This window comes from Apteryx mantelli, chromosome 10, assembly GCF_036417845.1.
Source record: "Apteryx mantelli isolate bAptMan1 chromosome 10, bAptMan1.hap1, whole genome shotgun sequence".
NCBI lineage: Eukaryota > Metazoa > Chordata > Aves > Apterygiformes > Apterygidae > Apteryx > Apteryx mantelli.
Genome location: NC_089987.1, coordinates 20,406,276 through 20,536,964, shown reverse-complemented (window position 1 = coordinate 20,536,964; position 130,689 = coordinate 20,406,276). Strand labels below are relative to the sequence as shown.

General features: G+C 39.7%; 1 protein-coding gene across 2 annotated transcripts; it reads right to left on the bottom strand.

The window, feature by feature from the left end:
• Positions 1-32,043: 32,043 nt before the first annotated feature.
• SLC6A2 (solute carrier family 6 member 2) lies at positions 32,044-106,679 on the bottom strand. 2 transcript variants are annotated; one of them, XM_067302912.1, is made up of 15 exons: positions 106,598-106,679; positions 104,253-104,553; positions 82,084-82,215; positions 78,024-78,261; positions 64,613-64,751; positions 63,617-63,751; positions 59,023-59,126; positions 56,768-56,892; positions 55,837-55,949; positions 52,525-52,653; positions 49,651-49,750; positions 41,515-41,615; positions 37,137-37,304; positions 34,477-34,548; positions 32,044-32,837 (listed from the first exon to the last, which is right to left on the bottom strand). In XM_067302912.1, the coding sequence occupies exons 1-15, from the start codon at positions 106,625-106,627 to the stop codon at positions 32,814-32,816; spliced, it is 1,911 nt and encodes a 636-aa protein (XP_067159013.1). In that variant the 5' UTR covers positions 106,628-106,679; the 3' UTR covers positions 32,044-32,813. The 2 variants fall into 2 exon arrangements, with proteins under 2 accessions (XP_067159013.1, XP_067159012.1); XM_067302911.1 differs by lacking the exon at positions 106,598-106,679 and having other exon boundaries at positions 104,253-104,706.
• Positions 106,680-130,689: the final 24,010 nt, after the last annotated feature.

Below are 130,689 nucleotides of genomic sequence, written 5' to 3'. Positions count from 1 at the left end.
CTGGAAGGCAGGGAAGAAGCAGCTTTTTCTTTGGAAGGCACCCTTGGTGTACTAATAAAATCCTTCTGCGGTTTTCTTTTCCCCCCTCTTGTCTCCTTTGGAGAGAGTGGTTTTAGTGATGCCTGAATGGCTCCCTTAAGAAGAAGAACTCTGAAAATTAAGTATCTATTTTCGGGTGCCGTATGTATTGACCTCCAAAACAAATCCATAGACTCCTGTTGTGTTTCCTTAGAGAATCTGTGGGAAGGAGAGAGTTGGAAGAACTAGTCACAAATCTTACCATGTTTTAAACTGTCCTAGAATGGCTTTCTCTGGGAGAACTATTTACAGTCTGTGGTTTAACAAATGACCCTATAAATGGCTTTCTTTCCAGAAAGTGAAGCTGCCGGTTGTTACAGCTCTAGCTGCAAAGTATGTAGCAGATTCTGCTTGTGAAGACTCAAAAATGAGGCAAGTTTGAACATGATTGGGACTGAATGTTGAAAAATCTTTCTTATTTCAGAACATACTTCTGTCTTGTTTAAACACATATCTTTTTGCAATTTTCAATCTTCCAGCTTTTTTGTTTCAACAAAATCTGTCTGAAGTATCAAGGTTTTTAGTTTTGCACAAATTTTTATAGCTGCCATATTGCATTGCTTTGGTAGCAACCTTAGTGCTATTTTCTTATTAAAATCAGGTTATAAAAACAAATAGGGCTTTCTTTGTTTAAAATATTACAGAAGATTTGAAGGATGTGGATTGTCCATTTTTAAATGTCATAAATGTCTTTGCAAATCTTATGGCATCACTTGATTATATTTTGTCATACTTTATGGACATAGCTGTTAAAAGCTATTTTCAGAACTAAAGCATCTTCATGACTTGCTGTGGCAGCTTTTGCTGGGTCGCAGCAAAGTGTGAGCAATTCTGATACATAAATTACTTAGTTGTGAATCTTCTAGCTTCAGATAAATTTCAACATCAGAATTCTGAGGGGGAAAAAACCCTGTAGCAGTGTCTCTGAAATCTGAAAATCTTTTCTTGCTCACTGATGTCCTGTCACAGCTATTTCCTGAAAAGTGTACTGATGGTTGCCTGATATTTGTCTGAACACCAGTTGCCCTGATAATGAATAGATGTACAGAAGAGGGCTTAGTTACAGTGACTTAGTTACAATCTGGTCTTTGAGTCTACACTAATTGTACTGAACTGGAAGCTTCCCTACTAGAGCAGGCTCTTGGCTTGCATGTCAGAGGATGCCTTACTTAAACAAGAGGACTGTAGCTGGTCTGAATCGAACCTTTAAACTTTTGAGCAGCTGGGTAACATAGTTTTCTGGTGCCTTTGGCTTTTGTTTCTCACTTGCATTATTGGAGGGATTGAGTTTTGCTTTGACTGGAATGTTACTGGTCTAGTCTGGCTTTCCTGAAGACGCTGTTTCCAGCCTAATGAGGATGTCAGAAATGCTGGGCAGGAGAAGGTTTCTGAACAATCCACCAGAAGGAAGGAACTGGTAAGATATGAAAATACTCTTACCTGTACACAGATATGTAGGTGATTGGCAGAGTTGGGAAAGAGAGGACAGAGCAAGGAATTGAAAGTTGGAAGGAGTTAAAGCTAATAACAGACCGTATATATATTATAAAAGTTGATTTGCAAGGGGCATTTAAAATCAAATTTAATATAAAATTCATTTGAGTTCTGACAATTGTAAATTTTTTTTCCAGCAGCTCTGTCCTGAGGAGCCTCACTTAGGCCGTAAGAGTTGTTACAGCCTAAGTTAGGAGATAGCTGTTATTGACCCAGTCCTTCTGTTCAGCTCCACATTGGCAGATAAGCTTTATCAGGAATTGGGAGCATCACTACAGCTCAGAGGGGCAAATTCATCCCCGAGGTAACTCCATTGAAGTCAGTGAGTTACAATAGCCCATAGGAATATTCAGTACCAAATTCATTCCTAATGTTACTAATAATTTTTATTGAAGAGCTAGATTAATCGGACTTAGTTTTTACGTCTATAAGTCTATTATCTTCTTGTCTTCTCAGCCCTGTTTTCTTCAACAGGAGCTGCCATTCTGGTCAATAGTAAGTAGTGTGTCTCTAAGGCAATTTTCAATAAAAGAATGATTTATTTGTGTGTACACACATGCACACACCCCTTGTAGCTCATTTATAACTTAAGGGATATGTCTGAATCACTGAAACCAAGACTTATAGATTTATCTTTGAAACGAACCAAATTCTACACTGTTGCAGGCCCACCAAGGAAAAATAGTGACTTAAGTGATTGAGACTTGTGCACAGAAGAGAAGACAGTGATGTGCTGTAGGAGTGTTAGATCTGGATGGGGTGGTATATACTAATCCTTTACTGAAAGTCTCTAAGTTCAGCGACTTCAGACTATATGTTTTGTTCTTTTTGAATCTTTGGAATTTGAGAAGTGATTCTCAAGCTGAACCAATAACAGATGGAATTTCTGAAACCCCAATGGCTTTCTGAAAGTATTAGTTGTTAGTCATAATTATTATTTTTCATTGCTGCTGAAATCTGTGGTTATCCAACTGAATTATATATATATTTTTATATATATATATATATATATGTATAAAATACCCACTTTATTCAACCATCATAACACCATAGTTAGGTTAAAACTATTTCCTAATATATTCCTTAGCTTCTGAGTGATCCTAATCTTAGTATAAGTTCATTAGGCCTGATTCTGCTTTTGGTTTTATTTGTGCCATTCTTTAGCTAGCTAGCATTTTCCCTGGTTGAGCTGAGTGTAGAATTAAGCTCAATAACTTGAGTAGTCTTCCATTAGGGGAAAAATTAGCTTAACAAATTATTGTAACCTAAGGTATTTCAATTGTATGGAGCAGACTAATATTTGTCGTCACCTGTGATTGTTTGCATAAGGTAGAAGAGCAATATTACCGGAGTGAAAAAGTGAATTCTTCATTAGGTACCACAATGCTTGCTTTCCCTGTAGAAGGCTGCAGCTGAAATGAATCAAGAATGCCACTGTATACAGCATATACAGATATATCAGCATGTATCAGAAAAGTTGAATAATTGTATTAAACTCAGTTTTTCCTTTGGAGGCTTCATAGAACTTGTATGAATAAGCTTAATTTCTGTGAGGGAATTAAATAACAGCATTCATTTTATAGGGAAAGAATAAGGCATAGTAGGGTTACCTAAATCTATGCCATGTGTCTGAGTGTAGCTTCAGGCAACATTATGTAGCTTGGTGAAGTATACTCAATATAGGCTGTGTATTTAAAATTCCATATTATCTATTTCACATGCAAAAAAATCTTTGCAGTGTTAGGTACTTTGAAGCATCTTTTCTAACCCCAAATTTTCTTGGGGTGGGATATGGTAAGAAGTGAACTACTACATGCTTCCTGAGGCTAAAAAACAATTATTTGGCATTCCTGAAGAGCACATTCTGCCTCAAGATATTGTTGTTGAAGTACTTTTTGTAATAAAGCTCAGCAAGCCATGTAATGCTTGTTTATTATCATTACTCTTAAACGTTTTTGGTGTTATTTTTATGAAAGCCAGGCAGTGTCATGAAAAAGCTCAGAGCACTATGCTGCTATGAAACCCTGAAGATGAGTCAGCCTTAAATAAGTTGTAGCAGACAACAATTGCTCTGTTTTCCAAATATGTGAAAACTATTAGCAGTTGCTAGGCAAGTTAATTTGACATCTTTTAATTGCATGGTACTTGTCAGTGAGCCAGAAAATATATAGAGTGAGCTTTGTTTGTTGTCATGTTAAGCACCAAAAGCATGTGTGTATTAGCTTACCTCTAGGTTAAGTACTAACTTCTCCAGCAATGATTTTTTTCAGTTGGGAACCTCACTCTGTGGTGGAATTGAAACTTCTAAAAGCTTTGCTGCATGTAACAACACATGACCTGGTTTGTTTATGGTTAGCAAGACACAGGAAAAGGATGTAGGAGTTGAGGTTTTAAAATTATATAGCATGTGCCATTTTTGCCCTGAAGGCATGTTTCTTAGGTGTATGTGGCTCCACTGTGTTATTTAGCCAGAACTTGCAAAGCTTGTGTATCTTGCATATCAGTATAAGGCAATTCACATACAAATTGTGAAACTGTACTTCTAGTAACAGACCTTCTGAAGTTACTGCTTCTCATCCTGATCTAGCCCAGGTCAGAGGCTTCAGTTAATACCCCTCAAGAGTCTGTGATGGTGACTTTGAAAACAGAATTACTGCCAATGCTCCTTTTTGCGAGAGTGAAACTTTTCTTGCTACTTACTAACCCTGTGGAGCACAGTGCAGCCCTTGCTAACTAGATTGTCTTCATGTCTGCATACAATTTTTATTTATTCAAAAGAGTGGTCATTTTGTTTTACAGGTTGTAGAGTTTTTTGTGCTTCAGGCATTTGCCTGCCATGTCACAGAGGCTTGACATTCTTTGCCCATGTATAGCAGGACTACAGTTTCTTTCCATGCTTCTAAACCATTTAAACATTTTAATCTAGTGACTTGGGAACAATTAATAATGTTTTAGTAATGTATTTTGATAGATATTTGACAAGAAGCTTGCTAAATATAGGGATTGTATTGCACAGTCCACAGTAAATGTTGTTTATAAATGGCTGAGGGTTTTTTCCTAGTAGAGAATGCAGTCTAATAGTACTAAGATGGGGAAAGGAAAGCTTCCTTTTAGAATTCTAATAAGGCTGTTCCACATTAAAAGATAAAAATCCAGCAACAACTGGTGAAAAACCCCTCATTTTCATCTTTCTTCTTGGTACTGAAATCATATACCAACAACCTGATGCTTGTGTAGTCCCAGAAAACATTTTTCTGGGAGTCTATATTCATGATTTTCTTTGTTTCAAGAGAGATCCCAAGAGAGGAGTCCTTATTTTCTGTTGGAGTAAGGGCAATGTCATATCTCCTTTGGAAAAAGTAAGACAGGATGTATGGTTCTTAAAGTGTTTGGAAAACTTTTTCACTTACTCATTTTACAAGGCCTGTACTGCACTGGACTGAAGAATGGAGTAAACCACAGATACTGTTCCACTACCTCAATTGACAAGCTAACTATATACTTATATTTTTGCTATTTTAAAATATTACAGAATGCCAAAATAGGCACATGTAGCCTGAATCGATAGGAATAATTACAGTCTGGATTAAATGTTCATTTGCTATATCCTTGAATTTATGGCTCTTTGTATTTGTGTAAAATACATATTTTGTAACTCCAATTTAAATAACCTAAACAACCAAACTAAACAGAACAAACTTTAAAACTCTTCATAGTTAGTAGAAAGGTAGCATCTTTATGAACTGTTGGAAGCTCTACTGACTTGCTTCATATATTAGGCTGCAAAACACAGCTCTCAAGCTGTTGGTGACTCACAAAACAACCCTCCACCCCCACTGTTATTCCTGGTATGAAACTTCCGTTGAACAGATCATAAAATCCTTTAATGCATTTATTGTTTGAAATTCTTTCCCATTGTTTTTCAGCAAGTTTGCTTTTGTGAATCCTTTGCAAATGGTTAATTCAAATGTGTACTTTGTTACCCATTTCACTCAATAGTGTTTGTATTCCCAGGCTGCCCATCTCTGAAATAACATCTGGAAACAGAGTCTGCCTACACATCCAGCTTTTCTCTTCACTAAAGATTGTGCCTTGATGTTGATGATGGAGAAAGTGTGGTGGATCAGTTAGGATGCCGTTTCATTTAAACTGTGAAGCCACCACACCTTAACTTAATTAAAGCATCTAGTCTCTGTAGGCTTCCTCTTGATGAAGAGCAAAGACAAAGCTTTCGGAAAGCAATTGAGCCCATTAAGGGTGTGCATTGCTGTCTTGTGATGTCTTTTTCCACGGACTATAGAGGGAATCTAAGTGTATATCTATATTAGTATTTTAGTTCAGATCAGGACTGTGTTTTTTAAAACATATTTCCTATTTGTCTTATGCGTTTTGGCTTGCATGGAGCAATCTCAGAGCAGGCGTCAGTGCACTTTACCTTCTGTGGTGGTGTCTGCACAAGGTTGGGATCACTCTGATTCTCCGTATTGTATTTGGTATTTGTCTTTTCCTATGGCCTTAAAGTGTGACACAAAAAATGAAGGCAATGTTATCTAAGCTTGCTAACAAAGTGCATGTTTGCACAGCTTTGTGGTCCTAAATTATCCTGTAGCAGTTCAACGTGTGCTATTGGTAGAATGAAGTTAGCCATTCAGGAGCTGCTTTGAGTTTTTTGAGCAAAACCTCCCTCATGTTTGCAAAGACTTGTCTGTTTGAAACTTCACTATGAATTCCAGTGAATGCTCATGTTGGAAGTTCCCCTCGATTTCCTCTGCCCTACATTTTTATCTCCGTATATGTGCTTATGAACATTTCAAAGGAGGTTGACTGTTAGGGGAATTACTATGCCTGAGAACTTTCTGCAGATCTGAATGCCTTTCACTGGACAGATATGGGCATGTTCACACGGCTGAATCTGAGTATATTTCTGGGTTGATATGGAAGTATTGCAGCTGTAGAAATCTTAGAAAATAATGAAAACCCTTCTCTCTAGGGATTATGCCTATTATGTCTATTATAGCCAGGTCTAATATAAGAATTTTCTCTAGCAATAAACATGCGTCAATCTAGTTGCCAGTGGTTAGGCACACAAAGTACATAAACAAGAAATAAGAGAGAATCTCTAACCCTGCAAACTTGAATCATAATAGGGGCAAAATTGGAATAAACTGTTGTGAGATTTGGAGAAAGCTGGAACAGTAGTCGAAAGCTTTTACAAAGTTCCCGTTTTTTGAAAGCTTTCTGGTGAAGAGTTTAATAGCTTTCTATAAATTGGCCTATTGCATTGCTTGACATCAGACTATTCTGTTTTATTTCATATGTATATGCATGTTTTACATATAAAACATATTACAGGAACTTTAGCTTCAGGATTACTTTATATTCCAGGAGATTTCTTTGCTACCTTAAATTTTAGATGGTATGTAAACTTTAATATTTATATATCAGGGAGAAGACACTTTATGGAAGCTTGTGCAAGACTTGGAATATCAGTATGCCTGCACGCACTTTTTCCAGCTAGATGATGTGTTTCGAGATTTTTTTTTTTTTAATATAGTTTGAATATATTCAAATAAGATGAGATGCAAGTTTTTGAGAAAGACAGCTTTTAGATCAGGAACCAGACAGATTAATGTTTTGCGAATTAGATTAGGGTTGAAATTGTCTGAATGAGTTTGATACCAGACAGTTAACCAAAATTTTTTCCTCTTGAATTGGATTAAGCTGTTGTAGTCACAGCAATTATACTGTGGTTTGTGGCCAGGTTGCTGCCTTTTATTATTTAAATAAATTTTAAGGAATTTTGAGTGTGACCTTTAGTAACATCAGATAGCAGCAGGAGGTTGGAAGGAAACCAACTAGCTAAAGAAATGTTGAAATGCCGGATTTTCTCAAGCATATAATAATCCATTATTGAAGAGGGATTATACTACAACTGTAAAAGATCTTTGAAATCTCTCAAAAAATTCAAAGGGATGTTTTCCTCATTTTTGGTGTTTAGTTCATATCAGTTTTTGTTTATTGCTCTGTTGGAAATGAAGCCATGCAAATTAAGAAATACTGGGGAATAATTATTGTTGCAAATACTTTAATACTCTCCTGATGTTTTGTTCTAACCAGTAATATCTGCTTATGCTGCTTGCATATGAAGACTGTTAAATAACATCATCTGGAAGCAGAAAGAAAAGATCTATGGGAATGTCTCCCAGTCTGTCTCTGGGATTCTTATTTATCATTTTGACTTATAAAGGAAATATGCCAGATAGATTTAAATAATGATGATGCAAACCTGAATTGTGAGTACAAAGCTGGTTCAAATCCTATACAAGTAGAAGAGAAATCACTAAAGTGTAATAGCAATAGCTTCCTACTGATTTTTTTGTGAACAGGATCAAAACCTTTATGGAACAGTTTTGTGTGTGCAGTTAAATATAAGTCCTTGTAGGTCATAATTTTGGTTTTGGCCCAGAAATGGGACTGCGGCATGAGTTAAGGGACCTCAGGACCCAGTCAATAAAACCATTTAATTTACTCTATCAGCTGTACTTTCCATAACATTTCCCTCTTATGTACACGAGCACAAGTTATCTATTAAATATACATAAAAGGACTTTTTTTGAAATTGAAACAAAATTTTATGTGGAACAGGTCAGTAAATACTTTCCCCTGCTTTGGAAAGAAAAAAAGATGATAAAATTTCTTTTCTTTCTTATAAAGACAATTTCTGAAATAATGTTTTGGGAGAGCTTAGTCTTTTAGACAAGCTTTAACTTCTTGCTTAAAACTACTGTCTTTATTTGACAAAATATTTAGCCCATAAGCTATTTTTTGTTAAATTATGAGGCCCTTATTTGGCCAGTTCTGATTTTAATTTTATGGAGTTAAATTTTAAAAGAAGAAAATAATCCAAAATGTGTATTCTGGTGTAGCTACAGGACATGTACCTGGGTTGAAGATATTCCTGGAAGTAGAGCCGATATCACTGATGGGTAGAAGCAATGAAAGTTATTGATAATTAATTTTAAAAAGCAGGGAAAACTGATTTGTAATGAGCTCTATCTCAGAAGCAGAGAAAAATTAAATATGTCTCTAATATAGGAAACTGAAATAACTCTAAAGTCTGTGGGATGGGTCCTAGATGGTGCCTAAAAAAAGATATTTCAGGGGATATTGCCTAAAGCAAAACCCCTGCAAAGGGTGGTAGGTTTTTTTGAGGTCTTGTCGTATGTGGGACTACTGTCTCTGAAAGCAAACAAAATAGAACCTGAGCTGAACTCTTTGTGCCCTGAACTTGCCTGCTGTGCTAACTTGTATTGTGAGGAATGTCAGAGCAGATACATCTCTAGTAGGGCTCTGCATGGAAAGGGTGAATGGGAGCGAAATTGGTTGATCACAATTCCTTTTTTACTTTTTAGTTGCTTAATTGTATTTTAGCTTTGTATTCAGTGACTTTTCTGTGCTACCTCTTTCTTGATGACAGTAGCCTCATGTACTTAAAGGGTAATGTCATTTGAGCTTCAGAAAGCATTGAAAAGTCAGTGGAAAATGTGAACTATTGAACTGACCTATTGCAAGGACAAAAACATCAAATCAGATGAGTAGAAAACAGCTCATTCTGTTCTTAGATAACAAAGAATATTTTATTCTACATGCCTAGGAGGGATATTAATATTTCAGGTTTAGTTTTTAAATAAATAGATTTAAAAATAAAGAACAAAACAGTTCAAGGGATACAGGGTCAGTGCAGTAGGTACATTCAGTTATTTGCTCTATAACATGCTTAGCAAAAAGGGAAAGAGCAAAACAGACCAAGAGGGTAACTTAATGATTTAAAGATATGGTTGGCAACTCCTAGGTTTCTTTTAAATATATTTTAAGCCACTGCAATGTTGATGCAGGCTTTTGGCCTGTCTAGGTAGGTGCATTTGCACCCAGTAGGCACGTAAGCTTCTCTTGCCAATCTCTCGGATGAGACAACTAGAAACTGAAAAACAGTCTGTTCTTCTCCAAAAATGGAAAATCAAGAAAGTTCTTATAAAGTCAATTCTTAGCCTAACTTACCATCCCATTAAGAATGGGCCTGTGCCAACTGAATCCTGAAGTCAAATTTGGTATTCGCATAATTTATAAAATCAACCCAGCTCTTTTTAAGGCTCAAACTTGCAACTTGCAAATGTGGATCCTTATCTGAGTTTTCCTAGATTGTAGAATGTTTTATGGAAAGTTTTAAGCTTTGTTCTGAATCTTACTGCATTCATGCTGTCTTTCCTTACGTCATGTTTGGTGATTGGGGGGTGGGAAGCAATATACAGAGCTTGCAGATTCCTTCTGTTTAATGTATGTGTTTGTCAGGTATCAGTACAGTGATAATGTTTGTAAGAAAAGTGAGTAGGTGTTTGCACTAGCAAGTGAGAGTGTTTGGCCAGACACTGTTTTGTGTGTATATCAAGTAAAATGTCTGAAAATTTGCTCATTCTTTTAGAATTACTTCTAGAATTTAAAACATGCTTTTAACTTTTTTCTTTACAACCAGCAGTGCTCACTTTTGAATTCCCACTTATTTGAGGGTCGTATTCATCATATTTGATACTTGTCCTTACTTGTTCTTATTCTCCTTTGTTCTTTTGGAAACTTTAAACTGTTGAGTACTGCCTTATCAATAGACTTTTTTCCCTTTGCACAATGTGGTTGTTGCTGCTCTCTGCTCCTTCAGCATTTCCTTCTTTGTGGGAGTCCTTCACAACTCTGTTTCTTTTCCCATCTACTGCTTGTCACTAGATGATGTGATATTCAACTGTCATGTCTCAGCTGATGGCTTTTGAATCCGCTTCTCTGTGCGTTAGTCTCATCTCTTACCTCTTGTCTTGTGTTAAGGTAAGTCTTGAGCCTCAGCATAGCTGAACCAACTCTGTTTAACTGGGCACATCCAACCCATTGCTCAAAAGACTAAAAGGATTGTTTCTCACTCTGCCTGCTACTTTCCATCTTCCATCCAGGCTGTGACTTAGTGATTAATAAACCGCTTTAACCTAATTTGTATGAATTTTCCTTCATGGACTGCCCCTAAAGCCCTCTCTAGGATCTTCTCCTCCCCTACCTTTAAGCACTTAGTTTTGGTAAAACTGCTGTACGAGTTTGGCTGGAGCCTGGAATTAGTCTACAATCACTATTTCAGATACTGTGTTCCTCAAGCTTCTGAAGTATTTTCAAGGAGATTCATAGCCTAAAACCATTTTGCTGCCTTTCTGCTTAATTATCATGTTCTTTGAATGCTGTAATCATCTGCTTTAATATTAATCTTACCTGTAGAAGTACTTTTTTGAAAAACTTTCTCTTACTTTATCCGTACTAGTCCACGTGTCCTCTTCCAGTGACAACTTTCTTCTGGTCTTTTTCCCTCCTGTGGCAGGTTACCTTTCTCTCATGGGACTGCTCCCTTACTTATCCTAGACAAAATGAACTACAAATGGTTTAAATGGTGTACGCGATTTGAATAATTTTGAGTAAAGTAGCCTGGGAAGCTCATACACAGGTTGCAGAGCTGGCGGTCTGAGAAGGTGGGCAGGGCAGTACCTGTAGCAAGATGCAGTGCAGCCAAGGACAGTCTTAGCGCTAGCTGACAGAGCTGACACCAGACAGCATGCACTGTGGCCTAACATGGTTCCTGCTGCACGTTCGTGAAGATGGCTCCCCTTTTGCTATGTGAAATGCTTTGAAATCCATGTTTCTCACCATGGAGCTCTTGTGAACACCTTTGTCCCCTTCCAAAATTTCATCTCTAATGGTGAAAGCATGGTTACAGCAGAATTAAAACTTGGCATTAAAGTTAAATCCGGAGTACTTGTTACTATCAGGTTTAATACTTGAGAGCTGGAGCTTAGGGCAAGCTGTCAGTGACCTCTTAGCAGAACATGGAAGGCTTAATGTTGTTCAGCTCTCGGGGCCACAGCTCTAATGAAGACAGTGAGTGGCCAAAAAATCAATCCATTCTAGGAATTAAAAATGGGACAAGATCCATTATCTTGCAGTGTCTGTTTCACCTCAGGCTGAGAAATTCTCATCTGTGGTTCTTTCAATGCATAGTTTGGAAGTAAGTCAGGAAACTGTTTTGCTACATGTCTATTTGGGTGCCAGCAAAGCACCCATACTTATTATAGGCTTTGATTCAAGATAAGCTTCCCTTTAATTATCTGTTGAGCAGCTTTTCCTATTTCCTTATACTGCACTTTGGGAAAGATGAACTTTCTGTATAACTGGGCCACACACATGCAAAATATCCTTTGAGCCAGGTGTTCCTAGACATCTACCAAAATGCTACCTCTCTATTTGGTCATTCTTGCGCCATAAGCAGAATAGGTGTTTTGTAGGGAATCTTTCAGGTTAGTCTCCCAGAACTGAGTGATGTGAAGAGGTCAATAGTCATTAAAAGTGAGATCTTTTGATCTATTAGTATTCTATTTTAGTGCTTCTTTTTTTCCCCTTATAAATATAGGAATGAAACAACATTATTGTGTGGTATTATTTTAAACTTTAATATTTTAAAGTGAATTTCTTCACTCAAATTTGTCACTTGATGCAACACTGGGTGTCCTGGCAGGTTTGTGGCAATTACTATCTGCCTGTGAGATGGCAATAACATTGGAGATGAAGGCTTGCTCTGTTATGGACTGGTTTTGTCAAACTTTCTTCAGGAGGAAGCTGATGTTCTCAGATGGTTGCTGTATTCCAGTTCATAGGCTCTATTTCTTATAACATGTCAGAACTGTAGTCTTATTTCCATGTCAGTGGTCTGCTTTTGGGGCTAAATCCAATATAAGCTTTTAGTTGAGCTCCTTAGTTAACAGTTGAATTGGAAGTTGTTAATGGTCATAATGACACATAGGGATCTTTTGATCTTAGAGATTTTCTGACTTTCTGTTCTTTCCATGCACCTTTGTGTAATGTGTGTATGTGTTTATTTGCATTGATCAGTGGGTGGAATTTTCTCTGGGTCATAAACTTTATCCTGACAAATTGAAACATCTTTTGCAAGATGTATGTTCTGTCAGTCTTCAAAAGGAAGAAAAATTATTTAGGGAATAAAAACATTGATTTTAGAAAAGGAGAAAATTATCCTTAAACTCTACTATCTTATACCTAGGCATTCGCTATCAGTACTGTCGTTTGTGGCAGAAGATCAGAAGTAAAATACTCAAAGAATTTACAGTCCAGATGTAGAAAAATGTGTAGGATAACTAGGTTTAAAATAATTTTATTGATTTAAAGATTAAATAGATGTCTTCACGTTTTTAAGGTGGCCTACATTGTTCATAAGCAACAGTTGCTCAGCTGCAAGCACAGAGAAAGGAAAGATGCTTGGCAATGAAATAAAAAGCAGTTGGCACATAGATCAATCTCTGCAAATTAGGAGCTTCAGCTGTTCTAGCAGTGAGGTTTTATAAGCAGATAAACACTGAGTAATGGGTAATGTGTGTTATGTGTATGGTCAGCAGTACAGAGCCCCGTTGCCTGTGGAGGTAAGCTGCTTTAGGCCTTTTAAAAGGTAGTGCCAACATGTGTGGTGTTCTCCATTATTGAAACTTGTTTGACTTTCCTGTTCTTTGGTGAATAGGCTTCCTATGTATAATAATAGTAGTACGTGCAGTACTACTGATCATGTGCAGTACTACTGACTAAGATTGTTTTAATGGCAAGTAATGCCTTGTGGCTGGTGCTATTTCACAAAATTTTCTCTTCTGGTAACGATGTTAAAAGTACTGTTTAGTGGAGCATCTAGTATCCTTCTGTCAGAAGGGAAAGGAGAATTTTGGCAGTCCCAGTACAAGAGCGTGTGGCTCCTGCTATTCTTGTGTGTTCATTAATGTTCAAAAGAATAATAGTACATGATTTGCTTTGAGACAAAGTTCTTGTTGTAGGGAATACTACATGTAAGTGATTTCTCTATGTAATTTCTGTTAACAGTGTTATTCAGACCATAGGATATTGAAGTAAAGTTCCCTTAAATAGATGTTCTTTTCATGTCCCACTGATTTGCTCAATTTTAAGTTAAGGTAATTCAAAAACATCAGTGAGAAATATCTTACTAACTTTGTGTCTAGGTGATGGTTCTATTCTTGAAGTCTTTCTTACTGTACTGCCTTAATGTTGCTTTCCGAAGTAGTTGCTACAAGGTTAGTGTGGTTTTGGTCCACATATAATCCTGTAATCTCCTGATCTACTCTTCAAGGGTCAAAATAGTATCTTTTGAGTCAAATAACCACTGCGAATAGATCTCTGAAACAAAAAGCATTTTTAAGATATAAATGCTTGAATTGTTACTTTAAGTCTATATATGTATCTGTATATGAACAGTCTTTCATTTCAGTGTGTAATTTTGCACTTCCACCTAGAGATTACTTTTAAGAGTTCTCTAATTGTAGATACATGAGCAAATGTTCATCTAACTGTGGATGCATGAACAAGTTTTCCTAGTTTTGCTGGTTTTCATCCTCTTGATGTTAACATCCTGTGAATTGTCATTTTCAGATTTTATCTTTTTTGTGTTGTGTATAGCTGTTTTGTTGTTGTTTGGGCTATATCCAAGTGCTTTTTTTCCACCAATGGACCAATGTTATCCTCTCTATTGCATGTTTATGGTGATCTGTGTGTATGTCAGAGAGAGATCCCATTTCAGCTGATCACCAGGTGCCACTCAGAGAATAAAATACGGGTGGTTCTGGGACATACGTTTATGACTGGCAATGCTTCTCAAACATAGCTTGAGCAAGCCATTCCTTTGGAAATCAAATTCATGCAACAGCAAGGAATCTGGAATACCATGTTGGATCAATTCCCTGGCACCTAGAAATGTGGCGTTACTGTTACGTTGAGCTTCCAGCTCCACAGTATCATGGAATTTGGACTGCAGAATTCAGTTTCTATGTGCATGAGGGAAAAACAAACTGATTTTTCCCCATCCTGTTCCCTTTGGGCCAAGCTGAGGTCTCAGTAAGAATAACATTCACTTTTTTTTTTCCCTCTCCCCTGAGTCAGGGTCAGGCAAAGCATAGATTTGAGTTGCCTGTTTGTTTCTTTTCAGTGTCCAGAATTAAGGATCCCATATACAGCATATGAGAAAAGATAGGTGACTTGTATTCCGAAATAGCCAGCATACCACACAGCTTGTCACCAAGGTAGAAATGCTTAGCACAGCAATGTGTCCAAAATCATAGGCCTTTCAACTCAAATCTGCAAACGCATATTGCAGTCCAGCGCAGCTCTGCAATCTGTCGTCTTTCCAGGAGAGAACTGAATAGGACTTACAATTCTGGCAAACAGTGCCTGGGAAGGACTGCTTGTACTATAGCATGTAATGGTTGGAGTAGTCAGCTGGGATGAGAGACTTGATCTCTAGACTCTCTGCATCTGAAGATTTTGCTTTTAAAATGATTTATGTACTTTCCAGGAAATACTTACTGGATGATAACCCCAAAATATTAGCATTGGGTATTCTTATATTTTTACAGGGAAACAAAACTGTCAGTCAAACTTAATTAGTGATTTGGGAAATAGTATTGTGGGTTTTTTTAGGTTTTGTTGTTCTTTCCTCAGGCATCTGCTGCAACGCAATATAACCACTAGCCTTAGAAGCAATCTGTTGCTGTCAGGTTATTGTGCATGGCTCATATCTACTGGGATCTTAAAACTGGTTATTACGTCTTCAGAGGATAGCTTAACGAAAAGCTACTTGTTGCTGGTATGTCCAAGATGAACTATTATGCATAGCTAAGAAAAATGCCCAGAGTAGGGTTTATTTATTTAACAATAGTATAGTCAGTCATTGTAGTGAATATGCAGATGTCACATGCATCTTTTAATAAGGAAATAATTTGTGTAGGTCACAAGTCTGTGAATAATCGTCCTTTGAAAGCAGCACAGAGTATGCTGTTATGAACCCTTCTTTAGAAATATTCCTTTCTTTTTGTCCAGTTTATACAATAAACAATTCATGGTTTGGATTCATTATTTAAAGGACAAGTAGCCAGCCAAGTTCTTTTGCAAGCTTAGTTCTGTATGAAAATCCTTTTTAAAGAACAAATTACAAAAACAAATACTTGCACAAACTGGATTGGAACTGCTAAATTGAAGCACTCAGATTATGAATATTTCTTCCTTCTCACAGATCTTTTTTTCTTTTTGCTGAAATAATTACACTGAACTAAAAAGACAACAACCTGTTTGAACATGTTATCACTCTGTTCTTGATCTTTCAAGTCAAACTAGGAGCCAATAGGTCAAATGTGGCCTTAATTCTTCCTGACTTATGTTCACTGAAGCCAAACAATCTAGAAAAAAAAGAGGTGTAATCAGTCTAAGGCCTCTTTAATGAGGAATTCCCACATGAACTAGGCTAATATGCTGTAGGTGGTGAAGGGTCAGCTACAACAGGCCTGGGGAGAATTAAAGAAGAAATGGTCCTATGTCAGTAATGCTAGTTGCTAGGAAAATCCTAATCAGCTTGTTTGTAATTCACACAATTAAGACTCCACATGAAGGTACTCTGACTTCTTCCCTGGCCCTGATGAGTTGCTCAACTGCCCAGAAGCAGGGAATTGCAAAAGTGGCTTTACAGCAAAAGTGGTGCAGCAGTGCGTACTCAGTGTGGAAGGAGCAAGTCACCTGAATATACCCAAGTCATTTAATCATAAAAGGTGTTCTATATGTTAGAATGAAGTAGCCTGTTACGAAACTTGATGCAATGTTCAGTGATTTTTTGGAAGTGTAAGTGCAGATGTTTGCAATGTGGAAGTTCTCAAGGGAAAAAGACTCCTCTATAGCCGTGGAGATGTGAACATGAGCAGTGCAGTTGGGTATGAGGGCCAAAAATCAAACTGCAAAACTGAGTAGCCTAGCTGTGTGAATTGTGAGGGTACAGCTGAGCAAATACTTCCTAAAGTTGTTCATGAATTACCACTTGGACCACAGTGTCAGTTTTAGTTGTGCTCTGTTTGCAAGCCTTCATGTTCACGTTTGTTAGTATTATAGCAAATAGTCGCTTGCAGAAATATCTTCAGAAACAATAATTTTCATGTTAGTATTTGTGGAAAACAAATGCTTTTTGGATAAAGCTGAAAACCTAATTCTGAACATTAATCTCATGAATTTATCAGACATAGTATTGTGTGTCAATTGGTAAGATACCTTGAACTTCAAGTGTTGATTTACAAGCCAGTCTGTGGACAATTTATGATCAGGAATTAAATTATTGATCGTAGTATTCCCTGCTTGATTTATTTTTTGGTTTAGCAGGAAGGAAATCACAAAAAATGGATTTTTCATTTTGAAATGTTTCACTATTAATGTAGGTATCTTAATTTGTGTTCTGTTTTTCTCAAAACCTCAGTGACTGCAACTAATAAAACACAAAAATTGATGCCTTCTGAAAGAAAAATCTTTTCAGTGTCATATTTTTGGTTAAAATTGATTTCTCTTTGTGTATTCAGAGAATTAAATCTTTACTGAAATGGAAATCAATGGCTTCACCATACATTTTTGCATGAAATGTCTTGTTAAAAGCAAATTAGAAAATTCTCTATCATTTAAGAGATGAATTTATAGGCCTTGTGTGTGTAAGGAGAAATTAAGGGAAGTAGGTATTGGTGCTCTTTAGCCTTCCAGTTTGTGTCTTGAGTAACATGGAACAAATTTTCAGAGGATACGTACATTTATTCAAAAGCAGAGTAGAAAAAAATATATTACTCATTTGTAAAATAGCAGCATCTGTCTATGACCAGTATTTGCATCAAAGACTTATATGTATGTAGTAATTAAATTGACTCTAATTTTTAATATCAAACAGAGCAGCAGGGTTTAGTTTGCCCTTAACCTTAAATCATTTGTTTGACTTAGGACTGCAGTAAATGCCAATTTAATGTAAATTAAATATAAAACCAAGAAGGCAATTCTGGTGTAAAAACTTCTGTGCTTGTCTTGACATCAAAATGTTCCTTTTTGATAGCCTCTACATTTCAGGGATGTGTTTCAGATTTGATTTTGATTTGCGACAAAGATTCATGTCTTCCATCAGGAAATGTGGAACAGTCCAAACAATTTCCATTTGAGAGAAGAAATATGCAAATGCTCTCTGAACTCTAGTTCCCAGACAAACCCCACAAGCTGTAATTGTGTTTGTGATTGTGTTGTACTGCATTGTTTTAGACATCAGCGTATTAAGTTCTCCTTTTCGAAGGATACTTTTATGTGTAATTCTCTTGTCTTAATTATTACTTCCTTGGGAAATAACTGTACATCAAAATGTGCAAACATGTCCACAGACACTGTGTAGGCATCTACATGATATTTTATTTCTTTATTGCCTTCTTTTGGTTCTTTATTGCAAACCATGAGAAGGGGAGAATTAATGTTGGGTCTCCTGCATCTTGCACCAGTGCTACTGACTCCTAAGCGCTTTATAAAGGGGCTGGGGGCACCTTTTCTTCCAGTAGCTTTCTATGTCTGCATCAAATCAAACCCCAACACCCACATCTCTTCAGTGGCTCAAGTTGTATTCTTAAATGCAATCTTGAGGAAATGTTTTACTTATTACATAAACAAAAAGCTTCCTTGTTTTCTGGGGTAGTTCTGACTTTGCAGTCAGTGTGATACCTCATTTGGCTTTGGTGTAAGTTGCTTTTGTTGTCCCTTCCGGGTGATGTTGTTATGAAACCTGAAGGAAAGGATGAAAAGTGGTAGGTGGGAATTAGAAGAGTAAATCCTGCAGCACACGTTGTTCAGAGTTTCCTTTCATGTTTCATAGTGGAGATATCAGAAGTGTAACAAAGAGCACCAAATGGCAGTGCTTGCTTGTGTGAGTAGCCCAGGTCCTCGCAAGGAGGTCACATAGATTTAAACTGACCTTTGTGGTTTGAGCACTGGAGGAACAAGCTACTTTTCTTTAGGATAAGATTGCATCAGACTAGGAAATGGGCTCAGAATACATCAGAAAAATGTTTTGGAGTGAATGAAGGAAACATTTTGAGCTGACAGCATCATTGGATGTAAACACAACAGTGATGTTTCTGCAGCATGACAAACTAGAAAAGCAAAATCAACACGGCAACAAACTAGAGCAGATCAAAAGCAGAATAGTGATGCCTATGTGAATTAAAATTCTTCTGCGCTGTAGTTAGATGATGTCAGAAATGAAGCTCATACAGAAATTTGATTTTTATAAGAAAAAAGTTTGCTTGCAGTCTTAGTATATCTGGTCAGAGAGTTGGACTGTTCTCTGTGCTAGCGAAAAGAGCTGTGAACAATAGATTCCACTCCTTCCCTTAAAAAATCTGACAGTTTTTCCTTTTTGATCTTGAGACTCCAGATGCTTGAAATTTGAAGCTCTGAGCTGTTCTGTATATGAATGGGAAATGCATTCACATGTTTGTAAAGATCATCTAACTTCAAATACAGTAACAAACATACTGCTTTAATAAATATTTCAAGTATTTAAGTAATTGGTTACTCCTCCCTTTCTGCCATAACAGCATAAACAACAAAAAAAAAAGAAAAAGAACAGTTTATCTGCAAAGATTTTCAAATATAGGCGACGTTCCCCAACCAAGAGAAAAAATAGAAATTCTTGAAGACTAAAGAGGCATTTGTTTTACCTGTCTTCCTCTTGCCAATATTTGTTTTTCCCTGTTGCTTGCTAGCCTAGTTGTGAATGTCAAGTGGGCTGTGGATCTGTATGGCTGAATTTCTATCCAGGACAATGTGAATTGTCATTGTGTAAGATCTAATGATCTGAAAAAGAACAATCAGCACTATTAAAATCTAAGCAGATGTAGTAATGATACTATTTAACTTCTACACATCCACTGTTTTTAAGATACTTTGAGAGGTCCATTACTGTGATTAGCCATTCTGTTGAAACATGAATCAATCAAGTGTACCTGTAAAGAATTATTTTGCTACTTGTCCCTCCTTGTCTTATTCTGGTGTCTCTTACCCTTTTAATTCTTTCAGTGTTTGCAAATACATATCCTATTAGTGTTTGCAAGATGTGTCAAGATTCTGAATTGCTGAAATCTCTGAATAAGGAGCTGTCCTTACTTAACCCTTCATGTTTTCATCACTTTCAAAAATACTTTGGGATTACAAGGCAATTTAGGAGGCTTTAAGCTATAGAATTAAACCTGTTTGAAAATTGAGCTATCTGTAGTTATTTCAGTTCTGCAAGAACTTCTGCATTCCTCTGCAGCTTATATCTTTGCTGTTCAGTAGTTCAAATTCTCTCTACAAAAGTCACAGCTCCCTTATGCTATGACACATGACAAATCTTCAGGTTCAACCCAACATATAAAACATAGATGGAGAAAGGCAAGTAAGAACTCTTCTGCATTGAGAGACATCCCAAGAGTACCTGCTTTCCCCACATGGTGGGAACTGCTGTCACTCAGAAGTGACATATTCTAGATAGAACCTCTAGAATATTTCACTTGTAACCTATTGTTTTGATTTCAAAAAAGCTGCTCTTTGCGATTATTTCATTCCCATAAATGGAGAAGGCAGAGCAGCTTAGGTCTTGAGCTCTGTAAAAGCCGAAACAGTTGCTTTCATAACAGCACTATTGACTGATCTAAACTTGAATTGTGATGGGTAGACGTCAAAACTATTTTATTTTTGTCTTTCAGCTATTTTTAATCTGACTTTAATGGTAGAAGAAATAAAAGGAAAACCCTTTTAGTTCTCAAATGCTGGATATTTTGGTTTAGTTCTTTTCTGGCTTGTTGCTTTTCCCTCTCTGCTTGGCCTTGTTGATGCAAGGCAATCAAGCTGGACATTTCCTGGCTTAATTTTTTTTAATGTTTGTTTTCAATTGAAATGTTTGTTTTGAATTTTGGCTTTCTATACATATTCCGCTTAGTGTTCAGTGGTATGAACACGCAATTCTGTCCCTGAGGTTGGAACATTTCTTGCTTATTTCCTGCCTTTAGGTAGGTAATGCCTAGATAGGACACTGTCTCTCTCTGTATTTTTAAAGCATGTAAAACTTAATATTTAAGTCGGAAGAAAATGAATTTTCTATGAAAGAGGCAGATTACCCTGCAAATGTGATTCTGAAAATAATCAATCTAGCACAATAATTTATTCAGTCATGGTGCCAGCTGTGTATATTTCTGTTACATCTCATCACATTCTGTTTGTACATCTGCCTGCAGCTGGTGTTTTCCAATTTGAAATAGAAGCAGCCATGCAGATTCTACTTGGATTTGGCATAAAGGTTTTTTGGGGTAGATATCAACTTTATGCAACTCTAGAATGCATTAGTTGGTTTTGAATCTGCAAGTGGAAGATATGATGATTGTTCTCTTCAGGAACTTTTTTGTGCATGTTTATGTAAATGGTATTGCTCCTTTAATGAGATCCATGCTGACTCTGTTTTCATTGTTGGCTGAGCTTGCTGAGTTTGCTAGTTAAATCTAATGAGCTTTTTATAAGACTAGAAGGCTGATTCCTTGCCTGTGCTTCAGGATTCCAGTGGACAACATAGTCTGATATATTTCAGAATACTTTTCAGTGAAAAGCATTCAATATTTGGATGCAGTTGCTGCCTGGACCTAAAAACTTATGATGTGGTGTTATTCAAGTGTTCTGAAGGAACATAGTGGGCACTGACCAAAGTGCCCACCAAAGAATCTAGTAGCAAGAGTATAAAGATGAGTTTATGGGAAACGGTTAGGCAATAGACTGAGATAACATAGGAAAAATCATATTGATTTAAGAAAACCATAGTAGTCGCTCTTAAAATATTATCCTCTTTTCCTGAATTCAAACTTAATCTTTTGAATTGCCAACACTTTAAATATATGGATGCGTACTTGATTCAGTTCTGCATGCAGTTATACATTAGCTGAAGAGTTGTTACTAGCCATTCTTTTCTTGGTCTGTATTACACAGGGATATTGTGAGTTTGGCACTTGGGCTTGAGAGATCAATTATCGCTTTTTGCAACTTTGGTCAAATAATTGAGGGCAAGATCCGTGAAGGGATTTAGTGTCCCAAGGCACCTAGTTCCAAGAACCTACAACACTGAGTTAGGCGGTAAGCATTCTGTATAATGCGTGGTGGGGGGAAAACCTTCTCAGAAAGGAAGGTCTCTTAGAGGAGATGCTGGACTTTTGAGATTGTCATTGTGGGCTGACAAACATCCAAGGTACTTAGGTCTTCTTGCAGATCTGGAACTTTATCTGCCTAAGTCTTGTCTGGAAATGGCATGATAACACATTCTTATTAGGAAGTATTATGAAGATGTTATGAAGATAAAGATAAAAAGAAGCTACTCTGTGACTTTAGACCTCAGAAGAGGACTAAAAAACACCTAAGATTTGTAGGCGACTTTGGAAATAGTGCTGAAGAAAATAACAGTAAGAAAGCAGGCATATGACTAAAATGGAATAAGAGGAAGTAGGTATCAGCAGATGGTTTACTTGGAAAAGATTGCCAAAGTTGCTTGCAGAAGCACATAAAATGCAGATCTTTCAGAGCTAAAGAGCTTTTGCCGCCTTAATGATTTCAAACCCTTAACTGAATATAACATTCTTCACCAAAGATGTAAAAAAAGAAGGTTAAAGTGAATTTCTTTCCAGAATTTAGGAGAGATTTCAGTTGAGTTTAGTGGTCATTGTAAATCCTATGACAGGACTGCACATTTCTAGGTATCTGATCATTGCATGGAATGACCTTTCATTATTCCTTTGGACTAATGCTGAGAGAGCAGACAAACATATCAAGCAGCGTCTCACTTAGAAAGTTGGTGAAAATCTAAACACTCTACATCTCTAATGCAATGAAGTCTTATTGCATCACTAAGTCTAATCGCTTCCATATGGTAGCTGGCAAAGATACTATGAGACAGCAGTCTTTTTTTCCCTAAAGAATGTGAGAGTTATCTTAAAGAATTTTTATTTTTAGCCCACTTTTTGCCCAGAATGAGTCTTCCTGCGATTGTGCGCTTGGGGCTTCCTTTGGGAAAATATGCCCTCTGGTTGTTTTGAAATGATAGAAGCATTTGAAAGTTATATCACTGTTTCATATCACTTTTCTTTATATTTAAATGAGAATTTGAACACTTCCATGCTTTTTTTAATCACAGAATCAACAATAATTGCTTGGAAATATTTCCTTCCAAGCACAACTAAAATTATGTTTAATGACTGGGAGTCCAGATAAATTAGTGGGGCTTATGTTCTGATAATATGAAGACTATATAATGTATAAGGATAATAAGCTGAAGGTATATGATTCATCGTAAATCAAAGTATGAAACATACTCATAAGAGAGTTTTTTCAGTGTTCAACTTTTTTAATTCAGGAACCTGTCATCCAAACCAATTTGACTTTTTAGAAACATAAGAAGTATTTAATCGTGCCATGTAGTCAAAGGGAATAAATTGAACAGTCATTTTTTTCCACTGACACAATTTAGTGACATTGAAATCACCTTTCAGATCTCTTTAATGGCTTTGTGTGTTTACGTGCTCCTTAACTGCTTTAATGGAGACAAAATGTTACCCAGTTATTTTACTGTTGTCAGGATGAGTAACATGCTGTGCCTCTCCTTCCAGTGTGTCAAAAAGCTTAATGTTGTAAAAAGCAGATGAAAAACTCAAGTACAGTAGTCTGTGGTTTTTGTGTGTTAGTCAGCTTTATATATGCATGAAGGGTTCTAATATTTGGTTGGCGTATTCCATTGCTCTGCTCTGTTTAAGGTCTCACAAAACTTTACATAGATATGCTGGTGTTATCATTGTTTACAGCTGGGGAAACAGAGGGCCTTTCCATTCTTTAGCAATTACTACACTGATTTATTGCTGGAATTATGGGGTGGTTTGGATTATGCAAGTGTGTATTTCTTTTTTTTTGCCAATTCTAGCGGTATGCTTGTAGCTTGGGGGTAGGGGGTCGGCAGGGGGCAAACTGGTCTCCGAACTTTTTTGAAGCAAGCAGTGTTTGCTACTGGTAGTTACTATTTTAAACACTTCATCTGTTTTTCTCTCTCCGTCCTCTTTGGATTTACATGAGTGTAATGCCCTAACTTTTTAGCAGCATTGTTGATTTGTGTTATGAAGAGAAAAGAACCAGACGTATTTTGACATTGGCCTTCAGTTTTCTCTCCTCAAGGTATTAAGGTTTTGCAGTGCTTTTGCATTTTAAATTTACTTAGGTTGTAAGTATTAGCTCTGGTAAAAAAGGGCAAATTGAAATTTCATGTTTATTTGCAAGAATCAGAGGTAAAGTGTAGCGTCACTGTTCCTGGCATTTCTCTTTTCCACTAAAACAAGTGTCATCAGTACCTAATATGCCTCTTCTTTTTGGGGAGTTGAAAAAGGCCATAACTTAAAAGTGCCTCCCTCTTTTAGAGCAAGTTAGAAGAATAACAGAAGTGACAATATGGTTAGCCAACAGCAAACAAGGTACTTGATTTCTGTAATACTTTCAGGAGGACAACATTCCTCTGTTTTAAGTAAGCTCTGTCTAATTTCACTTTCCTAATAGTATGCTAATGCTGAGTTGAGGAACTTACTAACTGACTGAAGCTGATGCAGAAGTCATGGTAAATGGGAGGGTAAAACAGGAGGATGAAGAGAAGTGAAAATTGAGAATCTTGTAAAGAGGCTTTTGTTAAATAGCAAAATAGGTTAAAAGAAACTCTCATGAAACACTTGAAGTATTCTAAAATGATTCAGCTTTGATTTTAACACTAATCTGTAGTTTTAAACGTTTTTCATTATTAAACATTGACATACAATTTCATTAATCAAACTTTCAGAATTATATTAAAAACTTAAATCATGTTTATATTCTTCTACTAACCTTCGTGGAAGTAAGAGAAACAATGGCATAGCTTAAAAATAACACTGAGATGTGTTCTTAAAAAAAGAAAAAAAAGCTGAAGGAAGCAGTTTAGTCTCTGTGTCTGACAAATATGAAATTTTGTATTTGGTAGACAATCAAGATTCCCTAGTAAAATGTACCCTTGTGTGATAATAGTGCTTCCCATAATTTTGAGATGTTCTGCGTGGAACAATGATAAGAAAATGGTTTAAGCTGTAGTAAAAAATCCTTTCTATCTACTTGTCCTCTTTAGACTTCCTGGCTGATCTATAAATTAAGAATAATGCTATTATGGCTATTATTAATTATGGTGTTTTTAACAAGAATATAGACAACAGGAGTTGCTTACCAAAAGGGTAACAGTTTAGCCTTGGGGAATTGCAGCTTCTGTTCCGTGCATTCAGACAGATTCATGTTTCTAAAAGGTTTTGATTGTTTTCTTTCAATGTGTGGTTGGAGAGCTTCATTGCATTACTGCAATTACATTCTGGAAAGGAACGGAAATGTAGAAATTAACTTATTCCTTGCACTAACTGGACACTAAAGATGTGAACTGTCTCCTGTAGGTTGAGTGGTATGTTGAGTGCCTGCTTTGGGGATGTTGTTTTTAAGTGACTTCCAGTTTTTAGAGTGAGATCAAGACGGGCTTTTGGAGGCCTCTCCACATTCCTGTTAAGCAGTCCTGCTTCAGAAACGTGCTGTCCCTGAGCAAGTGTCCCACCCCTGGGGAGATGTCTGCAGAACCAAGGGCCAGCCATCACTGTAAAGCTTTAGGTGGTATACCCCCGTTGGCAATAATATTGACAACGGAGCAGAATTTTCGTTGCAGCTTTTAATTGAGACTGCCATAACTACATTCTTGCTACATAAGACTCTTTATTCTTTATACTCTTGTGTGCATATTTGTCAGATTTTATTTATTAATTTAAATAATTTTATACACAATATTGGAATAATCTGTTACATTAAAGCACAGCTTAAAACAGTTCTTATTTACACTGATCACACAAAGACAGAGGAATGAGGACAATACTTTACATTCACCATCTCTATCAGCATTGTAATTATAGTTGACCAGCACACATCACACACATCCATATTTATAAGAAATGTAGTGGTTTCTAATTACACACACAAGCATTTGGGTATCTCCCTTTCAAAAAATAAAATTGAAATGCCATTTCCCCCAGATAACCAAAGACATACAAAAAGGGAAAAAAAATAGGCAAAGGGACCTGCAGATTGCACAATTAATGGAATTAGGCATGAAAATGTGGTGGCTGTGTTTGGACACTTTTGGTCACTGGGGCACTCTGGAGAACATTCTTTACTAGTGGCAAGTTTTGAACTCCTGTGAAAATTTGTTCCTGAAAACTGCAATGCGGTCTCTTGCTTTGGAAGTGAACCTGTTGAATGCTAACTTATTTGGTTTAATATTAAGTCCTCTAACAACACAAAATTGCAGTCAAAGGATGCTCTGTTTTTTTGGCTTTTTTAGAATATAAATTAAAAACATATGACTTCCTTTTATGAGATTAAGGCAGCAATGGAGAATATTGTGCTACATTGTGTATTAGCTGTCGATAAAGTTTTATTCTCCTTTATCACATGCTTACATTTATAATCAAAGGCCAATGTATTATAGAACTAGACTGGCTGACTACAAAATCGTATAATGGAGAAATAGGTCCTGTGTGATAACCTTGTTACATCAAAGTTGAATTTTTCGCCTTACAATATACATTTATATTCTATGAAAAATTAAAAAAACTGGTAAAAATATTAAAATATTTCCTATACAGAGGTACCATTATCTAAGGTAAAGTCTAGTCACTGCTATAAAAAGGCATTAAAAATTAAGTAAAACACTGGTGTAAACCAAGTAAATGCTTACTATAAAGCTCTTATTTGTAAGGCAAATCTTGATCAGACCTATTATAAGTTATTTTTAAAAGGTAGTATTTGGAGATCCTCCCTTTAATTATAACTGATATTACCCATAGCGCACACAAGCAGTCTTGCAGATAGGGTCATAAAGAGTGCAACATAATAAATCACAAATGCAGGTCACCTGCCTCTTGGCAGTGACTAAGAAACAAGACAGCTTTAAGAGCCCACTTAAGGCTTAGTAACTTCCTTAGTTCATTGAATTTATTCTGTTACCTCACTAAAGAAATCCAGGAGCCTTTGTTTAGCATTACAGCTAAAGAGGCACCTTTAGAAAGGAGAAAGGCAAAACACACCGGTGGCCCAATCTTGCAGTCAGTGCTTAAGCAAAAGGCCCACTGTTCTCAACATCAAAAGGGATGGCGGTAATGGTTGGTTGACGTAAAGGCTGCACCGTTGGACTGAGATCTGAGCCTTACCTGCCTGATCTGGTGTTCCCCGGCCCAAAAAAGGCTAGCGCTTGCATCTGGATATCTCACACATTCTCCTAAGTTGGTTGGTTTCATTGAAACAGTCACGGCTTCTGTGTTACTTCTAGTCTTCTGGCCATCTTTTATTTCTCGGTGTGCTTTTGTTTGCTCAAACAGTGATAGAAGTTTGTCTAAATATATTCTTTTTAAATGGCAAGAGGAAAACTGATCAAATTCTGTTATTAAAAGCATCTGTATTACCCAATTAACATTCTTCTGGCTGAAACATTTTTGTCTGCCACCTAGTTCTCTATAGTACTCTATCTGAGGCATGTAGATGCATCTAAATTTTGTCTCAGGTGATGAACAGTACTGCCTGGCAAATCAACGACCAGATGATCTTGGTCCTATGTTGATATTTTTAGTAGTAGTAATGTACAAAATATTTGAAATATTTCTGCCTTGGAAAAGTTTCTCTGTACATGGTGTACAAGTTTTGTCTGCTTAAGCTTACTTAGGGGGTGACAAAAACACCGTAATTGCACTTTTTATCACAGCTAAAGAACATGTGTGTGCTTACTCGGTCATTGTGAGTGGTGGTGTCCGATTGTCAGCAAAAACTGCCCTTCAGGAATATGGATTATAGAGGGAAAAATGCTCAGTGAAATGTCTCCATTGAAGTCTGATTTAGAGGAGAGTGAAATAGCTGAACGGAAAAGATCATTTCCACAACACAAACACTCAAAATTAATTCTTGAGGTATAGCTATTCCATGCATGTGATCCTCTGTGAAGATGAGTGATGTAGAGTCAGAGAAGTAATGGGGCTTCGCTGAAGGCTTACCTTTTGTAAATTAAGTTCTAAACAGTTCTCTGTTTTGCAATGTGCTGTACTGGCATGATCTTTACCTAAGGAAGCCAGCATGTGGCTTCTACATGCTACTATAAAAAGCATCTTCTGGCATAGAGCACATACAAATAATTTTATGCCATTCTCAGGTACCAGCTAATATTGCTTTAATAAATGAAGATCTCTAACAATTTGGGTGTCCAAGGAGCTCACTGATTCAGTCCTGCATGGTGGTTTCTGGCTAGCATTGCTCAAAATAATCCATGTGCTGCTTAGCTGGTGTATAGATACGAACCTGGTAAGGCTGCATCAAGGACCTGTTTCTGACTTTTGTGATGTAATCTGAACAGTTTTGCTTCAAGTTTTAACAGCTTGACTTATAACTGATTAGCTAGCTTAGGCTACAGGCACCAATAGCAGCATGGGCAGGAATCGGAGGAAGGGAGACTGAGAAAGTCTTTTCCTTCAGAGGAAAGTTTCCAGAGGTGTTTCCAGAAGACCCCTCTCTCCCTGTAATGTAATCAACACTCTAAACTTTGTTTTTCAAGGGTTTTCAGTCTGAAACATCATGTTGGCCTCTAATTTAGGGAGACTGAGTTCTTGCATATCAGCTGACCTGTGGACCATAAAAATTCTTAGCCCTGAGAAAATAGTGTGATAGAATAAACATTCTACTGCCATGAGAGGCTCAGGACATGCACGTGATTACTGCAGGTAGATTATGTGCTTTCATTTGTTGAGTTGTGATAACTGTCTTATGTGAGAGTCCCTCAGGCCCATTTTAAAATGTTTTAAATTGAGCAATGCAAATAAGACATTGTAAGTCTCTAATCTCTTGAAATTCCTGATCTGTGGTTTATATTTGGCTCTTAGGAAAGAGATTGTTTGCCAATGCCTCGTGAAATGTAGCAAATCAGTCCGGGATACTGGATGAAAGCTACCTACTCCCCCAAAAGCAAGTATTGGTTAGCGACTACTCTGAATCAGAAGAAATGTAAAATGAACATTTAAAAACAAAATAGCTTTCTACGTGCCCCCTTCCTACAACCTAACAGGGCAAAATAAACTTAATTCATGTCAAAACAATAGAGTAAGAAGTGGATGTATATACAAAATGTTTGGGCTTTACTTTTTTAATAATACCATTGAAAGGATATTTTATCTTGCTGAGAAGAAATGGCCAGTTACAGGGAACTTCCTCTGGGAAAATTACATACAACATACATTGCACGTGCAGTTAGGGAATGTGTATAATAGTAACAGCCAAGTATTTCTCCTCCTACATTCTATATTTAAAATACCATGTTTGATCCTGGATTTCCTGCAAAGTCCTTCACTGTGGTAAGATATCTTTCAAGTGTTGCCAGTGTGTATGCCTCAGGACATGACAGAACACAAGAAAGACACTTCATGGTTCAAACAGAGGCCAAACGCTAAATAGCACTAGTGCTTTTTGGACTGCTGCACATAGAAACACACTGGGTCCTTTCCTAAAAATCTAAATCTCTGGAGTTTTAGTAATGTAGCTATAGAACATGACAAATATTTGAAAAATTATCCTGCTGAATGGCAGCAGAAGGCATACAGAAAAAGGTAGATCTCTCTCCTTGGTGCTAATTAACTTTCTGTTGCTTGATGAAACAGTAAGGATTACAGGTAGGTCCATATTTCAGTGACAGAGAAGAAGGTAGGGCTGGTCAGGAGAGAGAGGCTAATGTACGATCGCCCCTTCCTTTATCAGATTTTAAAAAAGATTTTCAAGACAATATTTTCTAGAGCTGTCAAATGAGCTATTTAATTGCTTCCCTCAGTTCTTCCTACTGGTTTGCCACCAAAACTGCCAACTAGCAAGCAGATGATACTTCATCTTAAATAGGCTTGTTATCAAAGTTTTCCACGTTTGGAAGTGGGCATCTCCTCCATCAGCATATACTTATCTCAGGATTTCAGGAGAGGCTGAAAATCCAAAGTTGGAGCTCAAAGTCATTCTTTCCCAAAAGAAATCTAATGTAGAAGCAGGAAGTATTTTTGGCAGAGTGGCTAAAAGCTCACAGAGACGATAGAGCATGGGAAAGGTGGTGGTAGTGGCAAAGGAAGGGACTTTAAGCTCTGCTAATCCTGAGGTTTCTCCCTCACTGAGCTTGTGACTGAGACAAATGGCACCCGTCTATGTGTTATTTTGGGAGAGCACCAGTCCCTGGAGCCAGTCTGCTCCCCCAAACAGGTATATCTGAGAGAAACAGTTGCTGCTTGGCTGGAAATTCAAGAGAGACTTAAAGGAAGATTTGCAGTTAAGAAATGATGTGGGTGATGAGCCTGACTGAGTGATCTCTTTAACTACAGTGATTGAAGAAAAGGAAGGTATCTTTGTGACATTTCATCCTTTCCATATTGAAAATACATTAGGAAGCTCATAGCAGGTGCCTATAAGGAGCTGAGTGCCAGAGCTGTGACTTTACTGGGCTATTTGTCTGTACCGTATCACTGAGTTGAGGAAAGGAGTATAATCTGGTCTTCACAAAGCTATTTTTCTTGAATAGACATTAGTCTGTGTCTAATGGCATCACTTATCATCCAGGAGGCATGAGGTAGTTGAGCATCTTATTCCATGGAGAATTAAGGACATTGTTCTCCATCTGTGGGACAGAGGAATGTCACTGTGTTATTTGAGAGACTTCCTCTGGGCAACACCTTTGCACTTAAAGCCCAGCTGTGCAATCCCTCAGTATGAAGTATTTCTTTTTCATTAGGACTATTCATGGTAATAAGATTCCCGCTATCCCTCAGATTTGCCTATTGTCTTCTGTATCAATTATAATTCTTTGCCTATAAAATCTCAGAACAAGATGGCAATAGTGCAGCAGAGTCCTGAGCTATAAATACTAAACTTAAGTTATACAGTAATAGAAATAAAAATAATGTAGTGGGTAACTGCTTTAGGAGTTGGCATTACAAATAGTCAACCCCCAACATGCTGGGTAAAGCTGATTTCACTCCCAACTTCACCCTGGTTTTAGAGCAGAGTGGTGATGAAATTTAACTTTCCATATGTGGGTTTTGCTACAGATGGGTGGGTTTTCACAAATGAACACTGATGCAGGTTGTTAGCATTTATGATCACATGCAAATCAAACAATGTAAAATGTGACAGGCCATTAAAACTCCTCGTTAAAGAGCCCCCAAGACTTTCAAAAGTTAATTATATCTATGCTAAGAAACTTTTGAGCCATGCCAAGGCATGACTGAAACAGCTGTGTTATTGAAAAGTAAGGTTTATAACAATGAAAAGGTGATCCCTATGGCGTTTAGCAAACAATAAAAATGGAATTAAGTATGGAGTTGGGGGGATGGTTCTTTCTTTGAAGCACTCAACATTTTCACTGTTTGGACTCTCATGTCATTATAAAACTAACAGCAACATTTGAAACTCCCTTAATATTAAAATATATTTAGTAATGTTATTGGCCATCAGCTGGGCCAGAAAATATGACTTGCTTTACGATTAGAAGACAGCGTCCTTTGGACTTAAAGCCCTGTTTAAATAAAACCACTGCCTTGTCTGCTTTGTCGCACAGTCTCTTAAGCAAGAGACAATACTTGATTCATTCTAAAGTATTTTATTCTGTTTGGAGGGAAAGTATGAATAAAGAAAGAAGAGTTTTCCCTTCCATTATTTTGGACAGAAATCAGTGTTAAATGGGAAGGAACAAAATCACTTGAAACTTTTAAGTTGGGCTATTATAAAATATTTTTTTCTTGTATATTTAAAAAAAAAACCCATCATTTTAAATGGTCCTTTAAAAAAGGAAGCACTACATATATTTAGAAGGTAAGAAACTGAATTGAATGTGTAGAGGCAAAAATATTCAGAGGTAAGGTCCAGAGGTAAACTCCAGGCTGGATTCAACTGAGAAGCTGCTGCCTCTAAAAATTAGTATAGATCTAGTGGTAAGTATAAGAAGTAATTCAAAGCTACTGAGTCTAGTGGTCAGTGGAAGGATACTACAGTGATAAGTAATGATAGAGAACAAGAACAGCCCCCAAATGTAGAGTTTGTTCTGTGTCTTCTAGCTTGCATAATGCTACTGGAGAGAGAGAAGAGCAGGAGTAGGTTTAGAGCTGAGTATGCCTAAAATATCCTTCTAAGGTACTCAACACAGTCTTATGATGTTTTGGTAGATGAATCCAGATGATATTATAATAGCGTGCTCACAACAGCAGAATAAAGCCAAAGTTTGGTATTTTGGTGCCTCTGGGAAGATCAGCTTATTCTAAAAATCATTATCTCTATTCCTATGTATTTTATATACTGTACATTCTTTATCTGGCACAAAAAATAACAAAACTATTGTATATAAGTTGGCACTTAACTAAATAAGTCTGTAGAGTATGGATCTTATGATAAAGCCATTTTAATTGTTGACATAAGGGAATACGTTTCAAGTACAGTGTGGTATTGAAGTGTATTCTGTACTCAGTAGCCACAACAGAAATTCCATTCCTGTTACTCTTCAGCTTGTATAACTAAACTGCACAGAAAATGGCATGGACATATACAGCAAAGACAACCTTCTTCACCAAGAGAAGAGACTAATAACAAACCACTGAAAATGAAGAACCGAGTCTTCAGTTCAGAAGGATGCAAACTCATATCCCAAAGGATAGTATGGCAAGAAAGCTAATGACATTAATACATAGCTAAAGTCGCTCTTTTCTTACAATTGAGATGTGCTCTTTCCTTAAAGGTCTAAGAGCCTTCAGGTATTGTTGTTTTAAAACAGATCGTGGCATGAATATCTGAAGTATTATTACTGTCAGAAAAGTTTAATACACTTCTCCAGGATAAAAGAGCCTTTAACTTATGACTTTTCTCTGCTCCCCCCTCCTCCACTTCTACCAATAGCAAAGCTCACAAGTTTTGGTCATGTAGGGATCTCATGGCACCAAAAGATATAAGAAAAATTAAACTCAGTCTTTAAAGATCATTTGAAGCCAAGTAATAGAAGGAAGGCATTGAGAACAGAGAGCAGATATCTTTCCTCAAAGAGTCAGTAGATAAGCTCTGAGCCAGCCTGGTCCAAGCATAATCGAGGGAGCTTTGAACTTGACTTTTCTGTATTCCCAGTTTAGCTTAACGTATTGGCTTTTTCCTCAACCTGTCAGCTGTCATATTGTTAGCCAGTGCTGAAGCTGTAAGGAAACAGAAGTGATTGTTTAACATTATTGATTCAAACAATAGTAATGGGAGTTTTCAAGACATTGGTTGACAAATGCAGAGTTACAAGGAGGTCTCAAAATAACTGATAGATTTTAACTAAATTCCTGTGAATTCCAGTTGGAGGTGAGAAATGTTCAATATAAAGATTATTTAGTCATCTCTTGGTTCAATTTTAAAACTCAGAACTGCTGAATAATATATATATATATATATATATATATAAGACTTCTATGCTAATTTAGTTAGGGTAGTTGGTTACAAAGTTAAGATTAACAAAGCATTAACTATGCTTTAGTAATATTAGCAATAACAAAGCTATTCCTAGCTGTTCTTTGAAGGCAGCAACAAATTGATATAAGATGCCTTAGTGTTAGACATGTGGTTTTGAGGGATCATTAGGCATTTGCTTCAAAGTACAGTCTCTTCTACTCTAAGTGAAATTCATTTGCTTCTGTTTCTGCCATTGCATGTTTGGGTTTAAACGACCAGACCTGTGTAGGAACAGTGGTGTGTATCCCATTAGCACAGGAACATCTGCCTCTGAAAATGAAGTTATTACTTACAGCTGGAGCATTAAAAGTCTCTAGATAGCTGAGGGCAGGGAGGGGGGAATGAGGAGGCAGGAAGGGGTGCTGTGCTACTGCGTAACCTCACATAAATTGTGGTCATGAAACAGGAAGCCATTTCTTCCTTCTTCCCTTCTGCATCCCATAAATCTACATTTGGATTATTTCCTTTAAAATACAAAAAATATTATACTTCAAACAGTATTCTTTCCCATTATAGTTCTTAAGTTTATTTCAAAGTGAACAAAAGGCACATTTTTTGATTTGTTTTTTCCATACAAACATACAAACCACCACTATAAAATCTGGGTCATGTTTTGAGGTAGTGTGCATAATTCTAGCTTCTTTCAACTCTGAAGGCAGAAAGTGGTCCAGCATTAATAACTGTACATGCCTCATATTTGCATCCTTTTTATCCTCTACAAAAAGGAGTTGTATCAGTAAGCTCATTCTATTTGCTAAAAGGAAAGTGCTATCTGGAAACCTATAGCATATTTTTCTTTGCTGCTTAAGGAGTCTCCAGCAGTGTTTTCAGTCAACTACAGGCCTGTGGGGAAAGCAGATCCATCTTAGTAGCATACCATTTCATCAGGGCCATTTTGTTGAAGCTCTAACACTGATATTTAACTATTTAGCATGCCTTGATACATACTTGGAGTTTAGAAAACGTGACTTCAGATTGCTGCGTAATGACTGAGGGAGAGGATATGACGTGTTCAAACATGCCTGATGATCTGGAAATAAATTCATCCCTTGATGAGATTTCACTGTATTCAGATATGACCTAAAATACTGGATACAAGCAATCTGTAACCTTGTGGGTTCTGCTTAGTCATTTTTTAGTGGTGGAAGGAAGGTGCCCAAAGCCTTCCAACAGTTGATGCATGTGATACTGAGCCTCCTGCACCGCATCATGCTGGCAAAAATAAAGAACCACCGACCTGTGAAAGGATCCGCGCTGAGGAGATTGGTGCAAAGCTGCAGTGGTTGCCAAAGACGGGAAAGGGTTGGTAGCAAGAAGAAGCATGGTGAAAGTAGTACAAACCTTAAACTGCCTGACACTTCCTTGAGCCACAAGATGGTGTTCATTTTCAGGTGTGATGCAGTAAGCTAGCCTCTAAACCAGAGGGGAAGAAGAAGAAAGAAAAAATCAGCCATATGAAGTGGGATTATATCTGTAATTATGGGGAAGTAGTGTGAACTTTATTTAAAACAGTAACTTAAACCTTTAATATCACCGAGTCATGAATCTAACTCAGTCACTGAGAGAACAAGCTTATTATAAGCCCCTTGGTATTAGTCTTTAATATAAGGAGCAACAGTAGAAAGCTTATGCAAATACTGAGTACAAATATTTAGCAAGTGCATATGGAGGAGAATGCCAGGAACAAGCTGGTATCACAAGCCTTACATCCCCCAAATTCACACTTTTCTTGAGCCTTGTGTCAAAATGGGATTAGTTAGTTCCAATGGCAAAGGAAAAGGGGCAGTGACTATCCCCAGCTCACCCCCCTTGTCCCTCTGGCTGTCCCTTTGGTTCTGTTTGGTATCACATTCAGATTTTTGGTTTATCTTGGACTTTCAGTTAACTTGGGGAGTTCCCGTTAGACTAAGTGCATACCTTGCCCCCTACTTTGGGTTTAATAGCCACAATTTACTCCATCTTAGCTTATGATAGCTGTATGGGTGTAACATACAAGGCTTCTGCTGTATTTGTCATGAGGAGACTGAAGACCTGCTGTCCATGTGAATTGCAAAAAAACTTGTTAACACTGATTAATGAGAGAATGTAAATTTGACCAAAAGCTTGTGTATCCCAGTATCAGTAAACCTCTGCAAGCTGGCAAAAGCCTGTTGGGCCAGTACAATCTCTTCTTGGACATTTAGCTGCCACTGGAAAAAGGAGTTTGTAAACCCATGGGAATGGAACAAAATAAAGGGCTTAAAATTGCTGGAAGTGAAAACCAGAAATTGTGCACAGTGTAAGTGAGATGGTAGAGCTGATGAGAACAGGATGGGGGAAGAGTGGTTCCCACTTCAATGCTTATGTCAGAAGGGCACCTAAATGATGTAGCTGTCACGTTTCAGAAAGAAAGCATCTTATCCCTTTGCATCTGCCAGGTTTCTGTAAGGGGGATGTGTCCTATCTAGGCAGAGGTGAGATCCTTTTTCTGTGTAATTCTGTGTGGTGGTGACTTGCCAAAGAGTCTCAACGTCTTGCTACAGCCTTGTATAGCCCTAGATGTAGTAAAGGAGAGCAGTGGAACTAGATACAAGTTAGAAGGCCGATTAGTTTAAAAAATGACTATCACTATGAAGGGACAAAAGTTGATGCTGTACAGGAGTGAAGAGTTTTACTTTCTAAACACCATTAGAGGCTTTAAGAGCACAGACAAGAGTTTATAGTGACAGTGATGGTAAAATCAGTATGATCAGTGAGCCTTAATCTTGTGCCATTCTGAAATGTTAATTTGAGTAAATTGTGAGGAAAAATAGATGCAGTTTTTCCACTTAGAAACCAGGTTCTTTTTAAATAGAACAAAAATATATTAATATTACACATGCACATATAAGTGATGTTAAAAGAAGACTATAAAAGTTGCAAAGTCAAACTTCTTACAGTTAGAAATTATCAGAATTAAGGTTTCTCTAATTTGGTGCCTTTTTATTGTATTAATGCCTTTAATGACATGGTCACAAACCGTTTCTCCTTCAGAGTTTCTGCTTTATTCAGTGCACAGACTGGGTGTACTCTGTGGGTGAAGTGGGTTTGTGTGGTGAAAGATGCTGCTCTCTAGTATCCTGGTTCTCTCACCGCAGTAGGTGAAAAGCAAGAGGCTAGATGATGAATCCATAAGCTGTGCCTATACCATAGGATTTAGGAGCGCTTCTGGATTTCCAAATCTGTTTCAGCACTTTGGTCCTATCTTGACTATAAATAGTTTCTTCAAGCACTTTGATATCGTAGCAATGATCACAATGGAAAGATCTGCAAGGAAATTAATTCTGTCCTTGGCAGAGAGTTGAAATAATTTCAGTAAATAGGGAATAGGGACACAAATTTAACGGGGGGGGGGAATACTGTGTGGCTGCTTTTAAAGACAGAGTACTGGGCTAAATAGGATCTATTACTCTGACCCAGTAAGGCATTCCTTATGTTCTCAGTGGATACTCATTAAATGAATGCAGCCCATCCTGCACACAGTGCTCCTTTGGGGACCCTTCCCAGCATGTAGTTATGTGGTTAGACTATTATAATGCTAAGGCAGGAGAGATCTGAATTAACTTTAGAGTCTTGTGAACTGTTATATGTACAGCGTAGAGTGATAAAACATACCTAGGACCTAACTGTGTTCAGGTAGAGCAGCTGCATGAAGACCATACCTCAGAGCTGAATATGAAGATAATATATTTTGTATATATTTTTTTGTTAACAAGGAAAAAAATCTCACCAGTTAGATTAATTATATGCATCATAAATTAGTACAATTTTTAAAATTATGGTGCTTTCTGGAAAGCTAATTTCTGTCTAGAAACTGGAAGAGGATGCACTAATCCTACCTTGAAACACCAATCCATCAGAGAGCTGGATCCAAAAGGTCACTCATAAGTAATATGTTTGGGGAGCAAGAGAAACAAACTGCCAACTTACATCCAGTCATTTCATTACAACACTTCAAGATATTTTGCTAGCGTTCCACTTACTTCTTTAAAGGTCCCACGTGCATTCATAAATTTATAGATAATATAGGCAGGCACAAGTATCATTGAAGATAATGCTATTCCCCAGCCAATACGATTTGCCCAGAGAGGAAAGGTGTAGTCATCGTACGTCAGAGGTTTGAAATTTATTATGCTGACTATCACGACAAACTAAAGAAGAAAGAATAAAAAGAACCATGGTTTTGAGATAGGAAGAAACTGAGTGGAATGGAGAAGAGATTTCATCTGTTTGATTAGGCAGCCACCCTGAGGGATATTTCAACCCAACTTCAGTATTTACCTTCATCCTGTCTACTTTGCCCTTTGCCGCTTAAACTGTGGAAACTCTTGATCCATTTACTTGTACTAACAACCAGTTAATTCTAGGTGCTCTGGACAGAGATTATTGGTGGGAAGATCAGGTGACTGTTATTGCCTCATTTAAACTAGTAGTGTTAGGGAGGTAAAACAAAGATTCTGTAATCAAAAAAAAGCCTCTTCAGGAACTGTTTTTCTCCTTGTTTCCCAGAGGCCTAAGGTTTCATTTTCTTAGAGAAGTTTTGTACCCATTTTCCAGTGAGAAGCATGATGCAAACTCCAGCATGATACATTTACTGGGGAAAGGTCATGTGGTCTTAAGGCCCGGAAAACAGAAATGTTACGTATACCAGGGGCGCAAGAAGCAAAGTGTGGGGTACTACCCCATTTCCTTCCTGTTAAATCTGTGCAGGTTATGTGCAATATGCAGAGCTCCTTGATTTGCTTCTCTGGACCTCTATATTCTGTTCCTTCTAGCAATTGCAAATTATAGCTTGAGATTGGACTTTCAAAGGCTACACAAGGTGAGTAAAGGTACAGGTTAAAGGAAACCAATAGTATGAAATCCCGTTAATCAAATATTGATTTAATTTAGAGATTTTTTTGGACGGTGTTATACAGCTGTAGAAAGTTTTGAGAAAACACTCTGAGGAGATGTTTCCTAATACCAGATATCTGGATAGCCTCAATTTCCCTTCCCCTTGTGGAGAATTGTGTTTTGCATTAGGGAAGCTCCTAACGATAATTATTTCCAAATTATCCTAAACTACATATATCAAGTAATTACAACTGAATTTTTTTTGGCATTTATGTTTATGGTGCTTATAGCCTCAATCTCTTTTGGTGAGGCACTCCATATGCTTCATACAGTTGTTGTGAAATGCTACTGCTTAAATGAAGTGATCAATTTGCTTGAATTTTGCATTTTTAAATTCTAATGAGTAATAGAAGACTGCCTTTTTTCATCCTAATGACTATTTTTATAGCTTTCACTTATTAATTAAGTTAATTTTGGTCAATTTAATTTGCTTTATTTTTCTAATGTGTTCAATGCAGAAACCAAAAGATAGGCTATAAAAAGGTATATTTAAATTTACTTTTCCCCTACAAATCAAGATTGTAATGTCCTTTAGAAACTTGAGAATACCTACAGTCATAACAAAACTGCATACAAAAGGTAACAAAAATACCCTGGAGTCAGGATCATGAAGATCCCATTTCCACAGGTTTTAAAATATATCAATACCCAATAATTAAGTTGATGTGTCCCAGTTCTAATGCTTTCAAATGGAAAGAAAATGTGTGTTATGGTGGTGGAAAGATGCATCACTTACACTTTCACTAGGACGCTTATGCTGTATCCTGTAACTTATAAGCTTCTGTAAGAAGGCGTTGGGGCTGCTTTCCCCAAAATTTTATGCGTCCTGAAAGCTTAGACTGAGAATCACATCGGTTTTTGCTAGCTAGTTTGCTAGAGCTTTGCTCGAATTTAAAAACTTAAACTTCTAACAGTCTCCTAGTACACAAAAACTAAGGATGTTCGGTGCAGCCTTTTCCCTTTCTAAAACTTGTCAGCCTCAGTTTGAAGTGCTGCAGGCTATAGCTCCATATTAAGCTTCTTTACAGAACAGTGTTGAGAAGGCTAATACCTGCTTGCTAGATGTTTAATTAACCGATTAATTGGGGCCATAAAAAAAAAAAAATTGACAATAAATTTGGGCCTGAAGGCTGTGTCATCAAAGCCTGTCCGAGCTATCTTTAGATATTGGGTACATCAATACTGCTTTAAGAAGCACAGCTTTAATGCAACTAATATCCTAAAATCAGTGAGGTCAAATTTCCCTATATTTACCCTGACCTTTTGATTTACAGATAAGCCTAGGAGACAATCCCAATGTAAAATTGTAGTTTTGTTCTGAACTGAATCTTTGCACAAAACAACCAAATGTTCACGTTTTAGGAATTTTTTTCCAAATATAATGAAGCATTTGTGTGTTTTTCACATCAGGCAGCTTACAAGGTATATTTAATACATCTCTTCAGCGCTTCAAACAGCTAACCACTGGGAGTAATTGCATACAACTTATTCCAAGGTGTCACTCCACAATTGGGATCTTGGTGTCCGCTAATGAAATATGAATTACCATTGAAAGATGTGTTCTAATACACATATTACAAATGGAATGATTTTTAGTCAAGTAGTGTTCCTGAGTATACTGTTGCAATTTTTGTGTTCAGAGACAAAGCACACGTAAAAGGTTATGTCTCAAGAGGTGGTATACATAATACAGGCTTTGAGAGAAAGGGACAAGTTAAATCTAGTGGTAAATAACTCCTAAAATGTTTTCATCTTACTGAACTGATAGGTATAATCAATAATACATGGTTTGGAGCTACTGAAAAGACACCTGGAGGAGCAGATGACTTGCAATAGCCAAAGATCAAGTTGATATGAAAACAGCGTATGTGTTTGTCCCTCTCTATCACTCCAGTGATACAACCAACACTTTGGACTTTTTTTTTAGTCTGGTAATAAAACATCAATACAAAAATATAAAGGATACTGACTTTTTTCAGTTACTTTTCACATTTTATATTAAGCACTTACCTTGTCACATGCTAAGTTCAATTACAATCAACTTATTATAAAATAATATCAGAAAATCTGGTGATAGTCTGAACTTAATACTTTGTACAAAGATAAAAGTACCCATGTTTCAGAACATACAACATCCATTACCAAGCACATTAGGAAAAATATCCTTCCTGGGTAACTCATCGCATGACTATTTGAGTTATTACATCATCCGCTGAAACATCTGCTGTTGATTGCTGTTAAATTTAGAATAGCCTGCCATCCTAATACACCTTGACTCAGTGCAGGAGGGCAAAGTCTGTTAGTTGTCTTTAAGAAAGTGTTCTGCAATCTGGAACAACCTGAGTGTCTGGAAACATACTTACTACCCAACACACCTCTGTGTAAAGGAAGAGATGGTTGGTTTGTTTACAATTTGATTTGACATCTGCTGGCCATTAATAAAAGCAGAATGAGCAAATCTTGAAGTAGAAGGTCAAGTGCATGGTAATGAGCAGCAGATCCAGATTACAGAAAAGTGGATCAAATGTAGTTTCCATCTAGCCACAGAACCTCTGTGAGAGAGTCTGCAAAGCATCTAATTACTGGAAATAGGAAAGGTTAACCTGGGATTTGATTGCTTTAATTAAAAGTGTAATTTTTTTTCTGTGTGCTTATGTAAGGCTGGTATGTAAGCATTGTTTAGTTATTACTTAAGGAATTTGAAATTCTTTGAGAAGTGTGACCTGATGCATTCTAAGTAATGGGTCTGATTTGATTTGGTATAAAGTGGTGACATTTATTTCATTAAATTTCTCTCTGTTTTTTTTACTAACCATTTTGTATAATTTTTAGGCCCTACAAAATTTCTCTTTTTTGGAATTACTCTGTTATTCTTGCTTCCAAGATGAGGCTAGCCACAGGAGGTTGTGGTTTTAAACTGAAATCCGTAGCAGTTGAAATGAGAATGAGGAGGGGTGGTGAACCTGAGTTATGACACTCATGCCCTTGTTTACTATCAAGGGAGAGTAAAATTATGCAATGATTTAGTGGTATGGGAATTTCAAGATTAATGACTTTAAATCACAGGTGGCCTCAGAGCCTTTTTCCTCAGCACAAACTCTTATCCCTGCATGGTTTTATTTTCTAGCAGAAAGATTTGTTTTTAATAACTATGGATGCTGGGGGATGCACTGTCTGAATCTAATTTTTAGTGTTTCCTGAGAAAAGCTACTTCCTTCAAAGCCTGCTAAAGTGAAGGAACAGATGACCACACCCACAATTAGCTCTTCCTTCACAACTGAAGTATTTTGTATAAAATACCATCAGTGCCATGGAGGAGAAAAAAGAATTAAATTGTTGTTGTCTTCTATTTGTCCTGACAATATCAGGGATAACAATGAGCATCTTGCTCTTGATACCTACTCTATATTGTAGGAAGCAATGTACTAGTATTTCTTCCATGATGAAATAGTTATCAACACTTACCAATAAAAAAGCAGGGCTAACAAATTTCCAGCACAATCTCCAGTAGAGGCCTGGCTTGAAGCCCATCATCTGTTGGATATCTTCACTGAATCTGTCCACACCTATGAGGTAAATGGAAACAGAAGGGATGTGAACATCAGATTGGCATAAATCTGAGCTGGTCATGTTGGTGGCATACCCAAATATTAGCTGCTGCTCTTTTCAAAAGTGGGAATGAATGACTTCCAAATCAGAAGAAATACAGGGCGACAACATTGGTCTCCTTTCAATGAATAGATCCGTCTTTGACTTCAGTATATCTAAGACTTAAATGTTCACAAGCATTAAAGATCTGTTGCAAACAGCATTACCATTGAAAAGGGGGATTTCACAAATATCTAGCAGTTAAGTTATGAAATAGAGACACCTTTCCTCGTTATGGTTGTGAACTGTTGTAACCTAAGCACTCAGCGCTCCTTTATGAGTACACTGAAGGAAAACCCAGACCTGTACACAAACTGGTTTCTAATAAAGAAGTAGATTGACATAATTCCTAATTATCCAAAGGAAGCTTTATTGGCTCTCTTTAATGGCATACCTCACCTTTTTTTCAGTGTTTCACTAAATACCCCAGAATATGCATTATGTCTATAACAAATGTCACTTCATCTTTTATCACCTCTTCAAGGAACTGGGTAGGCGCTTCTGTTACGCGTAAGCATGTACAAAACTATAGCAATGAGATGCAGGTGGCCTCTTTTAGAGTATCCAGTGTGCTTTTATATCAAATAAATTTCTAAAATTGTCACTGCTGTCACATCTTAATATCTACTAATTTAATGTAGCTGTTGTGGTAGATAATGGCCAGAGAGGAAAAGAGAGTTGCAAATGCCCTCTCAAATTAATCAAGTTCTCCCAAAGTCTTTAATGTTCCTTGAGTATCTGGTCTGAGATTTTTCACATTTCAGTATCTTCATGTTGATAGTGTGTGTGTTTGTACGTCTGCATAATTTAGTGCTTCTGAAAGTTGAAGTATTAATAGGTATAAAAATGAAAAGGAAAATGGAAATGCTCTTTTTGAGCAAATAGTGTAAACAGCTGTAGTGGAAATCTCTTCCCACAGCTAAAACAAAGGAAGATCCTTTGCAGACTCCTATTTAAAAACATTATCTAGACAGTGACTTCAAAATCAGTGAATAGTTCAGGCTATCTCAGGCCAGTGTGCAAATCAAAAGTCTGCTATCCTGGGCTCCTCAGGACATACTGAGTTCTATAGCAGTGAATGAGAGAGAGGAGGCATTTCAGGTGGGTGTCTCTTCCTTCCTTATGGCTTCACAGATTTAAATCAGCATTATGAATTGCATCTCTGAGTACCATAGGAAGCCCAGCACAAGTATAATGTGTGTCCTGCGAGTGGCTCTAGTCTGGTCTGGCTACAAATTTTGAGTAGTCTACAAGTGCATTTCCATGCTTTGCAGCAAAAAACAGTCTCAAGCTGTCTGTATGTAAGAGGAATGTATCTTTTTACTCTAGTAATATTAGTTCATGATAATTCACATTCTTTGGACTTGATTCTTTTCTGGAAATACTGTAGTCTCCAGTGGGACATTTTCCATCTTTAATATTTTTTAATTTAATATTTTAATTTGATATCTTTTGGAATACATATTTCTGCATTAACTGACAATTGGCTATAATTAACTATATAAAGCAAATATGCCTTTTACAGTGGTAGGACCACATCCATTTGAATGGTAGTTTCTTCCTTGTTTTTCTAATTAATTTTATTCTGGTTGGATTTCCTGATATGAGATATTATCTTGCAAAAGTTTCATCTAAGCCCAGACTATTTTCCCATTGTTTTTTTATAATTGGATGATTACTGCTACTATCAGAATGTGGAAGAAATGTCCCACTCAGAGTTGTCTTTAAAAAGAAAAAAATCTCTGACTGTAAGTCTGGAAGGTATTGGCTCAGAGGTAGGTATTTGTCTGATCAGTGTAACGTGTCATGTCAAACTACTGGTTTGTAATATGTCATTATACTAGAGAAATGTTTTCAACAAGTTTGCCTTTAATTGTGAACCCTACCAGGCAACCAGCAGAAATGCTGCTTTTTGACATCAATACTTGTTTGTTAGGGATACGGTAAATAGTTTACCACATCAGTTGCTTCTCTTCCTGGGGATCAGATCAGTAGCATTTATTTAATTTAACATATTTAATTAAATAGACAGGACAACTTGATTGACCCTTTACATTCAGTCAGAAATGTATTTACCAGCTTTGGACATTTGAGTGCAAACTTCTTTATTTTTTTTTTCTACCCAGTATTATGAACAGGTGAAGCAAGGTATCAAAATCTAAGAAACAATCTGCAAATGCTCTTTGAGTTTAATCGGATTCTATTTACAGTGCCTTCTGTGAACTTTAGAGTGACTGAATTTCAAGTGCAGTGAATCCTGAGAGTGAAATTCATCACTGTGCAGAAGGTCAAAGACAAGGACTAGATAACCTATGAATAAAATTTTTGGAAGTCCTGGACAGACATACCCAGAGCTCAGATAGTGCTTTATGGTCTATTTCTACTGAGAACAAGAAACAAATAGTCCATGCTCCGACTGCTTTTTCAATAGCATGCTTTTTTAACACTATACATTTTCAGATCACCATCCTAAGAATCAACCTGTAAAGTAGGACTTAGCTATAACTGTATATGACAGTACTTAGTGCTTGGGCTTTCTGCATTTCTTGAAAGCGTTTACCCAGTTTCCTTGTGATTCTGTGAGATAAGCCTACATTGTTGGTGACTCCTTCGGTCACTTCAAATTACTTGCCTGGAGACTTGGTCGCCAGTATGGAAATAGTCTCCTTGCTTTTTCACTGAAAAACTAACGTATACTTAGAGTTTATGATCGGATTCTGGTTCAATACACTAACCCCAAAGAGAATTTCAGTGTAATTTCTGAATTATGTAAACATTGAAGCTGCTTGGGTATGTCTCTCTGGGTATGTAATTGCTCATTAAACAGCACAGAAAATTTGGCCTATTCTATCTGTAAATCATACTGCTGTGTCAAGGGTATTAAATCAATAAGCAATAAAGAACTGATTAAGAAGAAAGTGAAAAATAGATTTGGCTATAAATGCAAGTTATCCTCCTAATAGTGGAACAATGTTCTTTGAGCTCAGTGATGGAGAGATCAGAGTTCAGATGGGATGAAAGTCTAGACATTGCCAATACCTTGCGCCCTGTCTGCCTGAAGACCTCAGCAAGTCATTTTGCTGTGCTCAGTTGCACAGAAGCTCCGGTGCAGTTCCTGGCCCTGAGGTGAAATTGCTCAGCGGCTATAGCAGAAATATTTTAAGGGCATGTTTCCAAAAACTAGTGTCATGGCTCTGACACTCATCTGGAGCCCTACAGGCAATTTTTGTATGTGTTGCTTTCTCCTCCTGTCTTGCTTGACTCTGCACACTGATGTGATGCATAGTATTCTTTTCTAACCTTGGATTTTTTTTTTCAATCTGGAAAGTTAAAAATAGTAATAATGCTGTATTTAAACGAATTTAAATGAAACCAGTAAATTTAAATTTATCGACTTAAGTAAAACCAGTAAATCAAATTAACTACACTGAATAAGAAAATAATAAGAACTATTAATAGCAATTACTCTGTTAGAGAAGTCTTTTTAGCCCTTCTCTTTAGCCCTTCAATTTATGACCATTGTCTTTTGTCCTCCTATCACGCACCTAAGTGAAAAACCTGGCTCTGTTTTTCAAAACCTTCCTTGTATGTCCTGGAAGGCTGCTACCAGGTCCTCCCTAAGCCTTCTCCAAGCTCAACAAGTCCGGTTCTCTTGGCCTTTCTTGAGAGGACGTGTGCTTCAGTCCCCCGACCATCTTGGTGGCCCTCCACTGGACTCATCTTGAGTTTAATGTATTTTTGTACTGGTGGTGCAGACCAGGGGACACAGTATTGCAGGTGTAATCTAGCAAGTACCAAGTGAAAGGGAGGAATGACTTAATGTCCTGGTTATGCTCCTGCTGATAGAGCTCAGTAGCTGTTAGCCTTCTCTCTGCCAGCTCACACTGCTGACTTGCATGTAGCCACGTCCCTGAGCAGCTCTTCCTTGATTGCAAGTAGCAGATCCAGAAAAGCGTCACTCCTGGTTGCACATCTAGCACCTGTGTTAAGTTACTCTTGACACCTTCTCCTGTAAGAACCAGGATCTGATCTGTGCTTGCCTCGCTTGTGTTTCCATTCTGTGCAATCATACTTCGTCTTCATTGTCTTTTGTGCCAGGCACATGTATCAATACAAAACCATGTGAGCAAAGGATGTGTGAGAGCAGTCAGTACTTGATTGATTTCTCTCTTTTCCTTTTGCAAAGTCAAATAGTTTATCTCAGATTTTTTCAGATCAATTGACCTTAAGGGCTGAAATTTCAGTCTAAAGGATTTTCTTTGGAAAGGCTTTCACTAACTGAAAATAATAGAATTGAGGCCGAAGATCATTGCTAACTTGTACGGAACTTTCTCTAGTCGTTCGGGGAGATGCTCATGTTAGAGATTCTGACCGAGCAGAGATTTTCCTGCAAGGGAAACTGAACGGCAGATTTGTATCCCAGGGAGAGCTGTCTGCCTTTCCTTAGCATGTGTATCAGAGGAGTGAGCTCAGGGTTGCCCAAGAGGAAAAATGCTAACAAGCTAGCAGCCTTAACTGAAATACCTGTCTACTAAAACAAACTGGCTCCTCCTCCTCTTATAGGTTCAGGTGGTGTTTGCAAGCAGAAACTTCGCAGCTAATGAACATAAGTTTATTGTGAAGTAAATATAAAAATTTCCATGTTTTTTGGTCTGTGCCAAAATGTCGGAGCCTGCCTTCAGGCTGGCTTAGTGTTTCTGCTGGGTCACTAAGGCAACTGGGGTCTATCAGGAAAAAAAGGTGGACGAGATAATGCCAGATTTAATCAGTCAGAACAGTTTAAATAGCACCCGAGGCTGTAATAAGCTTTTTTTTATAAAGCAACAGGTCATATTGTGTCAGTAAAAGCATCTATCAGCTGCTTAAGACAGATGAATAGATATTTTTCCAGTTAGAGGGAGAGAGAAGAAGGGAAGGGATGATGAAGGACAGAAGTTGCAACAAATAAATGAAACCTGACTAAGCTTGACCAGGTTACTCTGTGAACCACATCCAAAACCTAGCCATTGTAAAGCACATTAAATCCTATTTTAATAGCAGCGAGATAATAACTCGCACTTACTGAACAGTGGTATTTTTATACCTCTGCTTCTAAGCTAAGCTATGATCACTCTTCCACGTTCAGCTCTTATACATCCATTAAAAACAGGTGCCTGTAAAATTAGGTGCCTTCACTTATTTTGAGAGAAAACAGCGGATAAGCTGCTAGCTCCATGTTGATGTTGGAGGACAGAATTAGCACTTTAAAGCTAAAAAAAATTTTGCTTTAGTAGGTTGAACAGCTTTACACAGGGATACCATTCCTTCAGCTCGCTCACTCCTCAGCAGTTTTTAATTGAGAGGGACAGGACAGAGTGACTAGAAGAACAGTGATGTGGTACAGATGGGGTAAGTCAGTGACTGACGGAGGTAAATGGCAGCGAGAATGATAGTGTCTAAGGACTGACTCATGTTAATTATAAACACTGTCTCTGAGTACAAATGACTTTCGGAGGGAGAACAATCATATTGGGAATCAGAGCAGCTAGTTCAGTGCAGACTTCAGGGGGAGAAGGATTTGCAGGCTGCTGTGACTTTTAAACCCTTATAATGAAGAGAAAAGAGGTGTGGCAAAATAGGAAGGTATGACATGAGAATTAAGAGAAGATAAGAAACTTATAGCCCAAGAAAGTTGATTAAACTGAAGTTTTGGTGGCAAACAATTTCAGACACAACCGATGGTTTGGATCATTGCAGTGAGCCGACTTGTAAGACCTCCCAAGGTTTTCAGTCCTAGATGGGTCGTTGAGTTAATGACAGATTTTTGATTAATTTTGCATTGCTGAACCGATTATCTCTTACCTATCTAAAAGATTTTGGCTTTGTATTGCCAAAATATTTATGATGCCTCTGAAGGAAAAACAGTATCTTCTGAAAAGGATCTCATAAAATGAGGAGAACAAATTTAAAACCAAGCCAGCAAGGAGGAGCCTGAGTGTGTATTGGGTTTTGAAAGTGGATAAGCATAACTGTTAATGGCAAGTGGTAGTGAGAGATAAGTACTGAATTTAGAAAGATAATTTGGAAGCATGTTTTCAAAACTTAGTATCTGTGAAGGTGATTGGAAACTCATTCAGTGAGGTTACAAAGACAGCTGTGCTGACCGTTTGTATTTGCAAATTAAAGATTGTGTTTTTTGGAGAATATTTACATACTGGAGAAATTCTCTGGTGCCATACTGTAGGGCTGTTCACTTTAATATTCAAGGTGACTATATGGGATCTTTGGAGGAAATCCAGAAAATTCAGCTTGAAGAAAATGAGATATTCTTTTGGAGTCCTTATAATTTTACTAACTCTGTGACAGGATGAAGAACTGATAGCATCCTCCCCGAAAGAAAGAAAAAATGTTTTTTACCATTTCTTTAGCAAGATATGCCTAATTCAGACTGACCTAATTGTGCCCGATTTTTTTTTTCTGCATGATTTGGTGATTAACAACATTTTGTAATTTCCACTGTTCTGGAGGTGGAATCCCCATATCTTCTTATGTGATAGATGACGTTTTAAACACTAAATCTGTCCTTTAGGTTGTGGGGGGAAGGAGGGAATGGAAATGTTTGAAACCCTGGTCCAAGTATCAGAAACTCCTCACCTATTCAATGTTGAATAGGGATAGGTAGAACACCACAGGCCAGGCTTTCTCTTACACTCTCACTCTCTTTTGTAACTTTATAATCAGGCTTAGTTGAGTCTTGAAATATTTTTCCTGTAAGCAATGTGCAGTTTAACCTTTTTGTTTTGCTGCTTTGGGAATAGTAGTAGTCAGCTTTCTTGTCACTTATAGCACAGGATTGTGGGTTTTTGCCTTGGTGAAATTAGACAACACAGGACAGTTCTTCACAAGACTGAAGTTTCTGGAGGTTAAAGACTGAGCTCGGGCAGACTCGATGTCCCACTATTTTGCCAAATTGTGCTTAATGCACAATTTCAATGTTTTTTTCCACTAAGGTGACACAAGTGCATTCATATGGGTTTAGAGAAGTGGTAGTGGCTGTTTGCTAATATTGTGGTTATTTTATACAGCGGGAAAGAAAAAATAATTTTTTTCTTTCTTACAAGACTTACGTATCTAATGTGTTGCTTTTTGTTTATGTTACTTCTTTAGGGAGGAGAAAAATATTAAGGACAAAATAAGCCAGAGTAATTATTAAGGAAGCTGGGCGCATCTTCTGAGACTTAACAGTTAAGTTATATATTTTTTTCAGGATACCATAGCATATCTAGTTTGCACAGAGTGATTCCATCCTAATACCAGAGGTGAACTGAGTATTCCTAGAGCCTGTCATACTGAGGATAAAACCTTTTACTTGACTCCTTTTTTGTGGCATATGTTAATTCTATTTCTAGGATTTCTAGGGTGTTGCTGGATATTCCATATCATGCAGTGAAATAAGATAGATTCTGCTGGAGTGTTTTATAATATTGTCTCAAACTAAAGGGACTAATATAGAAATTATTACAAGTTTGTAAAGACAAACTGTTGTCTTTCTATTGCATGTAGGCTTGGGATTGGCCCTGGGGAAATCATGGAAAGGAGGAACAGGAGAATCTGTATTTAGGCTAACCCACTTGCTTTGAAACCACGAGGGGTATAAACCTGCCACTGCAAGTCGTCAGCTATGTTAGCAGCTGCAGAGTACTGGCAAGATGGATAGCATTTTCTTCCCTTTGCAGTCATCTTCACAAGGCGGTTTTCTTTGGCTTTGTGCCGAGTTTCAGAATTTGGCCCACTGAACATCTGCATTCCTGTCACTATTTGTAAATTAGATGAAAATCGCTGTATGAAACCTGGCTTGTCATGCTTTCCTGTGTACAAGGCTACATTGTTTTCTCTTAAAACAACATGCAAGCCTATCATGAGCACAGCTGGAATTTTAGAAAAGGTTTTGCAGGTGCAAAATGAAATGCTTACCATAAAACCAGGAAACTCCAATTGCCTCCATTAAAACAGCAAACAATATAGAAGTCCCAGCTGCAAATGTGTCCAGAAGTGTGAGCACATAAATTCCACCCTAGCATTGGGGAGTTAAAACATGCATTAAAACAAAGTCACAAATGAAATCACTTTAGTAGTTTAGTTTCTAGTTAGCAGAAATCTGCTTTGCTTGAAATATCGTAAGTATTCTAATATGGAGCAGATGCCGCAAACGTAGGTTCTTATTTGCATACCAAATAGTGGAATCATATTTGCAGCTCTTTTATATAGGCTTTCTTTCACCTACATCTTCGCTGAACTGGGAAACGCGGTGTAGCTTGATTAATGAGCCTTTTGGCACTTGGGGTGTTTTCACTGGAAGTTGGATGCCCTGCCTGTTTGGCGGCATGCTCAGCAGCTTGGGATGCTGGGCCTGTCTACAGCAGTTAATGAAGATCTTAAATTACAGACAGGATTGGAGTGCTACAAGAGTTTCCACGAGCCATTATCACTCAATTTCTTCTGAAGGCCAGTTATTCTGTAGTCCCTTGAATGTGCAGTCCTAGACTGGCTCTGTTCACCTGCATGCCCACATCTCCCTCTTTCCCTGTTGCCGCAGAGGGAGCGGTTGCACGTGAAGTCTTTGTCCCCAGGCAGCCTGGGAACAGGGCAGCTTTGCCCTGCATTGTTAACCACCTCGGTGGCCGCAGCATTAGCCACCCTTTGCTCGGCGGAGACAGCAACCCACATCATCTTCCTTGACAAAAGCATGTCTCTGCAGTTTGTGACTGAGAACTGTAATTGCGTTTACTAAAGTCTTGCTTAATTGCTTTCTAGACAGAATTTAACTACATTTTACCTCATTTTTACAATATGGTAGGGATTTGTGTAAATTACTGCTTGTTTTATTGAGTGTGGGCTTAAGAGGAATGGAAGAGTGTGGTGTGTTTACTTGTTTCAAAATGAAGCTGAACAAAGTGTTTTAAGATGCATGTAAATAACTACAATGCTTGCAGTTGAGGTAGATTTTGATAAAATTCTTTTTACAACCAAATTTAATCTGAATATGCCTGTTCAGAAGAGGAGGGAAAGGAATTATTTTCTGTTTCTAATTTTTCTATTTTGTATATCTTTTATCAATGGTATAAATAGCACTTATGCTATTTAGCTTTCTAGGTGACTTTCATCTGTGCAATCAATCAATATTTTCTTTTTTTGCTGATTAAAAACATGATCTTTTGGAAATAGATGTGCATATTTGCAAGAACAGAGAACAGTATTTAACCCTTGTCTTGATTTTTAGTTGTGGAGACTCATCTGAAAACTGAATGAACTTTGTTGTTGTGTTAGAAAGAAAATGTGGGTTTGTTGAATGGCATTTCAGTTTGACCTGCTTATTTTTGTTCTACACCTGCTCTAAATGAATGCCTCTGCTGTCAAAGCCTAGCAAAGTGAATAACAAATACAATTATGTAAAAAACATGTTTTGGAAATACAGCCTCAAGATTTCAGCGGGCAAAATCAAACAGATTATTTTAATATGATGGTATCACAAGGGTTTTTCTTTGTGTTTTATGTACGTGTTAGAAATGTTCTTCAGTTAGGTGAAGCAATACATTTGAACAAGTCTGGGCAGTTCAGTGCATTGCGGCTGGCTAGCTGAACTCCATCCTGCGTAGGTGCCATTATCGGAAAGAGCTCAATTGCTATCTTTAACTGCTTTAGCTCCCTTCAAGGCAGTGGAATTGCACCTATTGGCACCTGTTTAGGATCTCAGGCTCTTACCTGTTCAGGAGCACCTGTTTAGGCTCTTGCCCACTGAGTTTCTCTCATACTTTAGAATTTTTTTACCCCAATTGAACATTTGAAGAAGGAAGGAGCATGTCCAGTTCTTTAGATAACAATAGGGACAGCATGGTATTAAAAGGACAGATATTTAAAATATGATATATGTTTTTCATTTCTCAAATGCTTTCCAGTGTGAGGAAACTATAGTAAAGTTATTGAGGTATTCTTTTAGTATAAAAAGAGCTTTGTCAACCTGTAAACTTATGCCATTTCAGTAATTTCAATAATAGATCTGGAAACCATTCCGGGGGAAGAAGAGAGGTTTGAGCACATCTACTTTCATTGTGGCAACCTCAAATTTAGCATATTTTCTGACACTTTTGACGTCTTTGCCTACAGGGCTTTTTGCCTTTTTGTCAAAAATAGGAAGACGCTCTCACTGCAGGACATCTGACCTAGAACATTGTGATCCTCATTCTTCAATTAACTGTCAAAAGCCTGATGAGGCAAATGATTCAGGATGAAGAAAACCTCGGGAGATGGTTGTGATAAATGCAGTACACTAGATTTTCAGGATAGGTTATCAATGTGCTTTTTATGGTGTTAGTAGTAGGAGATCAGCTCTAGGTACATTAAGGAACATATGGGAGGGAGAGGAGATTGTTATTCTAAACTCCGCTTTCACAAGAAGTAAATGCTTCTGTTAGTAAATTTTGTTTGCTTCAAGAAGAGACTAGGCAGGTGACAAAGGACATGATCACTTGAAAATCCATAGTTCCTCACACAGGAATAAATGCTCAACACAGTTCCATTGAACATGATAAAATAACACCAGGATTGCACAAACTTCTTTGGAATGGATGCTTGTGGGTTCAGTTAATAGCTAATAATCTTGTGCAAAAAAGACCAGAGAAGCATTATGGTAGGTAAGACTCAAAATTAAGAGACTGGCCATGAAGTTGGTTAAGAATTAAATTTATCAATAGCAAAAAGTAGGGCTGCCTGGGACACATGTATTTCTATCTGATGGGGTTAACTGCATTTTTAAGGTAGCTTGCTGATGGAAACTTTTGTTGTACTTACATTGGTGATACAAAAAAGGGCAAGTAGGAAAGTGCCAAAAGAAACACCGAAGGTGAAGAGCTTTCTGTGCTGCTTGAGAATTTGGAAATCATCTGCCAAGCCAGTGATGACAGCTTCCATTCCACCCATCTGAGGAAAGGAAGGCAGGAGCTCTGGTTAAACAGGATTGACACACAGTCGAAATACAGATCAAAGAATGTAAATCAGATTGTAATTCATTCCTAAACTCTGTATGGTTTCTGACCTTGCAGCCTTACGACACTGGCATGCTGAAGTACAACTTATTTTTCATGGGTAGAGAGCTGAGGATGCGGTCAGAACTGGACAGAGTGCCGTGGTTGGTGGCTTGGTTGCCATACTCTGTACTGACCCTTTGCTGCCTCCCTGGGCTAGTACATAGAGAATACCTGGGGAAAAACTGGTAGCTTAACTGATCTAACTCCTTCAGAGATTTTTGAGAGAGAGAGAGAACGAGAACCTGGGGAAAATCTATTGAGCAAAGATTCATTTTAGCCATTGATTATCCAAATCCAGTCTGACACAGACCAGGAGATGTCACTAGGTAGTAAGCATGATTTCATTTTTCTGTTTACTCCATGAAGGAATTTTACTTTGCTTTCTAGAAGTAAATGCTGAACATTAGCTTTTCTATTTTCTTTTTTAAAAAAATACATTAAATGTACTTTCCAAGTTTTCATTGAAATTGCTATTATATAGGTTGTTTTGAATTTTATTTTCTTTATATTAGTGAAAGCATTCTGCCCCTCCTCCACCAAGAAGTTCTGTGAAAATGAATACAAGCCTCCTCATAATGATGAACAAACTTATTTAATATTTTAGAATCCTTCAGGAAGACTGGATTCCCTCCTCTTTCTCTTGCTGAAAGAGCATGACAAAACCTGGAGTGCTTGGTGCAGTACAGTAGTTGGTTAGCAGACACTGGCATATTCTGGCCTTTTCCTGTAAGAATTTGGAGAAAGCGACGCCTCTCCTTGGAATCCGTAGCTGCGAATTGTCTTTACAGAAGGAGTGATTCCAATCCAGAGCCAAATGGCTGGGGGTGGTGGAGCAGGGTGTGGTTTTTGTGGGTGGGTTGGTTGGTTGTTTTTGAAGGAAACTAACATTCACAAGTGAAAGGGCCCGAAACCTAGTCTTGGCTTTTATTCACTGATGTTGTGGGGGTGGCATCTGTGAATACAGTTAAAGGTAGATTAATATTTGACGTTCTCAGAGATGGTTACCACACTGGCACTTTAACAGACTTGGAGAAATTGGAAATGGAAAGAGACCCTTTGGGTTCTCTTGGCTAAGGGCCACTTCTTACTGTATGGCTGTGCTTATTCCAGGTGTTTGTTTTCCCTGGCAAGCCAAGCCAGATACCTACCACAAACACTGTGTTTGCAAACACCACTTGTTCTGTTTCCTGTCCTTTTCATTGCTGTTTGCCAACACTGGCGTGATCAGATTTTGCTTTCCTTAAGCATTTTGCAAATTCCATTTTTGTACAGACATCTGTATTTCTGGGCCAGTGCAGGTTTATATGCATGAGTAAAAGTATTCATGTATTATTCTTCATCTTTAGTTTGGGCTAGCAAGAAGGGGAAAAATTTCGTCATTTTATCAGCTCATAGTATTTTAGTTAGCTCTGCAAGATTTTTTTTTTTTCTTCCTTAGCAAGAGTTCTACAGTCTAAAACCCTATGTCTTCATTCACTCAAATGTATTACAGCCTTAAATTTACTGCACTAGCAAAGTTAAATGGGATGTAAAAACTTGTCTGTATTTTAATTCTGCCCCGTTTCTGCTAGTCACTTACATTTAGCATACTGGAAGTATGCTAAATCTTTCTTTTCCAGCCTTCATAGTTGCTTATAGTTGAAAAATGGCCAAAGTAGAAACCCAGATATGATCTTGCCTCAATCTTTTGAATAAGGATCTTAGTGTAAAGATTAAGCCAAACTTTAATGAGTCTGAGCTAGAATCCAAAAATCCAAACACTTGAGAAACATTTAGACCTGGATCGGAACTTTGCAGCTCACATCTCACTCCAAAAGATCTCATTCAGCTATTTGCCAGTGATGATCAAAGCTTCCTTCTGCAACCTTTTTTTACCTTTTTTTTTTCAGTTTTGCTCTTTTCCCTGCCAGTTCTTTCTTTCCCATCCTTGTTCTAGAAAATGAACAAAGTTTTCTGAGGTTGCAAGCAATAGAAAAAGTATTTTTTTTCAGCAACAGATTCCTAGATCAGCTGTATATATTCTGAACTACACAAGAGGCTTTTATGTTTTAGAATAGTGAAGTGCCACCCTATTAAACATGATGAATATTTGTTCATGGCAATGTTCTTTGAAGACCCCATTTGTTTTTCCCCCAAATAAAACAACTTTTAAGCTAAATATTACAGGATGTCTGGATGCGTCTTTGGCAAGAACAAAGCAGTACAAAGACTGTTAGGGTACTTAGCATATTTTCTGTATGGCTAAAGTTTCTGTGATCCTGAATACCATGGTACAGTCATCACTGTAGAAAGAGGAAATGCTCTTTAGTGCTGAGTGACAGCCAGAAAACCAAACCTAATGCTGAATTTAACTGGAAAATGAAGTAAATCTTCTTGCTGCTAGTTCTTTAATGTTATTCCCTTGCTGTGCAAACATAGATGTTTTAGTCTTCAGTTCAGCCTTTGTTTTATGTAGATTAGACATTTTTGAGTAAAATAAGTGAAATGAAACCAGTGTAGAAAAAATCTGGTGTGATTATTAATAGTGATTACATTTACAGTAAATTCACTATCATGGATAGTCTAAAGAAAAAAGATGAGGCTATCATTAGCTATTGTCTGCATTTTCAATAGATTTTCAGCACGTGTGAAAATCTCTTCTAGAAACCAATCCATGTGTTACTGTGCCACCTTATACAAGTGGGGTTCAAAATCTTGCTGCAAGTTTGTGGTAGTAATAGCAGTTCATAGCAGTGCTCTTGGATCGTACCATTTAAATAGTAGTAATTGTTGATGAACAGGCCCTACCTAAGGTCATTAAAAAAAAAAAGAAGAAAAGAAACAGTGAGTATTGTCTGCTGGCTTGTAAATTATCTGATCTCTTCCTAAACCTCTTAAATAACATGAGTCTTTAAATATGCTGCCAAGAGTAATGTCATTGGTATGTTGGCTGTGACTGGGAAAACAGTTTCAAGGAGTATACAGAAAATTTATTTGAAATGTAGCAACCCCCCTATTTAAGACTGATACCTCTTCAGTTATTATAGAAGATAACAGTAAAAAAAACCCCAGCATAGCTAGAAGGAAGAATACTCACAGAACTGTCAATGCCAAGAGTAAGGAGCATGATGAAGAATACCACAGCCCAAAATGTAGATCCTGAAAGAGTTGAAATTGCCTCTGGATAAAGGATGAAAACTAAACCAGCTCCTGAAATAGGAAAAGAAAAAAACCCCCAAACTTCTAAGTGATATTTAGTTTACTAAACTTCTCAAAGTGTTTCTTAACTTCTCAAAAGTGTTCATTTTAACAAGATAAATTATGATGAAGTTGACTGTTATGTTAGTATACATCCTAGTCTGTGAGTAGTTTGTCATACTTGGAACAAAAAATTGTGTTATACTGAAAAAAGATCTGAAATATTTTAATAATGTACTTTGCAAGACAGTTTTGAGTATATGAATCTATCCAATCTTTCTTACACTTCTCATGTTTTTTATGCGATTCATACCCTCAAAGCCTTGAGACAGGAGCTCACTAAACCTTACTAGCTATTTTTCAGCTGTGTGGTGAAAAAGGAACGCTGTGGACAGGCAGTCCACTGTTTGGAAGGAGAATTTTTGGATATGATGAAAGAGAGATGGGAACAGAAATGGTGGGTGGCCTGTTACCAGGGAAAAGACTGCAGCTAAGCTCACCCAGAACCATTTAAAAGCAGTAACCTACAGCACTGCACAGCAGCGTTTTCCCCAGATACTGTGCAGCAGTGAAGGCCTGTTTGCTGCACAGGCTGGTCTTGTGAAGGACAAGATGTCAGGGGATCCTCAGTTCAGTAGAGCTGAGATGAATCAATACCACTTACAATTTGCATTTCAGCAAGGTAATTAAATGCAGGTTTTTAGTGCCCAAGTAATCTTTCAGGTGACTTCCATGAGATCTTTCACCTCCTTGTTTGAAACAAATGTAAACATATTTGCAATAAATGGTGGAAGAAAAGTGGTAAAACTAGTGTAAAATTCACTTCCTACCTTCAGTGGCTACATCCTCAATTTTAACTTTGTGCTCGTGAGCCATGTAGCCCAATATGGAGAAAATTGCAAATCCTGAGATGAAGCTTGTGACACAGTTAATGGTACTAGTCAGCAAAGCGTCCCTAAATATGATGGAGAAAAGAAGATGCCAGTGAAAAAAAAACTTTAAGAACTAGATGAGAATTATGTTATAGTGATAGGAAGATTCTGGTGAAAGTGATAATCAAGCAATTATCCTGATGATCAAAAGCTTGTATCAGCATACTGTGCTATGATGAGTGGACCAACTGTCTCTAATTTAGATGACACCGCACGGGTTAGATGGACTAATATGTAGTCTTTGCCTGGATATGACCTTTAGAACAGAGGACATGCCTCTGTGAACATCAGTGATGCCAAACAGAGCTGTAATAAAAATAAAAAAGTAAAAAAAAAGTAAATATTATTTCCTATCATCAGTTACCCTTCCTGTCAACATAGGTGCCATATACCAAGCTTTATCCTCTTCTGGATATTACTATATTTTAATAGCATTGAAGAATTTAGTATGTCCTGCACTTCTCATTAAAATGTTCCCCCATGGGAAGGCTGCAGGATCAAGAGGGATCAAATTGGACCCATAAACTCAAATTCTTTTCAGTTATTAAAGAAGATTGCTAGATATTTGTCACTGATAAGGTGATGACAGTATTTCTTGTTTCCCGCAACTCAAAAAGGCCTCATGCAAGTGAGTAATGTTTCTTTTCAATTAGTCACTGAGTGGATCAAGCGATCAACTCTTTATAAACTGAGCTGAGATAGTTTTACATGCAAAATACCGGGGGCTCACTCGTAGGTGCACTCGTAGGTGCAGATTTTCATATTTTCTGGCTCTGATTTTCAGTCTTGTTACTCTAGCTTGCATTACTGACGTTATTTCTCTCACAGAAGGTGTGTTGAGGTATAGATGGGAGAGTATAGTGGTGAGCTGTGGCCTTTACTTGGAAACACAGTACTTTTCCAATTTATTCTGTTACAAGAAAGCATTTTGAACATAATTAAGATAATATCAGCATGTTCTATGGTTATTTTACCAAAAGAAGGGTATTTACAGGTGTTTTAAGTGTTTTGCATTATTGAATTAAAGTGTGCTTTTATTGTTAGAATAGAAACACTATTTTATGAAACCGTGCATTACTCATACAGGGAAGGCAAGGCCGATAAAGCAACACTGGGCAAATATAATAAGCTAAGAACAAAATAATATGATTTCATGTATTGCCTGTGGTGTTTTCTTTGTTTCACACCTATGTCTTTTAATTTAGGAGCAAAATTAGTCAAATAGCAGCTTCCCACATAATTTTGTTCTGTATGAGAGTAATGCAGAATTATTTGCGGGAGACAATAAATGTCATATTGGAAGACTGATATGACTAGCTTCTATCCAAAGGGTTATCCTTAGTAAATCACCTAGTCTGACTGATCAGCTGGTAACCTACAGTCATTCTGGGTTGAGTACAAAGCTTACTGAAGTCAGCGGAAATATTCCATGATTTTGGCTTTGGATCCAGTCAAAGCAATTCAAGTCCATTTCTTCTCCTCCACCTTTCCACTTTAACATTTTTTGTCATTGCTTAGTTCACAATGTGTCTATAATACGTGTACTTTCTGAATTTATATTTCATGGGAAATTTTTAAAGAATACTTGCTTTCATTCCAAAATGGAATGATAACAAAACTTTTAAATGTTAGAAGTTCTCTGAAGGTGCAGAGCACCAAAGTAGCTCTGGCTGAATTTCCATGGCAGTGATTCAGCAAAACACTTATAAATTGAATTGATTTAAACTGCCTTCTTAAATTAGATCCCAACATAAAATATCAGAAACATAACCCCAAAGCATGAAAACACTTCTGGAAACTGGAATCGTGGTTTTTAGTTTCTGGACCAGTAAGATTCCATCCCACGTTCACTGTTGCTTTTAGTGGTACTTTTGAAAGATAAACACAAGTACAGTTTACACAGCTGCCTAAAGTCTAAACTTAATCCCATTCTGTTTTGTAGTACAGCAGAAATCTTGGCAGGCTCCTGTTGCTAAGATTTCAGTAAGGAAGACAGAGATTCAAGTTTTGGGTTGGTCGCGATGTCCACACAAGATTGACCATCATTAATAAATGACTGAAGATAAAAAGATATCTAAATACTTATTCTAGCTGTAGTTATAGAGTAAAATAATATTGTTCTGAGGCAGTAATGAAAGAATAGGCTATCATACCTGTAACAGTTGTTGTCAAACTTATTGTAACTGGCAAACGCAATTAAAACTCCAAACCCAGCTCCTAAGGAGTAAAATATTTGAGTGGCTGCATCAATCCATACCTGCATAATGAGACCAACATTATTAGAGTGTTAGTTCAGTCCAAAAGATACATCAGGGAAATGCAAGAACTGTACAAGACAACTGGCTTTGGAGGTCTTGTGAAAATAAATGATCAGCGCTCATGAGATTGTAGTGCTTTGCAGCCCCCAAGAACTGTCACATGGAGTACAGTCATGCTCTGAAGCTGCTTACCATGAAGTGGTAAGTGCCAGAGCAGTGGGCAAGCTCCCAGTGCATGCATGCTGCTCCCCCTGTGGGGTATGCCTGTGGAGCTTTGATTGAGTACTGAAATGATGACATGATCTTTCTTCTGGGTGACACAAATATACTTCCACTAGTGCTTGTTCCAAGTTAGTTTCAAATGTACAACCAGGGATCTAAAAATAGTTAACAGGTCAGGAGTTGCAGAACACTCTTTCCCAAAAGAGAGCTTTCTTCATGGGTCTGTTATTACACTTTATATGATGCTTTCTTGTTTCAGAAGCTGAAGTATGACTGACCTGCTGTGAAGAGAACCATCCAAGATATCTGCCACCATCTTTCCCATTTGACTGGAAGAGTTGTCCCTGTGATAGTCATTAAATTTGAGTTTTGATGTAGCGGAGTCATTTTAAGAATTGTCCACTGGGGAAGATGTGTTTTTAATGCTATGTAAGAATAATATTTTCTGAACTGAATCTCCAGCACAACATCCACTCAAGATGTGCAGACAGCAATCAGGAACAATGTCATGGTGCTGGCCTCCTGAATTACAAGCCTGAAAATAGTCTTCTCTGGCTAATGAGGGTTTCATTTAGTCGTTACACAGAGATATTTAAATAAACAAAACATCTTCCAGCTAAATTTCAGAAGGGTAATGAAATAAATGGCGTGAATAATCCTTAGCACTTCCCAAAATGAGATCTTCAAGGTTTGGCTAAATCTGCCAAGTGCTCAAGACATCTCTCTAAAATCAGCCCCAATGTATTTATTCAGCAGTGGTTTACTAACAGTTCTAAGGAGCTTGAGTTCCACCTGCCCTGGTGGTTTTAAGCTAAGCTTTCATGTTTGGCCCAATCTAAAGAAAGAGGTTTATCCTGTCCTAACATGATATATGAAAGCACTTAGGCTAATTATCTTTTTTTTTGACAGAGATGCTCTCAGTTACTGCTTGCTGAGGACTGTGAATCATTCATTGAATCCTGTTGGATTTGGAGGGAAATGTAATTTTATGGGCTATTGAGAGCTGTTATTTGAAAGATGATATAATGAAAAACAGTCTATGATGTGCTTACTTTATTGCAAACCAGAATGGTTACGTAGAGGTGATTTTTCTCAAATTGCGGTTCAGGGCTTAGTTGTCATGAATTTCTCACTAAACAGCAAAAAAATCCTTAAAATGAATTTCTTGCTCATTCCTTTTATATCCAGTTGCATCTTTATGTTCTATCTGCACACAAAGGTGGAGATCAGACAGGGTCATTCTCTCCAAAGAGTGTTTAATGTATATTATGGAAGTGTAGAGGAATGCATAAGCCCCTATAATTTTGCTTGTGTTTTTTAAACTTCCCATAACTGGTGGTGTTGACAGTCAAGTGCATGAAATCTTTAAAGATAAATATTGTGTAAACTATAACTAGATCTGCATACTGTTACCATAAAGTACTTGATATTTTTAGTGATTCTCTAGGTCTTTTGTGTCTTGGTGGTTGAGTTGTACTCATACTTCTGCTCTTTTACCGTTCAAGCGCTGTTAAATATCTGCGTAAGTCCTGTTGTTTCAAATAAGAGGTTAGCACCTGCTGTCTAGGAAGGGAGCTATGCACATATGTAAGTGTTTATTGAGTAAGAGTTTTGGCCCATAATTTCTGTTTCCTGATGAGCTGCTGAGAAGACCAAGGTGAAAGAACAAGGAGCAGAAACCAGAAATTCCCTTAGAACTAAGATTAAATGCAAAACATTCCTTTTGTTTTAACAAAACAGGATGCTAAACAGATGGTGGGGCTGGTTCTTCTGTCGTTTACACTCACACTGCTCTGTTGGCTTCAACTGAATGTCTTCTGATTCAAGTATAGTCTAATACATTTTATGGTAGGATATTAGTTTTTATGTGCATTAAAAATGAAGAAAAATCTCACAGGAGGCTATAGTCAGTCTTTCCAGCTTCCTTCCTGTTTGCTTAAACTATTATAATTTTTGTGCATATTCTTTCTCATGTATGTGGATTTAAAGAATTACTGCGCTGTGTGGAGAGGAAACGTGCACCCCAGACATTAATGTAATTTTCAGGAAACTTGTTACTGTGTACAAAAGAGCAAGTGCCTCCTTCCTGAGGTGTCCGATTTAACTGTGTTTAACACTGTTCCTTTTGCAGAACAGGAGCAGAGCTGCCGTTTTACATGGGTGCTCAACTTTCTTGTGCAGTGGAGCCAAGAGTATTACAGCTTTGTAGCTCCTGGACTTTCAGCAAGGAGCGGAGCTAGGCATTGGTCTAGTTAAGAGCTCCTCAGATGAATTTCTTTCTCTCTTTTATAGAACTGACCCTTTGTGGGTTCAAATAGCACTGACAATTGTGATGTGTCAGGGCGTGCTCAGTTCTGTGCAGGATGTAGCCCTAGGAGATGAGGGGGACATCCATTTTGTGATCACGATGCTCTAATGTCTTTTGTAAGAGCGCTGGCAGAGCATACTCGAGCTCATCACCGTTTAAATTTGATTTATAACATTTTTGTGTTGGATAACAATTCATTTGGGAAAAAAATCATAAGTCAGATTCAGGGACACGGTGGCAGGAACTGAAGCAGGAGTCTGTTCTTTCGGGGCCTGGGGACAGAAACTAAGCATGCAAATCCATTGCACCAGCAGGTGGCCCAATTTCCAAATGGGAGAAGGCTAATGTGAGCAGCAGTTTGGGAAGCTTCTCTTTAAAACTGGTCTTAGTCTTTTGTTTTTCTACAGCAACTTTTTTTAAAGTCATCTAAAAAATTTAGTCTTAGAAACAAATAACTTTAGGGTCAGCCAACTAGCAGCTGCACAAATGTTAAGCCAAGAAGGAGCAGTGCTCAGAAGTATCTTTCCGAAAGCAGAAGGCAGTTATGAGTTTGGAGGCCTAGACTTTGAGCTGATGTGAGCTGGCACAGTTCCATAGACATCTATTTGAACTTGTAAAGTTTTTGTTCCAAATACCACTTAAAATACTAAGAAAAAAATTAAGTATCATCTTTGTTCATCCTTGCATCTTTTTATTTATTTATGCGTATGCATAAATGTGAACCACTGAGGTGGCCAGTGCTTTGGTGACACGGGTTGATCAAACTGCGTTATCTGAACTGGGTTTGAGTACTCCAAACTGAAGTGAGCTGGAGTTTGGGTTCTGGTGATAACTCTCTTGTTGAAGGAATCCAAATATGGGTTATGCCAAGCTCCTAAAATTACCATTAAAAAAACTGAGGAAGGATTGTTTGGCTAGCAGTATATGAAATAGCTCTGGATGCTAACACTCAAGAGATCTTTGTCTGCCTTTTTAATTACTTGGGCAAAATCAGTGGAGTAAAACCAAGATGCAGTGCAGAGGAAGTGCATGGTGCAACTGTGTGCAGACTACCCAGGCATCTCTCTGCAAGCTGTGAATTTCCAAGGCAGTTCATTTCCTTCTGATACAGCTATGTCCTTTTCTATTTCATACCCAGCTGAATAGCAGGGTGGCCGATCCAGAGATGTCTGTTTTATAAATGGTTCATGCTATTTTTAGAATAGCACAGTGGTAAGATCTATCTGTAGCCATCAGATCTCTGCTGTTTATAGAGCTGAGATGCTGGTGATTTTATGAGTTAGACTTTGTTGCAGGTCTTGCTTTACAATGGATGAAATAACTTAGTCCTGAAGTACTCCACAGATTGAGTTGATTTGGTTATATTTCATTAGAATGTCTTACAATATCATTAAATGATACAGTGAAATATACATTACTTTCAATAGTAAGATAAGAACATCTTACAATTGAAAGTCTCATTCATTTAAAGGACAATGGCCTGGAGGGTTAATCCTGACTTAATATGTTTACTAATGTGTTCAGATGATGTTGTTTTTATTTTATTTACTATGTTAACATTTAACCTTGTGATTCAAGAAGCAAAATCACCTTCTTGAGGGAATTCGTAGCTTTTTGAGAACTAATTTTTTGTATGACCCAATCTTCCTGTATAAAGGATATTGCAATCTACAGAGGGCACAGGCAAAGCATGTACTACTTAAGGGACTGCCAGACCTGAAACTGCCTTTAGACAGTTTCTAGTGACCAGAATAATTTGGATTCTGGTTGAGATATTCCTGTTGTCATCGTTATGAAGGTATTGGAAATTTAGCCTATCGGAGGAAGTGGAATTGTACTTGTACAAAAGCAAAAGCATGGCTATATCATTTCAGAACTTAGCTCTAATAGTTACAGTTTTAATAATAGATGGAACAGTTTTAATAATAACAGGGAATGAGAGCAGAAGAGTGCACTTACTGTGGCTTCTTTTAATCTTCTGAAATCTATGTGCAGGTATGCATTTATTCCATTGTATGCACCAGGCAAGGTTATGCCATGTATTAACAAGACAAATAGTACAACATAAGGCAAAGTGGCTGTTATCCACACAACCTGCAGACAACAGAGATCCCAAAAGTTAATCAGCTATTACAAAAATTTTAAGAACATGTGAAAAATACAACTGACACTTTCTTGGGTTCTATTCTGTTTTATGGAGAAGCTCTTGGTTTGTTTTTTATAGGCTGTCTCAAGGGAAAGTGCTGTTAAGTATTATGAAGAGTCCATATGTATGTATATGAATATCAGTAGGAGAAAATTTTGTCAAACAAGACTTGTTGGAGTGCTTATGCAGTACCAGCGTTCGTGTCTGACTGCTGATTAGCTGTTCAGCTGTGGGTTACTGAATAAGTGCAGTGTTTGCCTGATGTTAGGTGGTGATAATTCCATGAAAATGTACACAAAGCTCTCAAATGTATCCAACCCTAGACTTCCTGGTGAGGTGTTTTCTGAGGGATGTCAAAGAATAAGTGCAAATTACTTGCAAGGTTATCAGGTAGTTCTCTTGTCACAGCGTTATTTCTCATCACAACATTTTATATCATAAAAGCAAAGCATCTTAAGCCATCAAAACATTAGTAGACTTGTCTGAGAACAGGAAGCATGTGTCAGACTATTCAAAGTCTCTTCAGTATTTTCTGGATGAGACCACTAATGCTGAATTGAAAATACTACGCCAATAAAATTTCCAGTTTGAACATCACACAAACCAGACTTGTAGATAAAATAAAGGCTGAATCTGAAGTGTATATTCCATGCAGTAAAGTTCATATACAAAGGCCTCTCCCATGTTTTGGTCCCAGAGGGTCCCTCAGATGCAGTGATTTAGATTTGATTAGTGATTTAGTGATTTAGCTTTCTAAAATTAGGAGACTTAATAAAGGAGTTGAGATAGAAGGAGAATATTAGCTCTACCTTTCCTGAAGTCTTCACGCCTTTCCACAGACTAAAGAAAAGAATGATCACCACCACCAAGAGGCAGAGGGACAGCTGCCAGCGCGGCAAGCCGAGGTCGTGGATGCCACGGCTTTCGTGCAGGTGCAGAACTCCTCGCCTGCGTACCAGACACACAGAAACAAAGCAAAGTCACGAGGGGAAAAAAGCTTTTATATCTCTCATTCTGCGGCCAGATAAAGGGATGCTGCGCTGCAGTACTGATGTCACTGGCAGTTAGTGAAATCAGTTTTGTGAAGCCACATACCGTGCTGCTTCCCGCAATGCCTTTCTGTTCTCAGTGGCCTGTCAGCGCCTGCTTAGTAGGTATCCTTGTCATAATGGTAGCGCTCTCTCTGCTCCTTCATTGGAAGTGTTTGGGGATTTTGGAAATGTCATTCATTGATTCCTGCTTGAACACTGAACAGATGCTCAGAGAGGCTACAGACTCTCCATCTCTGAAGAATTTAGAACTTGGCTAGTCAAGGTCCTGGGCAGACTGATTTACCTTTGAAGTTAGCCTTGCATTGAGTAAGGAATTGTAGGACCTTCAGAGAGCCTTTTCAACATAAATTGTTGTGTGATTCTAGATGCGCTGGCTGCTACCTGCTCCTCAGCAGGTTCCAAAGCTGCTGTGAATTTCTATTCGAATAGGCTATTGTGAGACTCCGAATGGGAAAAGGGCCTGCACAGGAAAGGCAACAGTGAGTGAATTTAAAATAGGTATAGTGCTCTGTGGTGCTCCCTGAGGTAAGGGAGAGGTAGTAGAAGAAATGCTGATGATGCTTACCAGGGTAGGTTAATTCTTTTGAGATCTATACAGTGGAATTAATTGAAGCATAGAAAAGGCTCTTTGTCCCCAAGACTTGTTACGCTTATGATTAGAGTTGTCAAAACACATTTCTGCATGCAACAGGGATATAGGCTAGCTATTATAATGGATCCCCCTTCCTTTAACTCAGTTCTAGGCAGTTGGAAGAGTCTGTTGCTGCTTTTTAAAATCTAAAGAATGCAGAAATGTTTTGTTGTACTTAACGCTGTATTTGCGAAGAAGAATGGCATTGCAGTTCTCCAGCTCCTCTGCACTGGTGGAGAACTGTGGAGCTAACTCCTGGTGGTGATACAGATCTACAGGCTGTTGGCTCAGGGATTCAAATTCTTTGTGTTTCAGTTCCCATCTAGATAAAATGGTCATAACCTTTTTGTCTCCTCCCTTTTCTCTCACCTTTATTTGCTATACACTGCTTGGGTAAAATAGAAAGTTGATCTCAATTGGCCTCTCTTAGCACTGTGATAGTACTAACAAAAGAAATCAGAATAAGCGCTTTTCATTAGGGGATCTTGACATATTTTGTGAAGGAAATTGCATGTTGGAGAAATTGAAGTACAGAGTATTTGCCCATGGTTGCAGACATGTAGAGACTGAAGCCCAAGGCATCTAATTCCAGCCCCGTTCTCTGTCCATGCACAATCACTTACTAGATAGATGGTGCTTCATGGTTAACTTAAGTTCGTCTTATTGAACCAGAGTTGAATAAGCCCCAAGACAGATCAAACCTGTGTCAACTTAAATGGGTAAAACTGAAAAATGTCTCTGAATTATTTAAACTGTAGAAACATTCTGGGGGAAGAAAGACCTATTAGAACAAATCATCTAGTAATATGAAAGAGTTGCATACAATTCTCTTTTGATCCCTAAAGTATCAAGATATGATCAGCTAAGAAATAATTCTGCTTTGTAGTTTATAACATTTGATAAGAAATGCTATATTTTTGGACTGGTTCTATAATTTTAGCCCTGATTGGATAAAAGATACTTTTAGAAAGCAACCTTCTAAATTAAGCAGCTGATCTATTTTTGTTGCATTGTAAAGCTAATAACAAGTGAGGCATTAAAAGGGTAATGATTGTGTCTGTGGCATATATTCAAGAACCTTCCTGCTTAGAAATAATAAGGGGAGCTCAGTTCTCAACTATAAGCTGTAGAAACAATAAAGCATAGAGAGAGGCAGACTTCTTGGTATCTCATCTAAAAAAACCTATATCTGTAATTAAATGTAAGTTAATAAATAGGTGGGTCTCATTCAATATTTGCTTAAAGTGTAAATGGAATGAACATTTCTGCTGGTAGAGTATATTTGCGTTGGGATCCCAAGATGTAAAAGGATCTCGGGCACAAGGTATCTGATTCCACTCTAAACTAACCCGTTCAGGCAGTGATAACGGTGTAGCTGCAAAAGGTTTCCCAAACGTCAGAGCATTTCTCCAGGATCTTGGGAGGGATTTTACAGTCTGTGCTATTACAGTTACACTGCTATCACTCTCAGAGCTGGACATCGTAAAGAAGGTCCTTTGGATTACAAGGTATAGATGCACCCTCAGAAAAATTAAATTTGAACTTGCATTCTTTATGCCCATTTAAGTTTTTATTCTTCTTTGCCAAATATTCTTCTGGATTTGTAAGGAAGCCTGCTCCCTTGTGTGTTGGCTTTCCAAGAAGCAGCTGGCGATGGGTCTCACTGTTCCACTTGCCAGAACTGCCATTTCAGATGTGGGATTTCAGGGATTTTCAGGAGAATCTCCTGTCCAAGAGTTCTGTTAATCAGGGCAAGGGTTCATAAAATAGGAAGAGAAAAATACTTTTGTAACCAGTCAAAACAGCTGTACAGCTGAGCAGCTAAGCAAGGAAAACTTTAGAGACAGCTGCTGTTCATGAGCTCTCTAATCCCAAGGTGACTTTTGCTCCCCCCCCCTTTTTTTTTTTAACCTTTTTTTTGCCCTTTTTTTTTTGGTGATGTCTGAAGATAAGTCATAGGAGCTTTCTGAAACTTGTCTTTTTTGTGGGTTGCAGGGAAGTAGCTCATAAATGTCTATTAGAGACTATATTAGTGTTCCTGCTGCACAACAAAGTGAAAGATCCAGTGCTAAGACTGGCATTTGGCCTAAGATGCACTGACATCTGAAGAGGTGGAGGGAAGCAGCTGGTAAAGTATTAGGTAGATTAAACCTTCTTGGCTTGAAGGATATAGGTCTGTTCTTTGAAAAATGGTCATTTTTTAGGGAAGAGGCAAATTTGAAAACCTAACGTTCATCATGTTCATCAAAGGTAGTCATTGTACATCAGTGATGCTGTTGCAGCATCAGTTAGCAGCTCCAGTTAACCCAGTTAGCAGCTTAATTACTTAGTTTCAGGAGCACCTGAGGGTGCTTTTACTCTATCTCTGTTAAGTGATAAGGGGCAGTGATAAATCCCTGAGTGGACCCTTTAGATTATAGATAGTCACTTCCCTTGTACTGGCTACAAAGAGAAGAAATGTGAAGTAAGAGATACTGCAGGATTCCCCATTCAAGAAGCTCGGAGGTCAAAGCACCTGAGTTCTCAGCCCTCTGATCTTACAGCAGTATAATGCAAACTGGCCAGCAACCATTCCTGGACTGAGGTTGCCCTTACTAACTGAAGAATTATCCCATTTCCCAAAATTGTACAGATGTGTACAAGTCATAGTCAAAATGGCATAAGCTTTACAGGTCAGTTGACTAGATATAACCTGGAACATTTATTTCAAAGTAGACCTGCTAATTTTTCTCAAACACGTAAGTCAGGGAACCAGATGACATACAGCACCAACTTGTATCACAGTCTCTGTCTGTCAACTTCTTTTAAAGTGTGTCTAAACCTACTGAGAATGTCTAAGTAAAAGCTTCTGAAAGTCACTCTTATTTCAGAAATAGAGGTATTTGTCCAGTTCTACTAACAAAATAAACTGACATAATTGACAACTCTGAGTCATGGAGAAAGCCTGAAAGCAAAAATCAAAGGTTGTAAGACAACTGGAATTAGTATTTTGCCTGCAGACTATCATTATTGAAGAAAGAATGAAAGTAAATGAAAAATACATGCAAAAGGAAGAAGAAAATGTTACCCGAGGAGGGGGAAAAAAGGATTGAGAACAGACACTATTAGATAGAGCTGATAAAGTAGAACAGGGACCTATTACATTATGCTGAGCAAAATACAAGAAGAGCTAATAAATCACTTCAGCTTTCTGATATTTTAGTCCGAGTTCTAGCAATATTTAGTTAGTAGAGCGCAAGCATCAAAGAACATGCATATGACTGTGTTTGTTCTTTTTTTTTCCCCCCCACTATCCCACACTAGAGATAAGAAATTCACTTTTATCATGGATGTGTGCGAAGGAGCCTGATTTATGCAAGGACCACTTTCTGTGTAGGGGAGTGTGAATTACATCTGCAATGACTCTGTGACCCTTTTACACACCCAAGACTGTACATCACTATAAATATAGGTCCCAGGATTTTTTCTATCTATCTGCAGAAGGAGCAGGAATGAGAAGGGATTTCAGCTTGAGGTTGCGTTAAGAGATTCTGCTTTTTCTCTTTGGGAGACTTTATTCTAGTCCTCTTCTTTACTTTGCTCTCTGCTGCGAAGATTTCCCTAGTCACCCAATAGCCTTGGCACCAGTTTTTGCCTCCCTTCCACGCCACATTCAGCCAAAGGAAGGTAGTTCACCTCTCTTGAAACCAGCGGGCTGTTTGCTGTACCCCTGTCTCCTGTTTTGTCTTGGTGCAGCACTTGGGTCCTCTTCAATTTGATGTCAGTTCCCAAAGAGCCAACAGGAAGCCCAGCTGTTGGGCATTCCCAGATAACCCTGACTAAAGACACATTATTGAAGAGGCAATGCATGGCTGCTCGTGGGAATCAGGAGCTGAAGGGTCTAGTTGTAGCTCTTACAACGGGTAATGTGGAACAAATCACTGCTTCTTTCCTCAGCACACCCATCTACATAAAATGAGGATTATTATAATTCTTTGCTCTGTCTCCACTCTGAGCAATTGAGAATACATTCTTTATGGAAATGGTGAATATTTGAGTCTAAACAGGGAACCAAACCTAATGGAGGAAAAAAATGCTGAGGGTCTTGGTCTGAAAATTACTCCATATGTTCCATCCATAGGCAGAAAAGAGGAGATAAGAGTTTTGGGTGTAGAATTCTCTTGGATTTATTTCTCAGGCTGGTTCTTTCTAAGAAGCCTCTCATGTAATTCATGTCTAGCGAGATACGCAAGTCTGTATTTTGGAAATTTAGTAGGTTTTTGTACAAACAGGTCAAGTTAAATGTCTTAGAGTAGGCCTTGTTTTTTCCAATCCAAAGTCAATTATAATTTTAGGTTAAAATCCAAGTATTATTACATATCTGTGTAGCCTCATTATTATTATTATTATTTTTTTAAAGGTAAAAGCTATTGGTCTAAATTTGTGGTGGTGAATAGAAGGGGGTGATCCATTAAAACAAGTTTTATGTGTTGGATCAGAATTGTTTAGATGGCAAAAATGTCATCAACTTACCAGCAAATTAAGATGTTAACAAATATATCTTATAGTCTGACAGACTGAGATCCTCATGACAGAAAGATTTTTATTAGAAACAAAATTATGTTTTTTAGTGTTTGAGAACATAATTTCTGAGTTCAGGGGTGTCTTCAAGAAATGACTGCTAGTACTCAATTTTTGAGGATAAAATTTCGACATTAAAATCTGCTCATGACAAGCAAATGCATGGAATATGGATTGTGACTTTGAAAAATAAGGTCTAAGGAGTTGGCCAAGTGCTTCTAAAAGTTAGTAGATGCTTCTGAGTGATCAAACCCAAATGCCTTTCATAGAATGAGTATCAGCAAAATTGGTAAGATATAAATAGATATAGTCCATGTCTGAGTCGTATTCCCTGTTCTGGTAGTTTTTTATGACTTAAAGCTTAATGCAAATTGTAGATGGAAGATGCTGAAAGGACTGACACTATATACAGTGTGCAATCTATAGAAATTAAATTACATACTCGATTTAGAAGGCAATTTGAAACATGCTAATTGTGCTCGATTAGAAGGCTCTCCTACATGTATCTGTTGTTATATATTTGAGCAAGCGAGGTTCAGTCATTGCTGCCAGTTTTCTTCAGAGTATAAAATACAGTTGATTCTCATTTTGTCTATGGAAGATTATCTGGATTAAGCACCTGTGGATGGAGTTTGCCAAGCTCCAGGGATTATTAGTTCATATACAGTACTACTTAAATTCAGCCGTACTGTTTCCAGGGTAGTTTGGGTCCACAAGCTGCATAGCTGCATCTGAGCTGGGCAGAGCCTGTGTTACATACAAACTCTGTGGACCTGAGCTGACTCCGTACAGACCTAACATCAGTGTCTCAGCACTATACTTCTGGAGCTAAATACCTCTAAAATATGCACTAAATATCTCTCCCACAACCCGGAGCACTGAGCAGCATGCTTCAGAAATAGCCCAGGGACTCTGCAGGAGCCAGCTTGTGTTCAGCTGGACCTATTCACTCCAGCTCTGTGCTGGACATGTCGCTGCATTGTGTTTCACCAACACCTTTGGGTTTTTTAGTTTCTCAAGAATTTCAGCTCCCTCTTGTGTTGGATAATGGAGCTATATAATGGACTTCAAGCTATATTTTGGGAATCACCTAACAAAAGATAATTTACAAGTGGCACTCTGGTTGACATATAATAGATCATTATTTAACCTGAATGAAACTATTTCTTTTTGAAGCAGGATAATCCAGAAATGATTCTCACTGAAGTCTTTACTCTGCTTAATTCTCTTATTTAATAGTGCTGATGTCCCTTCTTGTTTGTGCCTCCCTTCAGCACATTAATGTCTGCACAGCACTCTGAAAAAGAGGTTTTCAAAATCTGCCTTTACAGCCACTATCTTGAGATTTGCAGATAGAAAGGAAACAATTTGACCCTTCAGTTGCTCTAACCAATACTGAACTCACGAAAGACAAATTTGCTAGGAGAAAGTCAACTATAGGAATAGGCCCTTGCACCCCAAACTGAGGACTGCTGAAACACTAGCTCTGACATGACATCAGTACTCTCTCATAGAGAGCATTTGATGAAGGACAGGTGAGTCCAAATAGTGAGTCCAAATAGATGGTTGCTTGTTGTTTAATTATGCATGATACGTCTGCTGGCTTTGCCTTTAGCCGCATGTACAGGTGGAGATGTTCCACAGAGAAAGGCTCTGCCTCTGATTGCCAAGATTTCAATCTAAGGTAACCTAGGGTAGATGCTGCAGCACTGACCTCAGCTGCTGTAATTGTTGCTCAGAGCCTCAGACCACTACCAAACTACACAGGACTCTATGTAAAGTTCAACAGTTTGAACTCTTCCTACAGGTTAATACAAAGCATGCCTATTGCGTGCAGTAAACATGTAACGTGCCTCTCCTGATATTTGCAATATCTCATAAAAACCCTCTGGAAATTTAAGTTGGCAAAGTGGTTGTTCTTCTGCTCTTTTGGATTTGCTGCACAAAGGCTTGTTATGGTTTAGGAATCATTTCCATAAAGTTGTCCAAAATCTGAGAACATTTGTAGACACTTGTATGGATTCACTTCCACGGTACTCACATTTAATTTCTTTTCTCTTTGTGTAAGTAAATGGTCAACAAATGTGAAGATGTGAACATACATGGAAAACAAATTTCGAAGCTGCCTATGTAAATATATGTGGAATAGCTGTTTTTATTTTGTGCACATGAATACTTGCACCAGAGATTTTTGTGCACTCAGTCAAAAAAGAGAAAGATTACTGTGGTATTAGGCCAATTCCAAAGAAGTCAGCACAGTCAAAAAGTAAACATACAATGCCCAGGGATGCGCATGTATAAGTCTCAGACCACAGCGTCATAAATGATGCACCCAAACATTTGCTAAATATGCCAGTGCAATTAATATATTTTTCATATCTGAAGCCATCTGCTCATGGCTATTCCAGTGGGATAATGTGACTGTAGATTGCCCAAATAAAGTATTTATTAATGTACCTGATTCTAAGCCCACTGAACTCAGTGCAGTTCTTCAGTTACTTTAGTAGATTTTCCAGTTTGAAGGTACAGAGCCTGGCTACAATTATGGTTAGTCTTTGCATGATCCCTAGGAGGCTAAACAGATGACTGCTACCTAACCTTAAACCTGGCAGAAACATCTGGCAACTCTTTCATTGCAATTAAGATTCAAAAGATGAGTAAGTCTAGAGGTTATTACTTTCTCATTGCTTACCAGAACTCTGATATTTGCATACAGGGTGAGGATGTTGCATGAAGAAATCTCTTTAAGAAGCTTACAGATAAGAGATCTATTCAATGGAAGCTTTTTGTCCAGGAAAGTGGAGAACTGCTGGTCATTTTTAACATGAGCTTAGTGTCTTGTCTTACCACATGTCATCAGTAGAATATAGGACTATCCATTCTCATGAGTCCTTGTTGTCTGATTTAGTTTTTACTTATAAGCAGAATTGTTTATGCTTACTTTTGAAAGTGCTCTGTCTTTTTGGAGAGGTTGCTTCACAGTCGTTTATATGAGGAAGAGTTGCTGCGTCGTCCTTTGGAGCACACAGTGTAGATTGCTGCATTTGACATGATACTGAACAACGTGGACCCTTTGTCTGGTCTGTGATGGTATTTTCTATGAAGACTTGTATGCCAAACCGGAAACTTGTTGGTTCATAAAAGTAACTTTTGCTTTATAGGACAAGGATTTTTGCAGAATATTGTTGCTTCACGCTCTTCTCAAATTCATGCTTATAAATACGGTAGATGTAGACTGCTGTGACTCAACATTGTCTTTATTCCATGGGCTTAGGCAGCTTTTTTACAATTACTTGTATCTGGGCAGTCTTGCCTTCACTGAATTGTGAATTCTGTGAATTTCCTTTACTGAATCTGGCATGAAAATTTCACTGTATTTCTTAGGCAGAAAGAACAGATTACAGCCCTGAGGGCTATGAGAAGAAAATAGCTGTAGCTATAGCTCAGTGCATTGTTGACAGTTTCACTAACTATTTTGTTTAAAAAGTTGCCAGAATTTGTTCATAGAGCAGATCATGCTTTTTACAGGAACAGTGCGTTATGAGAAGAATAGTGCTTTTGTTCCTCCAAATTGGTATTTTTGATTGTCAGCCTAAATGAAAGCAAGATGGTAACAAACTCTTCCCAGGCACAAGACCTGAGAGAGCAAATATAAATTATGTCCATATTCAGATGAAATATTTAAATAGGAATGATAGAATAGGTATGGGAACTTTTCTTCCAGTGATGCATTTCTGTTCTTCTCAAAAATGTGTTTTTTGGTGAATCATTTTAACATATATTGAATGACTAGGAGGTCATTTGCATTCTGTGTGGTTAATTCCAACCCCCTAGGAAGTAATTGAAGTACTGCGTGTCTCCAGAGCAATGTGGAATTCACATTTGATTCCTAACTGGATTTCTCTTATGACTTACTATTTCTAGAAGAAGAGCACCAGTTGCTATCAGCTTTTGGAGTTCTTTCTTTGCTAACTTTTCAGTGTATAAATATTTTATAACTGATTTCAACCCTCCCTAATGAAGTATTGTAGAGGGCCCACTCTCCTGTATTCCTGTTGCGAGCAACTCTCCCGTTGACGTCAATGGGATCTTGGCCTGAATTGAGCCTGAAGGACGGCAACCAGACTTATTAAAATGAAGAATTCTAGAATAGTGTAGAAACACTTCAACTCAAATTATTGCCCAACTCTTCAGGCTTTAAACCAACAGCCAAATATGTTTCTGAGTCCCTCTGTCGGTGTCTTGGCATGGGAATTACAGTCTGAAGTGATTTCTTCCAAGTCTGAGAGGCTTAGAGATTTCTTTGCTGCTGCCACTCCCCCGCTTCCCCCCCCGGACAGCTGGAAGATTTGGCCTACATTCTCAGTAAGGTTTCCCATCTCTTTCTTTCTCTCTCTCTCTCTCTCTCTCTCTCTCTCTCTAAGTGGTGAAAATCATTATGCTTCTGTTGAACTTAGTGGTACCTTTCCTTGAAGTACTAGGTAAAATAAAGGTCAGAGTACTCTCACCTATTCCTACAGTTTATCCCTGTGCTGGCGGAGGTCGAGTTGGAGAGTCAGCCCTGGCAGCTGCATCGATGAAGGAAAACACCTACTCTAAATCAGTGTCCAGAGCAGCTTTGTGTGAAGGAGACTTGTCCCAAAGAGGAAAGGACTGATAGCTGTTTCTTTTTTTTTCTTCAGTGTAACCACAGCAGCAGTCAGCCTCTGGCCTGTTTTGGAGGTATCTCTTTTCACTTATTTTCCCAAAACAAAATAGATATTTAGTGTTTCTGTTCTCCCTCCTTAGAGTTCAGCCTGCCCACCAGAAGGCAAAAGTTCTCATGTGTTCTTGATGTCAATACCCAGCCTAGAGAACCATGTTCAAGCTATACCACTTCCCGTGAAGTTGTGATGCTGCAGACCTATAAATCTTTGCTTGGGCTTTTGGCATCCTTAACACATTCCGTGCAGTTTTCCATAAGCTGCAGTGCATCCCATCAACACAGAGCAGCACAGTCCTGTTATGCTGGTCACTATGGCTGAAAACATAGCCGTAAATACTCCAGACTGGATGGTCTTCTGTATACCTTTTTAGTACTGAGGAGAATAATGGAACTTATTTTCACCTCCACTGACAAAATTACTGCTTTGCTGAAATAATAAAGCCTACTCCCTTTCCGTGGTATTTTTGCAATATGCACCAATGCTACTGCTGTTTTTTGATCCCTGTTTTAATAACCTTGATCATCATACATCATTGCCTAAGTGCAGAGGCAAGGCTTCTACTGAAGTTTTACAGTGCCATCGTTTGTCATGATTTCTTTATGGTGTAAAAGTAGTTGCTCTATTTGCCTTTCTCTATATAACTAATCAAAACTCAAAATCTGAAATTTGTCATATTAAATCTGTTGCCTGAAAAGTAATTTTCTTTTACTGCTTGTATAACACAACACTGGGTAGCAGGACAAATCTTGAGAAAGTAAACATGATCAAATAACTTGGAAACAAGCATCTTCATGATGATGTTATTTCAGCAGTCTGACTCTTGTATCTCGTCTTACTGAGGGAAGGACCAGTTATTCAGTCTAAAGCTTAGGATTGCTGGCTGTAAGCAGTAGACTGACCTGCTGCACGCTATTATCAGTTTTCCTCTGGTAAAGATTTGTTTTAAAAAATGACTAATGGCTCTCTACCAGGAAGACTTAGGTGTAATTTCTCCATGATCACTCGGGTGAAGTTCAGCAGTAGTTCAAGTGGTAGCACAAGATGGTGTAAGGACACCCAACAGTCATAAAGGAATCCCAAGAAAGACTAATGTAACTGAACTGTCAGTGTTCAAAGTTTCCTTGAAGAGGTTTTCAGAGGGATGGTAACCAGTAACAATGTACTGCATCCAAAAATGATGCATTGTTTTGCAAACCCACTATACTGATGCAAATTTAACATTACGTCGTCAGTCCTGTTCCCTGACCCTGTTGCACACAATACGAAACGTCACAATTGGAAGATTCAGCTCTCCCTGTTATAAAAAGATCGTGGGAGTGAGTTAGGTTATTTGTTATAAGCAAGAGAAGAAATACTATTTTCTGAATTGGGTTCTGTTTATTAGGTTGGGTCTGAAAACATGTAAACTTTGCATAAGTTTGGGTCCACACCTGAGCTTTGCAGCTGGACTTGGTGAGCTAATCCAAATACTGGATAGTGAACAGACTGCCCCTTGAGATACCCTATTTTTGCAGCTGGGGAAGCAGATCTCATGAACTGCACTGGGTGGTTATTCTTTCCCTTTTTGCAATATAATCTAGTTGCTAATAACTACAGGGCCTAGGAATTTCAGTACTGCTCCAAAATTCAGGGACCAAATCATAACAAAAATCAAAGTCCCTTTTTTTTTTTCCTTGGCTGACTAAGGTACCTTTTAAAAACTGCGCCTTGAATACCTTTTGTGGTAAGGAAAGACCTGAGTATTTGAAGTTTCAGTGTACAAGCAGAGTTGAGCTCTGCCCTGCAGATCAGTGGAACTTAACTCAGATTAAAATGTGTTGAATAGATTGATGAATATTTACTTCACCCACTACAAATGCAAAATAGTACCCCAAGCATGAAGTAATGGGCAAATGGATAGAATGACTTTAAATCATTAACGAGCAAAGCAAGAATATGGGGATTGCATTTTGTTTTAAAAAGGCTTAAACACAAGCAAATTATAAATAACTTTTTTCTTTTTTAAATGCTGTTCATATGGAAGCTGTGTAGCACTGCAGTTCCTCATCTGAGGATGCTGAATAATATTATTTCTCATAGTTCACTCTGAAGTCATGTTCTTTAGCTGACTATGTACAGTATCCTTCTGCTATAAATAATCTTCCATTCAAGTCATCACCACATCATATAGTTTCTTTGTAAGGGCAGTAGATTTCCTGCCTGTCATTCATTATCTGGCATGGCAGTGAGTTCCTCTGAACTCAAAAACCCCTTATTAATTGTTTTCAGAGCACTGTTTACCCACACCCCTACCAACAGGTTGTGGTATCACTGTTGATCTTTGTGTGCTGTCTTCAGGAAGAAAAAGCAGCCACAAATGTTTCCGAGTTCTGCATACGGACCCCTCAGACCTGAGCCAGGCGTGGTGTCACACACACCGGCTTCTTTGGGGTAGCAGCGGTCCCTTTGTTCCTGCGGGACAGGATTCGCAGCTCAGCTGGTATCCTTCCATTCCCAACACTAAAATATGAATCGATTATTCAGATGAATTTAACAGCTGATTCAATTAGCCTGATGCCCACCCTCCTTTCCCTATCCTAATCAAATCCCGTTTTCCCCTGAGGACCCAGGATGTGACTACATATACAGGTTTATATCCTTGTTTTGTACTTTAGTTGTTCATTTGTATACCTCTTTGCTTTTGATGTGAAGTGTTTAATTTGAGCATGCCTCTGCCTGTCTTGGCCTGTATTGCAGAATGCTCTTTCACTCAGGAATTAGAAAAAGCCCAGCTTTTTACAGCTGTGGCGCGCTCCTCCCTGCTCAGTGCTTCATCTCACTTCATTGAACTACTGAAGCAGCTGAGCAAACAGAAATCTGCTCTGAGATATTTTGCAGGCAGAGAAACAGGCTAAATCTGTTGAAGAAATGATTATTTTCAAACCTTAGTCAGCTCAGTTAGGCATGCAATGGTCTTTTTCATAATATTGCTGTGTATCCTTGTTCTGGCAAAACTGGCGCAAGCAAAAGTGGAATGTGAGGGAAGATTTGTCTTTTGTGTCCAATTCCATGTGGCTCAGTGGCAAATACTGCATTTTTACTGGAGAAACTGAAGCTTGCAGAGGCAAGAGTCTTAGTCACAAACAGGCACAGATCAACAGTACAGCTGCATTTTAATCTTAGTGTTCTGATGCTTGTTTTAGAAGCTGGATGCTAAGCAATTTTACCTTGCAGAGGAAACACTCTTAGACATAGAATTTTGAAGAAATAGCAAAGTCAAGTCAACACTTACTCATAAAATTCAGCAGCTGGAGTGAGCTTGTACTTAGAGTACTTGGTGCCATTGCCAAGCACTGATGCATTGAAGAGTTTGGGATCTGTACAGTTTGGGCTATTCCAACTGTTGCCGCAGTTCGTCCAGGGGAGCTCAAATGTGAATGATGAAAACAGATAATACAGAGACCAAGCTATGATAACGTTGTAGTAGAAACCCACGTAAAGAGCTATGAGTATCACTGCATAGCCTACACCTAGAGACAAAGGAAAACTAGATTATACATTGCATTTTTATGCAACAGTAGATGCAAACACTGTAATATAGAAAAATTAAGCCATGCATTAGTTGCAAATTCATTTTAGATCTTCAGACTAAAAAGAACTTGTGATGTATACATACACATATGCACACACAGTGTCTTTGACCTTAAAACAAATAATTGCATTAATGGTTTTGAGAGAAGACTGGCTTTTAGCAAATCCAGTTGTGTTTGCCAGCAAACAGAAATTAAGCAGTTCAATGACAAAATTCTGCTCTTGTCCAATTCTGTTGCCTTTTTTTTTTTTTCCCCCCCAATGCAGAGGATTGCAAGCCCATGTTAGGAGTGAAACTCATTTCATAATGCCAGAGTCCTTGGCAACTTTACTCGGAAAAGTAAAGCTCAACGCTCGGGGTGGTTTCCCTGTGCCTCATGCTCCCCCCAGAGCTGATCTGGAATAGACATCAATCTCGTGTTTCATTCTCGGTGTTACTCTCCACATTGGCCTCCGCCAGTTTGTAACTGCAAATATGCACGAGACGTGAAGTCTGTGCTGATCCACTGAGAGCCTCGGTGGTCCTTGGGCGTGCCAGTAAACCTTGGTGAATATCAGGCTTGAGGCCAAACTGTCCTGGGACCTCCAAACCATTTCATTATTCCCCCAGGATTACACAATAGAAATCATGGCAAACTTTTACTCTAAATCTTAAATGCTGGGCATGGTATTTGGTGAATCCCACTATAATGCTCACTCTGTTGGCCTTGAACGTGTGTTTGGCATTTTTGCCTGGTGAGGCGTGCTTGGAGTGTCTGTCTAGCGAGAGCCGCAGAAAGCGTTCCCGTGAAAATGGACGTTTCCACTAGTTGGGGAGGGAGATTTGGTGCTAATACCAGAGCACACCAAAGGCTTGTTGTCAGAATTGTTCGGGAAGCTTATTTTACCTTAGCTGGTATGATTCTCCCTTTAATCTGTGGGCAGCTTTGTTCTCTGAATCCCACCCCAAAGGCATCTGTATTATGTTTAACAGGTAGAGACTACAGAGCTCTTTCGTAACTGTCATCGGTGCAGTATCACAACACTTAGGTGTAGACCTTTATTCTAATTTTCTTCAGTTTAGGTGTAGATACTGCATCGGAGGCCTAACAATCGCTCAGCAAAGCAGGGAAGAGCACACACTTCGCGTGTTCATCCTTGCTTCAAGTGAACATAAGGAGCAGAAGCTGACTCGGAAGGAGTCGGTGGTTCAGGCTGCTGCATCTACCACAGTTACTCTTTGCTCTTCAGGAGGTTTTTAATACAGAAGCCAGTTTGCTCATCCCTAATGTGAAAAGGAAGATGAAACTGTATCTTCAAATCCTTGTTGCTTGAATGGGTCTGGTACGTTAACATTCAAACTCTAGCGATACATTACAATAAATAGAATAGGAAAAAAATCATCTAAGGGGATGAATGTTAAAATATTAAGTACAAATAATAAGCATTGCACTGAAACTGGATTTTTTTTGTTTGTTTAAAAGAAGTGTTTCTGAAGCTCCTCCAGTTCAGGAGGACAATGATATTTAATATCAAAGATGCAAAAATAGTAGACCAAATGCATCTTAAATGTCACTCCTCTGAGATCATAAGAATGCTCAGAAATGAATTTTCTCTCTCGTTTCTAGATCTAACATTTTTTTTAATGTAATGCTGTACCACCCACACTCTAAAATAAACCCTGGAAAATGCAGAGATGAAAACAGACTGTGTTGCAAAGGTTACAGGATATATTTTTAATCACATGCATTATGAGAGCATCTCATTAGAAGCAGAGTTCTTAGAGTTCATAGCAATAATACTCATAGCTAAAATTAGTACTATAGTGCTGTTCATTTAGAGAAGCTGTTATAAATTTGAGTGTAGACTGTGTACTTTTCATTTAAGTGAGAGATTTGAGTTAACCCAGAAACATGTCAAAAGCATTACTAGAGTTTAGCAGTAAAACATATTTAGGTTTTATCAGAAGATTTGATCAAAACCTTGTTAACAGTGTTGTTGAGTTTATACTACTGCTGAGATGCAAATAATACTCAATGTTTCATGCTTTGTTAGAATCAAATAACTTATGCTGCAGATATTATATATTCCAGAAAATAAGAACATTTAAAAATCAACATTAATGAATGTTTAGTCCACCCTGAAAATGTCAGTTTAAAACACAGCTGGAATGTCAACAAGACTATACATGAAATAAGCTCTGTTTTCCTTTCTCATCTTCCTTTCAATCCTGAAGTCAACAGATAGACTACTTCTGAGCTGAGTGGTATTTGGCTCAGACACTTTGTGAGATCCTTACAGTCTAATTTTGCAGTTAGGATTTCAAAATCCTCCTTGCCATCCAAAGGTATTAACTGATACCAGCAGGAAATTTGGTTGAAGCAAGGGTCTGCCGGTTCCTGGGCACTGAGATGGATTTGGGCTCCCATGAGGGGATTATAGCAGGGTTAGGTAAATCTGTGTGGATTCATTTTCAAATTTTTAGGCACTTTTTTTAAGCTTGCTTATTTATGTGTTAGTTTTTTTTTATATATGTCTAATTTTCCTGTGAGTTTCGGGTTTGACTGATAAGAAAAACCCTGCAGCTTTCCTATTCTGCAGTGTTAGGCTCCTTAAAGAAGAAAGCTGTACTTTGAGAAAGAAGTCTAACATTTACTCAGTGTAACCTATATCCAAGTACCGGATCTGCCAAGTTTGGATTGCTATTGTTAAGCTCTTCAGCTTTTGTCAGTCTTGGGATGAACGTGATCTGAATTTTAAGCTGCTGAGAAAATTAGTAAATCAGCTGAGCTCGGGTGTATTCATTTCAGTCACTTCAGATAGCTCTGGGTTGAAAAGGCTTTCACTTAAGGTTTTAGATATAATCTGTTATAAATGTAGAGCAGCTCATACTTTTTGCTGGTGAACAGTTCTTAAGAAAATTCTTGAGCTTCCTTAAGACGTATTTGTTTTGTGTTCAGAAAGAATGCAGTTTCTTTTCCCCGGGGGATCCCTTGAGCTCTGCTCAGTGCTCCCAAACACCTGACCCCAGCGATCTCTGGGTTGCAGAACGATTGCAGCTCAGCGCTCGGGACAACGCTGCTCAGCCTTTTAGTCAGTGACGCTGGAGAGTTAACCCTAGTGGGAAATACTCAATGGCGGTGGTAATATGCAGGTTTTAATAAACGCTTTTCATTGCTAGGTTTGAAAAGCACTTTGCAAAGTCTGTCAGAATTGTTACTCCCATTTCATAGGCAGGAAAACTGAGGTACCAAAGCACAGACAATTTATTTGATGTTACCAGTCATGGGGCCAAACTAAAGTCTTCCAAACTCCATTTTAGTGGTTTACCACCGTAGCGCATTGGCTTTTGCAACAAAAGCTCCCCAGAATGAGTTGAATGGAGTCAGCAGTTGTGTTAGTTGCTGGGGGGGAGAGGACTGGAACGAGCTGCATGGAATTTGGTCTTTTTGAATGTTCGCATTGCCAACGGCTCCTTCTGCCCAGAGAAAGCCAATTGCTCTCATTGCCCAGCATGGGGCGACAGGGAGGACGGGGCTGAACTGCTCCTTCTATTCATTGCTCTCCCTGCGCTCCTCGGGGATAACCCTGAAGATGATTTCTGTGCCTTTTCCCATTTTCTGCTCCACCTGTGATAACAAATAGGCTTCCAACTTTGAGTTGCGGAAAAGGTCAGCAAATATCATGCTGTGTGCGGAGAGACGTGGGAGACCTTTGCCGTGTTTGTGGTCCCGACGCGCGGCCCCCTCCCAGCTCTGCGCGGTGCGCGGATGGACGCTTACCTTTGAAAACCGGGCAGATTTTCCACACTGTGGCGGCCCCTTCGCGGTTATACTGCCCCAGCGCTAACTCCATATAGAACAGGGGCATTCCGGCAATGATGAGGAAGAGGATATAGGGAATAAGAAAAGCACCTGGAAGCAGAATAATTAGACACCGTATTCTACATTTTGGTTACATTTAGCTTTCCCTACCATTCCACTTTTAACTGACTAGAGACAAAGCCACTGCCTTTGGGAACTAGAAAGGAAATTTCCGTAAAGAACCACCCATGTTTTCTTGTCCCTTTCCCGTATTTTTTTAAGGTCTCAAAAACAGAATCCCCGAACAAAGGTGTAGAGCACGGTTGTTATTTCCCATTAATGTTCCCCCTCTGCTTTTTTGTTTCAAAGGGGAAAACTGTCCCTGGAAATTAATCCCTAACGGCAGAAAGCAATGCAGAACACACTTGCAGAGCTAAAAGGGAGCAGGATAATGCAAAATTCTGTTAAGCTTCTTTTGGCATGGTGTGTTGAGAAAGGAGTGGAATATGGGCCCTTTTTAATGAGGATTATTTAACCTCTTGAGGCCAGTAACAGAAAGAAAGTGGCTGTGTAAGCTCCTGTAAGTGCACTTTAAATCACACTGTAGGGTGCCTGCAGGAATCCTCTGGCTTGCAAACAACCGACTTCTGTTCAGTCATTTGGGAACTGGACTTCTATATTTTGGTTGTTGCTACAATAATTGCCCTTATTTTTATGAAGCACGTTAGACAAAACCCTCTTCTCTGATGCAGTGATCCTCATCAGTGTGACTGTGGAGTGTGTATGATGCTTGGTCTGGTTTCACCACAGCACCTTTATATTGCAGCAGGACAGCCCAGGGCCGCTTGCAGCCTCCTGAAATACCTAATCTTACTTGCTTAAGGATTCGCAGCTCAAGTTCTTACCACAGAGATTGTCAGTGGTGGAAAAATCCTGCTGTCAGTGCTACTATCATAAAAATTGTTGCCAATTGAAAAGTGAAAGGATAATTTAATGTAGAACCTATCTGAAATTTTTTTTTGCTGTATTATATGGTCTGAGTCACAGAAACAAGACTTTCCCTAACAGCACGGCTATTTCATAAAACAGTCGTAGCTGGTGTCGTGTTTAATAAATGGATACTCTGTCAATCATCTGCTTTGTGGTACCTTTTAAGTGTAGTTCTTATTTTATTGCATAGCTTGCTTGGTCCAGAACAGTTCGATTCTTTTAAAATTTGTGAGTATAAAAAACAGGTAGATTGTCATGATAATTGAGGAATTGATAGAATAACGACATATCTAGGATGTCTGACTGGTCTCCTTAGGAGTTATCTATCAGAAAGAAAATGGATTGTGAAAGCTATGGTTAAATTGTTCAGCAAAAGAAAAAAAATAAACAGCAACAGCTGTCTTTCCCTTCCTCCCAACAGCACACGGTAGTAGGAAACTGTACAAACCCTTAAAATCTGCTGTACTGGTTTATGAATTTGAAACCTTTCCTTGCAAAAGGAAATGTTGTTTGCACTGTGTTTCTAAACATGTAAACTTACAGAAGGTGTATGGAGTCCTTAAAAATATAAAATCTAAAAGCATGACTGCAGCTGTCTAAAACATGCCAATAAGTAGGATGAACTGAATATTTTAAAAATACTTGTGAAAGTACTGTCATGTTTTTAAGACTGAAGAGTTGTTACTCCTTTACCTTTCATGTTTGCTTTTCACAGATATCACCAGTGTGAGCTGTTGAGCATGACTGTTCCGAGAGGGAATTTTGTGTACACGCTGGAGAATAGGAATGGAAAAGTAGACTGTTTTCTTAGTCAGACCACAAATCTAGTTCTAAGGGTAATGTAATGTAGCGTAAGGACAGGGCCCATGTATCCTGCATTCAGTCAGAAGTTTAGACACTGGAAAACTGACATCTTGCAATGAATCAGAGAGACAAGGTATATCAACAGAAACAAAGAATAGTTTAGAGGTTTGAAAATGTTTGAGGTTTGAAAATACAAGCTGAATTATATTGGCTGTATCATTTTGGGGGGAAGAGTCTTTTTCATGCTATTTAGATGATGTGTACTGTGAATGCAACCTGCAGTCACAGGAACAACTACAGAGCAAATGATGTATGTTTTAGTAATGTTTCGGTCTAATTCATAAGCCCTCTTCTGTGATTGTGCTGTTTGAACTGTCCTGTGTTTGAATATTGTACATGAAAAAATACTTGTATTTCAACAAATACTCAATACCCAGTAATACTCAGCTAATGCAATCTGGAAGAGTGCATATTGTTTCCACTATATCCAGTATCTAAAAATACCATTTCAGGTGGGTTTACTTTCATAGATCTTGTACACGACAGCCTTTCAATTGCCATACTTGTCTCGCTTGGATAGTATTACAGTGTGTGGAGCTGACTCACACACCTAGCGTGGTATATTTGGGAGGTATTTGTTGGAGATTGCACAGAGAGCTCTTTGATTAACTTTAATGTCAAGAGACCATGATGCCACAAATTAAATAGGGAAATTTGTATTTGAGAAAATTAATCCTGGACATGTGTAGTGAATTTGAAATTGTAGTTTAAATTATGTGTTTTCTAAGTGTGACTAATACCTTGATGAACTGTGAAGTGTACTGTACTTAAATGATGCTTAAGCAAGCATGCATATTTGGCTGCAAATCATTTCAGGCTTTAGTTACAGGAAATTTTTTCCTTTTTTTTCCCCCACGAGAGATTAATAAGGTGCAGTGTACTTTTCGTCAAAGACTAGTTACAGTGTGGCAGAGTTTCACAGCTGGGGTTTTCTTTCAGGTAACTGTAAGATGGAGAGTGAGGTGTTTTAACGTCCAGATGAATATCAAAGTAAAGGTGCTTATTCACAGTAAGCTGTCTCAGAAATGTTTTGGAAACTTCTGGCAATTTCTTGTTCACCAGCTTCTGATTAGATTAAAAAATAACAAAAAGTCTGGTATTTTGTCAATATTTTGATATTTCCTCTTGTCTTTGTAGCTGATAATCAGAATCAAACAGAAATAATAAGAGGAATGTGTTAAACCTAGTCTGAGACTTACAGAGAAGGTTTAGTACACTTTTCCTGATCTATACCAACACAGCTACTTCATGGTGTTCCCTGAACCCTTTCTGAGATCATGGGCACTTCCGAGGAAAATACGGTGATGGTCAAAGTATCCAAATTACTACAAACTAGAATGGGTGCAAATGTTTATAAACAACATGTGTGTGACACATGATCAACCTCACTCTGATTGCACAGAGGCTCTATCATAGGGCTGCTGTGTGCATTATCTTCTGGACCGTAGGTGGTGTTTGGGAAGGAGACCTGATACTGTCCTCTGTGTGCGTGCGCGTTTCTAATGACCTGTGGGCAAGGGAGAAAACTGACTGGCATCCTTGCAGGCCTCTTGCTAGATGTCTATTGGTGTGAATTTAAGCATCGTTCCAGATTTCTATGAAAGAATAACCTCGCTATTAATGCCTACCTGGTCTACAAAGTTGAAACATGTTAGGAAGGGTGACATGATGCCAAGTATGTCACTCCCTTTGGTGTCACTGGCTATAGAAAGTGCTGTGCTTTAACTGCATGAGGCCAAAGGGCCAGTCAGGTTCATACAGACCAGCCAGCTGGACTCCTAGGTGGCACGTGGTCTGGCTAACACTTCAAACCAGAAAAGTAGCTTGCCAAGATCTTGCTACCTCCAAGCTGAGGGATGGCAGCCTGTGGGATTACCACGCTGGCAGTCATCCCCTGGGAGCGCTCGAGGGGCTTCCATGCCCCTTCGTGTGCTGGGATGCGGCTGGTCTCACAAGGCAGCACTGATCTCAGCAATCCCCAATTGCTCCTTATTTCCCCTCACAGCTGAAAACTAGAGTAGTTAGCAACCATGATACAGCCCTGGCATAAGGGCCGTACTTTGACCTGCTACTGAGTCACATGCAGCTCAAAAGCCATAGGCTGGCCGCTTGTGGACTATTGCAAATTGCTATTTCCATTAACAGATTTCATGAAATCCATATACATACACATATATGTATATACACACACGCACACCCTTATATATATATACACAAACCCTTAAGATGTACCAGTGTCTACATGAATTTGAGAGCGCCATACCTCTCATGTAAAACTAGATGAGGTCAAACCCTCCATTTCCACAACAACCATCTGTGTGAAACTTCTAGCTGAATTTCCCACAGAAGTTTTTTAAAAAAAAACAATTGTTTCATTAATGCAGGACAAAATGTAAGGAAGGGTTTGCATCCCTGTTCAGTGCCAAAAAAACCTTTTAATTTTGGTATAACAAAATCCACTCAAAGAGTTTGTCTCTTCCCTCTGTTCTTCAACATTCACAGTGTCCTTGGGTGGGGGAAGCAGAGAGGAAAACAGCTCTAAATACCTCTCTTCATCCTAAAAGAAGGACTCATTGTCCTTTTAAATACCGGGGAGAAAGAACCACCGACTTACTAATGATTGAAAAAGTGTCATTTAAACAGCTATCATGATCCAAAAAGGATTTGTTCATGCAGATATGAGAAGCAGGCCAGGACAGAGGTAGCTGAAACATTTTTGAACAATTCATCCTGGTCCATTATTAGCCTTCTGCTTTTGTTTCCCTGAATATTCTGGTCAAAATGCTAACTGGCAAGGATGTCTGCTAAAATAACAAACTGTGAGCAAATATTGTGGTATATTTTCAGATAGGAGTGTTTCCAGTATTTGTGCCGGAAATGAGTTTAAAAACAATGATCTTCCAACTGGCGAATTGAAATACAAGCTGATCTCTGTATCTGATCAACATTGCTTATTTTTTTTCAAACTGTGAATAAATAGTACTTGAAACAGTATCAGCAAACAGTTGACAGAATGAAATATGTTTGCTTGGACAATGAGGAAAATGTGTGGAAACTGTAATCTGTGCGTGCACACTCTTACGAATAAAAAAGGAAGTTTCTGCTGCAGAGATCTTGAAATCTCAGTTGTGCAAGATCACCAGAGGTAGGGCAGCACAGAGAGGCGGCCACTGAGTCCTGCCAACAAGGGGAGGCAGGGTAGACCTGAGTCTTCGCTGACTGTAGAGTAAAAGCAATAAGGGTTTGCATGGTACAGCAAAAGGGAAGTCAGAGATGCAAAAGGAGCAGGATGTAGCTGCAATGTCAAAGCCAAGAGGATGACTTTAGCGGCACCTGTATGATGATGTTGAGCCCAGCCAGCAGTAGATTATAGTAGTCAAAAATAAAATTCTGCAAAATGGATTGCGCGACATACTATAAAAACTTGAGCAGCTCTTTGCATATATAAATTCTCCCAAGTTTGCAATACGATCTTCCAAGTATGCAACCTTTTTTATGGAAAATATTTCTGAACCATAAAACCCGTGGTGCTGTACCATCATGAGTGACATATTTCTTTTGAGGCCCTTATATTTAGCTAATCCTTCTAATAACCTGTTGCTAGATTTGAACCTATTTATATTTCTACTCTCAGTTTAAGCTCAGAGCCTTCAGTTTTTCCAGGATTCCAGGATTTTTTTTTTTTTTTAGAGTTCCTTTCACTCAAAAGAAAGTGAAAACAAATAGTTCCCAGAAGTGGTTCAGTGCTGTTCATGGGCTGATGTCAACTCAAGCCTGCATTTTTTGTCTTGAGTTGTTAACCTGCTGCTGCCTTGAAATCACTTGAAGTGCCTTGAGTGCAGTTCACTTATAAACTGGGCACTGGGTCGTACCAGAAGGGGTTACCTGAACTCTTGCATACAAACCCTATCATCTCTTTTGCTTTTTGTTACAAGAGTAATGAGTTAAAGAAACCCATTAGTAGCTATTTTGAACAAATTAGAGTTAAATATACCCAGCCACTCAAAGCAGCATGATTCATTCATAAATAGCGCCCAAGTCATTGGTTAAGGTCCTATTTACATAAATTAATGAAAAGATCACACTTTACAATCGTGCATAGTTTAAAGATAATCACAGGAACAGACAAGAACTGAACCTAGGCCCATGTCATTTGATGGGAAACTGAAGACTAAATAAAGCAAAAGCATGATGGGCTTGAGAAACTGTAAGTCAGTTGATCTGAGATGGCCAGCGGGGCAACGGTAGCATGGGAGCGAGCTGAGGCTTTGGGCCTCTGAACCTGTTTGTTCGTTTTTGTTTGTTTTGTCTCACTCAGTTGTGAACTAAAATGAATGTTTTCACCATTCATGGATCTGTCTGGTGTTGATGGCAGAAGCGACTGTTTGATACTCTGATGTGACCTCCTGTGTGACATAGACCACAGATTCCTGCTGCCCACCTTCACAGCACGCTCGCTGCTGCTTGCTTAGGAAATGAATTAAGCCATCCCCATCTTCTGCTGGGAGTGTAGAAGGTCAAAAATCTGCTTTGCAAGGCTGCAGTAATAGCATTTGTTTTTACGTTATACCTCCTTATGGCTGAGTTGGTATTGTAGTTGGCCTCTTTGCTCCTAAATAAATGAATTGGGATGGAGGTGAGTTTTGACAGTTTGATAGTTTGTAACAATGTGAAGGTCGAGCTGCTAACATTCCTGCCCAAATCCATGTTGTTGATGCTGTGCTTTTTTCTTTTTTAACAACGTGGCCAGTTTAAACAAGAAGTAAGAGACAGACAGTAAGTGAACAGGAATGTGGAGCCAGCCTGTAGACTGCTTCTTTTATGTGATTTGTGAAATCCCTATTGCTAATGTTCAATAAGGCAGGGTTTGAGAGGAGAGGTAGTGCCCTCTCCTAGGGAAGCTGACACAGTTGAGGAAAAAATAGCAAACTTTCTCCTTCCCAAGCCCTTCAGAAGGGAAGGGCACAGTGCTGAACTGCGGGGTCACAGAGTGGATGCTCAGATAGAGGAGGCTGCAGCTTCACAACAGACAGGGCTGGGAGCTGAAGAGGTGTTAAATTAAGAGGAAAAATACCATTGCATCATTTTATTAGTAAGACTGTGCCTTTGTTGGTAGTCTTCCTCCAGCTTTGCAATCACTAGGGGTGACACAAGTATATATTCACCTGCAAATGAATCAAATGAACAAAACCACCCATGAAAGCTGTAGGCTGAACTTGAGATGCATAAAATCAGTGTTTGTCAAAGTGTACCTTGATTTATCAGAGGTAGAATATCCTTGGCTAAAAAATACTTTTGAGTGAAAACATCAGAAGCTACTTGCTATGAGCTTGTAGATCAAAACAAGTAGTTTTGCTGGATTCCAGCACTGGAAAATCCCTAACATAACCTCATGTGATAGGTTTTCCTTGAAATGTGATGTGCTGAAAAATTTTGTGCTGTACAGAATATAGCCATGTACGCGAAAGGCAGCAATAGTTCATCACCTTTAGCTGTCTCTTTTAATGTAGAGAAGTCCCTGCTTGGTGCCAGGGGGATGTTGGCAACTACAGCTTTACTTTGGTTAAGATACGGACTGGTAGTCATAATTTTCTCTCTCTTTCCCTCTCTCCTTCTCAGAGAACCTGTATGTTCATTTTTGTTTTGTATTGCTCAGCTGTAACCTAGAATAAATGTTTTCGCTGTTCATGTATCCATCTGATTTTGGTGCTGGAAGGGACTGTTTAGATACTCTGCTCTGACTTCCTATATAACTTAAACCACAGCATTTCAGCCAGAAAGACATAGTCCTGATTTGATGATACCAGGAGAATCCTTTGCTTGCTTTGGTAGTTTATTCCATTGGTTAATACCCCTCAGTGTTAAAATAAATAAATAAAAGATACCATATTTCAAATATATCTGACATTTGATTCTTGCTATGCTTTCCCTGCTGAATTAAGAAGCCCTGTAATACTTGCTGCTTCCCACCTGTGAAGATGCTTAAGCACTGCTATCAAGTGTTTCAGCTTTCTTTTCTTAATCTAAGCAGACTGAGTAAACTGAACTACTGAATTATAGTGTAATGGTGATTCTTGCTTTTCTGTCTAAAATTCCCTCCTTATTCAGAGGTATTTCTTGGTATAGCAGGTTCACATGTTGGCAGGTTGAAGAGTTATGTGGGCACTTTTAGTATCCACGTAAGTTATGCACCTACTTCGAGCTGTTTTAGGTATGCTGAATTATATCCCTGAGATGTTCTCCCCCTTTACTAGAAAAGAGCTTGGGATGAATCCTCTGCATTTCACCCCTCATTTGGGCACGGTGAATCCTTGCTTTGGTGTCCCTAGCCTGGAGCCAGGACCCAATTAATGTTCTCAGCATTGCCCTCGTGGCAGCACTTGCTCTCCATCGTGTGTTGGTGCATGGGGCTACTCACCTCCTGCTTACAGCACCCGCGCTGGGGGCCTAAAGCGAGCTGGCAGGACTGCCCCAGCAGAGCTAGTTAGATGCACAGGAGCTAGCGCGCGCAGCGAGACAAGGCAGCACAAATGCCTTGAGTACAGGTTCTGGTTCACAGCACAACCTCAAACAGAGGGTGTCTCATTTAAAGGCTGCTTTTCTTTTTCAGGTTGTCTTTAGCTGTCAAAACAAAAAGCAGCCCCAAAGTCAAGCACCCTCTGGAGAGGACGCAGTCCCCATTTTAGGCAGCATGAGATTCATAACTGTGCCAAGATGAAACAAAGTGCTTAAGACGTCTTAAATCAGCTCTAGACAAGTGCCAGGCAGCTTTCAAGAGGATTAATACACACACCAATAGGAGGTAAATGCTTCGAAATTCTGCTAGAGAAGAATCAAGTATAAACATCCTGAGGTACACTTAAAACTTGCCTTACTATTTAGTGATTAATCCCATTTTAAGTTGTAAGTTCAATTTTTGGACTCAATGACCAAAGCAAAACATTCCTTTTCCTTCCAGGCTTTATTAGAGATTTATTTGAAATACTCTAATACTTTCTGGACTATCTTAATCTTTACAAACTGTTGCACAACACAATCCTCTAAATTCTTGCTGTCAGTAAAGGGATATGTTTTATTGCAGAAGTATAAGACAGTTTTAAGTTCTTATCTGTAAGAATTCTCATAGATCAAAATGCAGCTTTACTGTAGTGGTTATAAATGAAGCCTTCAGGACCAATGCTCTTTCTACTTCCAGTACAGGAAGCAGACTAACCATACTGTAAACTAAATATAGTGCATATTTGTGCAGGGCTTTAGAGTAGAAGGCAAACACAGATGCATACAGTTTAAAATCATTCCCCGTGTTTTATTAAAGCCCACCTATGTTTTCTGTCAACACTACTGAGAAATATTCTTTATCTACAGTTTTCTGGTGCACCTGTATTTCTTAAACATGCTATATATACTGCAGAGTACACATGTATTTTACATATAGAGATTTTGAAATTAAGTAGGTTATCTAACCATAAGTAATACTTTCTTATTTACACAAGACAACTTTCATGGCTGTGTGTGATTCTGTTAGCAACTATTTTGGCAAATTTACCATTACAGTGATGGCTGCTACTGCACAGTTGCCTAGAGCAATGCAAAAACCCTGCCCTCTATTAAGTGTCAAAGATTATAGTCCCTATCAGATCGTGCTGAAATTTTAACGGGCTGAATGAGGATGGTTTCCAAATGGCTGTTGTTTCTTTACCTCGTACCCTTCTATTAGCACTGCTGAGCACAAGAATTGCAGAAAGATTGTCCCAACATTTTTGACAGAAACCCTTTCCATTTGGAAAAATCCTGTTTGTAATTTGGGCTAGGGTAGTACTGGTAATATTCTGGATGCAATGCACAGCCATCAAGTGGGGTCTCTGAGAAATTAGGCAGTGTGGGCGCAAAGCAAAGCTTTTCAGTAATGCCCTGCAACAGAAGCATGGTCGGAGCTAGTTCTCCTGATGCTCCCTTGCTACAAAGGGTAAACTGGCTCTCACCTAAACCAGCCTCCAACCACAATCTTGCTGCAACAGTCTGGCTATAGTGACTAGCCACATCCTTTCTTCATGCTTTTTGTCCCACTGCTCTCCCTGTTCTGTGGGAATTAATCAGACACAAATTTTTATTCAAGTTTGAAACCTAAGCTTTATGTTTTTCCTTATTTAATGGACTATTTTCCTAATAGGCTGCAAGCAACAAAGTAAATTTTCCCCAGTCCAGTGTGTCCAGTACATACTCTATCACTGCCATCCTGTCTGGGGCCTCCTTGCTTGAAATGCCATAGAAGAATGTGAAAATGACCTCAGGGCCTATAAGAGCTCATTGCTAAGATGAAACAGAGGCCTGTTAAAGGTTTGAAGCAAAATTCTTCTTGTTTCATCCCAGTGCAAGCTTTTGCTAGGTCAGGTTGTGGGGAAATTTTGTTTACTGATTACACAGACCTTAAGATACATCAGTGTGGGTGAGCCTGGTGTTTTTAAAACATCACACAGCTTATTCTTTTTATATTTCTGAACAGGTTTTAATCACATAATACCTTATCCCTGTGAAAAAAAATTTAGGAGGAAAAAATGTAGGTAAACTTGAAGATGTCCAAATCTGTTAATTTAAGGTTAGAGACAGTGATTTTGTCATCAGACTCAATATAAGTCAGTGAAGGATTAAACTGTAATTTAGGAATAACCTGGTAACTGTTTTCTGTCACTTTCTTTTAGGAAAAAATGAAGGAAGGGAAAGAGAGACTTGTGCTTATGCCAGCTGTATTCCTCGGCACTCCAAAATACACTTGGCAATCTAAAAGTTCAAAAAAATTAAATGCATCAGGCCCCAGAATAATTTAAAGTGGCTTAAAATATAAGAACCTCTAATCCAATCCTTTTATTTGCCTTTTGGCTTTTAGAGTCTTGTACTTGCTTTATCTTTTCCCAGTTTTTCTCTTTAGCCTTGAGAGCGAGAAGGAGATTCTTACCCAACCATTTTTCTCTATGAAACTGTGAGAGCAAAAAGCACTTCTTAAAATAATATTTTTTGTTGCTTGAACCCTGTGTAGGAGAGTGCGCAGGTCATAGTCTAATTCTCATGGAGTAAATTCATGTTGTGTACTAATGGCCATCATCTATGTAAGTCCTGACATTCTGCTTATTAGGTAAAGTCCCGAGTTATTGCACTGTGTGAAGATCAGCTATTAGTCAGTGGAAGTCTTCTATATCAGTTTAGTCTGAATGCTTTTCTGTTCCTTTCCTCTGTTGCTCTACTCACATAACTCTGAGTCTGGAAATTCTGTCTACTTAAAAGTCCTTAAGAGAGGCCACGTCTGTTATTTGGGTTGAAATTCTGGCTCTGGTGACGTCAATGGAAAAAAAACACCCATTGACTTCTGCTGGGTCAGGATTTCTCCCTTGTGGTTTATGCATCTATTGATTTTAACTAAAGCTGTAGAGTTGTACACAAATGAGAAACAAACTGCAGAAAAGGAACAAATGATCAAACTCTTCCCCAAAACAAAATCCTGGAGTGTCTCTGTTCTTGCCAACACCTGCCTCATGATCTCATTGACACATCTGCATTGCTCTTTAGGGAAGAGACAAAAGCACTCCAGAGCACAAGCTCTTCCTTAGTTTTGCGATAAATCTTATTTATAAGATGCCCGTATGCAGGTATTTCTGCAACAATCCCATCACTAATCACTCCTCATTTGGGGGCACAAGAGCTTTTGAGCTTTCTTTAGCATCAGGCTCGTTGGGCATCAGCGGCCAGATAGCGCTACGTACTGAGGAAGACTCATGTAACAAAGATGCTTTTGAATGGCTCCTAACCTGTGATCTTGAGGTTTCGATAACACTTGACCTGAACTTTTTAATATCATAGTTATTCTGATACAGTTAGCTATTCTTGCTCGCTGAACTCTTTTCACTTTGTGGTGTTTTGAAATAATGATGTTTCTGCAATGAAGGCAGCATGCTGAGGCATGCTGGAAGGCGTGTTACTTTAACACAAAAAGCAAATAGAGAGATATGGCTCTTTATTCTAGAATGGTGATGAAAGTCTGCATGGAGCTTGCCTGTTTTCTAAAGCTAAATCTTTTGAGGGGGTAAGGGGACTGCAACAACTGACCTCCTAAATATAAAGTCTTTGAAGAAGTACTTCTTCCTGTATCATTCTTTGGAGGGAAGAGACAGTATCTCCATTTTAATGTTGCACTCATTCAAAAGAGAGTGAGTTCATGGGGTAACATCTTGTTATCTGTGTGGTGTTTCCTTGCTATCACTGTGGAAATGCTGAGAAGCCACCTCCTTGATGTGAATTAGGCATCACTGAAAGCTGCCGTTCCTAGAATTTATTAATAAATGAAATGAATCAGGAAATCCAAGAAGAGTCTGCTTGGGAACGATCACTGCTGTTACTGGGCAGCTCTGTATTTGAAAGCCATGAGCCACCTTATTAGGTTCTCCAGTCATTTGTTTCTATAAATGCAGTACATTGCCTTTGCATTAATGATCAGGTTCTAAGGATCTACTGCTCCACCTTGTGGTCTGAGAAAAGTTTTGGTCTGTTTTTGTGTCTGCAGAGCCGCGTGTCGGAAAGCCCTCCCCTCTCATTAAGCCTCTCCCCTTTCATTAAACTGGAACTTGACATCAGTATCATACTTGCCCCAAGAGATGTAGATTTTAAAGGGAAGAACTGTGTTGTCACCTTTGGCTTGCTTCAAAATAGACATGGCAAGAGATGTTTGATTACAGGAGTGAAAAAGGAAGAGGGAGAAACAAAAGTTAAATCAGTGAGGAGTGCTGTTCAGTACACATAGTTCAGAAGGTGCAGAATAAATTATAATTAGCTAGCAAAAAATACAATACCACACTACAGCAAGACTCGGCTGATTTTTTTCAGTACCTATGATAGGCCCATGGCAACAGCTTGTTTGGATGGTGAGGAAGACAATCAGGGTGTAGCCTTCCACACTGCCGAGGGGCCAGCAAACCAGCTGCTGACCTCCCGCCATCCTGCAGCCTTCAGGAAAGACGAATGCTGTGCAGTTGCCCAGCCCCAGTCCCGCCTGCCCAGCAGCGTCCCACAAGCTGTTTCTCAAACACCACCACTGTAGCAAGACGTGGCTTTTTACTCACTGTCAATAATTGCAGTGCTTGGAAATCGTGCAGTATTTTTGTCCAGCTCTGAAATAAAGACTGTAAAGCAGTAGTATTGTGCTGTTGAAATCGCAGCTCCTGTGCACTTCAGTGGGACAGGATCAAACCAGTACTGCTCTTCTGAGCCCCCGTTTGTTGCGCTAACGTGACATGCATGTTCTAGGGAAGTAGCTTATAACAAAGCAGGCTAAGAAAGGCTTTTTATCTGAGTAGTCTGACAACAGCAGTCTGATGGTGTTGGATCCCTATTTTGAATGCTTAAATTAGCATATATTCTTAAACAAGGGTAATAGCCAGCAATAGCAACCAGTTAATACACATTACGAGCACAGTTTTTGTGATCATTTGTATTTTTGCAAGTGAGTGATTGTGCTTATAAAGCCTTAAACAAAGAGTAGGAGCACTGGAAATTACCATCTTCTATCAAAAGAATTATTGTATAATAAGGGTGGCCTACTTTACTGCATACCAGCAATCAGAACTCTAGTCGTAGAAAACATTTATGGACTGGCAAAAGACAACTGGCCGTCCATCTCTATCTGAATTTTATTTAGTGATGTGGTATCATGGAACTCTGTGCACTGGAAGCTTGGTAACGTCTTCTGGATGAAAACGAGTGTAAAGAAATACATAGCTTATGTAGCCGGAGCTCTGTGCCGACTCTCTGAACGGTAGACCCTAGTTAGCGAGGCGGAGCACTGTGCTGTCACCTTTGTCAGGCTTCAGGAGGGACATTACAAAACTCGTTTAAATACAGAGTAGGGGAAAGGAGAAGGAAGAGTGAAAATAAAACAAAGAATAGCCGTGATAAGTAGTTTAGAGGTTCTTTCCTATGACCTTCATGAAATAGATTTCTTGGAGATGTGAAAAAAATGGTATCTCACAATGCAAGGAGCTCAGCTCTTCCCCTCGCCTTCCCCTGGCCATTTATGGAATGAAGACAAAGGTTTCAAAATTTGTGTGCCTAAAATTAAGTAGATGGAATCCATATCAAAGTTAAGATGCTGAGTTATGCTACAGTTATCTGCTCAGGATTTCCATGAGAACAGGGGTTGCTCAGCATTACTGGCAGGCTAGGCACTTTTGGTGCTTCTTTCTTGAAGGACTTTAATGTTTTTAAGTCCTTCAAGCTTCAATGTCTGTCTTTAGGAAGCCAAGTTTTGTTAGTGTCAGTATAAAACCTTTCATTTGAACCCATTTTGACTTGGGCATCAGTGCACAGGATTTACACAACCAGGATGAAATCCTGCCATGCAAGGCCCGAGCCTTAACTTGGAGGCAGGGAGAAGGAAAGGGGAAGATCGAGGAGTTGTTGTTGTTGGAGGGAATTACAGGTTGTCAGGACATGGCTAATAGGCTGCTAACATGGATCCTGTGTCTCCAAATGCCTTGAGGAAGGGAGCTGAAGGCTCATAATCACGGCGATAATCCTGGAATCCTTACAGAATTGTCACTGAAGCTGGATGGGCAGGGAGGGGGTTGTCCCGAATACAACTTATTTCAACTTCAATAATAGCCATTTCTTCTTGTCACATTTCAGCTCAAGAAGTCAAGAGTTAATTGCAAATTAATCATAACTCTTGTCATTTTTTTTATATTCTGTATAAAGAATATGATTGATACAGAGTGATGGAAAATACTAGAAGCAAGGTTGTACTAAAAGATCTAGAGCCGTGTTACAAAAAGACTCCTTTTAAACTTGTCTCCTGCTGCCTGAATTGCAATGTTTTAAAATAAATATGTCTCTAAGTATAGAATGTTCTAGGTCACAGTTTATTATTTTGTAATGTTATGAGAGCAATTAGATACAAAATTATCTAATAATTACAGTATATCTAAATGCTATGATGTTTACAGTGGAAACTGATATTAGAAAGCCATGCTACAGTTTTTAACTCTATTTAAGCAATTGGTGAGCTTGGGACAAAGGCATTAGAATTTAATAAAGAGATTTAAAAGATGTTAGTGAGAAAATAGACTAGAAATAGATGAAGCTTGGATGCTTGCCTTTCCAGCTTGGATAAGTATCCAAAACCTGAGATCCCTAGTCAAACTTTAAGGAACCTCCTGTATCTGTTTTAATAGGTGTTAATATGAACATAGGCACCTTCCAAATGTGACTTTCAGAACTTGCTTCCTCAGGATGGATATACATCCTATTGGAATGGCTTTCTAGGGATGTTTTGGTACTTTAGTTTCTCGGTAGAACTGAGAAGAGCATACAGGAATGAAGGGGGAGGCGGGGAGACCTTAAGCAAAAATTTTAAATTTCCAAACAACTGATCTAAGACACCAGTTTGCTATTTGATGCCTTTTTTTGCCTCTTACTTTGGAGTAAGTGCTTCTGAATAATAATCCAAATGTGTTCGTTCAGCATGGTTAGAAATGGGACATCTTTGCTTTTGTCAGAACAGCTTATTTGGTTCACACCGGCTTGGTTTATTGCCTTGCTAACATAGAGCAGTGAAGGTGGTGCGCTGGTTTTGGTGGTTGATTAGTGCACTCCTGAGATCTGTTCTGAATCCTTGGCCTGCATCAATCACAGGACTGTCTTCTTAAGATGTAACCTCAATTTAAATACCATAAACCTTCTCTAGAAACTGTATAACTATCAACTAAGGGTTATTAGACTTGGTCTGGGACAGATAACCTGCATTCAGGCAGATTATTTAGCTGAGCACCTCTGTTACGGGCTAATGACTTGTACACTATTTCATAACACCTTGCGCCAGAATCAAAAACTAGGTTTAGAAGTGATGAAGGGTTTGGGGAAGAGAGATTCAGTTCTTCCTTATCAAGTATTCCTGATGCTTCCTATGTAATAGGTGTAAGGTACAGCAGCTTGCAACCCTGGAGGCAGGACAGTTGTGCAGAGCTATTTGCAGAGGCAACAAGACTGCTGGGCAAGTGGAGGAGAAGAGCAGGGAGCTGCTGAGGAGCAGCTGGCACCTCTGGCATGTGAGCTGCCAGGCGGGCAAGTGAGCCTAGGTGAAAACAGCGTCCTGTATCCGCCAGGAGCCAAATGGCAAGTCCAGGGAGGGAAAGGGAAGTAATGAAGTCCTGTGCGAAAAGGAGGAGAGCAACTGTGAGCTGGCTATGAGTCTGGCTCTGGGACAGGAGGGACTGTCACGTGACATAAATGAGTATTGTCCCAAATGTCTCACGATGCCCTGGAGCCTGAAGCTTGTGTCTCCAGTGTGGAGATCAGCATAGTAGTCTAGGGGCTGCGTGAGCGCACTGGTTTGATATCGGAATGGGATTTGAGAACCCTGTATTAGGAAACCAAAGTCACTAGATTTGCATCCAAGCTTTGATGGATTGATGAATCAAACTTTTGGTGTAGGCTTTTCAGTGACATTACTTCAAAGTTGATTTATTATCATCATTGTTGTTGTTTTGAAAGGTAAGACCCCAAATTAGGGTCAGCCACCTTTGAAGGGTAGTGTGCCAGATTGTATTCTTCTTTCTCAAATGAGTGATTAAATTTGCTGGCAGAGACTCAGCAAAAGGCAGGAGAGAGAGCATCTTGAAAAGGCAAGGTGCTGCTGAGGAGCAGTATCTTGCGTTTGTGTGTGGTGGTGCCCTGGCCGGGCGCCCAGCTCTGTGAGAGGCAACGCTTGCGAGTCGTCTCAATGTGCGACAGCTCCCAGCTGCTGGCTCCCTGCTGGCCCTGCTTAGGGATATTGGAGTTTGGTTGTATGCTGTCTTTAGTACCCGGGCTGTAGCTTGCTAAATTCTGCGTTAGAGCTTATGGAAGTACGAAATAAGAAAGGGAGCATTAGGACAAGCTGTAGGATACTTCTGGTCTAAAAGCTATTGATTGCTGGTGAACTGTTCTGTGAAGCAAATAATTTGTCCTACAAATGTTGTTGTCTAAAGACACACAAGAAAATAATGTCTCAGATGAGGTTAAAGGTGTATATTATGATAGCTAGAGAACTGTTATAATATTTATCTGCAGCTTTTTTCTGAATTCATGAAAAGCTTAATCTGATTCTTATGATACAAGTCTCTAGTGACTAATCTGACAATTGCATGCTTCCTAATGAATAGTCTGAACATGACTGACCTTGCAAATAGTGTGGCTCACAAAAAGAAATGCTGTATTGTTATAGATTCTTTTTTTCAGAAATCTCAGTGGAAAATACTAATTTTGCCCATGACTGCAAGAAAGCTAAGTAAAAATGAACGTTAATACTAAGAGTATCTTGTACAGAAACTACAATAGCTTTGTTAACTAGCACTGAGCATCGTCCTCCCCCACAGAGAGTTAATCATACCAGGCATTACTCAACGTCATTTGGCAGCAGTATAATTTTAGATGTATTCCAAACTATCAGGGTAAATCCTTCCCTAAGTTGATGAGAATCCAATTTTAATACTCTTCTCATTCTTTCCTTCACTATAGCCTCTTACTTAACTGGAGAACACTTAGGAGGTTGGACATGTTATAAAGACTTATCTTGAGTACAGTGATGTTTCTGCTTAAAAACAGACTCATACAGCCTGGGAGTTCTTTTTTTCCTTCCTTCCCCCCTCCCCTTTTATAAGGAAAGCTCTTGCCAGAAATGAATTCTAATGAAGATATAGCACTTGTGAGAATAGCCAAGCCAGTAGAAACGATTGAACTTGATGATTTCTCCAGTGACATACCCTGCTCTTTTAAACTCGCAGAAATGGTCTGCACAAGAACTGTTTGATCTGCTGCAAGCAGTACTTTTCCTCTGTGTTGAGAAGAGCAGTCAAATGTATGTAATCTGCAATGTTTATTGATGAGCCAAACTGATGAGGCAATCAATGTGCAAGAATCCCCCCCTCTGCAGTATCGGAGTATCACCTTATCTGCTTAATGAGAACTTGCAGAAAGCTGCCATCTGTACGTCGCCTCCCTGCCATTTTATAAAGTGGTTTAGAGCACACAGCATATCCTGCTCCCAAGAAATCAGGGAGGGCAAGATTACACCCAGTCTGCTCATTACTAAACTGGCCTGAAAGTTTTCTGCGGCCTGTTTCCCATTACAAAGCGGCCGCTGTATCAGTGTCTGCCCCTGTAAGGCAGGCAAGTTCTGTGAAAGAAAGTAACTGATATAAAAAATAAACATGATAGCTTTTCAGATCTTACTAAAGATTTGGGGATTTTTTATAGTGGAAGAATGTTTCCAGAAATCACAGTTGTTCACATGAGGGTTACATTCTGCCATCTATCTTTGTGCAGAAGTCCCATTGGGGTCTCTCAGCAGGCTACTCCCAAAACACAGATGTTTCTGACTATTCATTCAGCATGTTTGTGCTGCTGGATTCTTCTTACTCTCTAGCTTTTTTGTTACTGGGGGCTTATTAAAATGCAAATAGATTTTTGTTAACACCACCAGTGCTGTCTCCAAAGTTACACACCATTAAAAAAGGTTTATAAAACTACCACTGGGTGGTGTACACCTAGAATGAGTAAAACTCACTAAAGTAAGCTAATGGGAATTTTGTATGTGTGGAACTCCAAGAACTAACCCAAAAGGCTATATATCTAGTTTTTAATCAGGAAACTTCCCTGGAGCTCATCAAAGGAAGAAGCTCAAAGATTTGGCTAGTAAGAGGTGGGCGTGTATATGCATCTACATTCTTGTAAATTCAGCTTTGAATGAGGGATACAATGTGTATTTATACTTTCCTTCTAAATTCCCTTAAGTTCTCACGCTTTATCAAGAACCACCTATTTTTACAAGCAGGGAAAGGCAATAAGTGTGTCTGATGGCATCTTAATCATAGCCAGTCTTAAGTACGTAACAGTCCTCAAGTCACCTAGGTCACCCTTTTCAAATGTAAAGGGGGATGCCATTTTCTGTTGTACAGTTTTGTGCGCTTACTTCTCCTTAAATGTTCTGATACAACATTTAACAGCCCCTGTATAACCTTCTTGAGTGTAGACTTTGGAAGAATAATGGAATTTCTTTTTGCCGAGATAGTACAAGCTATGCTGAAAACAAAAGAAGTGTTACAGTATCTTAGTGGCTTAGAACTTCTGGCATTGCAAGGTACTTGCTTTTCGCTGCCTATTTCCTATCAAGCTGTTGAAGATGCACAGCTCTGTAAGCCACATTGGACTACCTTTTTCTGAAGCCTGCTGTAGTTGTAAGTCATTGGTGGGGCTTCAGAGTAAAGAGAAGCTCAGGGAGGAAGAGGAAGGGCAACATTTTCCTTTGTTTCCTTTGTTTCCATTCAACACAACTCAAGTTTAATCTGTTTAGTATTTTCCTTTATCTAGTAGCTCCTTCTCAATATTAAAAGGCAAACTGTAACCTTATTGTGGGCTTCTTTTAAACCTTTTTTAAAGAGCAAGGCTTAGCAGTCTATACAAAGTATGTCATCTCCAGCACCAGAAACCCTGCCTATTTTTTGTCTCTTTAGCTTGCTCATCGGCCCAGCAAAAGTACTAAGACGATGTAACCACATGTTTCCCCATGTCTGTTAGTGCCTCTATTTTTATGACATCTCCCGTACAGATACATAAGCCAGCAGTTACCGGAAACCCGCTGGATTCTTCCTTTGAGTTAGCAAACCTTGTTCTAGTCCTAGTAAGGTTCCCTCCTGCAGGAGCAGTGTGAAAAAAGATGTTTAAGAGTGTCTGTGGATGTAGGACCGGAATGATGGCAATGAAAGCCAACAGCATCCCATTGCCCTCAATGCTCCTTGCCTCTCGTTCTTTGCTCTTGTAGTAAAATTGCCCATAGAGCACACAACCCTCCAAACCCCGTTTGACAGAGAGAAGGAATTGAGTTGGCTTGAAACTCAGTAAGGTACTTTTAGACCAAGAGTTTCTACTAAATTAGGTTGATATATATGTCCAGCATGGAGGCAAATGATGGGAAAATTTTAAGATACCATAGAGAGAACTTTTGTAAAGAGATGGAAGTGAGCTGCTAACCAGTCCCTGTTCATATTTCTATTCCCCGCTTCTCAGATCAGGTCTACCCTGGAAATTCTGCCATGATTGAATACTACGGGCTGAAATACTGGTGGCCATGGTTTATAAAACAGCATTGATCTCCAATATCAAGATATGATTAAACATCACTAAACCAAACACAATCAAATTGTAAAAATTAGTTTGTCCTCATATCAGCCAAAGCTGGTGTGTCTTCATCCAGCTTTGTTAGCTAATGTGCTCCCTGAGAACATCTCTTCTGGAAAAGCGAGCTGTTAAAGATTTTTGAGCCTCAGGATTATTCTATCTTTGATTTCATGGGAAAATAAACCTTTTCAAGTGCCAGTAAAGAATGCTGCGGTGTTATGTGTGTGTTCAAAAATGGTGTCCTAGGTATTGAGATGCTTCATATCGCTGTATGTTTTCTATGAAAGGGCAGAGGAAATATAATAGTGTTTGTAATCTCAGTATCAGCAAGCAATTCTCAGTCGTTCTGTAGAGTCAGATAGCATAGGGCCTTCTGCCGTTGCTTATAAAGGTCCCGATTCCACTTTGATGGTATGGAAGACTTTGTGGAAACTTTTCACTGAAAAGTGCCTCTTGTACCTGTGAAGTAATTGGCTTTCTATCCACTTTAGTTTGGAAGTACTTAATTTAAAAGATGCTAACAAAGATCCAGGTTTCTCTAGCTGAGTTGACAAAAGATAACACGTGGAGCATAAACAAAATGCAAGGGGATTGCAGACTGTTACCTCCTCTGCCTGAGCTAGCAGCAAATTATGAAGGAAATGAGTTAGGAATCTGATTAAAAGTGACCCAAGGTATGACAGAAAAGAACTGAAGTGCTGTGGATATCAACTTGTGCTCTGTGAATTAGGGGGGTGTATCTCTCTCTCAGATCTCCTGGTCATCTTGCAGTCTTTAGGAAATGGTGCACTCGTACAGAGTTGCACGAATGACATTTCTGCTAAACTTGCACTTGACACTATGGAAGCCTCCTGGTTTCAGGGGGAATGGATGTGTGTTGTGCAGCTGTAGTGTGAATTGCTTGAATTATTTTTGGACATAAGGATGGAGTTTATTTTTCTATACTAACTACTTCCTTCAGCCTCTCCGGGTGGCAAGTGGGTAGGTTATCTGGCTCTCCTCAGAAGTTTTGGAGGTACCAAATCAGACCAGCCTCTTCTAGTTTCATTTTAAGTTCTAAGGCCTGGTGTAACTCAGTGTTAATTGATAGGGATTTTCCTGTCCTGCATTCCTTTTTTCATAGGAAGCAAATATTTTATGGTGCAAGTGCGAACCATTAGCCTTTATCACCAGGCAACCACATTATCAAGACATACATAGCTATCTTACAGAACACGCTTTCTATCTAGCGGTTCTTCTATCTGTATCATTCACCATTCACACAAACAGTCTCCATCTGCCAGGCATGGTCTGTTCTTCCTATGTGTGATTTGCAAGCACCCCAGGCACCTGCCCAGCTTGCAGATGGTGTTACTCCATCACAGCGCAGTCAGCACCAACAACACACTACTGCAGGGCATGAAAGGGCCTCATGGAGTTAAGGTCTTACTAAAGATGTGCCAGGCTATTTGAGCTAATGGTAGTTACTGTGTGAAATTTTTTTGTTGCTGTCCTTGCCAAAATGTGCAGGAGGCGAGGTTTTGTTTTAATAAGTTTTCTATCTACTCAGGGGAAAAATAACCCTCAAACTGCACAGTCTAGTGCAGAAGCCCAGTGCCCGCCTTGAAACTGCCCAAAAGAAACCTTTCACTGGTCCAGCGGTAACTTTTCTAGTTGCCTTTTTACTGCTCAAGGATTCTCTCTCTCTCTTTTTTTTTTTTCTTGACGCTGTTTTTTGCAAACGAGAAAGTGTTAAGCGGGCTAAAGTGGCTGCGGCGGGCAAACGCGCCTGTGCTCACAGCCAAGTTGCCCTCGGCGGGCTGAGCGAGCAGCCGCCAGCCCGGGGGCTCGCAGGGGCGCAGGGAGCGCGCGGCGGCGGCGGCCGGGGACGGCGCGGGGGCCGCGGGCTGCCCCGCTGCGGGCTGCCCCGCTGCGAGCTGCCCCGCTGCGGGCCGCCGCCGCCGCGGCCCCTCTTGCCGCCCCAGGGGCGCCGGGCGGCCGCGGGCCCCGCTTCACCTCCCGGCTCCGGGACGTGCCCGGCGCGGCCGCAGCTGCGGGGCTTGGGCCGGGGGGAGGGCGGGGAGGCGCGGGGCGCAGTGCCTCGGAAGCGGCGCTCTTACCCCCTCCATTCTTGTAGCAGAGGTAGGGGAACCTCCAGACGTTGGCCAGGTCCACGGCGAAGCCGATGACGGAGAGGAGGAAGTCGATCTTCTTGCCCCAGGTCTCCCTGTCGCGGCGGGCGGCGGGGCGCGGCGCGGGGGCGGCGGGCAGCAGGCTGCTGCTGGTGTACTGCACGCCGTTGTGCTCCTTCACCAGCAGCAGCTCCACGTCCTTCTTGGGGGGCGGCTGCCCCGCGCGCTCCGGCAGGGGGGCCACCACCGACACTTTGCGGTCGGGCTGCAGCTGTTTGTTCATCCTCGCCTGAAAGGTCCGGAGAGAGCGAGCTGCGGCGGGGCGGCGGCCGGGGGTGCGGAGCGGGCTGCCGCGAGCGCGCTTCCCGCTGGCGGCGGCTCCGCGCCCCAGCCCGCCGGTGTCAGCGCCGCAGGAGCGCGGCGCGGCCGTAATAAGAGTCATGCAAATGAGGCGGGAGAGGGGGGACCCGCAGCGCCGCGCACGCCGGGCGCCCCGGGGGAGCGGGCCTGGCCGAGCCCTGCCTCGGGGGGAGCGGAGCGGGGCGGGAGCCGGGCGCCGCGCCGCGCCGCTCCCCCGCCGCCGCGCCGCGCCGCGCCGAGGGCGCACCTGGGGGCAGCCTGCCCCCGGCCGCCCCCGAGCCGGGCCGAACCGGGCCGAGCGGAGCGGAGCGGAGCGGGGGCACCCGCCCGGGCTGCCGCGGCCCCGGCCCGCTCCGCGCTCGCCCGCCGCAGCGCTGCACCGCGGAGGCGGCAGATGAGCGCTCCGCCGCGAAGGGCTGCCGGGCGCCCGGCGCCTGCCTTCGCGCGAGGAGCAGTGCGCGTCCCGCTCGAGCAGGCTGCCCGGGCTGCTGGCTGGCAACAGGTAGAGCTGCGCTGGGCTGCCCCGCGCCCGCCTTTGCGGTGGGAGCCGCAGCCCGGAGGCAGCTTTCCCCCGTCTGCCGGCCAGGCTGTACTTAACAGCAGAATTTGACTTTCGAGCTCGGACCCTGGTGGGATGCGGCGTGAATGGCAGTGCCGGACACCGCTAGTGCTCGCACACCAGCACTGATGGAGGTCCGGCTTTCTCGTTCCTGGAAAGTGTGGGCCTGCAAGGATTCGCTTGTCAGGGCGAAGTGTTTGCAGGTCATTGTCTGTTTGCTGCTATTCCAAATATAGGAGACCTGGGTCTTCTAGGTGTAAAACGAGCAAAGAATTAGCTCACACAGTGACAGTGCTTGGGGCCAAAAGTCAGCTAAATGCAGCTGCGGAAAGGGATTTTCAGGGACTTCTTGTTACAGCTGTGAGCAGTAACTGTCTGTTCGGTGTCTGTTTAGGCAATAAAACTTAAGCATAGGAGGCAGGTACTGGCTGCCACCCACCGACTGGTGATGTTAAATAGCTTCGCTTCCACCTAACATCAGTGAGAATAGGTCAGATCACAGAGGAGCCTGCCATTCTTATTTGCTCTTCTGGGATTTACAATATATTATTATAATACTAATATTATATAAATATAAATATTAATATATTAATATAATGCTAATATAAGGGGTGTTAATATATGTCAGAGGTAGAAAGGAATGCCAGGTTCTTCTTCCAACTCAGAGTGTGAAAAAGAATCCAAATTCAGAGAGAGCTGAAGTTTGCAAATTCACATCATCCCCTCCCCGCTTTAGGCCACAGACTGCAAAGATGCTAGTAAGACAGCTATTGCAAATTTGGGGATTTTCTGCCTTTGCAAAAAGCTCTCAGCATCACAAGAAAGCATCATCCAGAGTGTTTTGTGCTTCTCAGCTGTAACTAGTATCCTAAAACCCTTATCTGGACAAAAAACTTAAGCAGCGGCTGAGCTGTTGTGGAGCAGTTGTATGCTTAGAACACATGGCTTGCATGCTCTCTCTTGGTGAGTCCCGTTTCCTGCCCTCATCTTCTCTGAATACACCGCATAAAACCATTTTTTGTATCTCCTCTGACCCCTCACGCCACGGATACTTCAAATGCTTCTCACAAGCACAGTATTGCATAGTGTCCTATAAACACTCTGTGTTTGCCCATGCTGTAGAACCCACCTTTTTACATATTTACATTTACTTTACTACACTGCTGCCTACAAGCACACTTCTCGTACCATCCATCATATCAACCAAACGCATCAAATACATAACCATGTTGCCAGTTATAACAGTGTCATGCTCTAGTGTCCCCAGAGATGCCCACGCTCCGCTGGCATTCAGTGGGCCTGCGCCCCCATTCTCACATATCAAACACAGGGCAAGCTCTGCCTCCAGGCGCGAGACAGGAGAGCCTCCACTCCCAGCCGCAACGCCCTGAAGCCCTCTTGCTGCCAAACTCACCAGGTAGCACTGGGGATGCCTCTGTCCCATTCCCTGGCGCCTAAGGGGGAAGATGAATGACAGGGGGCTTCTCCTTCGTGGCTCCACCACTCGGGGATTGCAGTCTCTCTGGGAGCTGAAGCTGTAGCCTAGCCAGGAAGGAGCTTTTTAAACCTGGTTCCCCTCTCTCCACGTGACTATTACTCTCTTGATAATCTGCACAGACTTCCTTTGCGAGACACCACCACTTGCACATTGCTTCTGGAAAAACAAGGCCTTGCTAAGGAACATCCTTTTCCCCGCAAGGGTCTCAATTAGCTGAACTTGATCATGATGTCTGGAGTGGAAGGAATTTAGAAAATCCCTGCTTATTTCCGAAGAGAATTAAATCACTGTGCGTATGTATATATATATATATATATGCCTTTAGTTCTTGAGCTCTTGCATGGAAAGTGTGCGCAATCTGGTTAATGTAATATCTGCTGCACCCTCAAGGTAAGAAAGTCCTCAATTGGATTTTAAAAAAAAGTTGCTTAATCTTGAATCTGTCTGGATCCTGTTATGCTTAATAGAGCCTGACAGTGGTTTGAGTTAAAGTCAGGGAAGGGAATATTGTATTCAGAAACCTCAGTGGAGCCGGCAAGATGGCAGGGTGTTAGTGATATTCCACTGTTGACTGGGAAATAGGGTGTAGTTTACTTTAGAAAACAATTAAGTGTTGTTAGGTTAGGCATCGTTATTCAAATTCACGTCTGTCGTTCTCTTTGCGAGGCATAGGAGGAATATACTGTGAAAGTAGTCTGGGACTGCTGCTTTCATACCTTAGTGTCTACAAGGAAGAAACCAGTGGACAACAATTTAGTGTTTTCCTCCCAAATCTCCGTTTGCGGCTGGTGTGAAGGCTCATTGTGTTTGTGGGCAGGAGGGTTTGAATTCACAACCTCCAGCAGCGCAGCCCAGCCCTCTGCTACTGGTGTTGCAGAACTGCGGGTGCTGGCTACCGCCCTTCCTATGAGCCAGCCGTTCGGAAGGGCTATAGCAAGCAGTGTTCAGATGCGTTAGAACTGGCACCTCGCGCTTGGTGCGTCTGAAAGGTTCTTGCCTTCATGTTACGTCTGATGTATTTGATGAAAGAGCTTGGTAGTTGAGTCAATCAAAACAATGACTGAGAGGGGGTATGATTGCTTTATAAATAAATTGAGGTAAATGTCACTGAGAAAAAAAAAAGAAAAAAAAGCATTTAAACCAAAGGACAAAAGAATTGTGATAAATTTAGTTGGGAAATGAGAAGAAGAGTTTTAGCTATCAGAGCAGTGAGTGCAGTGGGAGCTAAAAACTTGGATTTTAGGATGGAATTTAATTGCTTTATGAGCAGGGGTGTATAATGAAGTTGCCTGTGACAGCAGGGTTCTGGACTTGTAGACCCAGGGCATTACTTTCTTTTTTGTTATAATCCAGGATATAATGAAAAGATTAAAAAAGGACAAGGGGTATATACACCAGCTCTTTAATTTCCAACCCTGATATGTCCACAGTAACTCTGAGCTCATTCTGGCCTTGAGGCTCACCAGCACTGAAAGACTAAACATTTTTCAGATGAACTGCATAAGCTGAATGAAGTTAGGTTTGGCTGTGCTTTGATAAAAGAAACTCAGGCAGTAGCCAGTTGCTGTAGGAACTGGGAACAAAGTTGACAACAGCCTTCTTACTGAATCAATGTTAAAACAATTTCCCAGTGATAGGCGCCTCTGCCACTGCCATGTTCCTATCTTTCTAGGTTAGCAAGTGAAGGGTGCTATACTGCAGACTGTATCAGACACCCTTTGATGACAGTCGATATGTCAGCTCCAGCTTCTTGGCCTGTTTTGAGTGGGTTGGGCAGATTCACTTAGTAGTATCCCTAAAATCACGATGCGATTCCAAATACAGTGTTTACTTAGTATTGTAAAGCTTTGTGTTGTATTGTTAGTAGGCTATTGTAGTAGTATCCCTTCCCTAAAGCAATACGTCTCTTCTGCCCATTCCTCTTGGTCTAACCCTACATTTTGACAATCAGTGTGTGTCATGCTATAAAGTGCCTTCAGGCTGAAAATAAATATTACAAAAGCTCTCCAAGAAGTTGTGGCATTCCACTTACACAAGGAAGCCAAGGTCTAGGGGGAAGAGTCTCAAGAAACTATCGAGTTATGAACTTAATAACAAGCCACCCAAGCTGATTTGACCTAGGATCTGCTACACCCAGGCATGAGGGAGCCTTCTTCGAGGGAGCCTTCTTCAAGGGAGCTCTCAGTGTGACTCAGGCAAAGTATCCCATGGTATCTTTGTTTGTTTTAGAGTTAGAGAAAAACTGGCTGTAGCTGGGGAGTCTGTGGCTGGGTGCTGCTCTTTGCAAAAAGGCTGAAGTAGCCAGGACACATTCAATCAGCATGGAGGACGCCCATTGCAGGGGTCCAAAATTCAGTGTTTAAAGCCCCCAAATAAAATGTCTGTGTGTGTGGAGGGTGATGTGGAAGTCTAGCAGGTTTACTTCACGCTGCCCCCTCTCTTCATACACACACACTTTTCACCACACTTCGGTCTCTTTGCCAACACTTCTCATGTTTTTCAAATTATAACTGCACTTTGGAACATTTCATACCAGAAGTAGTTAAGTTTCAGCTTCAACAACATTCTTGCTCACTACCTGTCTTGAATTGCTAGCTGTTGCTGCTGGGTACTGCTTTAACAGCAGCTTTACTCCACCCCGGGGATGGTTGAATGAGAGCAATTTGCAAAGCGGTGAATAAGTGGGGTGGAACTGGGAGCGCTCCCTGTTTCAGTCTGACCCTGCATGAGGTGCACGCCATCCACCTCCCTTCACCTCGGCTTGTGCAGAAGGGAAATCTAGGTGCCAGGTCCAGAAAGGAGCCAGGGCACGCACTGACCCCGTCCCTACTTTGAACAGTAAGAGAAACAGCACATTTGGAGTTAGTGTGGTCCATCCTTTTGGCTCATCATGTCGTATCTCCATGTAAGCTTTCTCTTTACCAGGTGGGACAAACTTTTCTTGAATAAAGATGACCTAGATTTCAAATTAAGTCTTACAAGCATGTAGCAGAACAGTAGTACTTCACCTTCATGTGAAACGTGGCTGATAATTCTGGGATTTCACTTGCCTTTTTCATACCTGTATTAAATATTTGTCCTGGGACAGGTTATAAATACCTAAGTCTCTTTCCTCTGTCATTTCCAGATAATGAACCCTTAGCTTACAGAACAAATTCTTGTTTCTAATCCCTAAAGACCAGGTTTAACATTTTATTCAGTTCACTTCCATTCCATTTCTTTTAGTCTAGGATTCTAGAACATCCATTTTTTCCTGTGCAAGTCTTATTCTTCTCTGATTTGATACTGCCTCCCAACTTCATCTCCAAATTTCATTAGCAAACAAACTTTTTATGTGCATATAACTAATGCAAATATTTAATAAGACCATTCCCAATAACAGATCTTTCAGGACTAGTAACCTCATTGCAACTCAGTAATTATCCTTACAGCACAACATACCATTATATGCTCTTTAGCCAGTTCCTCTCCTGTCTTAACAATTCTATTTATCTCCTCTTCTCTGCTCAAACTAGCAATCACAAGTGTCATTGTAGCAGCTGCTTTTCTGAAGTCATGATAGATTATATCTACCACATTTTCCTTGTTTTTATAAAAGGCAATTATCAGAATAAGATACCAGATCAGTCTGGCTTCCTTTGAGAAGCTTGTTTTGCATGTAGTAGTCTTCTGTCCTTATATGCCTATGGAGGGAATTCTTGAAAAATGTTTTGACTTGTTGCTTGTAAGCATTGTGGGAACACCATGGTGCCGTAGGATTATGTTTATCTCCCTAAATCAAGGCTTTCATAAGATACTTCATCATTTCTGTTGTCTGCAGACCCTAAAAAAGACACCTCACACAATGTCCAAAGCCATGCTGAGTGATGACCCAAAGTATATCATATGAAAGCTCTCTGAATTTCAGGTGACCCTAAGATTTGATTTTTTCACTGCACTGCTGATGGCAAGGTGCTGGATATTATTTTCCTCCCATTGAAAAGACTAAGCAAAAAACCAGAAGCAATCTGTCCTTGCTTGCTGGGAGGACCTGCCCTTTCTCTTGGTGCCAGTCTCTCACTGATATCTCTGCTTGTACAGCACGTAAAATATGTCCAATTGTGCAGGCTGCAAAAAAGACTGAGAATGGGCACTGATATCTTGCTTAAGTAGAAATAGGCACCTTAACATAGGCTACTGATCCTAGATTTATTGTGTACCACACTGATTACTGAACACATTCAAAGCCAATCTTTGCATAGTCTCATTCATTTGAAGAGGTATCCTGCACCTACATCTGAAGGACACAATAGGACTGAACAGATCATTCTTTTTCCAAATGCAAAACAACTGATCTCACTGATTATACTAAAGCCCAAACAAACAGTGAGAACATTTAAGTTATTCACTGGGGGTGATTTCTGCTAGCCTTAATATTAACATTTGGGACCAAATTATTTCCTTTGGTATGGAAACAGAACTCCCTTTGTGGCCAGTGAGAATGGTATGCACAGATCTGAAGAGGAGATGTAGATATGAAAACCTCACTTATCTAAATTCTGCTTGTCATTTTTGGCTTTTCTAAGAGTGCTCGTAGACAAGTGAATTGTGCTCAATAAACAAGTTGCCTTTTCAATAAGGGAAGGCATGTGAGCAGCAGCTCACACTGCTCTTGTCCAGTACTTCCACTGCAGTTATGTCCAAGTCAGGATTCTGTTGTGCTAAATGCTGAACATGCACAGGAGAAAGTCAGGTTCACTTTATCTACCTAGAAACAATTAACTTTCCTTTAGGGGTGACTGGAGGGAAAGGAAGTAAAATTTTGTTTAAAAAAACCCCAAGTCTGCCAGTGGTCCTAAGGCCACTGATTTCCTTAAGCTTTTGATGTTGTGGTTCCATCTCTATGAGAAAGAAAGAGAAAAAATCAATAACTATTTGAAGATAGTCTCCTCCAAAACATTGAACAAGACCAATTCTTTCTCTCTTTTAAAAACAAAGTGAATTTTTATAAATATAAACATTCCAGAGGTCCCACATCTAGTCACTGGTATTAGTTGAAGAGACAAAAATAATTTTTTTCAATGTTAAAAAACTTTGTATGTGTTTTGCTTTATGTCAGTTTACATGTTTATGTGGCATGTATTTTCACATGGTCTCATCAAGTCTAGGTTTGAATGGGTTTTAATTATTTTCACTGTCCAAAGCCTCTCCAGTTCTGTAGCAGCAGCCGTGCAAGTAGAGTTGTGAACTGATTCACTTGGAAACCTCCAGTTGCCCTCAATTGTAGCATTTATCCAAGCGTAGCACCAAGTAACAAATTAGCTTCCCAGCTAACATTGACTAGTTTGGACAGTTATAAGTAAATTGTTTTTGTCGAGCTGATTGTTTTAAAATTAAGCCTCCAAGCACCGTAAGAATCAACAGTGCTGAAGGAGACTCAGAGCCTGTCTTCAAAGTTATGACAAGTCAGGCACTTGGCAGTTTTCACAATGACCTATATTTTAATATGGGCTATTGGATTATTTCTAAAGAGGCTTCTTAGCCATAAAAGAATTATGCTCATTGGCTGGGCTGTGGCAAAAATACAATTGAATTAAGGGTTGAAATAATTTAGGATCCAGCTGGACAAGTTGTCCCTGCGGCTGAACAGTAACAGATGTATTAAGCATTGGAAATTACACAGAAAAAAGGTATAATTGTTCTAAGGTAACCTCACTACTTTATATTAAATAAATCAATGCTGATAAGCTGAAAGGTTAGAAGTAAGAAGCTGAACTGAAGGAAGGTGGACCTGGAAGAAAGCAAGCCGAGGTGAAACAAGTTAACTTTTAGGTCCTGAATGTGGTATGGAGAGTGGGCGCTTTGCTCCGGCACTGGCTAAGAGCTTGCAAAGCAGCAGGAGTTCAGGCGAGTGTCCTGGGGAGCACCGAGGGGGGGCAAACTGCATATCCCTGCGAAAGGGCCAGATTTTCAATGTGTGAAAAAAATAGCCCTTTCTGGGTTAATCTGGGCATCCAAAATCATTAGTCACTTGAAAACCATAGCCATTCCACAGCTCTCACTCTCCCTCATGTTTATATACCTATATGCATCTCTACATTTTGGTTAAACTTTAAGGATTGAAATGGAGGGCTGTACTACAAAGAGAAAATTGTGCAGAGCAGCTGATGTTGTAAGAATGCAATATCGAGGTAGGTATATTAAAAGAAGTAGGTAATGCTAAATGTTGGCCAGTAGTGTAGGATATAGTAAATTCCCTCTGGAGACACACAGTGCCTGAGCACTAATAAACAGAGCAGCACTGCAGTGGGAAGCTGTAGAACTGAGTCAAGCAAAAACAGTATTTTTCTAGCCGTTTCTGTTCTTTAAAAAATCAGAGACAAACTTTACTCAGTGAGAACAAGTTCAAACAAACTTGTATGTACATATTTAACCTAGATGGAAGTATTCAGGGGTAGTAGAGGACAGGATTTCCCTGCTGTTATTCACTTTAACTTCTAATTCCTTTTTTACATTTCCAGACTAAGCAGAAATGGTTTTGTACTTATTATCCTTGTTCTGTGAAGAATGAAAAGATATGGAGACAGTATTTCCATTATTGCTTTGGGTGTACATATGGTAAAATGAGCTTAAATGTGCACGACTGTTGAAGCTGAGGAAAGAAGGCACACAACAAATTGGTAGGGACAATGTCGCCTCAGTGGGAATTTTGTAGCCAGGTCTGTTGCCGTGTATTCAGTGGAGCAGATAAAACAGCTGCCACAATGGGTTACATTTGTCTAGATTGGGGTTATTGATTGAGTGTCTGGATAGTTAATAATTACAGTGCTTTGGCTTCCGTTTTCTGGACTGGTCTGCTTTTCTGGCAGGAAGCCTTGCATGACTGGCTGTGGATATATAGTAAGAGAAACTTTCAAGTAAATGCGGTGCAAGGAATGGGAAAAAAGTCTCTTTTTTGATTGCCCTAAAGCTCCATCTGCTGGTTACAGTTCACGTCAGCTCCAGGGATTGGAAGGGGAAGGCTGCAGCGTGTAGACAACGCTATGCACGGCAGATGGGTTTCAGCTGCTGCTGAATGCAGACCTTTCAGAGGAGTTACTGAAGGGAAGCTAGCTCTCGGCTGATGTGCCGCTTCTCTTACTCCTAGGGAATACTGTAGACCTTCAAAAGCTCTAGAGCTCAATGATATTCTGCAGGAACGATGTCACCCGCTCTGAAGATATAGAGGTGACAAACTTCCTTAGTGATACAGAAAACATGCTGATTTAGACTATATATGTAGGACCTATGAATGGCAATGTTAAAAGCCTGCCCATGTTGCAAAGTCAAGGAATGAAAATGTATGAAATGCTGTCACGATCATGCCTTGGTGGTTCTTTTGTTCCTCTCAAATGAGTGAGCTGAGATGTAGCCAGCAGGTAAACCTGTAGGAACCCCTTCTTGCTGTGATTATTTAGTTTTCAAACTGGTCTTAATCAAAGTACATTGCTTGTATGTCAGTAAAACATAGGTATAGATATGGCTGAAAAGAAAATTGTGTGACTAAAAAGAGATTATGATATTTTGCCCAGTCAAAGCTTTGATTTTCTACTGAAGGAGTAGTGATACCGGAAGATTCACTAATATGTGAGATTCCTTGTGAGACATGCTCTGAAGAAAGGATGGGGCATTCTGATGTATCCTCAGTGTTAAAAATCTCTCTCCCTCTTTCACTCTCTGAAGATTTGCATGTTGCCTTCTCTTGGTGTCTGATGGTTTTGATGAGAAGGTATATGATTCTTCATGGTTAAGGTCAAAAATGTTCATCCATGAGGAAAGTAGAATGGGGAAACTGAGTATACTGAATGGCTCACCTACCCTGTCACTAATAATTTCTTTGTTCTTTCTAAGAGGATTTCATGACTTGTTTTAGAGTAGAATCTAGAACCTCCTTGTAATAATAAGTCCACAGTGAACTTGGTTCACATGCACAGTTAGACAGGGGCAGACAGTTACAGTGGAAACAGATAAGAGAGAGAGGAGAAGAAATACAGGGACACTCGCTCAGATTGTGTTATGGAGCAGGTCAGCTGCTAGTCCATGAACAGAAGCAGATCCTCTGAAAGCTGTTTACTGAATTTTCTGTGGACTATACTGTCTCTGCTCTTCCTGAAATCCATCTCCTGGGTAGCTTTATAGAGGGATAATTGCTCTTCTGATACACGTTGGAGTGCAAAGTTTTTATCATTACCAAGAATGATCTCAATGGCAAGTGTGGTAGTACTAGAATTTCACATAAGTAACTGGAGCCCCATTTTGCTTCATGAGGTATAAGGAAGATTTACTCTGCTAAAAAGAGCTGAAAACTACACTTCTTTTCCTTTTAATGTACAATTGCATTTTCAGTCTCCCTGTTCTCTACCGCAGTGGTGGTCTTTTATATGTCTCTACAGGTCATCTTTACTAACTTTGATTAGCCCACATAATCTCAGCAGAAGTGTGTTGTGTCTGCCATCTGGATTTTTCAAATTCAGGCATGGAGAATATGACTGTGCACTGGAAAGGTGAGGTGACTGGCTAAGCAGTTGGTCTCCAAGCACGGCAGAACATTGTGCATTATGTCCACTCCCCCTTCATCTGTGCTTTTGCGTCTGCGTGGACTGCAGCCACCATTCTTTAAGATTAGCATAAAGAACGGGAACCCAAATGACACCACTCCTTCCTGTTTTAAGTGACACCATCTGTATGCTAAGGACCACGCGGTGGGACCTGGATGGTATCTGGGATGAGGAATGAGTGTGCCTTCCCTGCAGAAGAGGAGGAACCAAGATGATATGCATATAGTCCCTCTTCTGACCTTACAGAGGAACCCAGAAACATGAACATGGGGTGGAACAGTATTGCATGCTCTGAAAAGGATCTTCTGCAGTAGGGAATCTCTGTTATGAGAGGATCTGAGAACGTGCCAGTCAGAGCAGGTGCCTGGCAGCAAGGTCTGGTTGGAACGGAGCTTGGAGGGCCGCTGGGAGGCGAGGCTTGATGCAGATGGGCTGCTCTACTGCAAGTCCTCAGGGATCCTCCTTTGTTGTGGGTGGGCCTGGGGCTGCCAATTTGCCCAAACCTCACAGTATTCAGAGTATTTTCTTAAAGTCCTACCTTCTGAAATTCACGTGATTCTGTTAGAAACCCAACTCCTATTCAAGAATAAAAAGATACATTTCAAGCCCTTGAGCTGAAAATATGAACCATAAGGGCATAAAAGTAGAATGGTAGTAAAAATAAATGTTTTACTATTTTTTGGAAGAAAAGAAACAAACATGGTTTTAGGAGGGTTTTTTTAGTGTAATTTTAAAGCTCTTCAGGAGAGGGAAACCACCTGAGCCTCCCTCTGTGCATTCAGGGGCACGTCCCAAGGAGATATTTTATGTTCTCTAGTTCTGCCGTGGTAGGGAGGTAGAGATGGGGAAGCAAGGGGAATTAGGCCCTTATTACACTGTATCCCGCTCAATTATGCCGTCCTGCAGCTGTATCACGCAGAAATTTCCTGCACAAGGAGCACATGAAAGTTTAAAAAATAACCAAATGGAGGAGGGGAAAGCGAGCTGAATATGCATGAAAGGACGTCAAGCCAAAAGCAAACCGATCCATGCTGTGCGCCATTGCAGAAAATCAAGATATACTAGCACGCAGTGTGAGCTACTGTTGCTCTGAGGAGGAGCTCTGTGTCTCTGAGCAGCAGACTGCAAGTGTTTCCGTAAGTATCCAGGAGCTGTCTACAAAGAGGGAAGGTGTGTGGACTTAACTTCCAACTGTGATAAACTTGGAATAACTGCTTGTGTACTTCATGTGCCTCGGCCCCTTCCTGCAGAACCTGCCTACATGGCACAATATATCTCAGTATCACTAGCTCAAATTTCACTTTTTTCAACATGCTCACTCCTAATTCCTAGAAGAAGCTTTTGCTTGTAATGCTGGGCCGTTGTTAATTATTAGTCTGCATATTATTAATCTAGGCAGTTCTATTTCTTAATACATTCTTGTGATCTTAGCATTTTCTGGTATTTTTTTAATTTCCAAAGCTTGGACGAGGATCTGCCTGAGCTTCCATGCATTCTGTGGAAAGAAATCAAAGGGCCAGTCTCATCCCTGGCTTCTGCATGTCATTAGCAGTGCACAGCCTTTATGGGGAGGGAGCGGGGAATGTATTCAATGGCTCTTTATGAGGGACTCGGACTCCTGCCGGGCCACGCAGCAGTGCGGTTGCCGTGAGTTAAACTGCAGCCAGGCTTTCAGAGTCCTGCCGGAGAGGACTCTGAGCTGAGGCGGTCTGATATGGATGAGCTGAGGAAGGCTCCAGACTTTCAGAGGAAGTTGGGCTAACTTTGTGTTTTTTTTTTTCTTTTTTCCAGCAAGAGAGAGAGAGAGAAGAGGAGGTAGGGATAGGTGCTGCTTGGTTGGGACTCTGACTAGGATGTGCTAGCAGCTAAGAGCTGAGCTATTTATTTTGGTTACACGAAGGAACAGGCTAGAGAATTTGCTGGATTCTGATCTCTGGGTGGCACAGGAGTCTTTTAAATAAATGAACAAGTAGAGAGGGAATTATGGGGAGGGGGAGGAAGGGAAGGTGACTTGTTTGAGTGTGGGACTTCTGTAAAGTTTCCTGCATCTTTTTAGCTCTGGGCTCTGCTCTAGTAGACCAGTGTAAAATTTGAAAGGCAAACTCTGCTTTGAAGAACTATTATGTGTTTAGCTATGTCAGTATATGGTGACTAAACAAGACGAGAAGAGAAAAAAATAAGATTGAATCAAATTAAGTTGGTCTGGTTGATAACCTCATCAGAGGGAAGGCTCCTGAAAGCAAAGCTACCTGTGTTTCGGTGCCTGGGTCAGTTCCTAGCTGGTCTGCTGCTTTCAGTGCTGGAGCTGCTGTGGTTGTCCCCAGCCTCCGCCTTTGCTAAGGGAAGGTCCAGCAGCCCCGCGGCTGCTTTCCGTGCGCCTGGAGGGAGGCATCAGCAGGGTTTCGTACGGCCGCAGCAAGTCAGTGTTCTCCTGCTTAAGAAATTTGTCATTAACGTTGACCACCCGCTCCCGTATTATTTCTCCCATACTTTTCCCTATTTTTTCTTATCCTCATTCTTTTTTCTCTCTTCTGAGCTGGTCTCGGCAAGCCCGTGTTCCGGTTCCCCCTGTTGGGTAATTCCCCGCAGCCCCATGGGGGAGAAGCAGAAAACAGGCCTGATCTACAGAGGCAGCAGCGCGGCGCCGTCTCCTTACTGGAAGGAGTAGGAGGACAGGAACAGAGAAGCGCTGGAAGCCTAGTGCTGTGTTTCTGTGGCAGAATAACACACTTCTGAGGTCACGCTAATTCAGTTTTTTTACTGTTAGGAACCACTAAGGCAGGTTTGATGCTTCCTTAACTGCGCTAGTTCATTATCATACAATGTAATTATCTGATTCTGGTAGTCTTTGACCTGTTTTCTGGGGCCTGTTTCTTGACAGATACACCTGATAGCATAATTTCCAAAACTGTACATTAAAGGGTCAAATCTTTGTGCTGAATAAATTATTATTTGTACTTCAGTGGGAACTGGGGCTGTATTGTGATAGGCTCTGTAAATCGTATAACAAAAGGCCAGTCCAAGCCGTGAAGAACCCAAGTTTAAATATAACGGATAAGAATATATAACAGGCTCAAGCCAAAATCCCAACCTTTTTGAAGGAATTCAGTTCTAAATCAGAAATTGGCAGCTCTGGAGAGTTCATAATTAAAAATACCAAATAAACCTCTGATAGAAGAGCCTTCAAATGTCATTGCTGATATTAACTTTAAGGTGCCTTTCTGGGATTGATAGAGGCTTTTTTCCTCCTTGTTTAATATTGTATTTCCTGTTGGAGGAAAGCTGTGGTGGTAAAACTCTGCAAAGCCAACAATGTATCTCATAAACAAATTCACTTCCTTCTTCAAACATTGTTTCATTCAACAGCAAGACGTTCAGAACTCCTTTCTGCACTGGATCTTTAAGCGGTTCCATTTGCAGGAATTCTTTGCATCTCCCCCCAAATTTGCTGAATTTGTTAAAACTGCTGTGTTAGTTCCTTGTGGGGAATACAGCCTTTACTGAATTGCAGCAAGGGAATGAACTTGATAGCACATTTGGTGTATGGGTTTATTTGGAGTTTCTTAGGAAAAAACCCACACATTTGTTTTTAATGGGGAGCATTTGTCTGTAATGTAAAAAATCACCCTTAACTCTTTGCCAGTGATTCAGCACTTTATTAACCAAAGTACTGATGTTTAGTGGCAGATGCTTAATTTTCAAGGAGGGAGTGATTAGTAATCTCTTCCCATTATTGCTGAAGTCTTGTTTTTCCTAAAGACTGTGCATGATGATAGTACAGGTTTCATTTATAGATCAGAAGAAAGGCATGTTGCTACTTATATCTGAAGGCATCAGTAAATAATGAGTATATTCACCGCATTCGACGGTGTGTTTATTTCAGCATATGCCTTTAGACCATCCCCATTCTGTCACATCAAAGATCTTTCTAACACCGTGCAGTGTGGTGCCTGGGCCGCCTGTGATTCCTTCCTTCTAAGGAGAGAGAGAGGTGTGCAGGACAGCTTTGGTTTGGTGGGGCTTTTTGTTTGTTTTGAATGTGCACACTGTTACTGAAGAGGGTGAATTGACTTTAAGTCAAAGAGAGAGGAGGTTTCTGATAACTGTGGACTTTGTCCCAAAAGCTCAGATACGACTTTCTTTTTTTCTTGCTTCTAAGCCGTGCTGTGCCAAGAAGTAATACGCTTGTATCTGTCTCTGAGACTATCTTGACAGTCAGAAGCAGAAGAAATCCCTTGTTTGCTACATAGGTACAAGCATATGTTCTTGCATTATAAAATTGGGCAGAAAGATGTCTTTTGTTTTTCTTACTCTTACAGAAATCAACCACAATCAAGTGATTAATCTTTGGCAAAGTGTTTGTTTTTGTTTTAATAATACATGATTTGTTTTGTAAGAAGCAGCTGAAGACGACAACCATGGTGAGGCTGAGAAGGTTTTCCCTCTGCAGAATGGTCTGGGGCAAAGACTTCCGTTCTCTAAAACTGCAGGCGGGTGGGTTCAGTCTTTCAGGGCAGTTGCATCTCTGAATTCACATGTATTGTTAGTTGATGAAGAGCTTCTTAAACTGTTCCGTTCCAAAATAAACCTCAGAAGGTGAAATGACACAGAGAAAAATGCCTGCATATATGCGTATGCATGCCTACATATATACATATACATGCCTAGCAAGCACCATGTTTCAGTAGCAATGACTAAGTCAACACGTTACTGTGTTACATAAATGCAATGAGCTTCCTTATGCCTAAATGAGGCTTTCAGCGTGGAAAATACGCATGGTTTGTTGCACCGAGTGGCAAACACCCTCCATTATCCCTATAGCGATGCTGATGGGAAATGAGTTGGCATTCGGCAAGAGTTGGTGACTGTACAGCAGAGAAGCCTGTGTCATGCTGCGGAAGCGCCAGTGGTCTCCACTGCCTGATTACCAGGACAAGTGTTTTGTTCCTCCACCAGGGATGGGAACGCTGCCTGGCTTCTCTTTGGTCTATGTTGGCTATAAAAAGGAGAGGGGGAAGAGTGGTTTGTGCTTTTCTACTGTGCTTAGGTCCTCCAGAGAACTTATTTTTGCAACCAAAATTGAGTTAATAGGGATTTTCTTTTTCTCTTACACCACTCCCTGCACTTTATTGGGGTGCATTTTCTGAAAAAAACAAAGTGAAAATATATTTTAATGGTACTTGGTCTTCTAAATCACAGATAGCTTTTGGAAAATGGTACTTTAGGCACCTTGGAGCTCTAAACAATATGACCTTCTGTCTCTGGGTGTTGACATACATCATTTACCTGGAGATCTAGGTAAATTTTTACCTGTCTGAGATGCTACTTCTAACTGCTTCTGGAGTAGCAGAAAAAAGCTCCTGTTTTTCTAATTGTTCCCCACCATCAGAAGGTGGGTACTACCAATGTGTGACAGATACCTGTCAAGCAATAAACCTCTAACCCTAATGAGTATTCTCATTTGATGCTTCACCTCACAACTAAGGACATGAGCTATAAAGAGTTCCAGTAAGCGAAGACTCCATGTCTATATGTGTTTTATTCCTCAGAAGTTTTTTGGGTGACCTGATTGCATTAGTACAGTAACGTTGGGAGAGAAGAGCTGCTAATCTTGCCGTCCTGTCTTTATTATAGCAAAGGTTGCATCTAAAATAAAATTGCCATGATGGTTTCTTTACTGATCTTTTTAATTAGAAAGCATCACCAGATTAAAACAGGTTCAGTTTTGCTACGTCAGTATTGTATATCATGGAGAGCGTAGTGAGCTGAAAAATATGCAGATGGTTTACAACTGAATGTCACTAACTTGTTTTATTTTATATTTTCTCAGTTTGGAAGATGGTAGGATGCCATTTGGGAATGGCATTAGACCTGTTGATAGGTCTGATCTGAATAGGAATAAAATAGCATTTTTCATCTAAGAATAGCACGGGAGTTTCAATTTTTTAAAGAAATGAGGTGAAATACTTATCACAATACCTATTGCACTTATAGCAAGAGTGACATCGAGAGTAACAACAAAATGATTAAGAATGAATCAGTCTTGATGAATTGCATGTATGACCATATGTTCCAGCTTTTGCCTCTGTAAACTCCTTGAGACTTGGAGGGGGGAAAAAAGAGTTTGCTCTGCTTGAGATGCCCTTCACAAGGCTTCTAAGGAACACCATAAAAAGTCATAGTAGCATTATTAAATAATTAGAGCCATTTTCCCTCGTGCATTGCAAAATTAAACATTTCTAGGAAAATGATATGTAAATAATAATCGGCAGGTGTTTCTGAGACCCGCAATCCATCCATTATTGCCTCAGTAATCTCTTTGTAAAAGGATGACCACTTTTGCAATTTTTGACTAGTTACATAAGAGATGTTGTTTGAAAAAGAGGTTTTTTTTTTTTCTGAACTGTTCAGAGCTCTTCTAATGCTGATGAAGTGGGAACTTTTTCTAATATGAGGTCATGCAGTTAGAGGCATGTCGCTGCTTCAGTTTCTCTGCACTGTGTGGATCTGGTCACTTTAATAACTTCAGAGTAATTGAATTGCTAATTCCCTTGTCTGACCACTGATTTGCTCTCTATATGGCTTAAGTAATATATTGTTTCTAAACTGCTTTTCCAGTATGGTGTCTGGGGTCCAAAAAACACAGGGCTTGAAATGCAGTCTGGGAAGACATCAAATGCTTTGCCCCAGTCCAGTGAACATGTGTTTGTGTTTAAGGATGTGCATAGATCTGCCTATATGTGTATCTGCAATGACGTGTATCCTTAAGTGGATGGGGCTTACTCAGTTTGAGCTGCTAATACCCATTAAATTTGACTTGTTGTTTTGATCTTACATTTGTCAGTAGTTTCCACTTCATATGTAGCTTTGTAGATGTTACTTGTCCTTGCTAAGTGGTCATTCAGTAGGCTTTAAGATTTAAATGAAATATATCAAGTTCAGATCTTTCCATTTCATTTTAAGTCATCTTCAGGGTTATGTTTATAATTGTCATGAATTCTAAAAGCTGAAGTATGGGAATTGCCGTTTACACTAAGCAATAGTCTCTATTATACAGATCATAAATGAAAAGGAAACAAGATAGTTGTGGAGGAGCTGTCTAAGGAGAGAGTTTTGAGATGCATGGTGGAGAACACTAGCTGGTGCAAAACCAGAGTTAATTCTGGAATGAGGGGTGAATCTCAGACCTTCATGGCTTGTAGAAGTGGTACATGGGGGGTGATTTTTTGAGTTCTGTAGAATAGCTTGCAATTTTGTTTAAATACTTCAACTAAACCTTAATTTGGGCCAAGAGAACCCCTTTGGTATATCTGAGATGACATAAGATTAATATAGCTTTAGACTTTTGTCAAAGTTGTGTTTGGGGACCTTTTAAATGTATGCTGATATGAGACTTTCCATGGATCTATGTGAAATACCACCCCATAGGACCTTTCAGAGAATCTCTTCTCTGTCTTGGTCTGCCAGATGTTATACTAGTTTCTGGATAGGTTACATGGGAACACGAGAACATTAGAATGTCTGTACCAATTCTGACTAACTCAGTGGTCAGTAGCCACTGTTTGCCCTGTTCTGCCAACTCTGATTTGAGACAGATCTTCTCATTCACAGCCTGAAAAAGAAGGATTCCTTACCAGACCACTCCTCAGAAAACAGAGATGCAGAAAACTCACTTAATTTTGCTTCTATATTCTTATCTCCTCTAGACCTTGATCAATTCTATGTCCTTCAGACTCTCTGGCAGGCTTCCTTCTTCTGATGCTATTCAGATGATAATTTAAAAGTGCTCTGTGTGGTCTGGTTTGGAGGTGGTGAGGTTCAAAGATTATAACTGCAAAGTCTGCCTCTGAAGGAGATGGCACTGTTCTCCTGGTTCGATGGAAAAAGGCTGTGGTAAAAGACACTGTTTGCAGCGGATCAGTCAGTTCAACAAGTAAGAAACCAGATAGGGAGCTCTGGCAACAGATGCATGGGGATTCTCTCAGCAACGAGGTGGTGGTCTCAGCCTCCCAGGTCCTCAGCCCTCATCCACATCCTCGTCAGTCCACTAGCTCCATCCTTTTCTCCTCTGTGCCTGTGTGTTACTTTAGACAACGCAGCATGTCATGATGTGCAACATAATAAATGCGTCTCTGGCAATGTTTACATACACCTTTTGCTATTTCTTTGAACTCCTTGACTGTCTCAATATACTTGGTTTGTGCTCTTTATTTGCTTGAATTAGACCAGGTTGTACTTTTGTTTTGATTTGTGCACTGCTGGCACAGCCAGGTCTTCATCTTTGAGTTGGTCTCCTTGGTGCAGTACAACTAGTAATTAAAATAAAGCAGGCCCAGGACCCTGGTCATGCACTGACTGGCAAAGGAGGAGGAAAGAATCCCGGAGAAGGTCCACGTGTGGATTGACCTGGCCTGGCCTGGCCTGGGATGGGGATTAGAGCAGCGGGTGCTTTTCAATGGACACTTTTAGCTGGCTTCATTTTATTTTGTGCGAACCAAAAAAAACCCAGTATGGTGTTTTCCCAAGAGGCTGAAGTACTTTCTAAGGAGAGAATACATTGTCCTCTTTGCATCAACAGTCCTTTTGGGGTACATTGTGACAGCCTTTTTGCAGGATGTGCTTGTCACCATGCTGTATGGGAGATGTGTGCGTAATGAACCCACTGGAAATAAACACTGTTTTCCCCCCTCATGAATATTTGATCTATGATTTATTTATCCACCCAGACTTGGACTAATGCATGTCAAATGCTGCCTGTTTGTTTTCCTGTTGACATATTTCTGTCAGCAGTGTCTTGTGTATTAGGGACAGGAAAAATATTAGCAGACCCATAAAACAATGGCTTAAAGAGACCAATGCTTTGATGTTAAGCTAGATTGACTCCACTTGGGAAAATAGTAAGAGATTGGGTGGAGAGGAGGGCTTTTTGTCTTCTGTGAAATTATTCACATTAGGCTGGAAGAAGAGTAAATTGAGACTGACTGACTCCACCAGAAGGTCAGCCATTGCCTGGTGCTGGCAGACTGGTGTCTGCTAGAGCACACCCAGCCTGCAAACCACTGTGTAGCTGTATGGAGGCTGAGATCTCTTTCTTACACACCTGAGCAGTTGATGGTATCACTAAAATAATACTGTCATAGTGGAAAGAATCAGGTCTGATATCACTGAAAATGCCTAGTGACAACAAGCGAGTCAGAGATAGTTGCAGGGAAGAAGTGCAAGTATTTCAATATGGAAACAAATGCTAAAGGAGTTGTAAATGCACTATCTTGCCATAAATGATCAAATCTGTTTAATCTGTTCTTGTCATGATCTGACGCTGAGTTTGCCTCCTCACATTTGAAAAGAACAGTGGGAGTGTTAAAGCAAAGAATATCAAATTTGATTAGCAGGTTTGGGAGCCCACGAGCACTCATGGGCAGTTCACTGACACAGGAGTCAGAACACTTGGATTTTTATCTCGGCGCTGCCAGTACTGCCTCGTGTCAGGTTAGGCAAGGTATTGAACTGCCCTGCCTCTTTGCTTTTGGCCTGTCTATTTATAGACTGTGAAATGTTCAGGAAAGGTAGAAACTCTCATTGTGTGTTTTATACAGTACTTTGTTCAATGGCTGTTTCATCTGTTAGAGCTGCTAAATCCCATTGCAATAAAACAAATAATAGAGAGTTTTATCAAATGCTTAGTTCATTTTCAGTTAAAATCTATCTCCTTGTCTTCCCATTCCTAGTCACTGTCTGAAGGGGTGGTTCTCTTCGGTCCACACGGTAATTTTTCTACTAAAAAAGAAGTCTCCGCTGTATAAAGCATAGACTTTTGCCATTAGAATTGGCAATAGCATAGGTAGGAGTGAAGACTCATGTTTGTATTTACTTCATAGTCTGTTTTACGATGGCTTTAGATTTGAGTTAATAGTAGTCCAAACCTGTGGTCAAACTGCATGGGTGAACGTGCTACTATTTCTCTCTCCTCCCTGTATATTGACAAAATACTTCTCCGCTTGTAAGAGACAGGTTGTCAAAGAAATGTAATTAAGTAACATTATGGAGGTTGACATGTTTTCATTCAAAAGCTCAATGTACAAACTCTAGATATTTAAGTTATTTCTGCTTTGAATAGCTGCTGTAGTTCGTGGCTGGTTATCTCCAGTTTCAAAAAGACTTCCGGCCCTGGGGAAAACAGTTTTCCCAGAAGCTTTTGGCAGTTCTGGTGTGACTCCTTCTAGTCTCCTACACTTTTTCCTGTTCATTTCTTTTTTACGTTTTAAGAAAACATTTTGAATTTTCCTGCAATCTTTGATATCGGGAGATAGGAGCAGAAGCCCAGACTTACGTATCTAATTGTGCACTTGGCCTTATCTTTGTCTGCAAGGCTGATGTTTACCTTTGAAAAGGAAATTATTCCTTTTGAACAATTATAGCCTCTAAGCTTTCATCATGTCTTTCTAATTTGTAGTGCTTTGCTTCTGGTTCACTGTTAGATGCTTAGTAAAGATTTAGGAAGATAATGTCCTTAACAAAAGGAAAGTAATTATTTTTTTTTTTTAGAAGAAGAAAGCTCTTTTTAACAATAACCTGAGTTGATCAAAATGTTCTTGATAGACTAATCTTTTAAATTCACTAAGGAAAAATCTAAGATATTGCAGTGAGGCAGGAATGAGCAGTTGTAGAAGTAGAGAAAGGGGAAACTGGTTAGGTTGCAGTCCTTCAGGAAAGGATCTAGGGCTTGCTGAAGGTGATGGCTGCATATGAGGGCACAACGTCATGTTGTTGCAGAAAGTCAAACCTTACGCTGGGGACGGGTAAGCAGGGGTATTAACTGCAAGCTGCAGTCAATGACAGCCTTCTGGTCTACCCAGGAATGGTAGGGCCTGAGCTGAAGGGCTGCCCCAAGCTTGGGGGCACACAGTTCAGGAGAGATGTGGGCTGGAGAACCTGCGTGAGAATAATGAGAAGTGCAATTTGAGAGGAAAGAGTGAAAGAGGTTTTGCTATTTGGCCTAAGAAAGGAAGGCTGGGAGAAGCAAGAGGGAAACGGCATGACGATAAGCTCTTAATATGTGTGTATACAGATATACTCTGCAGAGAAGTGGAGATAATCAGTTCTCCTTGAGCATGGTGAAACCAGCACCTAGGGACTTTAGTTGCAGTAGTAAAGATTCAGGTTAGACCTTGAGAAAAACTTTTCCAGTGGTGAAAATTGTTAAGCGCTGAAATAGGCTGTTTGGCAAGACTGTGCAGTCTTCCTCTTTGGAGGCCTTTAATGACAGGTTTGATCTAATGAATGCTCACTTTTGCAGACAATTTCTATTTGCTGGCTTTTTGGGAAGGGAACGGTTTTTATATGTGTTTATTGGGTATTCCTGCTACTAGCACATTCACAATGAGAAATAAACTAAGCAACATTCTCAAAATGTCTCAATTTTGCAAACAATCCCTAGAAAATACAAATACAAACTCCTCAAACTCCTGTATAAAATTAATGACTGTCAGAATGATTTGAATGATTCCTGTTGTCGTTGTAGTACGTGATGCACTACTGCAAGGGAGCCTCATGCAACCATCTCATGCAGCCGCTGTGTAACCTCGAGAGAGCGCCATGCTCGTGGGGACTTTTAGAGATTTGGGAAGCATGCTCTTACCTATGCCCAATTTAGAACAAAGCAACACACATGCAGGTATAGCTTTAAAGATAAGCCTTATTTAAACCTGGTTTTAACATGCGAAAGCATATTTTCAATAGAATATTTTCTAGATAATCTAATTTAAGTCCAATGAACAAAAGTTAACGTAACTGATTTACTTGCAGCACATTGAAGCATATAATAGCATGAAAATAACAGAATAATAGGATTGAGAGAAAAGAGAACAAGCATTTATCATCCTTAAACCTGTTTGGGGGGGGGTCCGGGAGGTTAAAGAAGCAATGCTTAGGGTCCGGCTAAGGTAATGAAATACTTCCTCTTATAACATTTTCATGTGTCTCAGAAGTCACCAGTTAGGCTGTCGTTGTTACAGAGTATCTGAAACTAAGAGGATGGCATAATAAATGAAAACTTTTATATAATTTAAAAAACTGTGATATTGTTTTTCTTGGTGGTGGTGTGATTCTTACCACCATTAATAATAAATTGCCTTGGAAATTTTTCATGTTTTCTAATTATTGATATTATTAGGTGCTTTTAATGAGCACAAAGTATCTGATTGCAGCTCACAGGATTAAACATACACCCAGGTGCTTAGCTGAAGTTGGGTCCTTAAATGACCCTTCTGTATTTCCTTTGTCATGGCACTAAACCTACTGCGCTTCTTGAACTTTATCTGAATAAGTGCTGCATACTGTATTTATATCAGACACATTTTTTTGTTTGCATTTTGGCTTTATGAAATGTCAGAATCAATCTTATACTAATGAAATGTCCAAATTTCATCTCAGCTATGAACATAGCTGCTAATCCTATAAGATGTTTACTTTCTGCCTCTCTGGCTATGTATAGTAACAGAGAGTCTGCCAACTTAAGCACTACTGACAAACGTCTCCCTACTGCTAGTCAGTCTAATAAATGTTATTTCATTGAGTAAAGATTTAAAATTAATTAATAAAATGTTATTAAAATCCCATACAACCTCTGACGAGTTTGATCTCACTGCAGGTCAGTGAAAATGGTTACCTGAATGCTGCATAAGTGCCTCCAGATTCCACCCAATTAAATATTTATGTTTTTAATCTTACAGTTTCTTAACTTTATTCATATTGGGGAGAAAGCTTTTGATGGTGGTGGTTGCTTTTTGGGGGGGGAGCTGGAGAGAGGAAGTAGAGCGAGAGGTAGGCTCTTGTAAAGGATGCAAAAACAATAGGAAAAATATGAGCCGAACACCGTTGTCAGCGTGGTTCAGCCTTCCTAGCACGTCAGAAAGAGTGTAACTGCAAACCTCCCACGCCTTGCTTAAAAACTGTTTTTCAAAGTTGTCCTGTGGCATTCGGTATGTAATTCTCATTATGACACCTCAGGCTGCTGTGCTTGTCGAAGGTTGTGGCTGAACGTTGACGGCAGACTGTCCGAAAAGGCGGGTGGCTGTGTTTGCACATGCACTGATGTTTTCACCCGTAGTTTCTAAGGCGCGGGCCGTTTTCCCACCTCCGCGCACCTCAGGTAGCCAGTGAGCCCTGTGCAGGCAGCACCGCAGCCTGCTCGGCCACGGGAACAGCGTGTTGGCCTCGCGCCCGAGCAGTTCCCCTGGAGCAGGGCCCTCTCGTGCTGACCACCAGAGAAAAAAGATCTAGACAAATGTTTCTCAGACTTTGGATACCCAGGCAGCGCTTTGTTTGGGGTGAGAATTGCTAGGCGGTGGACGGATCTGGCTGGCCTGCCCTCGGCCAGCCTGGCCCAGGCCAGCCGGGCGGGCAGCGCCCAGCGTGCCCTTTCTCCCTGCTGCCAGGGCTCAGTCCTGCCGCCTTCTTGAGAGCGGTTGAACAGGCAGAGCGCACAGCCGCTCACAAAATACCCCTCGCAGACCACTTGGGAATCACTGAACTGTGTTTTTCGCAAGCTCTGGAACAAGCTGATGAGGAAGAGGAGGTAACACTCACAGGAACGTTGTGAGAATAGAAGCATTTGGCACTTTGCTTGTTCGGATGCAGACGACTACAAAAGCTGGGAAGCAGCAGCCGCTGCTGGGCTTGGTACCTCTGACTGATGCTGCACAGCTGCTGGCTGTGAAGATGGGAGATCCGGTATTGGATGCTTTCCATCAAAGTGGTACTGCCCCTTATAGTTCTCCTGTCGGACAGTGATGGGTCAGGACCTGGACCTCTGGCAGTCCGGGAATGCAGTTGTATTGCGGTTGACCATGAAAGTGCAGATCTTAAAGCAGTTTGGTCTTAAGTGAAGCCTGGGTGCATTATCTCTAGTTCTGCATTTATTTAGGCTGTGCCACTGATGCACCAAAGGAGGTACAAAAATGGTTTTAGGCCAGTGGAGACCCTATTGATTCACCTTCCTTAAACAAGTTAATCAGGATTTACAATATTAGCATCTTCCTTGTTCCGGGGTGGACAAGGAAGGTCCGGTTTTCTAGATGACCAGCCAGTACTTTTCATGTCCTCAGAAACTGGAACTTAGCTTTTAAAAACTGTAAATGAGATTTATTCGTAGTGATTGTATGTACTAGAATCATAGTTATCGGAGAGCAGGCGCAACAGCAGCCAGCGGCCCCTGTCCTCGAGAATTAGTTGTGCTTTCCTCTTGTGGTGAACTGGCTGTTGCCCTAGTCTGCGTACCCTTGTCCCCCTGTTCGCTTAAGACTGCTGGAGTTTCTGTACACGTGACAGTGTCTTATTTTGCTATCTGAGAAAGATTTATCATCAAATTGATATTTTAGCAGGGCAGAGTACTGATTACGTAAATGGTGTGTCCTACGATGACATGGGACCAAAGGTACGTTCCCAGCTCTAATGTGGGGGATTCAAAACTGTCCTTAAGCAGGCCTTAGACTTGGGGACTTGCGCCTCCGGAAGTGCCAGGCAGGGAGGCAATACTCGGAGGAGCAGGAAGGTGTCATCCCTCGGTGCTCGACTGAGCTGTTTTCTGTTTAGTATTTTAACCTTCCCCTCCTGTTTAGTTCCTGCTCTGCCTCTTAATGTAATGCCCGTTTATTGCAGACTGCTTTTAGTTTGCTCTTTTTAAAAGCTCCCTGAGGCACAATGATGCCTAGAAATTAATGTATTCCTTTCCCGCACATCAAGCAGACGTGTGTATATTGAGTTAGTGTCTCTTAACGTTTAGCTGATTTCTCTTCAGAGCGTAGTTGAGTCACCGCTACATACCAAACCCATTTGTGGCCTTTCTCATTTAATAGTATTAAGATATGTAGATTTATATATGCAGTCTTTCTTGCTTTAATTGCTTGTATTTGCCCACTTGTGTGACTTGCACGTTTTTATAAAATCCTTAGCCCTACACATGCTATCCTATTAGACGGCATAGCGTTCCACTGGCTGAACGCTGTTGGATTCACCAGGAACGCGGGGGAGGCGTCTTTGGCATTTAAAGACCTGACATGGTTGTCTTTGCCATCTTTGCCCATCCATCTTTATTTTAACTTGTTGGAACAGAAGCCTTTTTTTGAAAAGGTTACTGCCAAGGACATGCTAGGTAAAAGCGTCCTTGCCAAGGAATTAACATGTGTTTCACCTAACTTATAGCCAACGTAGGGTAATCCCGGCTTCTCCTTTTCCAAAGGGAGAGAAAACCCTCTCCTAATGTTCGTGTTACAAAAAGCCATGATTGTTACTTCTGAGCTGTGGTTAGAGTCACTCATTTTGCCTGTAAATGATGATACCTTGTTTTCCATCAGAGAACAGAGATTATCTCTCCAGATATCTGCAAAACTTCTTTGTATCATATTCCCTCTTGCTTGAAGTAGTCAGCAGAAA

Bases quoted from the DNA above. Each gene is read 5' to 3' on its own strand.
- SLC6A2 (XM_067302911.1), bottom strand. From the start codon at position 104,706: ATGACTCTTATTACGGCCGCGCCGCGCTCCTGCGGCGCTGACACCGGC. The intron at 64,752-78,023 runs GTAAGTGTTGAC...TCTGGTACGCAG, and splicing joins CCAGCTGCTGAATTTTATGA to GCGAGGAGTTCTGCACCTGC. The intron at 32,838-34,476 runs GTTTGTACTACT...GTTTCCTTACAG, and splicing joins GAAGTGTCAGGCAGTTTAAG to CTTCAGCACTGGCTAACAAT.